Source organism: Haemaphysalis longicornis, unplaced genomic scaffold (assembly GCF_048455015.1).
Source record: "Haemaphysalis longicornis isolate Haplotype H1 unplaced genomic scaffold, Haemaphysalis longicornis Haplotype H1 scaffold_10, whole genome shotgun sequence".
Taxonomy (NCBI): domain Eukaryota; kingdom Metazoa; phylum Arthropoda; class Arachnida; order Ixodida; family Ixodidae; genus Haemaphysalis; species Haemaphysalis longicornis.
This window is the reverse complement of record NW_027526204.1, coordinates 64,475,310-64,619,488: the sequence shown is the minus strand read 5'-3', so window position 1 is coordinate 64,619,488 and position 144,179 is coordinate 64,475,310. Positions and strand designations below refer to the sequence as shown.

The following is a 144,179-nucleotide window of genomic DNA, read 5'->3' as shown; positions in this document are numbered from 1 at the left end:
CTTCTTGATTTTTCTGCGACTCCTATTCAGTTTAGCTGTGGTGTTTTAAGATAATTCTTTCCTCTAACTATTGCAAAGAACCGTATAAGTAACACTTCAGCAGAATCTAACCTTAGGTAGGACTCTTTAGTGCGAGTTCGCAGAATTACGAGTTAATAAAAACGTACGCTTTGCTGAGCGAAGTCCACTACTTTCCAAACTTTTTCACTCATCTGTGCCTCTACCGGGCCTCGTAAAATTAACGTGATTTGAGCGAACGTACCCTCTTGAATAATAAACCCCAACAAAACAATAACTACGAAGGACCTGTCAACAAAGTGATAGGAGAAGCGCCGGCAAATTGACATCACCGGCATTGGGTCTGTACGGGTTCATCTGGGAGCATTCGCTTTTGCGGAGCCGTATATTTCAATCTAAATCATTGCCTAGAGAATACGAACAATTTACATTAGTTACAACGTTGTGGCACCATTTTCTGTCAAACATAATTCGCGGACGACGCATTTGAATGGAGGAAACTAGAGCTCTGATTAGAAGTCAGAAAAATAGTGGACCACAGTACCGCGCTGGTAGAAAAACATAAACCTTACGAGTTTCTAGGCATAGCCATTCCCATAAATTTATTAAGCAGTGCATTGACCAGTTGCTAATATTATACAGTTGTGAAAACGACCAAAGTGTCTAATGTAACGTGATAGGCCGCACCCCAAGGTGGCAACTGGCCGCGCGCATTGTCCTAAGGGCCCGTAGTGGCCATCAGGAATGAACTGTCTTTTCCAGCCCGTCATGACATTCTCTATTGCTTGTCACTGAATTCAGCGTATTTAGGATTTATTAGTGAATCCTGCTTGTCCAAGGCAGTAACGGGATGTTGCATGTGCCAGTCCACGACTACACTAGGGCCGGTTATGTCAACATTTTTAGGCACTTTGGCGTAAAGTTGAAATAAACCGGTAGTGCTTGTTTTAGTATAGTTGTAATGTATACAATAACCATGCAAATCCAGCTTCCAGTTGTACAAGTTGCCAGTTGCCAGTTGTAGAAATCGCAAAGTACAAGTTTTTCTTGACAAAAATACAATAAAACCCAAAATACACTTTGTTATTCTAGACATTATCCACATTCAATGCAAACTGAAACAAACGCGCAAGAATAACAAATACGTTATTATAACAACTTCAACTTTCTGTCTACAGATGCTGGCTATTCAACATTTTCCGTGCTTTCCCAAGTTTTCATCAGCGTTGGAGGCTAAACGGGGTAAGATTCCTAATGTAAGGGACCGACTGGAATTCGCTAATGTGTAGTAATTACTCTTGGCTGATGATTGTGACATCAGTAATGACTACCGTATTTTCCGGTCTATAAGTCGCACCTTTGTATAAGTCGCACCCCCCTCAAAATGAGTTTTTCCAAAAAAAAAGTATATAAGTCGCACCGTTGTATAAGACGCACCGGTATAGAAGACGCACTTGTTAATTAGGTAAACTCATAGTGAATCAGATCGTTAGAAAGTGCAGCGAAAGTACGTGGTTGTGGCGGCTCGCGCCTATTTTTGCATCCCCCTGTAAGCAGGGCTAGACACGGGCATATAACATCCAAAGTCTGGACATAACTAACTTCTCAAAAATGGTTTATGGATACACACAGATGGCATGTACTTACGGACGGCATTTAGGCAAAACCATCGAAGTCTTTGTCCTCAGACACGTTAACAAATAATTCGGTATCTTCAGTGGGAGTTCCATCGGTGCATCACTGTCGTCCTCCGACTCTCTGATGTCATCTTCGCCAACATCGTTACCACTCGCGGACGAGATTACTCCGGCCTTTATCAACCCGGCTACAACTGTTTTTGTAGAAATGGAGTCCCAAGAGTCGGAGACCCATTTGGCCACCTCTCCAAACGTCGCGCGTCTCTTGTGTGCTGTCGTAAATCAGTGCAATAAAGGTGTCATGGGGGACGGAAGTGACGCGACGGGAAGCGGCACGAAAATCAAAACTTTTCTCCAAGCTGTCATTTTAAAAATTAGCAGCACGTTTACCTCCTTCAGAGTAACTGTCTGTAATAATTCATGAGCTGCATTTTGTTTTTACAACCCAGTTTGATGTTACTTTGAATTTATTCTGAACTGTAGTTACTGCGCATGGCCTAAAGTGGCGCATGGTTGTCCCAGGCCATTATCCTTCTTTTTGACTAGAAACAGCTACAAATTCTTTGTTGCAATGTCCCGAAGCGACATATGGGCTATGAGAAATGCTGTACCAGTGGACTTGGGATTGATTTACACCATAGAGCTGTGTCTCAACCTGCGCTGGCCACGCGCGGCCGCCTCGGACCAGATTTATTCAATACATAATTCGCACCGGTGGATAAGACGCACCAACAAAAATTTCTGAAAAAACTGCGACTTATACACCAGAAAATACGGTATGTCAAAGATGGAGGCACAATTATTTCTCTTATGCGAGTACCCAAGAAGAATTTCATATCCAACTGACCTACCCCCATGAACTGCACTCATAGCATCTGCTTGTATAGAAGGTAGACATCAGACCCTGGGCTTTCTTGGAATGACAAATAATGAAAATGTAAATATTTAATAATCCAAAAAGCAGCAGTGGGGCCAGAACAAAGAAATGTTTCTGCTAGCAGCATTTTTATGGATGGGAAATTTTATTTTACAGAACCACTCTCAACACTGGCTATCCATTTTAACTTTTATATGAATCTTCAATAATGGCAAAACACTTGATTCGCATGACGGATTATCAAATTGTAACTTTCAGTCTGTGTCTGAATTTAACTAATATAGGAGCACATAGAAATAAACTACTCGTAGAAGTCCCAAAAAAACAAGGGCTACAAACATTGCTCATCAAAAGCTACCATGAATATCCAAGCTTCTTACCTCGTCACCAGGCTTTTAAAGGTGTTTGTAGCTAATAGCCATTCATTCTGTCTGCAGGCATCTCCAAAAGTGGCGTTTATTCGCGGTGATATAGAGCCACCAATATTACGTAAACACTACAATATTGCGGTGGTCCGCTCAATCACATAGTGAAAAGACTACTGCAAATAATTTGTGTCCTGAGTAGCGAATATGGTTATAGGGCCACACCATCTGGACACTGCAATGGTTTCACTACGCTCAAAAATACAACCAAAACCAATGTGCGTGAAGCTTTGTTTCAAAAAGCACACGGTTTGAGAACTAAACATAGGCTGGGTGCATCCAACTCTCTCAGATCCACGTTTAAAAACAGGGGGCAGATTGCGCACGGCATACGCAAGGTACTTACGAGTCGTCGTACTCCCTAGGGCATAAAAATGGCTGCGTTAACATTTTTTTGTCAGATACGGATACTGTATGCACAGACTTCCAAAAAACAGACAGAAGTGGCAGCTTACAGGCTAGCACTTTATAATCCGTACACAAATTGTAAATATTTAGCTATTCTGAATATCTTACAGGCCCCGAAGAGCATTGCGTGAAGAGTGTGACCGAGTACAAGAAAACGGAGCGCACAAGAATGTAACAGCGTTGGGGACAGAACATATATAACAATAAAGAATATTTTGCGAACTGTCGGAATATACACAGAGTACAACCAGCAGCTTGATATTATTTGGGGTAGAAGAACGAACAGAAGCCGTGTGAAATATTTATTAAATAATCTTATACAATGGTCATGAAGTGGACGTAGTGTAAAGTACACTGTACAAACGCACAAATGAGTCAAAAATAAAGTTTAAAATAAGTTTGAAACTGGGCGGTAAGTTGATACCGTAATTACCCGATTCTAACGCGCACCTTTTTCCGGAAAAATAGGCAGAAAAATCGCATGCGCGTTAGAATCGGATACGAAACCGAACTGGCGAAACAGCTGAAATTTTGTTCCACCCATCGCCATCGCCATCTCAAGATGGTGCCAAAGCTTTTAGCAACAATTTTTCGGATCTAGGCGCCTAGGCTTTTCTATCGGCGTTCACACAAATCGTCAAATTATTCCACTTGCGCGCTTGATAACAGCAATGGCAGCAGCGGCAACGAAGGTGCACCGCTTCCACGGCTTGTGAGCGGCTCCCACGTGTTCACAACGAGCGGTTGGCTGAAGCGTACGCCTCTGGAGAAGCTCGCGGGGTGGGCGTGCGAGGCCTGGGCCACGATCCTATCGAACCATGGTTGAACGTTCGTTCAGAAGTGCGGCATCGCGAACGCGCTTTATGACACCGATAACAAGATGTTGCGGACAGCAGAAGGCGACAAGCAGCTCTTGGAGAACGACGAGGTGTGAGATGAGTGAGATTGCTTCGGGGAATAAATCGCCCGTTTCTCTCGCATTCGTTTTTAATGCTCACAAAGTTCCTTGCGCGTTACGACCAGAGGTGTAAGTTTTTTCTTTTTTTTGCCTGGAAAATCGGGTACGCGTTAGAGTCGGGGACGCGTTAGAATCGGGTAATTACGGTAATCTGTAGGATAAGCTTCTTAGAGCGAAATAAGTATTGACTGGCTCTTATTACATGAAACGGTTTATTAAACAGGCGATAGTGTCGCAAAGATTATACGACCGTGGCATTGATCTCTACAGTACGGGGTAGTTCAAGTAACGGTTATTTCGTTTAGGTAAAAATTAACTATAAAGCCCAGATGCACGTTCCTAGGTGATTCTGCTAGATATATGTACCGCCTAGCCACGTTATTACAATTTTCAAGAACGAACAAATTAGCAATCGTTCATTGAGTTTCTAATAATCCAGAATAACTTGCTTTATTTATGTATGGCAGTCACCATTCCGGAATATATATCGCGCAGCTCAATTTTATATCTGCTACATCATTACATAGGCTAGATGTGTGACCATACAGACAAATCAGACTAATTAAGAATGGACAAAAAAATAGGTACGCCAATGTAAGGAAATCCAAAGATGCCTTCTGCCAGTTTCGGCGCGGGCAACCTATGAATTTTTATGGTTTTCTAGATTGTGGTTACAAAAGGAGAACATAGCCAATATAATACAAAAGTATTATACATATTCCCAGAACAGCTGTTTGAAGCCAAAACCCATTATATGTTAGCTAAGCAAAAATGCACCACATTTTGTGCCAGTTACGCCTAGCATACCGCCGTGTAGAGGTAGGTGTTCACGAGGAGAACACCGCCAAGCTATAGAATACCCTAGAAGCGAAAATGACGAGCACTGTTCAGAAAGAATACCAAAAAAACTTGAAATATAGTCGTTGCCATTACTGGCAAAATAATGATATAAAGTTGCCCTTCAGTGCTAAATCTGTCCGCGGACTGCAGTATACCCCAGTTCTGGCCACACCGAGTACATTCTCCGTCTGTAGCGTACTCGGCACGTCAGTTGTATATTTCTGACTGCAGTAATATAGACACACCAGAGTAAGTTAAAATATAGTGTCGTTTTGTCGTTCTTTCAGGAGCACCTCTTGAAAGTGCACGTCTCAGCGACGCAGCATAAAGTTCAAGATTTTAACTGCGAAATGTCGTGCCAAGCTCAGACAAGTAGGTCGGCCTGTTTCTATAACTATAATCGATATCTATAATTTGGATTGCGCACTCAGGTCATTCACACAATTCAGTTAGCGGTATTTGTCAGCCGGGACAAAAAAAATGCTTGTCACACGAATTCTACAATTCCAGCACAATATTTCCTTTTATTACCATGCCACTGCTCTTCTTCGAAGTAAGTTGTTGATAATTATAGTTCAGTAGCACCTAGTTCATAAAGAGTAGCGAACAAGAAACATGTCAAAGCACCGTGTTGTCCTGTTTTCGTTAACGTTCGATTTCCAATAAACACACCTTTCTCATTTTTCGCGACCCAAAACATGGATACGGAACATGAGGATTCAAAAACAGTAAAAGATATTCGATTGTCACGGCTGAGCACGCAATAAAGTGTTGAACGTGCTTCAGGTTTTCATTAAACTTGTGTTCTTTATTTTTTAAACGGAATTAGGCTATGTGCCCTTTCGCAATTGGGATTACCAAAATTCCCTGTAAATACTCGTCAGAAAGGAATCTGGACGAATGTGGCAAAGAAGGTTTTCACAGTCTGTGGGACTACTTTTTCCACGGTTCTTCTACAGGTAAGACACGCACTAGTTCCGGGGCCCGGTGTTCGCGATCACCCTTCCTTATTACGGAAACGTGCCAAATAGATGCCGTAGAGAGCGAGCCAATCACCACAAACCATTCCAACCATCTCGCTCTAAAGACTTCTTTCAGCGGCACAGGGTGGCTCTCCAGCGATTTAAAAAGGCTCGCAATTTCGCCATCCCTGGGTCTCGTTGGAACGCCTATTCTGCATTACAGCAAACTGCCCCAAAAAGAATATACATTGCAGGAGCTACCCCAAAAAATTTCACCCATGTTGTCCGCTTCACTGCGCCACATAAAACACGGATTGCATTACGACGGCTCTTGGAAAGGAAGCATTTTGCACCATCTTCAAGAAATTTAGTTTCACGAAAGCGGCGCCGTAGGCCTCTCTGAGATACTGTAGCCAATCCAAGATGCAGAGGAGAGTGACACCTGCAACAAAAGTGTGGATTACTTCCCGCCCCCCCTCCCCCACAAGTCCTGGGTCTTTCCATCCACCGCGATAAGTTTCTTCTGGAATATCCTGATTCACGAGGATCATCCCAGCAGAGCATGCTTGTGTGCACAGCGATAGAGTGGAACTCTTCCTTTTCATCTCTGTATTGGTGTGCCCAAAGTTGCATCTCTGTTTCATCAGAGATAAAACTACTGATTTGTGACATGACGGTACATTACATGTTGCGTGGTTACGGGCTTGTGCGTTGGAGGCTATTGTGGGTTGGCGTAGGCACTGTTGGCGGCTATTCAGCGACTATAGAGTGTGCTAGGTCATCTGAAAGTGCATTTAAATGGGCTGTCACACCAAAACATTTTGTGAACCTTCCCAGCACTTCTGTTTTTATTGTAGCAGAGATGGCAGTTCCATTAGCTGAGAAATGCTACTGCACTTCACGTGCATGCAGGAAAGGTAACAGGCAAAAATCAATCACTTTCGGAAATATTGGAGCGAAAAAAAGCCGCATACACACTGAACACTCTTCAGCTACAAATTGAGCATATGTAACGATCATTTGTAACGCAGCGTGCGCAAAATACTTACCGAGAAGCAATATGTCACCAACTTAAAATAAACCGCATCAGCACAAAATTAGTTTCCGACTGCAAAGACTGTACAAAAACGGCTGATAAGACACACGATCATTCGCTGATGTTTCGCCTTCAAACAGCAGCCAGCCTGCTTTTATTAATTATACGCAGTCATCTATTTTTGTAGATTTATAGATTTTCTTGACATTTCGAAAGCTTTCGACCGTGTTCCTCATCACAGGCTCCTCGCTAAACATTCTCGGCTTAACATTCACTCTAACATTTTGTTATGGGTAAAAGATTATCTTTCGTCACGAATACAGTGCACGCCCGCTAATAATCGTACCTCTTCTTTCAAACATGTAACTTCCAAACAATCGTACCACTTCTTTCAAACATGTAACTTCCACAGTCCGCTAGGGCAGCGTACTGGGACCCCTTTTATTTTTAATCTATATTAATAATTTTTGATCCTGTGTCTCTTTCCAAATAAGAATGTTTGATGATGACTGTGTGATTTACCGAATAATTTCTCGTGATAACGACCGAAAGACTTTGCAAACCGATCTTGACGCTATCAATGCAAAGGGAACAGAATAAACGCAGACTCAGAACTTTAGTGGAAAAACTAACATGAATACGCACCATTTCTTACATATGCACACAAACCAGCCAGTTTTTTTATAGTGCACCCTTCTGTTTAAAAGTGCAACCTCATTGCGGTAGAAGGTAAGTAAAAGCTCCCTGACAGAATTTTGCGACAGAATTTCTTACACAAAATCTGCGACCGTCCTGTTCGTTTTGTTTTTTTGCTGTTTTTCATGCACAGTTTTTCTACTAATAACATCCAGCACCAAGTAACACAAAACATGCTGTACTTGAGACAACACCAGTGCAATAATGGACCCTGCTCGTGTGCTCGTAGTTACTGCTCGTAGTTACTGAGCATATGTTAGTCACAGGACTAACAGTAGTGTCAAAGCGTTTTTGAATGAACTAGGGAGTGTACATGGTTAAATCATTTGTTGAAGAGAAAAAGCTAAGACAGCAGTAAGTGCATACGGAGCAGCAAGCAAGAAACAAGTAAGAAAATATCGTTGGTTCTTTAAATTTGTTTCTGTTCGGATTTCGCATCAGATTTAGAACACCTCCTTTAATGACAATGATGTGGTCCAACTGATGTGCAGACAAGTGTTATCAGGATTGGAGGAAATAGGCTATCTTTGCGACTGAGCCCACAATAAAATTAAATATTGATCGTGCCTAAGATCTTAATTGGATCAATCATACATTTGATCTAATTTAAAACAAAAGAGATACTGTGGTTTCATGGAATGTAGACGACCAAAATAGCAGGGAATAACAGCTAACCCTGATTGTCGTTATTCTGCAGTAACACGCCTTTACGGCAGTTTTGTTTCTTCCGAAGTTTTTCTTTGGCTTTAAAAATGTTTGGTACAATGTTGTGATGCGAAGAAATCCAAAGAACGAAAATGCATGCCGATAAAAATTAGGCCACCAGAAGACGAATGCAGACGACAAAAGAACGTGGTGCCAAGGTCGTTGGCGCCAGCGCTCTGGCTGAAAATATGATCTCGGACAAAACAGCGGCTAATTGGAACCTGTCAGTGACAGCGGCCGGTGGCAGAGGCGATCCCGTGAAAAATAACAAGTCAGAGAGTAGGGTGCAACTGAAATGCACGGCGGTCAGGCGGTCGGTCCTGTGTTGTGCCCTAACAGGTCCTCCACAATCACAACCTCCAGGACTTCCCCTACGCGTGCGAGTAAGATCGCCGGGCCAAGGTAGAAGGCAGCAACACACAAAGAAGCTTCGTAAGCTACTCTACGCTACTCGTCATGTGAACATTCAACAGTGCAACACCATGACTATACCTCTGGGTCATGAGGCGGGACAACCCCGCTCCAGCAGCGAACCCGTACTGTGCTTTATTCCTTCACTCTTGGACTCTCGCTTAGTTTGACGTTTATCTTTCCCTCTACCGCATAGTATTGTTACCCTGCGCTAGCTTTTCGTTTGTGTCTTTCCTGTGGCTGTCTCATTTTGGGTTTCGGTTATTATATAAACGCAGTCTCATTTGCAGAGTATCTTGTGTTTAATATTGTCTCGGACATGACCATTTATACTACTCGTGGATTTTAAACGCCTGAGCCTACTCATGCAAAGCGAACCCCCAAAAACTAGGTCGCGTTCGCGTATGGACATTTCTTTGATTTGCTTTGCTCGCTCTCTGCGAGACATAAGAGCGAGATTGAGTAGGACGTTTGCAGCAACGAAGGTCGCATTCTATTCTTGGGCACAGTAATAGTTCATACGCGCTTTGAATAACCTACGTTCAAAATTATGTTTCTCTTGCATCATTTTTCAATGTTGAGATCTACGCCTCACAGCAAAGCGATGCTGGTAGCATGCGTTAATTTTACCCGATGTTCAGCACGAAGGACGCAATAGTATCAGCACATCCTGACTTACTTGATTCAGTCGTCCCACCTGCAACAAAGAGGTCACCATTTCTTGCATGTGTGCCACAGATAAATTTATTGAACAAATTCTTGGAGTGGGTATATTGTTCACTTTATGTGAACACAAACTTGGCAGTGATTACTTCAGTCAAAACCGCGGAATCAGATTGTTATCATTGAGTAGCCTCGAGAGACTTGACGTCAAGATGAATATGAGTGACTGCAAAATACACTGATATTGCTCCTTTATTTGTTACTACTACGCAAAGCTGTTCCCTGTGACTAGTTTTACGACAGAAACAAATTACGCATGTTCTATGCTTGTTACGCATGTTCTATGAAAACAAATTACGCATGTTCTATGAAAACAACTTGACTCTAACAATGGTTCAGGATGGATTGTATTCTGCATGCTGATTTTGACCGTATTAGAAGTGCTAAAACAAGTTTCTGAATGAAAGTTTCTTAGCGTGTATTTCCGCGAAGCTCTTCGTTGGACCTATCATGTAAATTATGTAAAACACACTGTATCCCCAAAAATTGTGACACTTAACAAGCTTCGCATGGTATTACCAGTGAAACTAAAACGCCAACTTTACCATTGCTTGGTTCACCCATGGCTACAATATTGTTTACTAATTTGGAGCGCTACATCAAAATCTAACAGTTATGTTCTCTATTTAATGCAACAAGGTTTACGATTCATTCCCAACTTATCGCATTGACAACGCCTCATCGTATTTTAAATGTAGCTACATATTATCTATTAGGGACATATATAATCAACGCCTACCCCAAATATCTATCCTGAACTTGAAATCATACCCAGAAATATTTTTATCAATATATACTTATACCAATCCACATTTAGACTCAGGCACACTATACTTTAAAACATTCGGACTAGGACAGAGTACGGCATGCAACTGCTTGACTGGCAGATACCAAATCTTTTATATATGTATTCTTTTAAGTGCGAATGCACTTCTTAAGCGAGCCCGAAGCGTCCGCCGCCGTCCGCATAGCAACAGCTGCGGGTGCGCGCGCTCCTCGTCTTCTTTGGCAACGGGGGGAGATGGGCGCGCGCTGCCTGGCCGCTGACATGGCACATACCCACGTGGGGGATTGGCCAGGAATCTCCTCGTCTTCCTTGGCAACGGGGGGAGATGGGCGCGCGCTGCCTGGCCGCTGACATGGCACATACCCACGTGGTGGATTGGCCAAGAATCGGGCGTGAGAAGGGCTAATGCACCCGCTTAAAGGAGTACTGACACGAAATTTCAAAGCTAAGATCCGCTCTAGCAATCAAGTACAACGACAACACAAATAGGTGTCTGTGAATAAATGCATCTTTCTTTCTTTGTAGTTGTGTGTGTGTGTGTGATCTCTCTTTCGCGAACATTACCGAACCGCGCAAATTCAACTCGTGCATTCGCACTTTCACATTCTTCCCCTCGGGGAAATGCGGGGAATTTTTTTTACTTGGTGTGATGCAAAGCTGCTCTTCTCTGTTAGGCTTGTGAAAGAAATTTAAACAGCTTCTGTCCGAGCAATAATGTCGTGTGCTTCCGTCTCCTCTTTTGTTATTTGTTTAATGGTATTGTATGCCTGTCTTTTTTGCAAAAATGCTTGTGTTGTGAGCACTGTAAAAACAGTATTTCTCGTTATGTAACATTTTATTACGCACATTTATACTTAAAAATTGGGATTAGGAATACTGTGCAGACTCCAGAAACGGATAGAAAGTGTTATGGTTTCCCTGATGTTGTTCTATAGTCGTATATACAACAGTGTAAGGTTTGAATTACGACTTGTAAGCATATTGTGTTTTTGTAACAAACTGCTGCTTGTGTATTTGCGCTGCCTAGGACTAGGGGCCTAGTCGGCCGAATTTAAATGTCGCCTTCTGCCATAGCCTCAGGGCCAGCTCTTTTCGTTGCAGAAATAAACAATGCAAATCAAATCGCTTGCTTCTCAGTTTTGTTATTTTTCCTTGAAGTCACACTCAACCTAGGAAGATTCTTCGAATGTATTTCAACTGGAAACGGCGCAGGCAGCTCGCCAATATCTGGGGCCCCTGAAAACGCAGTTTCAATCAAACCTCTTGTGCCATCAAACAGCTTTCTTGTGGTACACTTTACCTGCCATTTTTAATGGATGCGGCTAATTTTATCTACCGGTTGTTTTATTTGATGCTTCACTTCGGCATCTGCGTGCGCGATATCTCTGTTGGGTGCAATATTCAACGTTGTGAAACACACGGCTTTTGGACCAGTTTATGGTAATTCAATTTTATCATTTTTTTGCGCACGAACAAAAACTTGGCACTTCAGAACTACACACGCACTTACAACGGCGGCGTGTAATAACAGAGCGAAGCAAAAGTTAAGGTTTACAAACTATATGCATAAAATAACTTTATTTCTCGTGATACGACGTAATCGGGTTACCTTCAGCCTTAACTTCTCAGAACAGTGATGTCGCCTGGTCTATTCATTGGGACGTAACCTTACAGTATTTTACTACAGTCAGTTTGAAAGAGTATACCAGTAGGAATATAGGGCTTAACTAACTTTCTTACATTTGTGTGTTTCCTAGTGATTATATACAACACATTAGTTGCATGTTGGTTTGCGCAGTGCCCCTTTACCACTTGACGTGAGACTCGGGTGCAAAAGTGGCGGGTAGCGTGCCGTTATAGCGGGTATAAAACCGCAACAACCTGCCCACACATAGTACAGCCGGAGCCGTCCATTCGGTGCTGGACGTAAAAACGTATCGGTCAGCTTTTTTCTTCGAGGGACTCAGGTACGCTCAAGTTATCCCACAAACTTTTGCATGAGGCAAAGTATCACCAAGATCCTAACTTTCTCTTCCGGTGCCGACAGTATACTCGCCACCGACCACGCCTCTTTCGCAAGTTTTATACCCCTCGCGCCAACCCATGACTTTTCACAAGTAGGCCGATAACAGTGCTGGAGCCGATATCAGTAATCGCAGGATCAACGCGTGCTGTTTCCCTGGCAAACAGCGGGAATTGAATGAGCGCCGACAAATGACAGGCCACCACTGTTGCCACCTCAAGTACCACCTCATCGAGTAGCTGCGAATCCATTCCGGATAAAAACCAACTTGCCAGCTTGAAATGCCTAAGTCAGACCACAACGATGCCACTACAATTCACTATAGGAAACCTAGGGCTAACAAAATCCGCCATAGCCACAGCTTATTCTCTGTGAACTTGATCAAGGGCTTCTGTAGGGACGTTTTGGCCCATGTGTGCGTGCGGCTGCCTTCCAGCCGGAGCAATAGATTGACCTTCGTTTTTTACATCATGGCGCGCGTGCACGGCAAGGTGCTTTTTTTATGCAGGCATTTAATAGGGCGGGGCTGCGTTGGTGTGTTGTGTTACAAAGACAGAGCGATGTTCCGTTCGGAGAATTTTCCATTTTGGTGTAAATTTACGGCCGTTGTGGGGCGAAAAAGCAAACGGAATTTTTTTGTCGATGCAGAAATGTTTAGGAGTATTGAAATATAAAAAATAACGTTAGTAAAGCAGACCGTGCATTCTTCATCGCTTTGTTTTCTTTTAAAATTTTTCCTAAACACTTCGTTGTATTTATGTTCAAATAACCGCACTCGTGTTCCCGCAAGCCACAAGCATCTAAGACCTCTTCCAATCGAGTTTATAAAACAGGGGAAAACACAGAAGAAAGAATACTCTACAAGATATAGCTGCTAAAGCATGAAGCACCGGCGGCTGAAGGGCTGAGGCCTGTTCGCATGTATTCTTACGCAATATAAAAACATTTCTGGTGCGCCTTATTCCGAGTGCTGTCGACAAGAGGTGGCGTAAGCAGTCCTATAGCTCAGCTAAAATTACCTCAATTTTATATCTTCTTGTACTCTTTCATGCGGGCAGTTGTTAAAGAAGCATCCTGTTTCGTACGAAACGTGAAATATATAGTCACGTGCTTCTCAGCGGCACACGTGTTGGAATTTCGTTGACCCTGTACCTTTGATACCCTGTACGGCGTACGCGTCCGGAAGGCTACGTTTAATAGACATAGGTGGCGCTGGATAACGCCCAAAAACAAAATCAAACAAAAAAACGCACAAAAATCTTTGAGCTGCAAAAACCGAATACCGCAAAATCTGCCGACAATTCTTGAAAAAATCGCAGGGAAAGAGTGCTACAAATAGGGAATTCGTGAACCTAACAATGGGAAGTTTCTCCCCAGTACCGAATGTCACTGCAGAGATAGTGACGTTCCGTACTGCCTGTGAAGTGACTTCCTTGGAGCCCTTCTTTGTGCTCTAGAATAAAACTGTAGTCCCTTCAAGTTCATTTATCTGATTAGATGAGAAGTATGGTCAACTGATTATTATGAACAAACGTGTTTCGTTTCGTGCATCTTTTGCACGGCTCCTAGCTTCGCTCGTCATGATACTGGTGCTTAATTATGAAATTTTTCCCTAGTTGCCTTCAGAACATTTGCTCCATGGACATCCCTTAAGGTCTCGTTTTAGTTGACACCCACTCACATATTTTCATAATCTCCTTTCAAGCTCGTTGCTTAGGTTTATTCAATGTGATCCACTGGTCATCGCCACGCAGGTTTAGGAGTCGTTTCGCCTCGACGTGTCGCATGTACCACACGAAATAACGCTTCTAATACCTTGTCTCAGTTGGCTGGTAGTTTTGTTGATTTACCAGTCAATAAGCACCTCTTGAGAATGACATTTCACGTGAAACCGACATATACATAGAAAACTATTGAAACACGTCCATTTTGTTCAAAATGTTTATAAAGGCGGTTCAGACACCACTCTCCCAATCAAGGCAACGGGCTGTAGGAATGCCCGTACGAGGAGGCCAAGGCTGAGGTTAGGAAAGCAGCAAAGTGACAGAAAGGGCCGGTCAAGTTTGGCACAATAAGTTTACTTTTTTCATCGAAAGATGCTCATGTTTTCTTCCACACCACCGCATAACAGATAAGTATGATCAACATGAGCTTTCCGCTAGAGATTACAACAATAACGGCTGCTTCAATTTTCAAGGCTTCCTCACTACACACACCAGGGGGCAGTGCTTTCAACGTTTCGTCAACAAAGAAAGCCACGGTTTTCGCTACTGTACGGCAACTATAGACTAAATATAGAAAGTTTAAAAGCTTCATTGCAGTGTACTGTAACACAAATACTGATGGAAATATTCACTAGGCTCGCAAGCGGCTTCTGGTGCAATATTTTCATAGTGACCTTGAATATTACGCAACAGGGGAAATTTCGGCAACCTTGTTAAGAACAGGTAATTCTGTAATAACGGCTTCAGTTAAAGTCGTGTAAGCGCCATTGCGATGGTCACTATCTCATGAGTAGAGCAATGGCTCGATCCTTTGAAATGCTGTTTCGGTGCTCTTGGCACACTATTACCGCGTCGTGGAACGCTATTACTGCCATAAAGGTAGATGGCCGCGTTCCTGTATGCCACGCTATGATGGCTAACATTCTGCTTTGAGATAAACCAGACTTGTTTCCCACCTGTACGCGCAATAAACTGGGTGCCTGTTTCATGTGAAAGGGGGAATGTTAATGCGGCGCCTGTATTTATGCGGAATGTTTCAAGGTTGGGGTGCCGGTTGTGGTAGCGTATTGAATTATCCTAGTCTTCTGAGGATGAGTCTATTGGTTTCTGTGGTGCCAATCCTTGACCTCTGGCGGGACTGGTGCTCAACGCGGACTAAATCTGGCATGCTGTACTCCGAGACAAAACGGTTTGTCTGTCTATGTGCTGACAGGTAAGATGAGGGGCTGCTTGCGGGATTATCTATTGATTGTGTCTAGCTTTGGTGGGCAGGACCTAAACGCCCGCTCCTGTGAATTCTCGTCGTCCGTCGCCCTCGTTGTAACCAGACAATGAAATAGCACACCTAAAATAGACGAGAGAGTGCGCGCAGGAAAGCAGAGAAAGAAAGAATGGCGAAAGTGTGGGGGGCTGGAGTATGCCGAGGCCGCGCAAAACGTTTAGAAAAACTCTGCATAGGTGAGTGGCGGCGCATGAGAAAGAAGACGCGAAATCAGGCATTCATGAAAGCAATCGTCTATTTTTTTCAAGTTTGCATAAAGCACAAAAGCCCCAAATGCCCAGCAAGTACATCGGTCCTTCGTCGTTCCCTTTGTTACGTAGCTCAAGCTTTGGCGCGCCAGATGCTTATTTCGTCAGCGTAGAGGCCACAATTATTGTCCTCAACACAACTACAAAATGTACAGGGACCTAGGAGAGTCATCATAACTGAAATGTGACAGTCAAGTGCTCCGAGGGGTCAAACAGCGCCCTATTTATAATGCGTCACTGGCGTAGGTCCTTTTTTGAGATGGATTTGCAATCTCTGAAGAAGAAATTGATTTATTTGCAAGGCTTGCATATCTGCGCAGTTCAGAGTGTACAGTTTAGCCAGGAAAGCCATACGTTTGAAATTGTGAAACCGCCCTTTCAACGAGCACTAAAATGACCGTCGGGTTGTCATGAGTATCGGGTCCCACTGCTTTCAGCTCGAGTAGCAAAGTCTGAATAAACCATCAGGGATACGTTAACCAGCATTTTTTAGGAAGGGCTGATGTTTCGAAATAATGATCTCTGAAAGTTTCGTCCCGCCTTGCGTAAGAATTATTTGTCCGAAGTGCTCTATACTCGACTGTTTGGCTGGTTTTGAAATCCACCGATCCCTCACGGTCTTCGATTACTCAGATGAAGGTGGTCTTCCAGATGTTGAAGTAATTTCTGAGCACTGAGGGTGACGGGTCGATGTGGTTGACATGAATTCTACTTCATATATGATTCATTCCCCGGAGCTCTTTGTCCTCTCACCAGGATGGCAGTGAAGACTTCGTGTAGTTCAATGCCTTTGCCAATTGCTAGAACCCGGGCTAGAGACTACTCAGTGGCGGTTATGTGGGGCCTGTTTGTAGATACCCGTCCTGATGGGTAGTGAGCAGGTCGCCCGTGTCTCCAAGGAATTGATCTCTGATTCTTTTATGTTTTTGGGGACTCAGTTGGCTAGCCTAGGAATTGATCAAATACCGGTGAAGCTTCCAGGTTCTGTCGGCGCTGAGGGTGCCTAGCATACCATCACATAGAAAAATTTAGTTCTCCCTACAGAGGGAGGTTTGTACATTTCGTCGTTCTTAGCTTGGCGATAAGTTTATTCAGTCTTCGATTTTGTCTTTGAATTTTCATTCCTCACTCAAAGCAATCCCTCGCTTCCCATATGTTACAGTTGATGGCACTTCATTACGGCGTGGCTCTTGCTCCCTTCAATATTTCGGTGTGCTCTTGGCAATGCTTGTTAGGTTGTTTTATCCCTCCTTGCAAGGAAATTTCACTTCGTCTATTTCTGGAGGTGAATGGGTGCTTCATTTATCTCCAAGCTTTTTCAAGTTCGCAAACCGCCGCTGAACTAATAAAAATTTGTGTTTCGTACCCTTTAAGGTTGGAAATTGTATGGCGTGGCCACTTCCTTGGTATTCACCCAGTAGAATCGAATCGACCTTGGACGCCGTTCATCATAACAGTAACAAGAAAGCCGTGTTTCGAGCCACCCTAGTGCAAATGCTTCCGCATCTTTATGGTCTGGCGATCGCGAGGCATTGGGTCTCAATCATACTGTGTAATGCACTACCCCCCTGTGTTGGTATATGCGTAGCACCACATGGGGCGAGCAATGTAGAAATACAACGTGGTAACAAGTGGATTGTTAGCTACTTGGACAGCCGCTTGTCAAAGTACTTGCTGAAGAATAATTGGGGTGTTTTAGTCCTGCAATACACCACAATAAGAAACAGTGAGCGGGTCTTCTTTTTTGTTGCGAGTATAAATTCACGAACAATACCAACTGCTTGGGCCTGCTTGAGTGGGTGTGGAATCGATCGCTTTCCCGTTTATTAAAATGTACGAAAATGTTTGCGATTATGGTGATTAATTTGCTAGTCTGGGAATCTGCATGTCCAATGCTTGAATGGTTGCTGTGTTGGTGCCTTTCTCGTCGATCCACAGACCCAGAGTGCGAATGGAGCCAGTTTTGGGGACGGCGTTTTCTTGGAGGAATACTTCAATGCCTGGAGCAGATAATAGGCGCCTACTAAGCCTTGTGAAGTTGCTCAGAATGACCTCTGATTTCTGCGAGGAACAGGCCAAACGTCTATCGTGTACGCATGTATATACAGCATCAGCTGCTGCTTGCAGGAGTTCCTCTATCTACGCATAACTACCGCCTACCCCAAGAGAAAATTGTTTTCAATCACTTACGTATTCCCTCTCAAACTATTCCCAGCTGTCTCATGTTCAGATAAAAGTGTTTCATGAGTAAACGCGTTTACTAAGAACACGTTTTTTTGCTACCTTTTCATCTTTTCGGGCTGTAAAAGGGCATACCTACAGTGGCAAAAACGTAGCCCATCATCATTCGGCGTAAAATGGGATATTTTAGGCTATCTTCCTCACCCTCAAGAAGGAAATCCTCGGCGTTAATACAGTAAAGAACGTCTGCCTGGCGGACGTTCTAATTTTATTTAAAGTCGAGAATTCAAAATTGCCGTGATGTGTGTAGTCTGTAGCGCTCAAGGCCTTCTACTGGTGCTGTTTTCTGACTTCAGCGCTTCTGCTATATGCTAGCAAATACAGCCGCTGCCTCCTACGTTTAAAGTGATATAATATGACGGTATGCATATTTTATAAATGACACCCAAATACCCAACGTAGTAGTTAGAAATAAACCATTTGTTTTGCAGGTGTAAACACACGACGTAAACAGCCCACCAATTGGCCTGTACCATGACGATTTTGAAGAAAAACCCACGTTTTAACCTTGCGCAGACTAAATCCCTTTTTATTTGCATGTACACTCAGATTTTGGAAAAGATCAGCTGGTGAGAAGACAACACATCTGCTGCACACGCAGTTATTTCAGTGGGTGGGGCATGAATTTGGCTTGGCATGATTTTTCTTACTCGAGGCCAATGCATTAGATAAGTGTACATTCCCCTGGGGGTTAAGGCCGATTATTATTTAATGCTGCCATTCATTTAGTTCTGCATAGAGCAGCTATATTATCAATAACTAAGAATTATAAATAGCTAATTATTCTAATTCTTTCAGGAATAGGTAATTATTCCTAGTTACGATACACACATCTAATTGTGCATCTGTTTTCTCTACCCATATTTTCTGTGTCGCGTCAGTTAAATACATAGGCGCATACTTGAGTGGGCATCTTTCGTTGAACACACACATGACTCATATGTAAAAAGTTTAGACGTACTGCCTATATGTTACATAGCTTAAGAGTGTTTATGCCTTTCTCTGTTTGAAAAATACTTGCTGAAACTTTTGGTTTTAGTGCTGTTCATTATGGCTTGAGCTCTTCTTTTTTTTCAACTGCTCCTCTACCTGAAGATAAGGGGCTAACAGTACTTAAAGAAAAAATACACCCAAGACTGTTCTTTATGAGTCAAGCGTGCCGGATTCGTACAGTGTATTTAAGGTAGGTCGACACCTTCAAAAACGCATTTTTTTGAAAAAAATGACTATTTTTAAATTTTGCAATTTCAACATCTTTGTCTATTGAAGAATATTTATAAAAAAAATTGTGCTGTTATCTTAATCGCTTCAAAAGTTATGACCATTTTTCAACCCCGCCGAGACGCATCCGAAACCGAAATTGAAGGTTTCCGATTACGCAGTATCTGCCATGTCGTCCTAAATCTTTCTTCGTATATACGTTACATAATGCCAATTTATTTAGCTACATTCTAAGCTTTTGGACACATTTCGGGATATTGTACATTTGATTTATTTCAAAATTTTTACTAAGGGGCAATGGGTGGCACACTCGTGTTCACGTTGTGCGCATTTGCATTGCCTTGCGTTCGTGTCTGGTTGTCCGTGCTTTTCGTATGCCGTTTTAACCTCACGGATTTAGTTCTAGCCTCGCAAGGAGACCATTATAGTACTTTATAGTCTGCAGTTACAGTTATAGTACGAGGACGGCGTGCCTGACCAGTGACTGTCACCCTAAGACGAAGGCTGCATGTGAGTCAACTGCAAGACGCGAAACAGGCAAAAAAAATGTGTGCGCCTCAGCTCGGCCAAACGGAGATCGTGCCGGTTACAAGGAGGGTGCAAGCTATCAGCCTGGCGGATTTTAGGCGCATTGACTGTTTCTTATAATACGTACAATAGGTCTGAACCTTCAAAGCCATTTTTCTCAAAACTTGATTTTTTGCAACCATTAGTTACTCGAACAGTGATAACTTTGCTTCTAGAAATTATTTTCTTACGAAACTTTGTGTGCTGTTTATATATATAGAGTGCTATGCAATCGAGCAGAATGACTGAAAACTATTGGTAACTTTTTATATTATGGCCAGTTGTGTGAAACCCAAACAAGCCGGATATCAAATTTTTGAGTCTATTTATGATTACGCAACTTAGCTTAAAGATGTGATATTCGTGGAGGTTAGTTGCACAGGTTATTGTCTTCATTATGTTCCTGCCAAGTCGTGGTTGAATCGAACCAACCATTTTGTACTTATGACTGTTCGCGCAACATGCATATTTTGGCGCATTTTAATTTATATAAATTTTTTGTTAGACATTTTTAGCAATTTTATCTATTTAAAGTTTCTAACTGTATAAGCTTTACAAGCCAAAAATCTAATTGTAAGGTTTGGGCTACACCTGTCAATTTTGTTTTTCGAAGGTGTCGACCTACCTTAAGGCAAGCGGCTTACCGCCATTTGATATTTTGTATAACCAAATCATCGTGCTAAAATATTTTTGGTGTACCGATTCACGAAATTTCAATGTTAAATCTATACTCTGTGGCACGTACCTCGTTATATGACGCGAAGGGTCCATACCCATTACGGAGTGGCTGCGAGGCCGTATTATACATCTATTATTTCCAATGCATTGCCTGACTACGTGTCTTAAACTTCGCAAAATATAAGCGTGCTGCCCTTCCAGCTTTAGAATAATGCTTAAGTATGTGTGCACGGGCGCCTTTGTTTACTTCGTTGAGTTTTAATTGCTTTTTGGTGAGGATAAAAATTCTAACGCTGTAGTTATAACCAATGTTGATTTATTGTGTTTTTGTTTGTGTCTGCCCTTGATTTTTGTCGTTGTTTGCTTCTTCTTCTTCTCTTTTTCTTTCTTTTTGTTTTTTTTTTCTTTTTTTCGTCTCTGTATTCAGTTATAGCTATCAACGCGGTCTTTAGATAGCAGTGATGGCTGCTGCTTCCGGGAGACGCAGCACAAGCCTACCTGTTGGCCTTGGCGGGCTTATTCTACCTCTGCATGAGCTCCTGGATAATATATAAATTATTTTTAAAAATTCAGGCAGAAAAGAACCTTTGCACATTACTGAAAAATGCGCCGGCGCAAGAACCCAATCCATGAGTTGTATTAGCTTTCGAATACGACGTGGGTTGCCGCAGCTCTGTGGCGCCTTTTTTCGATGTTTGGTGCCTACAAATTCTTAGCTTTTTCAACAATTGTGTGCCCCAGGATCCAGCTCTATAGAAATTTTGACTCAGAAACCAAGCTTCACGCAAGATTTTACCTTAATCATTCCCGTCTTTTGCTAGTCACGAGTGTGAAAGGTTTAAAACAATACCCACATTTCAGCTCACTGTTTTGAACTTTACCTGGCGCATGGGCAGGCGGCTTGGTGCCACTCGCTGACAACGAGCCCGAGCCATCTCCTTTTTCTTTGCCACCCGATCCACCTTTAGAGTCAACCACACGTTCTTTTGTGGCCGTTCCTGCAGAAAAACAGAAGTTTGCCCGAATAAAGGATAAGACATGTGTGTAGTTTTGTGCATTATGGCTGAAACTTTTTGATATATAATCAGCTTCGTTTAAATTGGTAGCGCTATACATGAGCAGAAAGGTAATCATTTAAGCATTTGGAAGAAGTCCTAATGGTAAAGACCGCAAGGTCATTTGACCTCTCAAAGCCACACCAAAAACCTAAATTTTATGCGTACCACATACTTCCGAACAATACAATTTCAAAAAGCGGACGCATATAAAGGCGTGAATAAAAAAAAGGAAATGCCTAATCAAGCGAAAAACCATGTTTTTATAGCTCCCTACAGACCTTATACAGTCTGTATAACAAAATTTATACAGCAACAACAAAATTTATACAGTCCCGTGATATAGCAAATCCATTTTTACAAAAACATCTGTGTAACAGCAGCATATTTCTGCGCCAATAAAGGGGTAATGTGTAATACATACGCCGCCAATGAGGTGACATGAAAGGAAAATTACATTGGCTAAACGGAGTGCGGAAAAAAGAATGCTAGGCGTCACGATTATGTATAATAAAACAGCTGCTTGGCTTAGGGAGCAGACTGGTGCGAAAACAGCACGTTAAATTAGGCACCAAAAAGCGAATGGGATGGGCACCTCACGCCTGTGAAGCACAAAAGGTGTGCCTTCCGTTCAAGGGAGTGGTTGCCAAGGACCGTACATACAATAGGTGTCGGTCCACGATGGAAGAAGGGATGAAAGAAGGACGGAAGAAGGATGGAAGAAGGACGGCATGGAAGAAGGACGGAATGTTTAAGGCAGTGTGGATTCAGCTGGCACTCGGTTGACGTGGATAGAAATATGTGTGAGGGGCTTTGGTACTGCACTATAAACCATCAAACTGATGCCCATGGGGATGAGGAAAAGGGTTACATGGTAAAGGCGCAGGAGTACTAAGCAAAAAAGGCTTAGGGGTAAAAAACGACACAAAGCGGACTCTCTCTCAAATGATTGTGGGCAAGCGATGTCAAAGCAGGATAATCAACTAGAGTTGAAGATGCCTTATTTGCTTTGATTTTAAGAGAAAAAATATGGTTAAAGAGCGTAATCGGTGGCATGGAAACAGGAGATGGAGCTATGTGGCGGGGGTTGTGGAACACAATAGTTTATACACAATATCTGCGCTAACACCAGTAGAAACGAAGAAAAACGACAACTGCTGAGAGTTTTAATGTTGTTCAGCACGTCGCGTTACGTTTGCTTTGTTAGAACGTTTTTCAGTTGTATAATATACTACCAGCCTCTTCGTGGCTTGGTGCATAGCGAGGAAAACATTCCAGAAAGAGTTCATCTTTTTGCGGTGTTTTTGTTGCCGTATTGTGAGTTCTTTTGATTACCGCTGTCAAATCCTTTGCAGCACAGTATGAAAGTTATGAAGGAAAAGTAGATCTTGTGCAACGCTCGATTCCAACTGTCATTTCTAAAGTATTCATTGCAAAAAACCTAACGAGTTTATAATAACAACGAAAAGGCGAGCCGCCTGGTGCGAGCTATACATTACAATTAATCTGCTGTCACTTCATGTCTCTTTTTGAAACAGTTTTCAAATAAAGTGGGTTGTTTCAGAACACATCCACCGGCCTGTAGAAATACACTGACAAAAAGGTAACTTCAGGGAAGTGGTAGCAGGTTTTAATATTTTACAGAGCAATCAAACCATTACTACTGCGACAATTTAACCCGAATGTATAAATACTTTATGTCGGTTACAGCGTCATCTCAGCTGCTCAACGCAACCGTTAATTAGCTCCAGTACAGCGGCGGTGTCTTTCGCGGAGTACTTGTTTCCGTACCGGACTTTCACTATCCGGTGGTAACTCAACAATTGTATTTCCACGCATGCGGGTATTTCATAAACAGGTATCAACCACCAACATAATTTGTAAATTTCTTTTCGTCACCACTTTCAGCGGACCATATTATGCAATATGGTGCATTGCACATTATGGTGCAACGCACTATATTATACCTAGCTCATTTGTTTTCGTAGTGTGGCGAAAACGTGCTACTCAAAACATTTTTGATAAAAGGAAGGGCAACGTACTGCTGCCCGAACCGAACACCAACACCAGAGCCACCAAAAGTATGATCAGACCAGCGACCATACAGGTGGCAATGGCATATTTCCAGGCGTCAGCGTCTTCTTCACTGAAACAGAAACAAAATAGGTTACTTCGTTTGCTTTGCCTGACATGTTCTCGTGTTCAACAAATCGTAATTAACGTCAGTAGATCTTGCTAAGCTTAAAATAAATGATATTCGTGCACCAATCAAAAGGTGATCTAGAAAAAATACCAAAGTAGATTTTAGCTAAACGTCAAACGTGCGTGCCCAAACAATAAAATCACCGTTTCGACAAACACTACAGGCAACGTTGCTCCTTAGCAATAGTAACGATTGAATCAGCAGCAAGTTTGAAGTCCTAAACACGGAAAAAATTATTAGTTAAACCAACATTCAGAGCTCCGCCGAAGCGCGTTGTCTTCACTCAAACTTTATGTGTCAGGGCTTGGTGGCATAAAAAATTCCCCCGCATTTCCCCGAGGGGGAGAATGTGAAAGTGCGAATGCACGGTTGTCGGCCCGCTTGCGGCGCTTGCGCTCGGCCCCCGCAGCCCACCGCCTCGCCGCCTTCTCTTCCATCTCTTCCATCGGGTTTGTAGTATCACGTGTACACCACGCAGTTATCAAGCCGCTATAACGCCTCTGAGTCGCCAACGCACGCCGCTGACGACGTAGTTTGAATGCGTTAAAGATGTAAGGCGCGTCACTAACACTGATAGCAGCGTCGCGTCCGTGGCTTGGTCGGTAGAGCGTCGCGCTGCGGCCGCAAAGTCCTCGGATCGAAACCTGGCGCCGGATGCTGTTTCTTTTTTAAATATAGAGGAGCACTGCGGAAGCCGCCGCCGCCGCCGCCGCCGGCGGTGGATGGTTTGGGGTCGCTTATAAAGTGCATTCGCACTTAAAAAGACATTTGACAGCGTCTAATGTTCCGTGAGGCTATCCAGGGGGTTATTTTAGCTACACGTTTCAACCGTGCTTCCTATTGTGCAGTGCCGGGCAAATGCTCATGATGCACTTGCTCACAATTACACTCAATGTTTTTTGTTCATTGTCTTTTATTTTATTTTTTTTTTGGGGGGGGGGGGGTCCCAAGCACGCTCAAAACGTGTCATCATGACCAACTGAAGATAAATACCACACGTGTTTTTTTTTATTCAGTGAAAGCAAGTTAAAGAAAACACGTTAGGTTCTATCTAATCAATATATAGCACCTCAAGGAACAATGCCTATTACCCTATTCATGAAAGCCTTGCCACATCATGTTTTCAGCGCTTACGGCAAAAGCAAGTTGAAGATGTAGGGACATTTAGTTCTTTATAACGAAGCGCACGGTTAGAAACCCCCGCTTCCAAAAAGACAATCCTCTGAATAGTTTTTGAAAATAAGCGTCCGTCTTGCATACACGGAGAAGTATTACTCATTAGGGTGGTTACACTTTGTGAGGTTTTTCATTCTTGGAGGAGGTGGGTACTGCGATATGTATCGCTGCACTTTGGTCTCCAGTGAGTGCGCCGTAAGCTTTGAATTTTCTCTCTGTGTTAGGAGAAGTGTAGCGTAAGTTTTGTTTCAACGTGCTGTCAGAAGTGCACCATTTTCAACAGGTTACCTGGATAGCATTATATTTTTCCTCCTTTTCTTATAGGCAGGTACCGAAATTGTCTGTTACCCTCCACATGAGGATAGTCAGCTCACTTACAATAATGTTTATTGCAAACTTACTTTATTGTAAACTTTTTTCTTCGATAATATGGCTCAATTTATTTGAACAACATTTATTTTCTTTATAAACTGTTTTAGGGCTTTAATCCTTAAACGGCAAGACTAGCCCTTAAACACCAAGCGCGCTCTGTCGAGTAGGTCGAGGAAGAGAACGAGCCGTTGCTTCGTTACCAGCGATTGCAATCAGTCTGCAAGGAGTAGCTGCTTCATCACTTTGTGTACAGCGCTGCCTGTGGCTTGCATGACACCCACCCATTCATGACGCTGGCTGCATTTATTTATAGTTTAAATTTCTTTAAATTAATTTCTTTATATTCACGTTTTTATGCAACTGAACCACAGAGTAATAGGGCCATTCTAACGACTCGGGGAGAACAGACAATGACAGGGTCAAGGCGTTGGACAAAAACGATTTACGGCGATGGTGACGCTGGTCGGGTGAAGGTTGTGGGAAGCGCCTTGGCACCTAGAGGGTGTTGCTGGGAGCCCCTCGCCGCGAGAGCTCTCTCCTCGGACCCTCTCCGCCGCCGAACGCCCACCGGCCGCGCATGGCCTTCGAGATTCCCCCGCGCACGCTTTTGCTGGGCCGCGGGACCTGGAGACGTCGGCACCCGAGAGATGGCGCGAGTGGACGTAGAGGAGCGGGCGGTAGAGTGAGGGAAGCATGGGGCTGGCGGGACTGGGACTCGGGACGCGGAGAGCTTTGGTGGTGTGTGCCTGTGTGTGTAGCCGGACGGGGGATAGCGAGGTGATGTGAGTAAAGAGCTTTCTTCTACTCGACCGCTGTGTGCCTCATTTCTGGACAGCCGTAGAGAGCAGGCCCACAAGGTGTGGTAAACTCAATGGCATAATTTACGCGAGACATGATTAAGAATGTAATAAAGACGGTGCTACCGCGAAAACAGCGTAATACCGAAGCCAGCACAAGTTCCTGGCACCTACAACAACTCAAGCGGGCCGCTTGAGTGCATTAAAGCTGGATTGGTTTCATCGTGGTACGACTTCTGGCGCTAATGATCCTCCGTTGTTAACCAGCAGGACAATTCACTACATCTTACAGTGACTTGGCAACGTCAGAGTTAGGCGTGCAGTCCGAGTCATCCGGGAGATAGTGAAGTATGGTGTAGAGACTGCATCAGGACTCACGTTTATACAGAAGAAAAGTTGAACAATTAAAACACCTTCATTGAAACCTTGGCATGGCACAAGGCCTCGCTCAAAAGTCGGAAATGAGATAGGAAGTAAGAACTCGGGAGAAGATGGAAAAAAGCCACTTAAAACAGTCCCTAATACCGGCTTCTCTGATAAAATTTAATTTAGTACCAAGCAGGCGTTTTCAGACAGGCGGGGCTCCAAGTGGATTAACCCAAATTTCTTACTCTGCCGGTCGTAGTGGGCCCAGTGTCTTCTTGCAGCGTTCTCTACAAATAGTCAGGGCCGAACATTCCTTCAGGAGGTGTCGCGCACTGCACGGGGCCTTGGTGCCACGTACTAGTCGTAAGGGCAATGCCCGTTCTTTTATGTATCAGCCGCACTGTTGCCGCATGGCTGGATTCGTGGGGAAGCGAGTTGTGGTACTCCGGAACTTTTTAAAAGGAACGACCAGCCACCCAGCCTTCGCAAATTCGGCACCGACATTTGCCTCGATATCTGCCTCCACGTCTCAATCAGCGCATTCTATGCAGTCCGGCTCGGGGCGAATACAAAGTTGCTCCCAGGCGAATCTGTGGGCCTCCTTGTTGCTTTACGAAAATGTAAAAGATGACAAATGAGAGAAGCGAGTCGTAGCTTGCGCGGCAGTGTTGTATGTATAGGTCACGAATGGCAGCAATGCGTCCGGGTCGGAATGGTACGCTGCGAAGTCTACGGTAAGCATGTCCCTCAAGGTCCGACTAAAACGTTAGGGGATAGAATTGGTCTGTGGATGGTACGTTGTGGCGGTGTTTGAGGGCTGTGTAACTTCGGAAATAAAAACTGTTCATTGGGCACTCACGAGTTTACTGGGAACCCCAAGCAGGGAAATGAAGTGTCGAAGCCGGAAGGAGGCCACTTCCAAGGTGGTAGCAGCCAGAAGGGCAGCAGTCTCCCCATACCGGGTCACGTTTTTGGGGTGACAATGACTTAGCGGTTGCCAGTTGCAGAGAAAGTAGCCCGTAGTATTTGGTCACCCACACGGCTCAGTTATACTGCTGGGCATGGTAAGTGCTACATAGGTACAGTTTTTGGTAGCGTGTAGTTTTCTTCGTAGACATTGAACTAAAAACTAACGTATTGATGAACGTAACAGTGCATCCCTCGCGATTAGTACCACAACCGTTTGTACGTTTTGCGTACATTAGTGTCGGTGCAATGGAGGGGTGCCCGAAAATAAGCAGATATTCGTGATCTTGTGTGGCACGAATTACCAAAAGCCAATTGCGATTTTCCTGTTGGCGGCTGCGGCGTAGTGTACTAGGTCCAGTTCCTTCAAGCTCCGAAAGGCAAACGACAACCGGAAAATTGTTCGCAACAAGCTTGTGGAACTGAAACAAAGATGCATTCGAAGAATCAGTATCACGTCATCGACGCAAAGCGCCTGCTTTACGGCCCGCGTTAGACGCTGCATCGAACAAAGCAAAAACTTTTTTCAATAAGCCAGGCAATCTGTTTTATCCCCTGACAGGAAGCGCTATAAAGAAAAATCTAAACTGTACAAAGTGGAAATCGATGCGACTAGAGAAAAGTTTTAAAAATATTTCAAACCTACTGCACACCAGCACAAGAAAGAATGGAATAAATCAAAACTAGTCATAATTATTGTTATAACTATAATATTGCAAACTACACATCGGCCAAAACTGGTGCACTCCTTTTGTCGTCAGAAGTTGCAGAGGAATTAAATTCAGTGTTTTGTTCTGTGTTTGCGAATGAAAGCCCATTGCGAGTTAACCTTAGCACGCAGTACATAGATTCAGCAGTGCATCACTGGAATATCACTCATCAGGGTATAGCTGCAGTCATTGATAGATTTCCAACCAACTCCACCCCACGCCCCGATGAAACATCCGCCAAACTAATGCAATTACTGAAGTAGCCATATCCCAGATCATCGCTGATCTATTTTAGCAATCCATAGGCACGGCATGCCTAACATTTCTCTTGAAAATCGCCTGAGTAATCCCCATCTTCAAGTACATGACCCATCGAGGCCTCCTAGTAATTACAGAGATATTCTAAATAATTTCAATAAAGAGATAGCTTGCAAACTTTTCAAACAATACCATCTGCTATAAGGAGCTGCCTAACCAAAAACACTTTCTTTTCAGTCAACATGGTTTTTTTGAAAGGCTATTTTTGTGAAAATCAAATAACCAAATTCATTACTGATGGAACCAGGTACGCGGTGCCCGGGGCACAGGTTTGTGTCGTCGTCTTCATGCTTCCTGGCTGACCAAGGAACACGGCACGTACCCCTCACTCAGAGATTACATTGATAAAATCGATAAAACACTCGAAATAGGAGGAAGCTTAAGGGCAACTAAGAAGACTCTAGCTATATACAAAGACAGAGTGTACACACTTCAAGACGAGCAGCGTAACCTTACACAAAACAGGGACGAGATACACAATGCAGCAGAACGATTCTACACCAGGCTATATTCCTCCGACTTTACACCACGGGTAACAACTAAGAGTACAGGCTTAGCTCAGGAAGTTCCAGTAAGCATAAAACGCGAAGGTGAAAACTCTCAGGGGCATAACCATGGTTAAATCGGGTAAAGCTAAAGATAACGATGACATAACCGTGGATCTTCAAAGGAGGGAGGAGATGTTGTACTGGAAAAGCTAGCTGCGGTGTTTTAGGAATGCTTAAAAACGAACAGCGCCCATAGCCTGGAAGAACACCAACATAATTCTGATTCACAAGAAGGGAACATCAAGTGCCTTAAGAACTAGAGACCCATCAGACTACCCTCTGCCGTGTACAAGCTCTTTACCAAAGTAATGGTTAACCGAATAATTAACAGTCTACATTCTCGTAAGCCCACAGAATAGGCTGAGTTTCGAAAAAGATACTCAACACTGGACCTCACCCAGGTAGTAAATCAAGTGATTGAAAAATCCGAAGAGTATAATTAACCTTTTTACGAAAAAGCGTTTGATTGCAGCAATGCTGGAAGCAATGAAAGAAGAAGGGAAAGAGGAGACCTACATAGACTCCTAGATCACTTATATTTTCGCGAACCCAAAGATGACGCAGTTGACTTGAAAGCAAAACAAGTTTATTGGAGTGAACTTGAGCTGCCTTAGGCGGGTGTCGGCGAAAAGAATGCCGCGGCGTCTCCTATGCGGGTAATTATCTTTCGACGTTGGTGTTTCTCGAACACTCCAATTACGTCGAGAACACTGTAGATAAAAGAAGACTATCCTAGGCTAGTGGCGTTAGGGTGAACCATTCTCCCTATCAAATGAAATAATCCGTGCGGCATAATAAAGGAAGGAAACATGCGCTATACTCGGGACACAGAGGACCGAGCCCGGCGCAGACGGGCGGTAAAAGCAACAACATAAACAAATGCAATGCATGGTTTGCGGCAATATAAACGATGTCAAGCAGGACAATCCTTCACAAGCCCTGCGCCATATTCTAGATCCGTAAAGGAGTACGACAGGGGGATACCATCTGGCCAACACTGTTCACAGTTTGCCTTGAGGAGGTATTCAGGACGCTTCACTGTGAGAACACTGGATTGCGGAAAAAACGGAAAATACTTGGGCCATTTGAGGCTTCGAGACAATATAGTCTGCTGAGCAAGTCTGTGGAACACCTGCAAAAAATTCTTGGGGAACTAAATACAAGGAACGCACAAATTAACAAATAAAAGCAAGGCTGTGGACTAAAAATAAATAGAAATAATCCTAAACTAACGTTGAATACACATACTGAAAGCGCCTATTTAAGCATATGTAACAGTACGCTAGAACAAGTAGAAGGTTATAACTACCTCGGTCTGGTCATTTGTGCTAATCTCAACCACGAGAAAGAAATCCGGCGCTGAACTGGCATGGGCTAGACTGCATTTGACAAACACTCCCAGATTACGAAAAATAAGCTACGTCTACCACTGAAAAGGGCAATGTACCACCAACGCGTTCGGCCGGTGATAACATATGGAACGGAAACTTGGCGGCTTACTAAAAAAACTTGAAAGCAAACTGACATCAGCTCAACCGGCCATGGAACAAATAATGATGGGAGCAACACTTAGAGACAAGAATAGAAGAAATAGTTCAAATAACGAAAAATAACTGGTCTTGGGCTGGCCACGTAGTTGGGAAAATGACAACCCTTGGACTACCAAGGTCTAGAAAGAGAAGGAATGCTAATCACTCGGTGAATTCACGAAATAAGGAATTTCGCAGGCAAAGAATGAACTCGGGCGGCAAGGGACAGGTGCGGTTAGAAATTGATGGGAGAGGCCTCTGTCCTGCAGTGAACCCAATTGGCTGTTGATGGGGGTGATGACAAGCCGTAAACATGGTAGAATACTTGAGATGTTCACAGAACGTCTCATCTGACATGGAACCGTCATATCGATAAAATAACCAGCAAAGCACGTAAATCACTCCGATTTATTAGGCGCAATCTGCAATCAGCTAACACATTCGCAAAGCTTATCGTTTACTAAACACTTTTTCGATCAAAGATAGGACCATTAGCCCTAATCTGCAGCCCCCATCAGTCGTATCTTGGGAACAAACCTGAAGCACTCCAAAATAAAGCTGCCCGATTCATCCTCAGGAACCACGCACGAATATCAAGCATAACCCAACCACAAAATCCCTCAACTTACCACCTCTGTAACTGCCCCGTCTTCATAGATTTTTATCGGTTTTTCATGGGCTGTACTACAGCCAGTCTTATTTTGCTGTCTCGCACACAAAAGCCGCTCATCGCGTTTTTTCTTGTCAAGATCAGACATTCAAAGCCCAGCCATGATTCGGGCGTACTAGCCTATTTTTCTTTTCGTCACTCTTACTTCGATTCGTCGGTGAAATGAGCTCCGAGGCAACATCGTTATCCTTATTAACCACACACGTGCCACTCGCCGATGATACGCGCCTCGCCAATGCAATATCAAGTTGTGAACCCCTGCAAGGTTAGTGTTATTTTGTGGGTCACAGCCTATTTGCCGGAGAACGAACGTGGTAATAGTAGTCTCGTAACGACGGTACAGTACAGCACTGTACTATACTGTATTGTACTGTAAAGTATCAATTAACTACTACCATTTTAACTCAATTAAAACCGTCTACAAGGCAAACACGCAAGTCTAATTTGGCTATTCGGAGAGAGTGAGACTGACAAAATAACATTTGTGCGCCAGTCTTTTTCACGGAGCAAGTTAGGCTTTCCTTTAAATCCTCGATGCGTAGTTGCAAATTACGAGACAAATTCGGAGTGAATACGCATACATTCTACTTATATAAACAATAAATTTATCATGCGCAACATTTCACTGCACAAGGAAATGTGCGGTACTTACTCCTTCTCAGTCTCTGAAAAAAACAGTATCTTTTTAAGAAAAATGCTGACCCTTAGATCGTTCATCTGCTAAAAACACATTCGCTTCCTCTCATCATTGCTAAACTTTTTTACACCTAGAATAGTTTTTTCACAAACACTCACGGCAAACACAACGCCACATTTTGATGTGATTCTTTAAGATCCTTCCGAAAAACACAAGTGATACGGTACCAAAAAGAAGGTGCTCGTTTAAAACCTGTGCGTCACGAGCTTGCGTACTTTCGCTGGAACGACGACAATAGCTCTGAAACAACGTGCACGGTTAGTGTGCCCTATCACTCTTCGGTGTTATAGGACGTTACCAAGATGATGTCATGTATCACTAATAGTGATGATGTCGCCTGGCCGTATCAGTACCGAGACATGTAAGGTCCGGCAACAGTATTTGCACGCGCAACATTTGGGAAATGTAGTTTGTTGTCTTACGGTGCTAAATTTTTTAACTGGGAGGTTTAAAAACGTACAACTTAAAAAAGCAGCTTACCTAGTCACACGTGCGGGGAAACAACATACGCCGTGTTATTTATTATTTTTATATATGGATTCAATAATATTATGCACCAAAGGCTCTCGCGCCTTACAAAGAATAAAAATGATTCATACTGCAAATTCATTCGTTGAAAACATTCTTTAGGTTAAGGGCATCAGAGATGGAAGCGACGGAAAGAAGGAAGTAGCTCCAGTCATTCATCATTTGTGGTAATATGACTCAAAAGAACCATTGATGCGGCAAGCGGGAACTTCGGCCAAAAAGCGATGATATGCGGCACGATATGTACGACGACGGCAAGATAAATTTATTCCTAAAAATGTTGTTAGAGTAGTACATCCTTTGGAACTCGCATAAACGAAAACATTTATTGGGTTACTCTGTTAGGGAATGTAAAAGCTAGGTTCATCGACAGAACACTTAGACGGCGAGAATAATGACAAAGAATAAAACAGACAGATCGACGTTGCGCAGATTCACGAGTATTTTTTTTTTTAATTCTGCAGCATCAGTGTCGAAAAGGGCAAGCATATTCAAGTTTAGGCCTCATAAGTATTAATACTAAAGTGACTTGACCGCTTTAGTTGCCGATGTAAAATTACACCTTAAGGATCCAAGCATGTGGTTGGCATTACTCTAAATGCAATTTTTATATGTGCTCTAGCTATGCTAAAGAAATAAATCTAAATAGGAATACACTTGTCCCAGGCAACAATGCCTCTAGATATATACTTAATACAGCGCGCAGAAGCACCAGTATTTTCAACAGCCGCAGAAACACGCATTGTCTTACACTGCCTGATGTGGAGCTTCCATTACAAATTAGAACACAATGATATTACAATGCCAAATTAAGACAGAATGTTATTACAATGCAAAAATCTGATTGATTAGAATCGCAGTCACCAAACATAAAACTACCGTGATATAGAAAGGACTGATCCACAAATAGCTTAACCAAGGATTTGATTCGGTCCACAAGATTGTCAATACAAAATAAAAAATAACGCTCCTAAAAATGATCAGTGATGTACACCAGAAGTTACATGAGCAGTATTAACATTCGTTGCCGTAAACATGTGAATTATTTCACAATAAACCCTTAATCAAATCACACAACGCTATAATCCATGATCAGTTTACTTAGTTTAGCAAGACACCGTAATTACCCGATTCTATCACGCACCTTTTTCCCGGAAAAATAGGCCTAAAAATCGCATGCGCGTTAGAATCGGATACGAAACCGAAACTGCCGAAACAGCGGACATTTCGTCCGACCCATCGCCATCTCAAGATAGCGCCAAAGCCTTTAGCAACAATTTTTCGAACGCAGGAAGCATAGGCGCCTAGGCTTTTCTATCGGCGTTTACACAAATCGTCAAATTGTTCCACTTGCGCGCTTGGTAACAGCAATGGCAGCAGCGGCTCTCACGCGTTCACAACGAGCGGTCGGCTGAAGCGTGCGCCCCTGGAGAAGCTCGCGGGATGGGCGTGCGAGGCGTGGGTCACGATCCCATCGACCATGGTTGAACGTCCGTTCAGAAGTATGGCATGGCGAACGCTCTTGACGCCACTGAGGACGAGATAATGTGGTCAGCGGAAAGCGACGAGGAGTGAGATGAGTGAGATTACTTCGGGAAATAAACCGCCCATTTCTCTCGCATGCGTTTGACTGGGTCACAAAGTTTCGTGTGCGTTACAATCGGAAATGCAAGTTTTTTCGTTTTTTTGCCAGGAAAATCGGGTGCACGTTAGAATCGGGGCCGCGTTAGAATCGGGTAATTACGGTAATCCCAACCATTTTTATGGTTGTGATAACTTTATAAAAATATCTCTCAAAAAATTGATCAATGTAAGTAACCGCAAGAACTTTCTTGGTCTTGCAATCAGTTTTGCAGTTTTATGTGTTTCGGCTCTATGATCTCTCAGTTTAAATGGTTCATTTCGTACGCCAAAATTGGGCTTTTATAGTGATGTCATTCGTATATTACCGCTCCTACGACGTGCTCCTTTTTGCGACACACGTTATCATTGGTATCGATTATGTACGCGTGCCCTCACCGTTCGATTCTGCGACAAGAAACACAGGCTGTGTTTATTGTAACCACCGGTTGGTGGACTTCTCTCGAGAAGTACGGAGACCTTTCTGAAGACACCGATAAGTCACCACATAGTTCACTAGTTTACTTATCAGTAGATAGAAATCACGCTCTAGTTGAAATTTGGTCCCGGCTCAAAGTGTCATTCAGCTGTATATCTTGAGCTGACCTTCAACAGTTGTGGATCGCCACGTACTTTGCATGTTTTGAGACCTACTTTAACAACCGCTTTCCTCGACACATAAAGAAATCATTGTTGCCTTCTTTGTTTAATACGAAGCTATTTCCTCTAATGCCGATACAAATGCTCCTCCTTCTATATAGCAACACATAAATACAATGGTTTTATAAACAAGTGCAAGTTTACTCTTCGCGTCACAGAACTCCGCCAAAGGGTATAAAAAGACCTCACGTGAACTCATGCACCAAAGCAACACCTGAGTATTAAATGTTGCTGTTGTGAAGGGCTATAAATAGATTTACCCAACTGGGCGTGTGCAACTTTCAGCCGAGTTTTGACACGTCTATTTTTAATTTCTCCTCACATTTACACTGCACACACCGAAGCCTGTGAACGAATCCTAGCCAGGCACAATGAAGGGAACATCCTGAGCCCGAGCTAGGTACGGTTATCGTTTTCGAAACGAGTAGGGTCGCCGCAATCCACCGTTAAAATATTTGACGTCATTCTACGTTCACGACTACCCCACAGTGAAAGTTTCGAATTTCTTAAACTCTTTCTCAATCATCTGTTTCTCCTTGCACTAGCTTATATTGCAGAAAAATTTATTCATAACAAACATGTAACAATAACAGCACTAGGTATGGGATCCGTTAAACCCAACTACGGCGTAACATGACCGTATTCTTCGGTGAATGAGCACCACGTACACAAAATTTACCAGGCATCTATGGTTCTGCTATAGGTAGTGCGTGGAGAAACATTTTGTCAGTTGTAGAGGTGCTTACCCCTTGTCGGTGGAACATCATCATCATCGTTGTCGTCGTCCTTGCCTAACAGTGAAAAGGACACGAGGCAAGGACATGAGCGCGTTTGCAAGGTTACCGCGCGTCAACGCAGAAAAAATTGTGTATATCCGGATATAAACGCGCAATTTAAATTAACATAACAAGCTTTATGCATTCTTTGAAACTATGCGACACACCACGACTGGTGACGGCATCAAATTCCCTGGGAAATAAATGAGCGAGCAGGGTTCAGATAACGTTAATTATTCCATCCCCTTGTGTTCCGCACAATATATTGTCACGTAGACAAATAGGACGCAGCTGTCTAAAAGGGAAAACAAGTTTATTGGAGCGAACTTGTGCTCCCCTAACAACTCAAAGAATACAGAGGCGGCGAAGCGGCAGTCAACAAAGTGACGCGTCCAGGCGAGCTCCGGCGATTCGAATGCCGCGGCGTCTGCTCTGCAGGCTTTATCTTTCGGCGCGAGAGTTTTTGGAACCGTCGATTCACATCCAGAACATTGTAGATCAAAGAAGATTATTCTGGGCTTAGTGATGTTAGGGGGAAACAGTCTGCTTATCTGAATGAGATAGCCCGTGCGGCATAAACAAAGAATGGAAGACGCGCTTCGCTCTGGACACACATAACACAGCCGGGCGTGGCCTGGCAGTAAAACAAACAATAAATAAACAAACCCATACATGGTTCGCGGCATTACCCTCCCTCTAAGAGTGCATCGACACGATGCAAAAATACAAGACAGACCGAACAAACAAAAAATTACCCCATCTTCCCGAGGGGAACCCTGAGTAGGATGCGGAGCACCGGGGGGTTCCGTTGCGTTCCGTTGTGTTAGTAGTTGGGTTCCCCGTTCTCGAAGGTTCGGTTCCGCCGCTCGCTTCGTATGTTTGCGTTCCACTTCACGTGGTCGAAGTTCCGCTAGCGCCGCTCGACGTTCTCGAACACCGACGCTGCTTGACGTTGCCGAAGCTGAGGATCCGCTGCTCGACGTTGACGCTTTGAAGCTGCTTCGCGCTGGCGAAGTTCAAGGTCCGCCGCTCGCTTCAAGCGTTTGCGTTCACCGTCGCGTGCCCTTCGCTTCGCAGCTTTGTTTTGAGTGGACGTAACGTTGCTATTAGTGTTTGGGCTGATGCTGACGCGTGCTTGCGTCAGCCCACTCACTGACGGGACTGTTGCTTCCATCACACTTCATCGAAAGCATCAACGGAGTCAACCGAAGCAAGCGCTGCACTGCACGCGCGCAGCGCTCTACCCGCTTTATATTCACCCTTGAAGGAGAGGAGACTAGAGGAGGAGAGTAGCGCATGCGCCGCGAGAGCAGAAGCGAGAACGCAGGAGAAGCGCACGCAGGTGGTAGGAGAGAAGCTGAGAGAGTAACGCGCAGCTGTTGGAGCGCGGGAAGGAAAAGAGTTGCGCATGCGTAGTATGAGTGCGGATGCCGACGCCGCGGGACATACCCCCGAGCAAGAGATGATCCGCATCTAAAAAGTCCGTCATCTAGCATAGTAAGGTTTCAAGCGAACCACGTGGATGACTTCGGGCCACGTGCGTCGTCGTGATGTTCCGGAATCCCCATCGGGGATCACCTCGTAGGTAAGTTGGCCGACACGTCGTAGAATTTGGTAGGGTACGAAATACCGTCGCAGAAGCTTCTCACTTAGTCCGCGTCGACGGATGGGAGTCCAAACCCAACCACGATCCCCAGGGTGGTACTCGCTGTCTCGGCATCGGAGGTTGTAGCGCCCGGCATCCACCAGCTGCTGGTCCGTTGTACGAACTCGAGCGAGCTGGCGGGCCTCCTCCGCACGCTGAAGGTATCCTTGGACGTCGGGGTTAAGTTCGTCGTTTTCTACATGCGAAAGCATGGCGTCAAGCATCGTAGTCGGCCGTCTTCCGTAGACAAGCTCGAACGGCGTCATCTGCGTAGTTTCTTGGATAGCCGTATTGTACGCAAAGATGACATACGGCAGCACTTCGTCCCAAGTCTTATGCTCAACGTCGACGTACATTGATAGCATATCCGCGATTGTCTTGTTCAGACGTTCTGCTAGTCCGTTCGTTTGGGGGTGGTACGCCGTCGTTCTTCGGTGATCCGTGCTGCTGTAGCGTAATATTCCTTCATCAGATCCGCAGTAAAGGTCATTCCGCGGTCCGTGATTAGGACTTCCGGGGCTCCATGTCGGAGCACAACTTGGCTTATGAAGAACTTTGCGACTTCTTGTGCGGTCCCCCTCGGAAGAGCGGCGGTCTCTGCGTAGCGTGTCATGTGGTCTGTCGCTACGACACTCCACTTGTTCTCGGATCGGAATGTAGGGAACGGGCCCAGAAGGTTCATTCCAAACTGTTGGAAGGGCCTCGATGGGGCGGCGATGGGCTGCACAAGTACAGCAGGTCTCGTCGGTGGCGTCTTTCGTCGCCTGCAGTCACGGCAGCTCCGGATGTAGTGGGTGACGTCACAGGTAAGGCGGGGCCAGTAGTACCTCGCCTTGATTTTTCCAATATTGCGAGCTGTGCCGAGATGTCCTGAAGGTGGGTCGTCGTGCCACACTTCCAAAATTTTGTCACGAAGGTTCGCGGGAATGACAAGAAGGTCATTTGTTCTCGTTCCGGGGCTGAAATGCTTCTTCACGAGGACGGAGTTTCTCAGGCTGAATGTTGGTAAGTTGCGTTCGAAGGTCCTAGGAAGGGCGACGTTGCATCCCTCGAGGTACTCGATTATGACGCGTAAGTCGGGGTCGGCACGGTGCTGGGCGGCTAGGTCGCTCTCCGTCACGATTCCGAAGAACGCGCTGTCGTCATCAGAGTCTTGTGGTGGCGGGTCGACGGGGGCGCGGGACAGGTAGTCGGCGTCGGAGTGTTTCCTGCCCGATTTTTAGGCTACTGTAACGCCGAATTCTTGCATGCGCAAGCTCCACCTACCAAGAAGGCCAGAGGGGTCCTTCAAATTTGCGAGCCGAGACAGCGCATGGTGGTCTGTCCCAACCTTGAACGGTCTTCCATACACGTATGGGCGAAATTTCGAAATGGTCCATATAATCGCGAGGCACTCTTTCTCAGAGGCTGAGTAGTTTCTTTCTTCTTTGGACCGACCACGGCTGGCATAGGCAATTACTTTTTCGCACCCGCTTTGCTTTTGTACGAGAACGGCACCCAAGCCTATATCACGGGCGTCCATGTGCATTTCCGTTTCGGCGTTTTCGTCGAAATGCGCAAGCACGGGCGGGCTTTGCAGGCATTGTTGCCGCTCGCAGAATGCTTTTTTTGGGGCATTTTTCCAGCTGAAAGGGGTGCTATCTCTCGTCAAGCGCGTGAGTGGCTCTGCAATGCGGGCGAAGTTTGCGACGAAGCGCCGGAAATATGTGAATTGTCCGAGAAACCTCCGCACGCTATTCTTATCTTTCGGTTCCTGGAAGTTCGCTATGGCTGAAGTTTTCGCCGGGTCAGGCCGGACTCCAGCGGCATTGAAGACATGGCCCAAAACTTGAGTTCCTCGTACGCTAAGCGGCACTTTTCAGGCTTCAGCGTTAACCCCGACGTACGGATGGCCTTGAGTACAGACTCCAACATTCCAAGGTGTTCGCCGAAAGTCAATACCACAACATCGTGGAGGTACACGAGGCAGGTGTGCCACTTCAGGCCAGCTAGCACCGTGTCCATGACTCGTTGAAACGTTGCTGGCGCCGTGCACAACCAAAACGGCATCACCTTGAACTCGTATAGGCCGTCCGGGGTTATAAAAGCAGTCCTCTCTCGTTCTCTCTCGTCCATTTCAATTTGCCAATAGCCAGTCTTCATATCCATCGAAGAGAAGTATTTCGCGTGACAGAGGTGGTCGAGGGCGTCGTCGATTCGGGGGAGGGGGCACACGTACTTTTTGGTGATTTTGTTCAGTCGCCGGTAGTCAACGCAGAACCTTAAAGGGACACTGAAGTGATATGTAAACATTGCGGGATTACTAGCGCAAATTGTAGTCCGGAGTCCCCAGGCCATGTTTCGACCACTCTAGGCGCGTTTACGCGATTTTATTTAGTAGAAAAACTAATTCGAAAACGCTGTCCTCCTCTCTTTACGCTCACCCATTTTCTGTGGCGTTTTCGTGTGACGTCAGGAGGGGATGAGCTGGCAATTGGCTGCGCCACGGCTGCGCTACTGCACGGCTCCCCGGCCGACAGAGTCAGTCGGCCCAGCGTTTCGTCCGCCGGCCGCCGGCGGGTCGTCGCAATCAAGGAGGTTACAAAAAAATTGCTTGGTCGCAATTCGTTCGCTTAGTTGAAACGAAGCCAGGACACGTTTGTGAATGGAAGAATGTGCCTTTCTTTACTTGGTTTGTTTGTACACTGTATCTAGCTCCAAGTCAAGGTCGCTTCACACAAGCGCTGCACATGCGACGCTTCGCTGACTGGTACTCCAGTAGGAAAATATAAGGCCTCTTCAAGGCGGGAGAAGAGTCAGCGAAGTCAATATAGGTACTAAGCAAATAAAATCAACTGATATTTTTACCGTACAGCGTAAAACTAGGGCGCGGGAAGCACTTTTTTGCGCTGGGCGACAAACAAGCGTCCAAATGATGCTGTTTACCAACAACAGCGGTGCAATTTCAAAGCAAACTCTAAGCAATTGGGCAAGATTTTTGGAAAACACGTGAAGTAGTGACGATTTACCAGCTAGTTCCCCGCCCAGATAATATGTGGTCCTAGGGACTACATAAAGCCACGGCCAAGACATATGACGGTGGGATATATCTTCAATCCTTTCATTTTTTGTTGAAATGAAAATCGCCCATCACGCTCACCGTCACACCCTTTAGTCAGGCCTACGTACTGAGGTGTTTAAATACCAGCGTTTATTACCGGCGGTCTATATGCTTAATAAAAAATGCTACGGCGACCACGTAAATACTACCAATAAATTCGATTATATGGTAACCTAGAATAATTCGTTAGCTGTCACCTTCTCAAGGGTATGATTCACAATATTTTTGAAAGTATAATTTAGTTAACGCGCAGCCATTGCATTATTGCTTCGATCACTACCATACAACCTGCGGTAGCTAACACGGAAGTGTGTCACAATGCATATGTCATCGTTCCGCTTGACCCACGGCCATCGTTCTGCAGCTAGATTGCCGAATCGTATAACGGATGATGCCATTACGAACTGAAAGGGTAACTTGATAAGCGAAGCACGTGATGGAACTTTTTTTAAGGAGACGCACTTCACTTCGTCAACAGCAGTACACCCCTTCCGTAACGGATAGCAGTAGGCGTATAGTAGCGACTTAGGCAGTCAGTAAAAGTGCACCCCCGACAACAAGTCGGAGCTGAAAACAACAGCACAAGCAGAAAGAATGACCCATAGGCGAATGGGACACTGTGAGACCGGCCTGCCTTTCATGTATGCGTTATCGGCTTTAGTGCTGTTTTTCCTTCCAAGACAAAATGCGAAGTGGCATGGTCGAGGGATGCAGTTTCTTAAAAAATGAGTAAGTGTGCACCGATCGCTAACAGTTTTGCCTACTACATCAATTGTTATTTTCTTCTGTTAGAAAATGCCAACTTGTCTGCTATACCCCCCTCAAAAACTGCGGACTTAAAAAATGAGTAAGTGTGCACCGATCGCTAACAGTTTTGCCTACTACATCAATTGTTATTTTCTTCTGTTAGAAAATGCCAACTTGTCTGCTATACCCCCCTGAAAAACTGCGGAATATACCAGGAGCCACGGTACTCGCTTTCTTTGCATTGATGATGATGATGGTGGTGGCGGTGATGGTGGGGTTTAGTGCGCCGAAACAACCTAGGTTGGTTGCGCAGTGGAGCACTTTTGCAGCCTGATTGCTCCTATAAATCACGGCGTGGGAAAGGAAAAGTCGTTTCATATCTCCTACAAGCTTCCGAGAATAGAATTTAGTTTGATCAGCCTTGAACTGTGCTGGCTATCAGCAACAACATATCATTGCTCACACTAAAAACAGCGCAGGGACGAGGACGGAAGAAGTGACAAACTAGAGCGCTCCAGTTTGTCGCTTCTTCCGTCCTCGTCCCTGCGCTGTTTTTAGTGTGAATAATATGTACCCAACTAGCCCAACGGCAAGCCTTAGTAAGTTATATCATTGCTATTTGGCGCGGATTCTTCCCTGTTGCGACCACACCGAGGTTGTTGAAAGTGTTTCGATTGGTCTGGTGGGAAAAGTACATGAGAAGGTACGAAGTTGATGGTACGTGAAAGAAAAAGTCCTCAATGGCATTGAATTCGCAATATCAACAACGAATGGTGGAACCGTTTCGTCGTTAACCGGTAACCATTTGTAGTATCTGGGGGTTTCGGTTTTGATGTCAAGTGATTCTACCACCAGGGGGCTAAACTGTGACGTCAGCCAGTTTATATATGTGATGTGACTGAATAAATTATCCTTTCTTTGGCTTGACTCTTCAACTCGAGCGCACGTTTCCTGCTTCGCCCCGCTGGGGCCGTCCGACGCTACACCACACCATTATTCATTTTTTTTTGTTCAGTTCCAGTTCGGGTTTGCTGACCGTAAAAGTGTCGGTTCGGTCCCGGTTTTCGGTTCGGGTTCGGCTCCGGTTCGACACCCTGATATATACATCTATGTTCGCTATTACAACCAGGCGCTTAAATAGAGCTGCTGATTTCGAACTAGCTTAAACGTGCAGGTAAAATAGTTTATTGAGTCCCTAGAAATTTCCTAAGCAACTAGTTAAACTATTAAATATACAGTAGGGGTGGAGGACCGCCCATGCAGTGCAAAGAAGGCTCACCGAATAACCTTTGAAGCACAGGACATTTAGGAGCAACGTCATGTAGAGGATGAAATGATACGAGCCAACCGTTTACCACCTCACTAATCGTTGCATTAACCAGCTTTCCCAATTTAAAAGTACAAACTCGAAAACTCCGCTAACACCCGCTACTGAAAAGAATACCGCCAGTCTGTTGTCGTCTGACAAAACCTAGATTCCTGGAGCTGAGGTTGTCGGCACTTCGGCGTATACGTCTGATCAACAATTATGAAAATAAAATTGTTTTCACTGTGTGTCACCGGATCTTGAAACCTGCCCCGCTGCAGAACAAGTGGGAACACTATGATTGGCGGGCCTGCCCCTAAGAATGGATCGTTACTGCCCGATGCGTGGGAACTCCTCCATAAATACTGCTATTCTAAGAGATATCTAGTTTCCTCCGGCCCTTCCAACTGCCCGTGACTGAGGCTCTCAGGCAATAGTTGATAAGATTACAACGTCCGCTCTCCCTCTTTAAATTTAGGTCTCCCTTAAATTCCGGTCTTTGGTGCTGCCACACCAACTTAACTCGTCTCTACCGACCTTGTTTTAGTTTGGCCCCGGACAACATTTGGCTGAAAACCTTTCACAGAACTACTACTACGTGAATCTTAGCGAATATGAACGGTGCGCAGGACTAAAAAGCAGATATTGCTCACCCATGTCTCCCGCAGTGATCGAAACACAAAGAAGCAGCGACAGATGCAATCTTCTTCTTTCACGCGATCTCGTCACTTCGTCCGGCAAAAATAATGTTGCTACTCTTGAAACGACGCACCCCAGTACATGGACTGGCCCAGCAACCGTGATCAAAGAAGGGACAAAGGACCTATAATTACGGTGCTTTGCACATTATTAAATATGGTTGTTGTAAATGCTTTCTTATGACCAATGCCCTGCGTGAATCTCGTGTAATACACACCCCCTTGAAGGAAATCTCACCAATTGTCCCCGCATTCTACGATAAAAATAAGAGTTAAGTTACCAGTTCCCTTGTGGAGCCACCAAGTGCACAAAATTTCTTAATAAACTGCCTTACAGGGCGAACTGTAGCATGTGGATAAGCATTAACGTTGCCGTCACGAACACAAATCGCGGAGATCTTAGTGAGAGGAAACGGACTTCAGGTAGCTCTTTGCCTATTTTCTTTGTTTGCTTTGGGAGTGAAAGGAGTTTTCAAGTTTATTTTCGTTTATGTTTCTATGTTAAAAACCGGCGTTCAGGATTGTGTCGGCAACGTCGATTGTGACTATACACGCTGACATGTTTCTTTGGCGGCTGGCATGTTTCTTTAGCGAACTCTTCGTACTGCGCGCACTCACTAGTACTACCGTTTTGTCAGTTTCCGAAGCCGTCGTCGAGGTCTATTGCCGCCTCAAAACCTCGTCGGTGTGGTCTTACTGTATCCTTCTCCCGACGCTCAGCTCGCCTTAGTTCGCGCTAGCTGAAATGCTTGCGCCGGCTGCTTCGCGCTCGTATTTATGTTTTCGCTTTAACTAGCTAGCGATCCAGCGACGTCTGCACGATAACGGCCGCTCGATGGAAAAAACCTTGTTTCCATCGAGCGACCATGCCCGGATTCAGCCGATAAGCAACAGTGCAGCTAAGGCATACAAGAACGGGCATGGCCCTCACGCCTAGTACGGCTCACTATTTCTTCGGGTGTGGAAACCCGTACAGCTCTCCGAACTACCAAAAATGTGGTACCGGTGCCTTGTGCAGTGCGCAACACCCCCTGTGGGAATGTTCGGCACTCAGTGTTCCCAGAGAAAGCTGCCTAAAGACACTTGGCCAACTACGACCGGCAGAATACGAACTTTGGGTCAAGCCACTTGGAGCCCCACCTCACAGGAAGCACCTTCTGGACACTCTGCTGATTTTCATCAGAGAAGCCGGCATTGAGGCGTGCTTCTAGCTGCCTTTCTTACGCTGTACTCCCCACTCCATACTTCCCATCCCTTTTCCGACTCTTGACCGAGGCCTCCGGTCATGTCAAGGTGTCTTCTATCCCTCTTTTTTGCAATAAGCGTGTGTTATTTAACCTAAAACGCAAGCATACATCAAGTATATTGAATTTTCTATAATACTTGGACCGAGCTTCATAAAACATATATACCATTACAGAAAATGCATTGTCTAGGATACTGCATTTGTGCGTATGCTAACCCTGTATTTACTTCGTTGTTTGACTATATATATTACCATCGGCGCTGTAACATTTCTGGAAATCTTATTGTTTGGTATATCTGAGCCGCATTTCTTGTCTTGTGTAACCTAATTGTTCTCCCCTTGTACAATTGTTTTCTATTTGCAACATAACCACAACCTTCTAAAAAATCCTCTGGGGATTTAAGGTATTGAAATAAATGAATGAATGAATCAATAAATGTAGGCGAAATATATTTTTAACGGTGCTTTAGCGACCTTGCACTGCGCTTTTTTTGTTTTTTTTTAACCTAGAAGGCCAAATGGCCGAACTTTTTGTTAGCAACAATTGAAAATTTGCGGTGCGCGACTGTCGGGCCTCAGGCACTGCCCGGACAAGCACGGCCCGAAAAAAATTTGCTGAAGCCCGAGCCCACCCGGGCCTGCAAAAACGCGTGGTACCCAGCCCGGGTCATTCCAGTGCACTAATTCAGGTGACGCGAAAAATGTTTTTAAAAACTTAATTCAAGTCAGCAAAAAGCATTAGCATTCGCCACCATAATTCACAAAAAAGCACCAGACTTGACATTTTATAGCGCAATAATTTAAGAACTGCAGGTTATATATACTGGTCCTTCGTAAACATAAAACAATTACCACATTACAAATTCACGAGTTTGTGAAAGGTGGTGTCCAACAGTATCTTGCGGGCGTGAGATATGAAGAAACGCTGGGAAACTTGTTAGTTAGGAGCAGGCTAAAAGAAATCGCGAATATAAAATCTGGCTTGTAAAATGCATACTTATTCATTCTCCCTTCCCACCTAGTAACCAAAAAAAGTTATTAGGGGTGCACTTCCATCACACAATATTGCACAATCCCTTCAAACTGCACGAGTCATGGCCCTTGGGAAATTGGATCCACCGTCACAAGCATAACACCGTCTCCATTTACAAAACCAAAACAACGAGGAAACTTTATAGATCAGTGCGGTGCCTGCTAGGCTACTCTTGAAATTAAATACAAGAGGAGATGATGCGCAGAGGCTTGAAAAATATGAAGGAAGCTCACACTATTTGACGCGTAAGACTTGAAGGTAGCGAAGCTTCCCGCAACCTTAACGACCATCACGAAGGTTTAAGTCTACAATTTCAGTCGATTTGCTTCTTATTCCCTGTCGCAACGACCTTTAGTCTATCACTGCTATAAGTGTGAGCTTTTTAATTATTTTTGGAAGCGGTAATCTATGGATATCATTTTGAATGGACGTCCACTACGACGTGTCTTTCTCGTTCCGAGCTGGTGTGGCCACGATTACGGTGAACGCTGGAGTACTTCTTATTCCGACCTAGTGTTGCCACGATTACGGCGAGCGCTGGAGTTTTCTTGCCAATTTTGGCCAATCTGCCTAGGTTGGTATGCTTTGCTTGACAAACGTGCGCGGAGAATGCTTGGCGGTCGCCGCGAGGCACGCATACACGAGGGCTCGGCATTTGTTTTTTTTAGCTGCTGGGCGGTCACCTCAATCTTGGCAAAGCTCCAGTGGATATCTATGACTTGACAAACGTGCGCAGGGGACGTTGGGCGGTCGTTGTGAGTCACGACCACGTAGGCGCTGGGTATGCCCTTCGTTTTTTAACTGCCGGGCAGTCGCCGCAATCTCTGCCAATCTCCCTAGTGTGTATGCTGGTCTTGACAAACGTGCTTAGAGGACGCAGGGCGGTCGTCGTGAGGAACGCAGATATGAGCGCTCGGCATTTTCTTGTTTGTTTTAACTGCCGGGAGGTGGCGGAATCTTGGCCGATATCCCTAAGTGGGTATACTTGGCTTGGCAAGCGTGCGCAGGGGAGCTGGGCGGTGCTTGCCAGGCACACACTCACGAGCGATCAGCATTTTCTTGCTTCGTAACTGCCTGGTGGTCACTACAATCTTGGCCAATCCCCCTAAGTGAGTATGGTTGGCTTGACAAACGTGCGCAGGGGACGCTGGGCGGTCGTCGAGAGCCACGCACACAAGAGTGCTAGGCATTTCCTTGGTTTTTTTAACTGCAGGCGGTCGCCCAAGGCCCACGCTCATGTGCGTGCGCTCCCAATTTTAGATGCGGAGCGTCTTATGCTCGGGGGTATGTCCCGCGGTGTCGGCGGTGGTCCGGCGTCCGCACACCACCGTTTCTTGGTCAATCCCCCTCGTGGGTACGTGCCATTGAAGAGAAACAACAACAACAACAACTCCGGTTGTGCTTGCGCTTGACTCCGTGATTCTTCAGATGAAGTAGGATGGAAGCAACAGCCCCGTCAGTGAGTGTGCTGACGCAATTAAGTGAGAGCATCAGCGCAAACACTAACAGCAATTACACCCAACTACAATCCACGGAACGTGTATCGATCTCGTCTTTACCAACAGCAACGGCGACGACTGCATACAACCGCTGCTACGATATCCACTGACTGTGCACTTCAGCGACCATAAGGCCGTCATACTCAAAGTAAGAAGACGTGCAAACCTAAATAAATACCTTTAGATACCACTTCAATCTCGTCTCACTCGCGTATATACGCATACAATAAGGAAAATTACACCCATCTCCCCGAAGGGAACCATGAGTAGGATATATGATCATTACTGGGTTCACTACATTTCCACCAAATTTGGTTAACAAACATAACGGAAACGCAAACGGAACCCCCATGACGCTCCGCATCCTACTCATGGTTCCCTTCGGGGAGATGGGTGTAATTTTTGGTATTTTTAGCTGCGGAAGCGAAAATTTGCATTTTGCTACACAGATTCGCTGTTAAAACTTTAAGACAGAGAAGGAATCACCGAACAGCACATTATAGGGCTCTCGGTCAACGCGCACTTCTCCGGACTCCTCAGGTAGAGTGAACTTCTAGTACACTGTACCTCGGGCTCTGCGTTTAACATGTTTGTCTTCGAATGCGCCGTAAGGATCAGGCGCCGCTCTTATCACTTCCCAAGTATTCTAGTTCTCTGTACGACACAGGCTTACCCACGACGGCAGCGCCCTCGAACCTCCTACGAAGAAATCACGGCTGCCCGGGAAGACGCAGTTCCGAAACTGAAAATTATCTCTAAACGTTTCGACGGACGGCCGTCGAGCCGGTGGTATCATCTCTCAGTATTCGCCCCGAGCGCGAACACAGTCAACCCCTGGCGGCGGCGGGACGAACCGCTCCTAGTGTGGATGGCGCTCTCGCGTCGTCTGCTTTTTCACGTTGCGTGCGGCGCAAGACGCGTGCTGCACACGACAAAACAACCAATATGTGTGCTCGTTTGGCAGTAAGCAATGACATAGTAACCTCTGCGTGCTCGTTTCCTTTAGAAACGCAATAATCAGCGGCCGTTGCAGGTTAATGCGCTGGTTATAGTTCCACGAAACATATTCGCTGTGGTCACCGTTTGATTGTGAAACGTGTTATAAACATTGCTTCCACACATTGCACTTTTCGTATTGTTGAGTGCAGTCGTCTGCTGTTTCGGGAACGTCGAAGGGTGCTTTTTGAAGGTGGCGTGGCGATTATTTAAAGGATAAAAGTTTAGTACGCGAAACGGGTAAGAAGCGACAAGACCTGTGCATACGCGTGCAAATTCCACACCCTTGTAAAATTGCGCTGTGTCCTTATAGGAAGAAGAAACAAACAAAAACATTTACACTGCACACGACCCGTGCGCTATCGCCCATACATTACCGGACACGTATTTTACACCCGCAAGAGTCTGTGTGATCGTGTCCTTCCCGTACCTTTTCTAAAATAAATACCATTTTTGGACAGCCGTTGGTTATACTCAGGAGGAGGAATAAACATTTATTCAACTGTATCGAGTTGCTAATTTTACGTATTATTTAAAATACGTTGCTATGGATGCGCAAGAGTATTTAGGGGGAATGTTTCGGTAAAATTAAGCAGTTGTGAGTTTGCGTCAGTCATGTGGCATTTTGTGTGTCATTTTCATATATATCATTTTCAAATCCGACATGAATCACCTTGTCCAGAAACGTGTCTCACTCAGCATAACCAAATGCCTAATATGGTCACGTCTTAACCTCTTAAGGTGAACCTAAGTTTAAAGAAAGAGGAGAAAACGCGTAATATATGATGCACGTTGTTGCCCACATGTGTGTGGGGTGTGTGCCATGACTCGCTGGTTTTTTTTTTTTTTTCCCACAATGCTTGCTTTCAATACAATTTTGAAAAAGGCGCCCCACAATTCCTGGACAATCTCGGACCAAAGCGGGGTTAATCATTTTGGAAAATACGTGTACTGCTTTTTCACCGCTACAGAACACGACGCCTAGTGTAGTTTCGATTGTAAATAATATTGACAACCATAGTTTGGCTTTTCGCGCGCGTTACATGCGTTCTCTTCTCGCTGCTCTTGCAACGTTGGCAGGACCCCCCCCCCCCCCCCGCTCCCCCTTCCCGAAAAAAAAATGAAATGCGCAGAATTTCATTTTTTAACCAATCCTCAAGAATTAAATGCCAAGACAAAGGCGATATTCAGTTTACAAAACAAAGTAGTTACCGGGAACCCGTTACGCTGATTTGCAACGAGAAATAAAAAGAAAATGTTTTACTACATCTGCAACAGCGCAACTTCATTTATTGCCGTCTTTAGGGTTCGTAAGCGACCTTATACGCAAGAATGCAAACACATCTCGCTGTTGCAGGCACCTGTTAGATTTTAAAAGGAACGCAAATCGTCAACAGAGCAGGCGTCACAGAAAATTTGTGCTCACTGTAAGGTCCCAGAAGCTTGGTTTGCACACTGTAAGCCTGCTTGTCACTTTGCGAAAACCTAGCTAAACATGAGATGTTGATTGTACTGCGTGCGTTGACAATTCAATTCGCAAGTTCACTTGCGACGAAAGCCGTAAATAAGTGATCCGAAACCATTATTCATGAAACCTTCCTTCAGAGTCGCTAAAATTTCATTTAAAAGACCCGTTAGAGCGGTTACATTTATATCTCTGCGCTGATCAAAATTCAGTAATTTTATGTTGCCTTTTGAACACAGAAAAATATCGTAAAATGCAAGAATGCGTCATGCTACCAGTGAAAGCGACTGAGATTGCCGTTGTAAACTGAATTTCAGAGATCGAGGCTTCCTGATTTGTTTCTATTTATGCTTTTATTGAAGGCTTAAAGCCATAGTCTGGAAAGATCGAGCTTGCTACGAGCCATAGCGTACAAGTTCATTGTAACAATTACGGCCATTCTGAGATTCCCGATGAGTCGTCGCGTTTTGTTGCGTAATAATGAAAACTGACTGCCGCTTCCATGCTATACATTGAACGTTGAGTAACCGAACTACAGCATACCACTCTTGTTTGCACCTTTCGTGCGCACATACGGCGGGAAAAAGGCACGAAGCGCGCCCACAGTGTGCATTCTTACGGGCTGCTCAGCGGAGCATCCACACTAGCAGCGCGACGCTGTCGCCACCTACATGTCGAGCTCGCGGCGAATAGCGGGGTACCTTTGCCTAATGTAACGGGCATTTTCGGCGTACGTGGGACGTTACGCCGTATCGAACATGGGGACCTTGAATTATGAAGACAACGTCTATATGTTTGCGCCATCGTCGCATTGGCATTGCTCAGCACATCCTTTGGGTTCGTTTTGCGGGTGTTGGCTCTGGAATTTGGCTAAGGCAACTTTGGCTTTTGATCTGGCAGTTTCCTTTTGGTAGTTTCAGAGCATGCATTTTGGATTTTGATTTGATCCAGATTGCTAAGATAAAGCTTCGGGTTTTAACCATGTTTCTCCTAAATACGGCCCTTATTTTTTTAGGGGCGAAGCTCCTAAAGCCATGGGTCTGCCCATCCCTTGTGTCTCGTGGTACGTGACCGCCGCATGCTTTCGGAGATGTCGCAAAGTGGGCCGCGTTGCACGCGCAAGAACCGGCTGCAACCGGCAGCGCAAACTCGGCACCGGGAGCGCGAGCTTGTCTGTGTTCGCCAACGGAGGCGCGAGCGCACGTGCACTGCGAGGGGGAGATCACGCAAGAGATCACGCCACGAACGCAGGCAGTCGTTCTCGGAGATCGAACGAGACGCAAGGACCTTTGCTCGTTTCCTCTCGTCTTGTTCGGGCACAAGTTCGCCCTAAATAAAAGTTCTTTTTTTACCGTTTGTCCCATCCTACGTGACAAATTGTGGTCGAGGTGCGGGGTAGTCCTCGATGGCGCGGGGTCTTTCACCAGGTCTGGGCCTGGGAGCATTGACTCCGAAAATAAAAGTTGATTTGTACAATGTACGCACACAGTCTTACGTCTTTCTTAATGATGTAATGGGCGAACTTTCACGGGAGAGTTACGGTTACCGATGATCTCCCCCTCTCGAGCTTCGCCCCACTTATCATCATTATTCCGTGGATATGGCGTGATTTTTCGACAAACAGGGTAGGGCAGGTTCTTGCCCACTAAGCCATAAGCTGAGTCATTTGCGGTCCTTCTCTCGTGATTTCAAGCGGATGTTCGGCACACTTACAACTTCCGCGTACATGACCATTCAACTGACTGTTCTGTTTCGTCTTCAACAAATCGGGTGAAAATATTCCTACCAAAACTGCTTTTTGGCGGCTTCCCTAACTGCACTTTTTAAAACATTGGCACATCAAATACTGCTCGAGGGAAGAAGAACAAGAAGAAGAAACCAACGAAGCAGCGGCACCTCTTCATGTCCTCCTTTCTCCGCTTCTTTTCGATGCGACGCATCTCTTGCTCTGAGGCATGTCCCTCCTGCGTCGGCGTAGTCCGGCGTCCGCACGCCAGCTGCGCATGCGCGACTCTCCTCCCGTCTTCTCTCCGACAGCTCTGTGCAACACTCTCACTCCGTCTCATTATCATAAACAACAGCTGCGTGCGCGCGCTTCCCTCGCTTCGCTCCGCTCCCGTCGCGCAAGTGCGCGCATGCATGACTCTCCTACGCTGTCTCCTCTCCTTCAGGCGCTGTGAATATAAAGCGGGTAGCGCGCTGCGGCGGTTCAGTCAGCGCTCGCTCTCGTTCGACTTCGCCTCACTTTGCTCGACGACTGCGTGCTTGACTTGATTCTTCCGATGAAGACGTGATGAAAGCGACAGTTCCTTCAGCGAGTGGACTGACGCAATCCAATACCAGCGTCAGTCCAAACGCTCCCCCCTGATGCGTCGCATCACATGAGGGTTCCCTCGCGGGAAGATGGGCGTAATTTTTAATGTTCTTCTCAGATCAGTCCCAATTATGGATGGAATATCAACTTATGTTTATGCCGATGATAGTGCTTTTTACTCATCGGGCAGAGACATTCATGAAGTGTCAAAGATTACAAAACTATCTGGCCACCCTAGATAATTGGCTTAGCAGGCTACACTTGTCGCTTAATGTGGGAAAATGTGCTGTTTTAGTATTTCCAGTTACCATCCCCATATCTTTATGCCTATTGTACCGACAGCAATCCATCCGTCAAGTTACAGAATTAAAATATCTCGGCATAATCTATGATGACACGCTTACATGGTGTCCTCATATTAAACATATTGTTACTAAAGGAGAAAGAGCTGCGGGCGTGCTCCGCAGGCTATGTAGCCGCAAATTCGGGTTGCGTAGAGATACACTGTGTGGGGATTCTCCCCTGTGAGCGCCCACGTTAGGCCGTTCAAACTGCCGCGCGCCACCTCTCCTGCCATCTGGGAACACACGGCAGAAAGACTGTGCGATGGAGGGGGGGCGTGGCACATTTTTGGGCACGCTAGATAAGGGCAGCGGCGCTTGGTAGCGGGGGGAGTTGCCGGCCGGGAGCGCCGCCGGTGACAAGAGAGAAGCCACCGCCGTCAGCCACCTCGAAGAAGACGCACGTCAGCAAGGCCCGCCGTTCGTCCCGCCGTACCGTAAGCCCTGGGACCCTGAAGTGCTTTTGTTATGTGCTTGGCTGATTGTATCCCCTGTTCCATTTATATTTCATTTTCCACTGCTTGAGTAAAGCGCAATTGTTCCTCTTGCAATGTTCTGTGCGTGATGTTTTGACGAGGCCGTTGCCTGAACCCCCCTCGGTAGGCAGAACTACCTACAGTGGCGCCCAACGTGTATTTAGGCTAGCACAGTCCTTTGTCAGCAAGACGCTTACGCACAGGAGCAAATTGCGACTAAAACTTTCGTGCATTTGTTTGCAAGCGGCAGCTGTTTCTGGAACTTAGCACTTCAGCTTAGCGAAATGAATTTTGCTGCTGAAAGCCGGGTATAATGTTGTTGCTCTTACGCCCGACTTCATTTCTTTTCAACAAGCCTGCGCACTACCCAGCTTTCTTTTCCGCGACACCGAATGTCCAGTTTTCCGGCGAGCGCCGCAACTGATAAGCATTACCCGCAGTTGACTTTGTGCTGGTGCGTGCTCGATTTATACGGTGGCATCTTTGTAGCTCCTTCGCCCGAGTTCGTTGGTTCTCGGAGTTTCTTTGGCGTCCAGCAATGAAGTCCGCTGCCGACGGAAAGGAACTTCGTTCGGGAACAGTCGTCGGGGCCACGGCCCCCGAGACCGCCTTCAGCGAAGCTCTCACCACAGTGGCCGGCTAATGTCAAGCGCTTACGCAAAACCTGGGCACTCTACAAGACCCGGCGCCCCGTCTTCAGCCTGACATCCCAACCTACCGCGGCTATGACGACCGTCTGTCCGTCGCGGATTTCCTTGACAAGCTCGATGTCTACAAGGCCGCCGTCGGAGCGTCGGACACTCATATGCTAACCAGGGTATTGCCACTGGTTTTCCAAGGGCCTGCAGCCTGCTGGTGGCGCCTGCAGTTCCCGTTTGCGTCGTGGGCCACCTTTGTGGTAAGCTTTCGGACTGAGTTCCTTCCGCCTGGATACGACACTCGCATTCTCCGTGAGTTAGATCTCAGGACGCAACACCCTAACGAAAGCCTGTTAGAGTATGTACGCGCTATGCAGGAACTATACAGGAGAGCGGCCCCAGAGACTACTTCAGCTGAGCAAGTTGCCCGTGTGTTACGGCAGTGCCATCCTCGGTTCCAGCCGTATTTGTATGCTCAAACGTACGCGGATTTGAATGCAGTTGCTTCGAACGCGCTCGCTATTCAGGAGTGCCTGCTCGCCAAATTGCAGTATGCACCACCGCCAACGCCGAGCCAATCCTTGGAGCCCAGCTGTGCCTGGAACGGGCCTGGCGCTTTCCAGTCGTGGGCGCCGCAGTCCGCGACACACCGGGCTTTGGATCCGGGCGAATTTGCACCAAGAAGGCGGCCGCAGAACCGATACCGTGACCGCACTCCAGCCAACGCGGGCTACGGGGCCGTGGGCCACCCGGTCCCAGCCAACGTGGGCTACGGGGCCGTGGGCCACCCGGTCCCAACCAACGTGGGCTACGGGGCCGTGGGCCACCCGGTCCCAACCAGCGTGGGCTACGGGGCCGTGGGCCACCCGGTCCCAGCCAACGTGGGCTACGGGGCCGTGGGCCGCCCGGTCCCACACGAAGACGAGCCATCCGGCGGACGAATGTGGTACGGACGCAACCAGGCCCGTCAGCAGGGGCCCGCCACCGAGGACAGATTTCCGCGTTCGGGAAAACTTCACGTCCCGGCGTCGCTGAAGCCAGGCAGCGAGTCGCAGCGGGCCAACACACCTAGTAAATCTTTTCTTGTGCCTTCGGTGGATCGCATGCAGTATCCCCCCAAGCTAGTGTCGCCAACCATTCGTGTCAAAGTGCTCGGCAAGATCGTAACTGCACTCCTTGATACCGGTTCCACAGTTTCCCTTATCGGCGATATGCTTTTCGAACACTGCAAGGCAAAGCGGGTAAAATTTCGCCATACCGAAGTTATGCTTAGGATGGCGTCGAGCGCGGCCGCGGAGAGCACAAACGCTGTTCGGTTACGCATATCGGTTAGCTCCCGCGCTAAGAGACAAAGGTTTTTGTATCTCAAGGGCTTATCGGTTGCCATGATCCTAGGCACAGATTTTATCGCAGATGTTGCTATGCGGTTGGACATCAGAGCTGGCGGGTACTACCTTGGCGAAGACCCAGGTTTTTTCCCGTTTGAGACCTCGGCGGGTCCCCCGTTACCCTGCAGGTCTCGCGCTGCTTTGTTGACTGAAAGCCTGCAGGCAGACCTGTTACAGGAGCTGCAGAATTTCAAAGGAACGTCGTCTCAGCGCAAACAGCTCGAAGACCTCCTGCGCCAGTATGCGGACATGTTCACGGAAAAACCAGGAAAAACGGATGTCTTGCAGCATCGCATCGACACTGGGAACGCAAAACCATGGCGATGCAGCCCACGACCAATGAACGCCCCCAAGAGAGCGCTTTTCGACAAAGCCTTGGACGAGATGCTCGACACCGGCGTCATTCGTCCATCAAAGAGTCCTTGGGCGTTCCCCGTCGTCCCAGTTTGTAAGAAAGATGGATCTATGCGAATCTGTGTCGACTACCGAAAACTGAATGCCATGACGGAACGAGATGCCTATCCGTTCCCGTCGGTGACCGAAATAACGTATGCCGTGGCAGGCGCGAAGTATTTCACGACCTTGGATTGTTCACGTGGCTATTTACAAATAGAAATGCACCCAGACGATGTACCGAAGACCGCGTTTACATGTCACCGAGGGTTGTTTAAATTCGTGCGTATGCCTTTCGGTCTAAGCAATAGCCCCAGTTCATATCAAAGGATGATGGACATTGTTCTGGGTGACGCGAAACACGAATTCGCTTTGTGTTATCTCGACGACGTCACTGTCTTTTCACGCTCGTTCGAGGAACATGTGGAACATTTGCAGATAGTGCTACAGCGCATGCGCGCAGCCGGGCTGACTATACATCCCGGCAAAGTACAGCTGGCCGGGGAAAAAATCAACTTACTCGGATTTGTTGTTGACAAGGGCGTTCTGCGACCAAATCCAGAGAAACTGCAAGCCATACTTCAATACCCGCCGCCGAGCGACGTCAAAAGCTTGCAACGGTTTCTTGGCATGATTGCGTTTTATCGCCAGTTCATTCCCCAGTGCGCGAACATCTCTGTACCGCTCAATGAACTACTTCGCAAAGGCAAGAAGTGGTGTTGGGCGTCCGAACAACAGACCGCTTTTCAAACCTTGCTGACAGCATTAGCAGAAAATGCGTCTTTGCCACTCCCTGACCTAAACAAGCCGTTTGTGGTACAAACAGACGCCAGTGAATTCGGCTTGGGGGCGGTACTTCTGCAAGAGTGGGATCAAGTGTTGAGACCAGTGGCTTTCGCCAGTCACACTCTGACGCCAGCCAAACGCAATTATTCCGTCACCGAAAAAGAATGCCTAGCGATTGTGTTCGCGCTGAAAAAATTTGACATGTTTCTAGACGGAGCATGCTTCACCATTCAGACTGACCACCAAGCTCTCTCCTGGCTTCAGAGGCTTCAAAACCCAGCAGGACGACTCGCTCGTTGGGCACTCGCGCTGCAACGTTATGACTACTCCATCGAATACAAGAAAGGCACCACTAATACAGTTGCTGACGCGCTGTCACGCGCTCCCCTTTTTACTGATACACAGGTGGAAAACGAAGAAAGTATGGTGGTTGCAGCAGTGCAGGGCCCCACGAACGACCGTTGGGGATCGTTGGTGAGCCAGCAGGACTTGGTTGCGGCACAGCGGAGCGATGGTCTATGTCGCAAAGTCATCGACAAGCTCTCGACAACAGACTCTCCAGAAGCTTCCCGGAACGACGAGGTTGACAGCTACTTGCTTGGAAATCATGGTATTCTGCTGCGATACATTCCCCAGGCAGACGACGACTCAACACAAACTCCTTTCCGAGTTGTCGTTCCCCGCAAGTTGCGTAAGTTGTTCATCGGCTACTACCATGACTCCGCTCTGGCGGGTCACTCGTCTGGGCAAAAAACCTATGAAAAGTTATGTCGCACAGCAACTTGGCCGGGAATGCGACAAGATGTACTTCGGTACGCTCGCTCCTGCCCCATATGCCAGAAGACCAAACCACGTGGAGGCCTGCCGCTTGGAACAATGACATCCGTCCATAGCACCTCGCCGTGGCAAATCGTTGCATGCGACGTGATGGGGCCGTTTCCTCGAAGTCCTCGAGGCAACCAGTTCTTGTTGGTAATTACAGACCACTTCTCAAAGTGGGTCGAGTTGTTTCCTTTGCGGAAGCTAACCTCTCAAAAGGTGTGGGAATGCCTCCTGGAAGTGTTCACGAGGTTTGGTTTCCCCTCGCAGTTAATCACGGACAACGCGACGTATTTCACCAGTAAGGTTTTCCGAGATTCTTGCCACGCCTTGGGAATACGTCACACCCGCACCTCGGCTTACCACCCGCAAGCGAACATTACGGAACGGGTCAACCGAAACCTTAAATCGATGCTCATTGCTCACACTGGCCGTCACAAGGACTGGGACAACAAGCTTTCCGAGATGGGCTTCGCAACGCGGACAACGATTAACAGATCTACCGGTTTCACGGCAGCGCAACTGAATTTTGGCAGAGACCTCAAGTTTCCTCTCGACAGTTCGCTCCAACCCACGCAGAATCGCACTGATAAATCCCCCGCGACATTCGTGGCTGACCTTCGCAAGCGGCTAACAGAGTCCGTCCGGGAGGCCCGCGAACATCTCGACATCTCCCGACTCGACCAGACGTCCCAGTACGACAAGCGCCGACGGGACGTACAATTTTTCATGGGTGATCTTGTGTTGAAGCGAACACATCCACTTAGTGATGCGTCGAAGGGCTTCACCGCCTCACTTGCACACAGGTGGGATGGCCCGTACACCGTGGTGGGTAAGTCTAACCTGTCGTATGTGCTGAAAAACTCTTCCACAGGTGCATCGTACGGTCCGGTGCACGTGTCCGAACTAAAGCGGTATTTTTCGCGCGAGGATACAGCCAACGGGAATCAGCGAGAAGACTGCCGCGGAAAGCGCGCGACACATGAGTATTCCCCGTCACCACGATACAATCTGCGCATGCGTCACTAACTACTGGCTCATTTGTGTTTTCTTTGCTTTTGCCTGCAGAAGATGTCTCGGCACTCTCGTCTCGAGTGGTCCGACCAGCCTCAAGTGCTCGTCGGCACGCCGCGCACCTCCGTCCCGGCCCCCTTTCAGGGGCTCACAATCGCAGAACGTCACCCGGTAGAACCACGGCCGGTATACACCCAGGAAGAACTGGCTGCGCTGTGTGAAGTGTGCCAAGTGCCGGAAATCAGCTGGCGTCACCACCGTGCCGGGGCTCTCCACAGAGAGCGTTCAAGAGCCTTGCGCGCCAACCGCCCGGAGGGCAACAACAGCCAGGACGCCCTAGAAGAAGCCTTGGCAATGTTGCGGCGGTTGCGCCCAGACCAGCGGCGCCAAGCAATGGACGCAATCCTGGACTCCGAGGACTGTGTGTAAACGAGTCTCGGACATTTTTTTTTTCTCCCTTTTCTTTCGTTTATTTTTTTTCTCTCTTTCTCTTCGTGCAGCAAAAGAACCAAGAACTTTTTTTTTCCAAGGGGGGGGGGGAGTGTGGGTATTCTCCCCTGTGAGCGCCCACGTTAGGCCGTTCAAACTGCCGCGCGCCACCTCTCCTGCCATCTGGGAACACACGGCAGAAAGACTGTGCGATGGAGGGGGGGCGTGGCACATTTTTGGGCACGCTAGATAAGGGCAGCGGCGCTTGGTAGCGGGGGGAGCTGCCGGCCGGAAGCGCCGCCGGTGACAAGAGAGAAGCCACCGCCGTCAGCCACCTCGAAGAAGACGCACGTCAGCAAGGCCCGCCGTTCGTCCCGCCGTACCGTAAGCCCTGGGACCCTGAAGTGCTTTTGTTATGTGCTTGGCTGATTGTATCCCCTGTTCCATTTATATTTCATTTTCCACTGCTTGAGTAAAGCGCAATTGTTCCTCTTGCAATGTTCTGTGCGTGATGTTTTGACGAGGCCGTTGCCTGAACCCCCCTCGGTAGGCAGAACTACCTACAACTGTTAATGATATAACTACCTACAACTGTTAATGATATATCGGAGTTATGTCCGCCCGGTATTAGAGTTTGGCTGCGTCCTATTTTCTGGTTGTGAGGCGGACAAATTACACCCCCATTTATCGTTGAGAGAATGGCTTTGCGACTATGCTTGGGATTGCCAAAATATGTCCCTAACCCTATTTTACACCTTAAGGCACGATTTCCTACACTGAAGTGTAGATTCCAATTATTGACCGTATTAACCTTTATCAAATTGTTTGACCCCCCACTACATGACGCACAGTTCATTTTCCGTCTGAGGCGTGATCTTTTCCAAGGCATGCAGTGGCCGCGGTTCCAGAGACCCCAGATGGATCTAGTACAGTGATGGCTTCAGCCACTTCACGCAGACCTTTTTGGGCTCCCTCCTACTTGTATTGGTGCGTCATCTGTTGACATAAACTTTAATAATATTTTCCCCCCGAATGCAAATATGTTGCCGGCCCGAATTCTCAATGGATTGCTGGAGGATCATTTGTCAACCCTTCATTTCCATATCGTCATTGCTACTGATGCCTCACAAGTTGATGAGAAAGCTGGAGTCGGGATATTTTCCCAGTACCTCGATTGGTCCTTTTCAATTAGGTTACCTGATTACACACCTATTCTCCAGGCGGAATTATTGGCAATACTTTTGGCTCTTCAAAAACTTCAGCATATATTTTCCCATGTTGTTATACTATCTGATTCGCTCTCTGTGTGTTCCGCATTAACATCCCAAAAAGATTCTCCAATTATCCGCACATTCCGATCATTTGTTCCTCATCAGCTTTGTGAGGTTCGGCTAGTGTGGGTTCCAGGACATGCAGGAATCTCATACAATGAAGTGGCAGGTCAATTAGCCAGCATGTCTCTTGGTGGCCCTGTGGTCGTGCAATGTCCAAATGATAGCTTTCTATTGGGGTCGAGATTTAGACGTCTACAGCTACTCCAGGCTTAAAGCAAGACGCCCTTCTATCTTCTAGGGATTATAGCCACATTCGTCATCCATGGAAGCCGATGTACTCTCCGCGGGGCCCCTGGCGCACAACACAGGGTGTTCGCCAATAGGAAGAAGACTACTGATGACCTCGCCGAGTTCCTGTGGAGGTCTACGTTTCCGACGCTGCCTTCAAAACCGAAGTCTGCTACCAGCAATCCGTCTGTGGTTCTCCTTGGCGATACTCAGGCACCTGAACCTTTTGAACGTGTTCTTCATTTGGGTCCAAAACAATGTTTTGAACCGTGGTTGACTCCTGTTGAACAGGTCGCCCTTGTACGAGAAATTTCACGTCATGTACCGGACTCGGATAGTATGCATTGTATAAAAGAGTCAGTGATCGCTATTGGGAGAACCGTGGGTGAGACGAGGCCGGAGCCGAATGTGCGGGGCTTAGTTGACTGGTTCGTAGACAATGGCCTTCGTGCAGTTGTTTTGGATAAAAAATGGTGCTTTGTTGCCATGCCCCAGGGAATGTTCAACAAAAAGGCTATAGAGGCGGTGGAAAAGAACTTTAAGCCCGTAACAGAAAAGACATCCGGCATTAAAAAGAGCGCCCTTGCCCTCCTCACTGATCTTAATCTGAAAAGTTTGCATACCGGAGTGAAATCGGCCAAGGTTCATGAGCTGCAAATCTTTTTCACAGCGAAGACTCGCAAGGCAGGAATACCCTTCAGAGCCATAGCAACAGAGCGAAATTCCTGGCAGCATATTGTGTCGGGTTTTTTACAAAGGCATTTGGAGGCACTGACCATTATTGATCCTTTCCGTGTGCGTAACTCAGAGAAGCTGGTGACCGTGCTAACCGAACGCACCCCAGCAACACGTTACGCGTTCAGTGCGGACATACAAGATTTGTTCTATTCGTTGCCCCACTACCCCTTAATGGCTTGTGTTTAAAGATACTATTTGTGAGGACAATGACAAAGTGACTTTATTTCAGAAACAAGTCTGGCATTCCTGTGGAAAGCTTCCTAGAGCTGTTATGGTTTTATTTCTGCTATACAGTTGTGTCTTTCGGGAAAAATCTTTTTGTGCAGACGTCAGGGGTATGTATCAGCTCCAGAGTGGCGCCTGTGCTTAGTAACATTTTTCTGGTTAAGATTGACAGAGCCTTGGAACAAGACTTTAAGGGGAACGCAAAACATGTCTTCAGATAGTGGATGACTATTTAGTGTTCGTGGACCGTGCGCATCTTACCCGGAATATGATCGATGTATTGAAACTGTTTAAACAAAGGGGAAAAGGCTTGACTTTCACATGTGAAGTTCAAAAAAGGATGTGTTGCAATGCCTAGACCTGTCTTTGCAGTTGCAGAAGGACCATGTTTGCTGGTCTTATCTCCCCCGATCTGTAAAACCGTTGTTAAGTTTTCATTCTGCACACTCAAAAATTGTAAAAAACGGGTTGGCCACTTTGTGTCTCTGCGCAGAACTAAAAAAATCATGAGCGCTTGTCGTGCAAGCAGCTTTTCTGCGCCAAGTTGCCAGATTGGAAGCGGCAGGTTTCCCGCGCCTGGCTCTTGCTTCTGTGTCGCAAAGACTGTTTCATCGCTTGAAGCGAGAACAAAACACTGGCCAGGAGGCGGAAACACTGCTTTCAGATAGGAAAAAACGGTTCGCCGCAATTCCCTATCTACATGCTGTTTCGCACCGCCTCAAAAAGATTTCCGGGCAGTACGACGTGAACGTCGTCTTTCGTGCTGGCAACAGGCTAGGGAGTGTGTGTTCCAGCATTGATAGAAAGGTGAAGAACGTAGGAGCGGCCCGTGGTGAGAAGTGCTTCATAGAGCTTGAAAAGCGGTTCACTAAATGCATCTGCGGTGTTGTGTACTCCATCCCGCTGCTTCCATGTGGTGGCCAGTATATAGGCCAGACGGGGCGGTGCTTAAATGTCCGATTGAGAAAACATGCTGGGTCTCTCAAGGAAGTGCCTTCCTCAAACATGTCCCGCCACTGCCAGGAATGCGGTTGTGCTCCCGACTTTGAAAAAACGGTCGTGGTGATGAGAAGCAGAAGCCAGCGCACGAGGCAAATTGCAGAAGCGCACAGAATTATAAAAAATTACCCCACCTTCCCGCGAGGGGAACCTTGTGGAGATGCGACGCATCTTGGGGGTTCACTTGGTGTTTCCTTTGGGTTGATTCTCAAATCGCGTGAAACGTGTGAGGAACGCGTATGATGTATTCTTTATTTCTTTGGCCGGCGCTGGAACGACCGCGGCTATGACGCAACGTGGCGCGGCTATGACGCAACACAATCCAACACAATCCACTTTAACCCAATCCAATCCAAATCCAATCCAATCTAATTCAATCCAATTCAAGCCAAGCCAAGCCAAGCCAAGCCAAGCCAAGCCAACCCAATCGAATCAAATCCAATGCCCCTCGCGAGAGAGTGTTCGCTATCGGAGAGGAGAGGGGGTGAGTGGTGGAGAGCGCAGCTCGCGCGGCGAGGAGAATGGGGGAGGTGTGTGGACGGACAACAACGCCGTATGGAGGGACAAGGCGAGTGAATGAGATGCAGTCGCATCTAAAAAGCGGTGACACGTGCGTGAGCCACCCGTCTATCGCACGGATAGATAAGGAAGTAGATTTCCTAGACAACTCGTGTGTGGAAGTGCGTACGAGATATGTGTGCGTGACTCGTGTTTGATTTCATCATTTTTTTAATCTTTTGTTGATGGCTTAAATAACACGTGTTCTTCTAATAAAGTTTCAGTTGCTAGACAGCGCCTGTGTCGTCTATTCTCTTCTTCGTGTGTTGTTTCCGTTCGCGCTGACCACCATGAATCCCACTCAACTTTTGGCAAAGCGTCACTGTAACGTTCCTGTTAGACATTGTGAAATATTTTCGCAACTTTAAAAAATAATTTCAAGCGTGTTTTCTGCAACGTTGGGTAAATGTAAATCCAACATAATTAATATGTTGTCGAAATGCTTCCTCGCTGTTCGACGAAACGTTACTGTAACGTTTTTAGTTGTTCTGAAAATGTTTTTCGGGTGTTTTTAACAGAAAGCCCATTGATGTGTTGCAGAAATGCTTTCTCACTATTCGTGTAACGTTCGGCGAAATGTCATGTAACGTTTTCCATTGTTTTATAATGTTTTTTAAGCTTCTTCGCTGCAACGCTAGGGAAATTTAACACTAACATTAGTAATATGCTGTAAAAATGTTTTCTGAACGTTTAAATAATGTTTGCCAAAACATTAGTGTGATGTTTTTTTATATCATTGCTTATACAGTTAAAAAATGACATTAAGAACATTGCTCTAACATTAACACCAAACAAAAAAATAACGTTGTTGTAATGTTTTGGTGCTACTTGGGATGTATTTAATAGGCAAAGTGAAGGCTGTCATGGGGTGAGTTAACAAAAAGAAATGCCGAAAAACATTCCAATTTCAAACTACATTGCTATAATATGGGCATGAGTGACGTAATATGGGCGTGCACTACAAACGCTGTTCTCAGTGTGTTAACCGTACGTTGGCACTCAAGTGATACGATCAAACGGGATGGAGGCCCCCCGGCAATCGTCCAGTTATGTTTTTTGCGGTGGATTAGGTCGGTGGCTGTCAGTTGCACAAAAATGATTCTGTGATGTCATTAGAAATAGCTGGAAAGTGTCCATGGATCTCTCCCTGTTTACACATTTCTGTGATATCTTCTTTGTTTGAAGTTTGCAATAATATTGATGTCATTTGTTATTGGGGCAAAGAAGTCTTTTAATGAACGAACGTCGTATTTTTTTCTTCGTCGCCCCTTTAACAGCCTTCCTACTATGCCACTAAACAGTGGTCCCTGACAAAACTTGCCAGCTAGCTTCGGTGGCTTGTAAAGATTCACTAGGATTTCTCATGACCAACATAAATTCCAGGGGATCTGAAGTGGTGCACTCCAGGGCAGTGCAGGTCTCCAAAAAATTTGACAGCAGGAATGGACACTCCCAACGCAATTAACCAACAGGCTCCATAGGTGGAAACCAGTAGCCCACCCACACAATGCCATGCAATAGCCAATGCAGTGAGTTTCTAGTAAGTATTAAGAAGGTTTGATGTGTAGGTTTTTATTGATCAATTTTTATTCGGGGCATTCAACGTGTGTGGATCGACTAGATAGTTCTAGCTGGTCAGTTTGGGTACAAAATATTCATTTTTTGTAATTTGGGACAGTTCTCAAAGGATTATCTAGATGATTTTGTTTTTGCAAAAAAAGTGACACCTCGCAGTTGGGGATCTTGAAAACATTGTTTAGCCTCTCTAGCAATTGTGCGAGCCTGATGTAACTCGGCCTATAGTTGGTCTTCATGTTTGCTAGCTCCCTCAGCAAGCACATAAATGCAGTGGCTAAAAAAGGTGGTGGCCAAAGCAAGAGAGGGTAGTTTCTGAACAAACAGCCCTGGATCATCAAAACAGCAGAAAAGAGCGCTGACAACTCACAGTCCTCGGCTGAAGTGTTACAATTCCTTTTGACATACGTGTACGGTGCATTTACAAACTTTTTCTAAAAAATCTTATGATTACACAAACTCCCTTCGTGGAAGGTGTTTGTTGCCGACAAGGGGGTTGAAACTTCTTATTAATAACAACATGAACTTGCCGTTCGTCCCATTTATTTAGTGATTCCAAGCTTCGTTTTAAAAACCCTGCTTTTTCTAATCTACGTATAAATGAACTGCTTATGCAATATTCTCTCATTTACCTCTGCTTGAATAAAACCGTGTTATACCTTAAAAGTTGACGTGTCCATGCAGGCTTGACATTGTTCGACGGTGTTTTGTGGGGTACATTAAGCTCAGTACTAATAAGCTTAAAACCAGCTCAAGTGAACTTCCCCATATTGTTTCAGGGTATCAAAACTATTTCTAAATTTTTGTAAGTCTTCTGTCTGCCAATACCTTGGTGGTAACTCAACTAAGCTCACCTTTTTTCCTATGTCTTTATTATTGTTGTGTTCTACAAACATACATTCCCAGCTGGAGCATGCCTGCTGAATTTAGGGCCCAAACCATTCGTTTGCTATTTTACACGATTGCAGCTGTATTGCTTTTGTTTACTTGAGCCAAAAATTTGCAACAGGCCACTTCCCTAGTGTCAAAATTATGTTAAAACTTCAATTTCTATTTATAACAAACAGTATTCTATCATTTTTCATAAAACATTTTGTTGTAACCTCACTCAAGTTTTTTGTTACCCAGCTAGCCTGGTTCATATATCTTTATGTGAAGTACATCTACACAACAAATGCCTCACTGCGAAACATTCACATGCCGGTCTTACAGCTAATATACAGACAGAAGTCACACGTTTGGCTTTCCAGCAGAGCTTTGGTGTCAGCAAAAAAGGAATCTTTTTCTTGGCTTCTGTGCAGAGCTTTGCACTCAAGCAAAAAGATCACTGGGTGGTTTGGCTTTCCTGCAGGACTTTAGTGCAGTGCCAGATGGTATCACTTGCTTATTCGACATTTTTACTTTAAGCGTGGTTACCTCTGCCTGCGCCATTCACCCACGTTGTTGGCTGAAAGTGCGACGGTGATCAGTCGTACCAGAGATAAGATATCTCCCGTCCAGTTGCAGGGCGAGTTTCATCATGGCGCCAAGCTTGATCTAAACCTTCGCGAGCCCGCTGTATGTCGCCATGTTGTGCAGACGAGGGGGAACTGTGATTGACTTCTTACCAAGATATCACTTCACGAGTTGAGCAGGAAAGCCTCGGTGAAACCGTAACTGCATTTTTTTTCTATTTGCCGACATCGGGCAACGAAACACATACATTTGTTTATCAAGGTTCCACAGTTACAAGTACTCATGTGCCCACTACAATTTTTTTAATTTCTTCGCGATCTCTTTAAGTCCCCTCTGTCGTGCTTTCAGACTTTATACTAAGGGGGATGTGGTAGTCGATTCCTCATTAGGGAGCCTACATGACGTAGGCTCATGTGATGACGGGGCTTTACATTCGAAAGGTGACGCTTGGGGTGGGGTCGAGGGTGTGCTTGTTGGGAAGTAGTGGAGGGAGCCGGGATTGGGCATGTTCAGGTTTCAGGTTTTATCGAAAAATATTTTCATACAGGAAAAGAACAACAGAAATGTACATAGGAGGTCCCAGAGTTTACACTGGGACCTCTAGAGTTTAAAAAAAGGATGGTGAAACAAAATTAACGGGACAACAGGATGCCCTGTGTCGTACACAAGATGTTTGCGCTCAGTGTCCCTCCTCATGCATTGGCATTGGAGAGATCAAAAATCTACCGGAACGAGTCACGCAGCACAAGAATGACGCTTGGATGCAAAACCTTTACCCAGTACTGCGAAACATCAGACCGCAGAAAATACTTCGGAGAAACGTCCACCTCCGACAGCGTCAGCAACTGGAGAAAAAGACTGCTACTTAATTCGTACGAGTCTTTCAATGCTATTTCAGAGAGCAGCAAAAGTCGTAAATTGTTCCCTCCGAACCTTCACGCTTGTGTACACGCACGGACTGCACTCCCCCTCACCCCCCCCAGGCGCTCTGTGAGTGACCACCGCCACAACGCCCCCCCAGTCACCCTTAAGGAACCGGGATGGTCCCCGAAACGTCGGCTTCTTCATTAGTACTTAGGACTGGAAGTTGCGATTTTATTTCCTCAGCTACTTGGAAAAGGTAGATTCATCTAGGAGAATTTTCGAGCTCGTCGATTGCATAATGGCGTGAATGAAATCGTCGTCAACAATATTTTTAGATGTTCGGGACCGAGCGCCTGCTGCGTGAAACGCCTATACACTCCGCCCCGTACGAATATGATATTTTACTCAAGCGTTTCCTTATTTATCGCTTTGAAACCTCTTTCTATTCGTATAATTTTCTCGATTGGCCGGCGGCTGCGGGGGCTGACTGTGTAGGTGCCCTCGACCTCGACAAACCAAACCCAGCTTCTTTACTGGTACGCCCGAACCTCAAATTTACAGTCTGTTCATTTTCCAAAGACCCCAATGCCAACTTAGTTGCAAAATGTCTGATGGAATACTTGCTATAGCGTAAAAGAAAAAAGCAACGACGTGGTTGCAAACGAACATCCACACGACCAGCCGTGCATGGGCCGAAGACTACTTGTGTGCGACCAGTCATCTCTTCCACGTTAAATGTTCTCTTTCTGCTTCTTTTCTCCGTAACTATGATCACGACAATTGAAGAAATAAAGGGAGTTGATAATGTATCTATTTCAAACGTAAAACTTCCAGTAAAGCGGATGCTTTCGGCTTCAGAAATGCTCATCTGGAGAAATTTCCAGCATACTGTTGCGGTCACAGAGGTTGGCTTTAGGGACAAGCAGGCTGGCTAAACTATCTTTTCTAAACCTCTGTGGCGCTCACTTTCTTTAATATTTTAAACTGCTTTTCCTGCACAATATTTGTGAATAACTGCTTTAAGCCATTTAAACTTTTGTTTAGTTGCTGGGACAACTTTTATTTCACCCCCAGCCTTTCTTAACCAGGGTCCGTCTGGGGTCCGTCAAGCCTAATGGGACTAAGGTGTTACACGGAAATTGACCGGAATGAAGTGACTGAACGGGTTGCATTCTTGCACGTGTTGCATTTAAACAGGCCTGTCGTTGCTGGCCACCCTCCCACAAGCCGACGTAACGTCCGTACGGTTCAGCGGGCAGAGCGGCTGCGCAGCTTTCCAAGTGCCTCTGACTACCAACTTTAAGTCGTCGTGTCGTTACCTGACGAGGCCTCAAACTCTCTCTCCTTTGGTGCTCTTGCAAGCATCCATTCACTTGGGATCGAATATACGACGTAATACTCCCTCTCTGCGGCGCATCAGCCTTCAGTTGCCCCTTCCCAACTCTGGTTTCCCGCATTACACGCTGTGCTGGCGCAAGTAGCTCTTGGGCACTTCTTGATCGGCTGCTAATGGTTTTCTTTTTCATGATAACAAGCGTTACAACAACGTTTCTCTTGACTGTTCGGATTTTTGTCCATACGTAATTCACTTGAAAAGCCGGTGTTCGGGATTTCCACCACAGCCTGCATCAGGGGTGCTCTAAACCGACCTCGTATATCTACAGGATTTCCCACTCAATAAAATCCAAACGCCAGTGAATATAATCACTGGGCCAGTGAATATAATCCAGGCGCCAACCAATATAATCCAGGACCCATGCAGTGCACAACACATGACAGCGCTTTGTAATTTATTTGGCAACCAATACCATCCGGGCGCAGTGTATTTTCATCCAAGTTAGATTAACTAGGTTACCTGACCAGTTTAACCAGACGACCTAAGAACTGCGCAATAAATCAGTCAGGTGACTATCCAGCACTCTCGCCTAATTACTCTACTGAATACGAGGACGGTGTCATGGGTATGAATTATCGCATTTAAATTGCTCGCTTACTCGAAATTTTAGGGGAAATTGGCAGAATGCCTAACTCTCGAAACCCAATACGGGCCCGAACGTGGGACAGACAGGTGGCGCTGCTGGCGCCGTTCAAGAGCGCCACCCGCGGAAGAAAATCGCAAAAATGGTCGGGACATGCCCTGGCGTGTAGGTGTGGAGAACGCGTGTTTCCGTGTTGTTTAATTAAAAGGGCAACCTCTCGTTCCCGTGATGATTTTAGTCATACGAAATCACTTTTTGGTCAGAAATTAGTTCTGGGCGAGACGCGTTCAGTTTAATAAATCACCTAATATAGGTACCTAATTCATTATTCGTTAGCCATTGATTTGGATAAAAGTCAAATTGATGTAACCAGGGCTTGTGAGATACCAAATTAATGGTCTCGATAAGGGGAATCACGTAGGAGAAATAAAAAATTGCATCCTGCTTATACTCATGGGATACTCACGTGAGTCATAGATTGGAGTAAATGTCAGAGTAATGTCACAAGGGCTTGTGAGGTACAAAATTAATGGTCTCGATAAGGGGAATCACGTTGGGGAAATAAAAAATTGCTTCCTATTTGAAGTTCTGATAATAGTCACGTGAGTCATAGATTGTGTTAAAAGTCAAAGATATGTCACTTATGGCTTATGAGGTATCAAATTGAAGGGCTCGATGAGCGGAGGGACGTCGTACAAATTAAAAATTGCTTCCTGGTTATAGTCCTGAGATAGTCACGTGATTCATAAATTGGGTTAAAAGTCAATGTGACGTCACTATGGCTTGTGAGGTACCAAATTAAAAGTCTCGATGAGAGGAATCACGTGGGACAATTAAAAATTTCTTCCTAGTTATAGTCATGATAATAGTCACGTGATTCACAAAATGGTTTAAAACTCAAAGTGATGCCACTAGGACTTGTGAGGAATCAAATTAAATGTCTCGATGAGGGGAATCACGTAGTACAAATTAAAAATCGCGTACTGGGTATAGTCATCAGATAGTCACGTGAGTCATAAATTACATTAAAAGTCAATGTGATGCCACTAGGGCTTGTGTGGCATGAAATTAGAGGTCTCGATGAGGGGAGTCACGTGGGACAAATTAAAAATTGCTTCTGCTTATAGTCATGAGCTAGTCACGTGAGTCATAGATTGGGTTGAAGGCAACTTGATGCCGCTAGGGCTTGTGAGGTATCAAATTAAAGGCCCCGATGAGGAGAATCGCGTCAGACAATTTAAAAATTGCTTCCTGGTTATAGTCATTAGATGGCACGTGAGTCATAGATTACGTTAAAAGTCAATGTGAGGCCACTAGGGCTTGTGGGGTCTCAATATAAAGGTCTCGATGAGGGGAATCACGTGCCACAAATTAGAAATTGCTTCCTTGTTGTAGTCATGAGATAGTTACGTGAGTCATAAATTGGGTTAAACGTGAATGTGACGCCGCTAGGGCTTGTGAGGTATCAAATTGTAGGTCTCGATGACGGGAGTCACGTGAGACAAATTAAAAATTGCTTCCTGGTTATAGTCATGAGATAGTCCCGTCAGTCATAGATTGGATTAAAAGTCCTCTTGATGCCGCTAGGGCTTGTAAGGTGCAAAATTAAAGGTCTCGATGAGGTTAATCGCGTGGGACAATATAACAATTCGTTCCTGGTTACAGTCATGAGATGGTCACGTGAGTCATAGATTACGTTAAATGTCAATGTGAGGCTACTAGGGTTGTGGATATCAAAATAAAGGTCTCGATGAGGGGAATCACGTGGAACAAATTAGAAATTGCTTCTTGGTTATTGTCATGAGATAGTCACGTGAGTCATAGATTGGGTTAAAGTCAACTTTGCTCTAGGGCTTGCGAGGTATCAAATGAAATGTTTCGATGAGAGAATCACGTGGGACAAATTACATATTGCTTCCTGTTTATAGGCATGAGATAGTCTCGTGAGTCATAGATTGGGTTAAAAGTCAAAGTAATGACTTAGAGCTTGTTATCGCCCGCCCGAATGCAAAAAGAAAGTTACATATGTGAGAAAGAGGCTGATGGTGTGTTGAAACATTGTTAATTGGATTTCTGATGATGTCGCGTAACTCCTACCGATGATTAATCAGTCATTTGACTTACCATCACGTTTATTTTTCACAAGTAAAAGCATCATAGGTATCAAATGATCGCCATTCATTTGCCTGTTTGCGGTATGTGCAAAAAATTTGTATTTTCGAACATTATTCGCAAAGGTGTCGCATGATTTCCATGCGTCATGATTTAGTCACGTGATTCACCATGAGGTTAATTACATCACGAAAAGTGGCATCATGGGTATGAAAAGAAAACTGATGAATTGCTTGTTTACGTGATGCGGAAAAACTTCTTGTCATAGTGAACATGTCTCCTTTAGATGGCGCATGACTGCTGTGGACCATGAATTGGTCACGTGATTTACTATGAGGTTTATTACACGACGAGTACTGGCATCATGGGTGTCAAATAAACGCAGTTTAATTCCTTGTATTCGAGATGTGTACGAGAATCTTGTCATGGTGACTATCATGCCTTATTATGACGCATGACTCCAATGGATCATGAATTAGTCACGTGACTTAATATGAGGTGTATTACATCAAGAGTACTGGCATTATGGGTGTAACATAAACGCTGTTGAATTGCTTGTTTTCGTGATGTGCGGAAATAGCCTGTTATTGTGAACATGTTACCTTAGAACTCGCATCACACCTTTTGAGCATGAAATATTTATGCGAGTTGTAAGGTTTATTATACCACGAGTAATCACATCATAGGTATGAAATAAATGCTGCTGAATTGCTGCTTACGTGGTGTCAAAATTTTTTTCTGGTTGTGCACGTGATTACGGATGATATGGCATGGTTACTAATTATTATAAATACATAATGTGACATACCATGAGGCTTATGACGTCATGTGTAGTTTCCCATATATATCCAATATAATGCTATTAAATCGTTTCTTCACGTAATTTGTGAATACACGCTCATTTTGCTATAGTGCGTGATTCCAGGCACATCAATTTGAAAGCACAAACAAATAAGGGCCTGGTTTCGCGAATGCTGAAAACACATCGGTGTAGTCCTCTTCTTGACAGTTCCATCATGACTAGGCAATATATATATATATATAAACATCTTATGACTATAACCAGAAATAAATTTTTTAATTGTCCCCCATGATTCCCCTCATCAAGACCTTTAATTTGATACCTCACAAGCTGTGGCGTCACATTGCATCACATTGAGGCATCACATTGACTTTTAAAGTAATCTATGACTCACGTGACTATCTCATGACTATAACAAGGAAGCAATTTTTAATTTGTACGACGTCCCTCCACTCATCGAGCCCTTTAATTTGATACCTCATGAGCCATAAGTGACATATCCTTGACTTTTAACCCAATCTATGACTCACGTGACTACTATCATGACTTTAACTAGGAAGCGATTTTTAATTTTCTGACGGGATTCCTCTCATCGAGACCTTTGATTTGATACCTCACAAGCCCTAGTGCCATCACTTTGACATTTAACCTAATCTATGGCTCACGTGACTATCCCATGACTATAAGCAGGAAGCAATTTTTATTTTGCCAACGTGATTCCCCTTATCGACACCATTAATTTTGTACCTCACAAGCCCTGGTTACATCAATTTCACTTTTATCCAAATCAATGACTTACGAATAATGAAATACAGTCGAACCCGGCTATAACGAACCCGGCTAGAGCGAATTATGCTATATATCCAACAAAAATATTTCAGTTACGGAAATACATGGGAAACATATTCCTTATAACGAAGTTCACATCGGATATATCGAGCTCTGTGCGCCTAGAAGGGCCGCCGAAATGCATGGTATCGAAGCGGCGATTGAGATGTGGATTGGCCGCGACCACGGAGCAAGAGCCGCGACTGAGACATTGCGCGTCGCACGAAGCGACGTGACGCCCGACACTTTCCGTAGCTGTTTCCGGCGCGCGGAACTCACGATGGAACCCGCCCAGTCAGCGAGTCCGGGCCAAGACAGTAGCATTGGTGAACTGTGGGAAGAGCTCGCCAATGTTCCCGATGATGTCGCGAGTGAGAGCCGTCCGACGCTTATAATGAAGCGCTTTCGGCAGTCGATGTGCTCCACCAATGCTTCTTCGATTTTGGAGGACGCAGACTCGAACTGGTGCAAACAATGTTTTGTGTAGTGAATGGTATGCAGTTGAAGCCGCCAAAACGGGAGTGAAAACAAAAATCACCGCTTTTTTCAAGGAGGCAGTTAAGGCGGAAAGTAGCTTTATTATTTGCAATAAATTGAATATTTTGTGTATGGTAATGGCTAATTTACTGTTTTCGTTTCTTCATGTGGGGATGGCGGAGTTGGGAGGGGGTGGCTCCCGCGGATTGCGAACTCGTAAGAAAAAGTTCGTTATAGGCGGGTTCGGCTATATCGAACTATTGGATATATCGAAATAATCGAATTGCATATTGCAGTTCGCTATCAACGGGTTTAACTGTAAGTACCTATATTAGGTGATGTATTAAACCGAACGCGTGTCCCCCGGACCCAATTTATGAAAAAAAAGTTAGTTTTGTATGACTAACATCATCACGGTAACGAGAGGTTGCCCCTTTAAACAACACGGAAACACGCGTTCTCCACACCTACAAGCCAGGGCATGTCCCGACCATTTCTGCGATTTTCCGCGGGTGGCGCTGTTGAACGGCGCCAGCAGCATCACCTGTCTGTCCCACGTACGGGCCTGTATTGGGTTTCGAGAGATAGGCATTCTGGCATTCCGTATTTTCCCGCATCAGCCACCACGTGCGAAGCCACCACGTGCGCCACAGCCGTCAGGCGCCCGCGTGTCGGTGAATCATACTTTCGTGTCTCGACATGCCCGGCTCAGACGCTTCGCTATCGGCGCGATCAACATTCAGCGGCACGCCCAGGCATTCTTCACGGACGTGCGCCCCACAGCCGTCAGGTGCCAGCACGTCGGTGAGTCACGCCTCGACATGCCCAGCCCAGTCGCCTCGCTTTCAACGCGCTTCAAACTTCGACGGTTGCCGGCCCGGCGAAGCATGTATCAGCATGTTTTACGGACACTCTCTCCCCTCTCTCGGACTCCACGTGCGCCGAGGCCATCGATGACTCACGAACTGTGGAAAGATGGTTGTGTGTGTCTGTGACGTTCGTGGCGTGTTGCTACTTGTGGGCGTTTGACCGTTGCGGCTTTTGGGTATAAAATAGAAGCCGCCCAAGCGCTGAAATTCATTCCTGTCTGAGCAGCGAATCCATGCGGTCGCTCTGCTCGAGTCCTGTATTGTAACCTCGCCTGTCAGGGCATTGTTTTTTTTTGGCTTCGGCTCATCTCTCGCTATGAAGTAAACAGTTACGTTAGCCTACTGCTTCTGGACTTCTTCACGGCTGCAACAGCGGCTGGCCGCTCGCATCATACACGCTACCACTCGTATGTCGGAGGCACGGTGTAAGAATATTCTTGCACCGTGGTCGGAGGCCACGGAGCTCGGATCGGGTGCCCCCGCCCAGTCGCAGCAACTGGTGGCAGCGGTGGGATGACAACTTTGTAACACCTGGAGCCAGCGGTCAGGCTACCGTCAGCGGCCACCGCTAAACGTCAGGCTGCAGAGGCAGAGGCGGTGCGCCAGCGTGAGGAACGCGAGGAAAGAAAGCGAGAACAGGAGCGCGAGAGGCAGAAAGAGGAACGCGAGGATAAAAGGCGAGAACAGGAGCGACAGCTTGAGCCTGAAATGAAGCGTCTAGACGTCGAGTCGTCTCGACCTAGACGTCAGAGTGGCAGCAGCGTGCAGTCTGCGGCGACTGAGCGACCTACGTTGCGAATGTGTGACCTAATGCGACCCTACAAGGTAGGAGAAGACATCGGTCTTTTTTTGGTCAACTTCGAGCGTACGTGTGAGAGGGCACAGTTTAGCCGAGACTCATGGCCGCAAAAGCTGCTTACGCTTTTGCCAGGTGAGGCATCCGACGTGATGGCCCGCTTGCCAAAGAAGGAGGCGGAGGACTACAAGATAGTCAAGTCTAGCCTCCTGCGTAAGTACAGGCTGTCAGCAGAGGCGTTTCGCCAGAAGTTCCGTGAAGCCGAGAAAGCTAGGGGCGAGTCGTACTCGGAGTTCGCCTACAAGCTGAGGGCAAATAGGGAAGAGTGGCTCAAAGAGGGAAAGGCTTTCGGAGAGCACCACAAGGTAGTTGAGTGCTTCGGTCTTGAGCAGTTTTACCGCCGTCTACCAGACAACCTGAGACTCTGGGTGCAAGATAGGCCAGGGGTAAATACTGCGGATCAGGCAGCTCAGCTAGCCGACGAGTTCGTCGCACGACGAGGTGCGCAGGCGCCGAAAGACGGCCAAAAAGAGTTCAGGCCGAGGCCTGATAAGTAAGGGCCGAAAGGCAGAGCTCCCCAGGTAGACGGTGGAGCAAGGAAAGTCGTTTTCGGGGATAGAGAAACTGGCCACGATAACGAAAACAGAGCAGCAGACGCTTAGGAGCAGCGCAGAAAGAAAGCTTTCGAAGCGCTCAGACAGGCTGCGTGTTACAACTGCGGCGAGACGGGACATTTCGTCGCTAGTTGCAAGAAAGGGAAAACTCGTCTTTCACGTACTAGATCAGTGAGGACAGCAGGCAGTTTCTGGAGCCGTACGTACGTGAGCTTGTCGTCAATGGTAAACCGTGCCGAGTTCTTCGCGACTCCGCGGCGACGGTAGACATGGTCCACCATTCGTACGTTGAACCGGATCAGCTAAAAGGGCAGTGTTTGGGTGAAACCAGCCGTAGGAGCACGAAACGTGCGCCTGCCGATTGCTAAGGTCAGCATCGGAGCTAGGTCCGTTTGGTGAACTTGTGACGCAGGCAGGAATATCCCCCACAATTTCTTCCGGAGTACAGGTACCTATTCTCGAACAGGTCGGATCAGCTGTAATGGGAAAAGGGGTACAATTTTGAGAAACTGCTGCGGAAAGAACCAGCTGGGCTCGCTGCGAAGAGCTCGAGTAACGATAGGGTCGCCACCTGTGTGAGAAATGGCGAAACTCAGACAGAAAGCGATGAATGGGCATTTCCAGAGGCTCACGACGGAGGGCAGCGTAAGTACACTGTGTGTAAGGCCCCTACGGTGAGCGGAGATCTTTCGTCGCCATGTTCGAAGTGCGCTAGATCACGGGAGGCCTTCAAAACGGCTGTCGACCCGAACGCGCGAAGTTCGCGGGCTAACAGCGTTCCGCGGGAGTGCGGAAACCATGAGGCTACCGAAAGGCAACACGAGTCCGCTGAAACGGAGGTTGTTCCTTCGGACGGTACTGCAGAAACGAGCAACGTGGCGGGAAAGCCTGCAGTCGAGGCAGCAAACGGTTTGCAGGGTTCAGTTGGAAGTCATGACGATCTCGCCACTGGGCAAGCCGATTCCGTCCTGCCACCAGCTCAGGTAGCTGACCTCGAGCAACGGCCAGCCGAGCTCGTAGAGATTCAGGTGTCTGGGGCGGCTGAGCGGTCTTTTGTGACAGGGCAGCTTGAATGTAGTGTAGTTCTGGCCGTGAGGAAGGAGAACGGGAACATGCTTCGGGCTTCGCGTGCTGAGGCTGTCGCTGAAAGCGCGAGGGACGACGAGGTAGTGACTATTGGGAACTACAAAGTGTCTAAAGAGCTCATCGTGCCCGTTTCACTCCCAGCTGATGCCCCCGATGATAGGCCAACATCGGCTGAGCTAGTTGAGGTTCCGGTGTCGCCTGTGGCTGAGCCGAAGTCGGGAACCGACCAGCCTAGAGAAGTGAACGTAAACGCGTTCCGATGTTCGCTGGCCTAACGCGTTCGCGAAAAGGTTAGCAACGAGGAGAGAGGGAAAACTTCTGCGCGTACTTGCGGTACGTGTTTCAGAGCGAGCATACCAAGGGGTAAAGCCGTGAGCTCGCATCGCGCCAAGGGAACGCCGCCTAGAAGCAGTGCGCGCCTAGCGTATGAACGGTGGAAAATCCCGCTCGCTCCTCCCCGCGCTCGACCTGTGTCGAACAAAACGACCGGTGTCATTTCACGCGGTCACAGCAGCGTTGAGAGAACGGTTGCACCTAAAGTGCGGCACAGAAGGGCACAAGCTCAGGGCATTGACGAGAGCTCAAATCACAGCTATCGGCGCGAGAAGTGGCCTGTAGACGCCTGACTTTCTCAAATTCATTGTTTTTCCTGAAGCAGGTTTCGCCCTTTACGATTATGTTTTTTTTGTGTGTGGGACATTTCCAATCACCCGCAATGTCACCTTTCAAGTTTTTGCACTTGTCTAAAGTACTGCTGGGCTAAAATATAACTAAAGTAGATCGTTATGAGCGTATTTAATCGCAACTAAAAGCCTGTTAGATCTTCAGTGTGGATTTGTCTTCGCGCTTGCCGGCGATGCGGTTGTCTTCCTGTGTTGTTCTGTTGCTTGCCTGACCAAACTAGAGACGTTCTTGGGGAGCCACTACTCGTCCAGTGATCGGCCCTGTGAAGCTCCAGCACGGTGTCGTACAGCCCAGGCCTGGAGTCGAGCGTCTGCTGAGCACTTCACATCGAAAGCATCCCTCCGGACAACGGTTGAAGACCCTTATCCATCGGGATCTCGGACCCCCGGCGGAGAAGCTGTTACGAATCGGCCAACGCCGCCGTATTTTCCCGCATCAGCCACCACGTGCGAAGCCACCACGTGCGCCCCAGCCGTCAGGCGCCCGCGTGTCGGTGAATCATACTTTCGTGTCTCGACATGCCCGGCTCAGACGCTTCGCTATCGGCGCAATCAACATTCAGCGGCACGCCCAGTCATTCTTCACGGACATGCGCCCCACAGCCGTCAGGTGCCAGCACGTCGGTGAGTCACGCCTCGACATGCCCAGCCCAGTCACCTCGCTTTCAACGCGCTTCAAACTTCGACGGTTGCCGGCCCGGCGAAGCATGTATCAGCATGTTTTAAGGACACTCTCTCCCCTCTCTCGGACTCCACGTGCGCCGAGGCCATCGATGACTCACGAACTGTGGAAAGAGCGTTGTGTGTGTCTGTGACGTTCGTGGCGTGTTGCTACTTGTGGGCGTTTGACCGTTGCGGCTTTTGGGTATAAAATAGAAGCCGCCCAAGCGCTGAAATTCATTCCTGTCTGAGCAGCGAATCCATGCGGTCGCTCTGCTCGAGTCCTGTATTGTAACCTCGCCCGTCAGGGCATAGTTTTTTTTAGCTTCGGCTCACCTCTCGCTATGAAGTAAACAGTTACGTTAGCCTACTGCTTCTGGACTTCTTCACGGCTGCAACAGCGGCTGGCCGCTCGCATCATACACGCTACCACTCGTATGTCGGAGGCCACGGAGCTCAGATCGGGTGCCCCCGCCCGGTCGCAACACCGCTATGAGTGCCAGACTAATACCCCACCTTCTTAATTGCATTCCTAGTGAACACAGCCCATTTTGTCCTACCCTCACTAGCTTCCTACACCAGTGCATCTGTTTAACTGCACCACCCGCACGATCATTCATACTTAACAGCGTGTTCGTTTTATGTTGTGCCGGAAGCCTGTAGCAATGCAGGAGATTCGCAAGGTGCGATAGGAAGATAAAATAGGTTACCAGCGGCAGTGTAGCAGCTATCGTTAGGACTTGAAAGTATGGTAATTCTAGGCAAACGCAAATAAACCCTACCAAGTGACTCGCGCATTCATGAATATCTTAAATTATCGGTTCCGCAACAAAGACATTTCCCTTTAAACTTAAATTTCGCTTGGCTCACTAGGTTGCATGGGAGAGCCAGAATCAACAAGTTTCACATTTTTTTAGACATTCGCAAAATTTTATTGCCCTCAGTAAAGTTGCACAATTCACTTCGTCCATTGACGAAAGGTTTCAAAAAGTTAGCATCATATCATTACGTGCGATCATTTTCTCTACACTCTAACTCTAAAATACTTTCAACAAGGCATTTTTCATTTTACAGTATGAAAAACTCAAACTAGGGCCATTGAACTACACTATAAAAGGCAATGATATGAAGACTTCTCATATCTAAATCCAGTGATGTTCCAAATATGAAGTGGGAGGTTAGGAGGTTCCCACAAATTGTACAGCTTATACTAAATACCACTTATGAAAACAGAACAGTACATCTTAATATTGCTTGCAGGTAAATTGAGCTAAGGGACGGTTCTTATACACATTACTTTTTTAGAATTATGCATCTGAATATTGATAATAAGGGGATTTTTGAAACATTTTTCATTGTGTAGAAAACAAGTGTTTGATACACAATTGCTTTAACATTCACTCTGGCTGTGAAGACAGGGGCACAGTGTAACTATTTCAAAAGGAAAACAGTTGAATGGAGTTGACATACAGTGTCGCAACTGTATTGTCAGGTCAAATATGCTGTTTACAATGCTTTCTAATTTTTAGAATAAAACTTCAAAATATACGTTTACGGCATTTTCAAATGTATTGCGTTGTACAACCAGTTGCTTTTCCATTTTTAACAAGACAAAAAAATGGTCGGTGCCGTTTTTACAAACAAAACATAGACTGGGGTGCTTGACTTTGTGCTGCTAATGTAAAAATTCAGCCTAGCAAAACATTATATAACATATAAATTTCCCTGGTAAAAAACTTGCACGCGAAAGCATTTCAGTAGATGCACGAGCTACGTTGGGTGCTGGGGTGATTGCTGCGATTACATTAAACGCTCGCACACGTACACCATGGCCACAAACCTGCCACATTAGTTTGCTTTATTTTAATCTACGAATTCTGTGATGTATGCAGGAACTACGAATTTGGTGATGTATGCAGGAAAACTGAGTGATTATTCAATTGTTATGCCTTGGCATAGTGATGACTGCTGTCCTCTAGGGCAAAAGAAGCATCCAAATGCACCTGCTTTTTCTTTGTGCTTTATTTCTTGAGCACTGACAGTTTACAAGTGGAAAGTGCACATGTGCACACAAGACCTTCGACTCCATATGCCTAAGAAGCATCTTAGCACTATCGAAACATTAGTTTGCCAGTGTAAACCTGAAAACATTCAGAACATATTCCTGGCACTTCACATTTGCACAAACTCAATTTATGCAAAACAAGAAACTTTTCTGACCACACTTAGTGCATGTGAAGGAATTTCAGACATTGGAAACAGTAAGAGGCAGTGAATTCTGAGAAAATGCTTTTCTCAAGCTAGTGTGGTGTTGGTTCCCTTTATTTCAGGTTGGCTCAGGCAACTGATCTATGCCACTATTTAACCATCACTCCCACCATGGCCAATTAATCATGACCCTGATTCGAAGCATGTTCATTTACTTTAGGAGAAAATTGTGCTGGAAGGTGGTGCCTTAAAATGTGGTTCTGCAGGTGAGGCTTCTGCTTAAAGCCTCTGGAGCAAAAATTACACTTAAATGGAGTTTCACCAGTATGAATCCGCATGTGCAATTTCAGGATGTGCTTTCGACTAAACGTGCACGAGCACACACTGCACTTGAACGGCTTTTCTCCCGTATGAATCCTAATGTGCATGGTCAGATTGCCGGCATAAGAACTTGTGTAGGGGCACAGGTGACACCGGTAAACTTCCCTCCTTTTGCTCTTTGATTGCGACGACCTGCACCCGCTGGGTAGCTCAGAAGTGGCTTTGCTCTCCCCGACATTAGTCTCCGAGCTCGAGTGACAAGGCTTCATGCGCCAGTGAGGGTCCCATCCTGTTGTTTCACCTGCAGTAAGCATCAGGAGTGTAGAAATGGATTGCAAATTTTGCAGAATGAGCTTGAATTCACTTTCCCCCTCAGAAGATACCCTCCAGGACTTTCCTCAGCTTTTACACATAAAGGTACCCTTTGTCTTTATACTGTGTTAATGCTGATGATGTGAGAAAGCATGCATGTATCAGCAAACTTTTTTCTTGGGAATTTTACTTCGAAGAACCTCTCACACAAAGAACCTTAGCAAAAGATAGTAGCATACCTGATGTTATATAAGATACCTACACACCAGTTACAGCCACCTACAAACTAATTCTGTGAAAGCCAGACTTAGCCCACTAGACACTAGAAGGGTGGCACACTGGAAGCCTTAAAAATGTACCAGGTAGCAGGCTGGTAGAGGAAGTAGAACAGCATTTCATAAAATTTTTGGAGAAATTTCTTGCAGCTTCACAGAACAGCAAGTTAAATTTTAGTTGAATAGAACAACAAGTTGAATAGTGCCTTTCCAGTGCAAGTCATTTCTACTGCAAACAGGTTTTTGGCAATTTTACCCATTGGAATAGATGTGCCGTGATAAAATGTCACAATATAAAATGTGCCCACACAAAATTTGAGGCGTTCTGTCAAATAGTAGACATGTACTAATTCCTATATATACAACAAACCTAATCTTGTCAAAACATCATTAACAATCAAGTAATACATCTTTCTTTCACAAACTTGCAGAGTATATATTTATACCATGCATTAAATGCTCAAGCGTGCATCTTTTGAGTCTAAACAAGCATGCTTTTACCCTTTTGCACTGTGCTTTGCACAGAATGACACTATTATCACGAAGAACACTAAATAGCATCCCAGTGGGTCTCACACCACCATGCTAGTCACTAATGAACTTCTAATTTAGGTGTGTAAAACCAAAATTTTATATTGCATTCTCATAAATAAGAATGACATCAGGAAGCTGCAGTTTTGCCTAAAACACAAATGCTGATCTGATACACCATCTGCAAAGAACACAGACTGCACAACAGAAACCTCATTGCACACTCCCATGGCACAAAAAACAGGAAACAAAGTATTTGGTAATCACCACATCTTGTTATACCACTGGTGACTGCAAAAAGCACCATCGGAGAGTAACGCTTAAGAAAATGTTTTCACTAGCACATTGGGCTCACTCTAAGAGGGAGATGGAACAACAGAAGACAAAAAACGCAATTCATCTTTATTACAAAAGTACTGCTGGTTGGCACTAAATAACCGACAAAAGTTATTTCACAGAACTTCCAGTGTACTAGTTGATGAGACTATTGTAATATTCACTCATCTTGCGCGAATTCAAAGTTCCAACAACCATTTGAAACCTCAAATAAGTCAACACCAACCTTGTAAACAAATCAGGCATGCAGAAAATAGGAGCATTTTCCCAGCAGCAAAAGTACAAGCACATTCCAGAACATTACGTGGAACCAGTCTGGCCAGTCTACATGGTCATATAGACTATACTGAAAAATATTATTTCCCAAAAACACCAATATAATTTTCCAGACAATCTCGCACACTTTAGCATAGAGAATATACACTCTTTTGAGCTACTTTTACTTGAAGGGCAGGCAGAACAGAGTGCCTTCTCCAACCACTTGTTAACAGCAAGATTCAGCCCCTTATTGCCATTCAACATATAAAATCAGTTATACTACTAAACCGTTCACTTGGGATTGAGAACCAAATGATATTACACTTTCTGCTGTTACCTCAAAGTAGCCCTAGACGTGCATGTGTCTCATGTGAAAATTTTTGAAAACAAAAACCCAACTCAAAAATTAATTACATACCAGTGATTTCTTGCAGGCTCAGGCCTGCAGGAAATAAATGCACCGAGAAGGCATTGGCCAGCTAAATGAACTCTTGATGCCACCAATGAGCATGTCTACATCGGAAGTAGAAGCAGTTCTGGATAACAGCATTTTTCAGTGCATAGTTAAGGCCTGCAGTTTAATAGTGCAATTGCAAAGTTCACCGTGATCAGCCCTGGTCTTTCAATCCAATGTTAACATGCTGAATAAAATGAGTGCAATGATCATATTGATGACAATTTTTCTATAGAGGCTCAATAGTGCATTTCCTGCCTTAATATGAACATTTACCCTTAAACTCAAGATACCTGTGTATCCCACCTATAACCAAGACAGCAGGAGCCACCAATTACTAAAACCAGTTTTTATTATGGTTGTATGGTAAAAAATTGAAAAAATAAGTAGAGCCATAATGACATTTTATTTACACCTAATGAAAGTGCGGTTGAGGGTCCCCTCCACGTTTTGCAAATCCACATTTCACAACAACCGTAAGCACACATGAAGTCGGAAGTAATTGGAATACGGTCGCATAAGTTTACAGACATTTCTTCTCCTGGAAACTCCCTGGCTGCATTAGCGTATGTTCAAATGAGTCCTCCCCAATAGACAAAGCTTCCCGTACACTGCTAATGGCTGTCTTAAAGCCAGTAAGACAAATATTTTGCGATATTCACAAATCCTCGTTCCAGTTACTTATGACGGCACCTGTACATATGCACCACGTTGACATCTGCTCCAGAGGTTGCTGCCTTGAGTGTGCTAACAATGCCATCTTCAGAGCTCAAGGTGCTGTCATTGAGGACCATTTCCTTTTCAAAGCACTAATGCCACAACAGCTGCTCAGTAGGAACAACAGTCATCCAAGATGAGGCAGTCCATTTAGTACAGGCCACGCAACACAAAATGTGCACTGCCAACAGACTTCCAGAGCCCACTGAAGCTCATGACTGCTGCAGCACCACGTTCTGCAGCACTTACTCTATCAACTGCCACTGTTTTGTCTTCAGCAGTGCTAATGCATCACTAGAAGCCTGTCCCTGGAACAAGTCGACTTAGTCTCTAATTTGACATCTCTCCAGGCTTCCCTTCCAACAAAAATATATTTCACCAGCAAGTGCATTCAAACATTCATGAGCACAGAAAAGGAGCTCAACATTACTTATGAGCCTATTGATGCAGTGTTTGGCATCAATAAGCAGAAACTTCGCAGAAACTACGAAGTTTCTGAAAAAGCTGTACAGCTTCCCTTTGCAGCCATATGGCTGAAATTGAGGTGAATGTCAAATTTTTCTTCTCAGAATAGCTGGCAACTTTACTAGGTAGAATTCAAATTTTTCCAACTTTGGGCTACACCTGGGTTAAGAAGTGCACCACAGTGGAAGGTTTACGAATTAAATTATATCACGTGGGGATCTTTACCAGGCACCGAAGTCTCAACACAATTTTTTCGTTTTTCACCTCCACCCGAAAAACGGCTGCATGGCTAGGATGGACTGCATCCTTGGACTCGCCGGCAGGGGTTAGCCATTGAGGCACTGCGGTGGACCAATACCGTGGAGAAAAAGCAACACAGCAACTGTTAGGATCACCTTGAAGAGATGCCGAAAAAACTGGAGTCTCGAACATGCCAAGACATGCCGGCAGTGTGGTCCACCGCGGAAGAGAAGCACACTCACTGGTGGTATGAATGCAACTGGCAGCTCGCCAAAAATCGGCGAGGCATATATTGCTGCCAAAAGCTTGCCCTCTTCCTTGTTCGTTGGGGCTCGAAAAACTGATGCAACAGGCAGGTGCAGATGGCTACTCACTTCGTAGCTGCTTGTTCCGTACGAATGTAACACTCATCCCCCTTTGATAAGTTCAGCGTGTGTGCAGTGTGTGTCTTCACTGTTCACAATAGCTAATGGCTTTTCGTGGTAGGCCTGATGTTGACGATGGCAGTCTGACCTTCCTTGCACTGAAGGTTTCCTGAATGGCCTAGCTACTTGTGTAGCGAGTCATGACTACAAGCGATGGCAATAAATCTGCCGTTGGGCTGGTTCCAGCAGCAATGCACCCACATGCTTTGCTGTTTTCCGTGATTCAGCACAACAAGCAGAGGCAAGCTGGGTCAGACCATGTGTGGGGCAAACGACAACTGGAGGTTTTTTTTTCTACAATGCAATGAAAAACTAGACGGGAAAGGGTTTGTCCAAAAAATTACCACCTGTAAGTTTATGTAACGAGGGCACTGCAGCTGTTTGGCCTGAATACAAAAAAAACGAGATTTTTATATATTCATGACAAATAAAAGCCTTGGCTCACATTAGGGCAAAGTTAATAAAACCGGCAAAAGAAAGTAGAATGGGGCTAGTTGCTGGTTCTTCATGTTCAATTGCGCTAAGTATACAGACGAACGGACACTAACGGACAGGGATGAGGCGCTTTTGGTTAACTTACAGCTTGTCCTCACTCCCTGTCGGGTATTGTGTTTTTTCGGTGTAAGTTTTGTGCTAGTACCACACTACAATCTCTGCAGGACATGTAAACACTATATTTGGAGTTATCTCATCCAATAAAAGCAGTTGTATAATGGAATACAAATGAATTACCATTTGGTTACAAAAATAATTACCTGCCGATAGGTTGAGGTGTTTCGAAATCATTTTAGTATATCCTTCAAAACAACGCACTACACCAAGTCGCATCTGGTAGCTACATGCAGATTACGAGACTCCTTTCGCTGCTTCGGTTACACCTTAAATGCCACAGCGATCCACAAAGTGATGTGGATGAAGAAACTTGGTTCTATCTGTTGTCTAAAATGTACCCAACACAATCTATGCATTTATGTAACTTCATTAGCAGTGCAACATGTCCACAGTTATTTTTTACGAGTTTCTCTGAAGTGTCAGGACGTTAGGTGAAGAGGCAACACAAGTATACTTGGACGTGGTAGGAGGTGGGCATCATGGTTGTCTGAGTTATATCAGGAGTGGCAGTGAAAGGGTTAAAAAAGAAGTGCAGAGTAAGCAACATCAGAATACTGGTTCAGAAAAAACGCAATATGGGTGAAAGGGCCATAAAATGCCGAGTAAATGTCGTAAAAGGGCCATAAATAAGAAATAAAAGTTGCGCTCTGCCCCCCTTAGGCATTACATTTCTTTTTAAAAATTTTATCACCAAAGGGCCGATCTGTTCATTACTATTCGAGTCTTTTTGTGCTAAAATGAACTAAATGTAATAATCAATGTTAGAAAAAAATAGCGCCATTCGCACAGTTTGCACTAGTGGTGCAAGGTTGGAGAATCAACACTCCTGGCGGCCCCTTTACCTTCGGAGACCCGGCTGTTGCTTCTTACTCGCATTTCCGAAGTAGCCGCTAAAAGTTCCCCGTGACTGGCAGACCGAGATCACTTTGTAGGTTTTTACATCTCTCCCAAAGTGGACCGTGTTAGCACGCACTAGAGCTGACGGCAACCGGCCTCGCAAGGTTCTTCCCACTTCAGGCGCAAATGCACGTGAACTGGCGAGAAGAAGAGCATGCGAGAGATCAGGCCACGAATGCTGAGCAGAGTGTTCTCAGAGCTCGAGCGGTGCCAAAGCGCTTGATGACTTCATAGCTAGGCAAGGTTTGGCTCCATCGATAAAGGTCATGCTAGGCACCTTGCACCGGTGTTTTTAGATGCAAAGCACCTCTTAGTCGAGGCTCCGTCGTCCGGGGTCCGGCGTCCACACCTCTCCTCCTCTCCACAACAGCTGGGATAATGCCGCTCTCTCTCCCCTCCTCTTCTCCACACCACCTGTGCGATAGCACACGTGCAGCCCCTCCCCTCCCCCTCTCCACACCACCTGTGCGTGCTGCTCATCTCCCTCCTCCTCTCCACTTCAGATAACCAGGTCCGCGCCGCTGCTCCCTTCAGTTGCTGCTTTCTGTCGAGACAACGCTGTGCCGTCCGATGAGCTGATAATGGACACTGGCGTTCGGCAACGTGACAACGCTTCGAAACGCCAGCGTCGAACAGCGGATTCTTCGCTTCGAGAACGAGAAGCCGCAAAACGTTCCCCACTACTCGATAAATAAAGAAGACATTTAATACGCTACTACACGTCTTTACTCTAACAACCAATTAACATGCTACTACTCCACGGCTTTGCATTCCCTCAGGGTTCCAACGTGGGAAGATGACGTAAATTTTTCCCGGTATTTTTTTGCGAATGCCAATGGACCAAGCTTAAGCTTAAACAACTCTTTTAAAACATTCACACAACATAGCAAGCCAAATAAACAACACTGTACAGCCTATTTATGAACATTGCATAGGAAACCAGCTGCCTAGAGCTAATAAAATTAAGCCACAAACGAACAGTTGCAAATGCCTCATCAGTCTTCACTTGAGCAGGGTAATCAAACAGGCTACTTGACTCGAGAAGCATCCGGACGTGTTCAGAATTTCAATACAAAGACTGACTCATTGGCAGATGACTACCCATAATGTTCGCTTCAGAGATGTCCTCATCATCAACACAACTACACAAACAGCATCATCGTCTTCTTTGCTTCCAAACAAAAGATAAACATAATAAAATGAATAATCTTCACTGGAACAAGATGACGAAGATGAAAAGCTTTTTTATAGGGAGTTGATGGGCCAGCTATGCATGCGTTCCACCACCAGATGTCATGTTCTCATTTAAAAATTGCACTCCTGCTGCAGGGGACGCTCTTCCGTCTGATGGCCAACACAACACAAGCCAAAGACAGGCGCTTGCCATCCAGTTACCACGGCGTCCTGACCACGCAACGCCTACACTACATCAGCGCCGGCGACAGGGGTAGGCCCATCCACTAGGGTCCGTAGCTATAGGGCAGTAGTTAGAGGACCACACCTGATGACTACGGCTACCATGGCGTTGTGGCCAAGCAACATCCATGTCACGTCATCGCCGGTGACCCAGGTAGGCCAGTCCAATAAGGACACATAGTTGAACATAATTAGTTTCCTCGAGACTGAAGTATTTCTTTGATGCTTTTAGAAGGGTTTACTGTTGCTTGGTGATTGTTGGTGCTCAAGAATAAATGTATTTGGTTCAACCTACCAGTGACTCTCCCTGGTCCATCTCTCTGAGCAAGCCAAGTCACCCACGTGACAGATAGCATGGTGCTCAAAGTTTTAAAAGCTAGCAAGCTTGTTTGAATGATGCAAGTTAGTTCTGCAATGAAAGCACGGGGCTTGTGATTGTAAAATCTCATACAAATTTAGCCAGATCTTTTATTATTGACATGTTGATAAGTTTAACGTGCCGACGCAACGCAGACGCTGAGGCATGCCGTAGTGGAGGGCTCAGGATCAATTTCGACCACCTGGGGATCTTTAACATGCGTCAAAATCTCGAACGCACAGGCGCTTTTGCTTTTCGCCTCCATCAGAAAAGCAGCCACTGAAGCCCGGAATTGCACTCGCATCCTTGTGCTCAGCAGCACAAAGTGATGTGTTGTAGGTATCAAACACAAACTGTAGTTCTGTAGTTGCATAGTTCCAATCTATGCTTGACACGATTTATTCCAACTTGAAAGCATTCAGTGATGATAATACTCGGGGACTTCCATCACGTAGCCATAGCTCCCCTTAACAAAACTGATATCAATGAAATATTTTAAAAATGTCAAAGAGCAGTGACTATGACCCTGCACTGCTGAAATTGAGTAGACACAGTCAATTTATTTTGAGAAGCTGCTGTTTCAATGCAGATTTTAAACCTTAAGTACCTCAAACTCCTTATGTATGCGCCTTCCTCCTTGTTCAAATCCAGTTTTACAATTGGTACGCTATCTAGTTCCAGTGACTTCACGCAATAGAAAAGTCTGCACGCTTGCTTGAGCTGTTCCACTTTACATGTGCTGAGTTTCGATGTGCCTCTTGAGGTCATGCTTCCGCCGAAAGGAGCTCGGGCAGGATTGGCACGAGAACGGTCTCTCCCCAGTGTGAGTCCACATGTGAATTTTCAAATCGTGTCGCTGGTTGCACGCATAAGAGCACACGTCACACTTGAACGGCTTTTGCCCCGTGTGAATTCTAATGTGCTTTTTCAAATTTCCAGTGAGGGAAGTTGTATAAGGACAGAACTGACATTGCTGAAGACGTTTGCTCTTGTTCACACGTCGCCGCCCCCTCCTGGTTTGACCATGGAAAGATGCGGTGCCTTCAACATTCATCTGCGAACTCGTGAAACAAGGCACCATGTCCTTGGGATGATGGCCCCATCCTAGTGTCGTATCTGCAGGAAGCATCAGACAAAAATGTACACTGCACATGAAAGTGACCATGCTGTAAGATTAGCTTATAGCATTAGCTATAAGCAGTAAGATTAGCTTATAGCTTCGGTTTAATTGGTGCCCAAGGATAGCTGAAGCATACATGCATAGTTATTCGTAGTTGTGAAACAGCAGTTAACTTTGCAATTTTTCTGAACTTACAGTTCATCCTAAACAGCCTTAATGTCATTGCATGAAAAAAATGCTCCTATTTTACTTGAAACACAACTACTTTGCTTTTGCGGTTAAGCGTTATGACAAACTATGCATGTGCAAACGCATTACCATGGGCACAAAACTGAGGGTCAGGTGATACACCAAAAGCTTATGATCAATAAAACACCCCAGGAAAGACTTCTTGAGTACCTAACACGGCTTGGTTTATTTGCTGTGCCCCAAACTTCGTGAAAATAAGCTTTTGTATTTATCAACCAATGACAATTATGAGTTGAACCACACACCTGCATTGACAAGCAAAAAGCCCTGAAGCATGAGCTTCCGCAAAGGCTATTTTCTGGAATAAATAAACTCGATTAAACCTGCAACCATTTGCTGGTTTGTTAGAGTATTTGATCATATATTAAGTTGCTGTTCACTACAGTAAAAATCCATTCCACAGATTGAATGGGAACTGAACGTTTTCATTTCCTTGACACCTAGTTTTTCCGCATTGCATTTTAAAATTACAATTTTGCTTGAGTACTGGGGACATTTTTGCTAAGCTTAGTGTTTACGCTGCAGTAAACATTAGTCTAGGCAATTTAAAACAGCCCTAACGGTAGGAGAATTGACAATGCACAATGCTATGTGTAACTTTTTGTCCCATCAATGAGATTCCTTAAAATGTAAATATGAACTAGTCTAGTTAACATATATGAGAATTTTAAAGAACAGTATTGATGAGACAAGAGTACATATTTTTGAGAATAATAAACACTGCGGCTAGAACAATAGGTTACCCGCAGATGGGATAAAAAGTTGCACAACACTGAGTGCAACTTCTAGTGCAATTAACATTCTCTAGAATATTCGTAAATATAAAATAGTCCGAATCAAGCTAAGTTTTTTAATATTATTACCCGTGACCAAATGTTTACAACTTTGTTTATTCTTTTCTTCGCCCACTTTAATAAAAGAAATCTCGTAACTTACTGGACGTTCAGAATACTCAGAAAATCTATAATTGAGTGAATTTATACCACCAACAATAGTCCACTTCTAGATTTACGTAATATATGCCCAACTGTCTCTGCTCATAAGTGAGTTGACTATTGCTTAGTGTTTCTATACTACGCATCAAAAACACTGGCACAACAAACCCAATATTTAGCTATTGATTTTACTTGTTATTCTGTCTTACATGTAGCAATGCAAAATGGGCCATCTGCCTCGTTGCACTGAAAGGTTCTAAATAATTATGAACTACCTCAGAGCATCAACTAATGGCAAGCATAACGTAAAAAAGCATTCTTTGTTCTCACTGTTGCCCCTCAGAATTGAATTGTCCACAATATGCTCAGCCCTACAGCTCCTCAGACAGTGACCAAGCCAACAACACATGCCTGCAGTCATAAGGCGCAACACAAGCCTGACTCAGATAGTAATATTAACTTTTCTGCACCAAGTTTTTGGTTTCCACCATGACATAGCACAATAAGACTCAATATTTCCAGCATTCTGCTTATTCAGAAATTCAGAGTAGTAATGCAATACACCTAGAGAATAAAACCATACATGGCTTCCACATTGCTGTTTGAAACATCGACGCTACACTATTCACAACATTCAAGCAAAATGACTTAACACAAATAAGGGAAGCACAAAGCACAATAGACACATGGAAGAACCACATACTGAAGGACATTAGTCTCACACAATTACCAGGGACCAACCAGCACCACCTCAAACATGCTTTTATTCAAGTTGGAACTCCCACACCCACAAAAATATTCTAATTAATGCTTCTAAACTAATTACCAGGGGCAGGTGTTGGCAGAAATATTGACACGTGATTTACCCGTGCCAACCACAGAAAATCGTGTGAAAGCAGTACACATTCTTGTTTATAAAGCATTGTTAAATACACTGCAGTGGGCATGTATTAAAAAGGCTTACTAACCCTGTGGTTTTGTAACCATTTTGTAAGCTTCGGAGTGCATGCACAGGATTCAGGATATAGCCCAAATATCTTGTGGTTGGCTCAGCACTTGTGTTTAAAGTAAATGATTGGTTGATAGCTAGGTACATGCCCCCGCAAAGTTTATCAAGCGCTGGTCAATTCAATACTGCATGTGCTATTCGGTGGGTACGTATTAATTTACACAACAGCAACTATCAGGTATGTACTAGCTAGGCCTAATTTCTCACTTTCTTGAAGTCTTACTATGTGAATTGGTACACAGAGCCTTACATACAGCACAAACTGGTTCCAGTGGTACCAATTACAGAGGTTTAGACCTCAAAGCACAATATACGGCGTAGCATCTAATGTGCAGGCTTAATGTCGTTAACTTCAAGTCCAACCCTTGGGCATGTCAAGCAGCATCATACTCATTTTAGGTTGAGCTTAAGTTACAAAGAATTACACATTTTCTGCAACATGCAAGGTACAATGGCCTCTTGCAGCCAAGGAAGCTATCAATGGCAAATCATTTTCAGCAAGGACAAAGCCCCAGAGGTCATACCCAAAGAAACGAAGCCCACGTAAGGAGATGGGTGCTGAATGAAGAGGAGGAATTGAGGAATTATATTTTCTGGCAGAGAAGAAATATGCAGCCAGAGAGCCCTGAATGTGTAGCATGGTACACTAAAGAAGGAACAGAAGCACCATGCTACACTAAAGAAGCAGCAGGGAATCAGGCAACGACCCCACGGATGATGCAAAGGAGGAACCAGTGAGGAAACACAATGACAGAAAGATGTTAGCAAGCAGCCATAGTGCGTTCGGAAAAGAGCTAAAAAGGCATCGGTGGAAACGGGAGGCAAGCAATCAACAAGAGGTCGCAGAGGTGCGAGCTGGTGGTGATGCAGCAAGGGCACCGACTTTGCCGCCCTCACATCAGCTTGTGCCCTCCGGATTTGTTCTGCCCACTTGTGCATTCGTGGCGCCAGTGTGAGCCACCTATCATGGCACTTTTTTGTATTTCTTTCAAGAGGCACAGAAAAATAAACTCACAAGACAAAGGCAAGTTAAATGCGCAGGGCCACAAAGACAAGATACAACTTCGTTCAATTTGAAAGAACTAGTCTTTAGCAACTCACTCAGCTTCATTCCAGCTACAAAGAACTTTTAAACTGAAAAACTGGCACAGCTTACGCTAGTGGTGCAAAGCTGAGAAACAGCAGAGCTGGCGGCCTCTCTCCCTTCGTCCTTTGTGCAAGCCTGAATGTTGTCGTTCTACATGGACCTTTATGCCATGTTGCGCAGTGACATCACAGTTTGCCGGGTGCTGGTGAGGCTTGGAGGAGCCATGCCTATGCTAGCGAAGTGAGCGTTAAGCTAAGCACTACGCCAGGGGTTGCCACGCAATGAAAGGCGATGTCATTGCTCCACGAGGTTCTTCTGGTGCAACAGATAAATAACGGTCGCTTCAACCAGCTCTGATGTTAGAAATGCTTGCAATATGTGGAACCTTTAAGTTTCACACTACAGTGAGAGGAATGATGTGGTAATGGCCAGCACTAAAAAGATGGTCATCAGTGGGATAACTGTGCATCAGCATTACACCGATGTGATCAAATGGTACTAGAGGCCCCACAACAATTGCCCAGTCGTGTTTCTGACGGTGGCTAAGCTGACGTCAAAGAAATCACCGGCAAGTGTATGGGGAGTCCCCACTGCATCATACATTTTATTCAATACTATACTGATTATGTGTTTAATGTTTGCAACAAAATTTATATAACTGTTATCAGGACAAAGCAGGCTTTTTATGAACCAAACTTGTATTTTGTCTTCATGGCCCATTTGAAGCCAAAATTTTCGGGAAATGAAAACTAGCAACAAAACAACACGAAATCAAAGAAACAACCTCCTGACAAAGAAAGGCTACTAATTCTCATGCAAACAAAACCAAACTGCTACAATCTCTACAGACTCATCCAACCGCATCCCTACCCAATGGGCCCATTGCATCACTGGTGCTGGCATGGTTTTGTGGCTTCAGCGTAGCCACATCGCACCATGATGGTGCCAATGAGGTTATGTCTAGAAGCAGCGGAGCCAACACCTTGGTAGCGTTGTACCAAAAAGAGGCTACTTTTGGGGCAGCTAGTTTTGTAGGCGCTTCAAAGATTCAGGAACTCTGCTGTCGTGCCATCAAAATGCTTATTGAAAGGACCACGCTATGCTGCAAAGCCTCCTTAAATGTGCTAGCTTTGGAGGCAAACGCACAAGCAAAACATCAGTGTTACATCGGTCTCCTCGCACGAGGTTGGGTAGTGAAATTGCTGTTTTTGTTGCATCATTTCTGGCTCATTTTCTTGGAACCTTTCACTGACTGTATTAGCACATTTTCTTAATGCTTCCTTTTTTCTCCCTTCATCGGGTCATTGCCCAATTCGCTGCTGTTTTAAATCCATGCTACACTTGTGGGGTCCCCACAATTGGTCTGCTTCATTTTCTTTGCAAACAAACTGATATCCACGATTTTTACTCTTTTGTCTCTTCCTATAGCCCATTTTTTCGTGTACGTTTCTCTTTTGGTAATGACTGGGGGATTGCGCCTGGCTCATTACAACCAATAACTTTCCAAAGACATCGATGCACATAATGGATGTGCTTTCTCAGGCAGCAGTAATCTAGTCACCAAAACAATTTAATTTCTCCACACAGAATAAAAACGTGATGAAAATGGAAAGTGTTAGGGCATGGCAGGACACTTTGCTCAAGATCAGCCTTGAAGTGTGTACAGTACTCTGAAAACAAAAACAGTGGGGAATAAGTTTGGGAAAGCACATTTCATAAATGTAAGCACATACACAAAAACAAGACATTCGTAAGGTGGCTACAAAAGAAAATTCCTGGAACATAAAATAGACTTTAGAATATCACGAGCAAAACACCTTGCCTTAAAAATTACTTACATAGAACAGCACATAAAAGTACTAGCATAGTTTCACACAAGTTTACAGTATGGTGCACTGCTCTCACTGCCATTTACAGAAGCTGAATAAACGTACTTGTTCAAAACCCACTACTTGCTTTCTATCCAAAGTTTTGTACATTTTAAAGTGGTGCTGCATTTACAAGCATCGTGCAGGTATCTTTTGAAACATTAAAAAATTATTACATGGAATACAAGAATGTCAATTTGCTTGTTCAATCAAAAATTTCATAGACAAAGGAATATCTGGGAGTGATAAATACCAACAATACTCAGGATTGCGTTTACTGATTTCTGGGTGAACAATTCCTATTATCAACACAATTTCTCAAAACCCCAAAACAAAGGTTGTAAGTCCTTAACTTGCTGGGGATGACTGTCAAGATGGCAGAAGTGAAGCCAAATCTCACAGCGAAAGAATGGGGGATAGCTATACATGGAGATTACTTATAAGGACATTTGGCTTTGCGCAAAAGGTACGAAATAGTTTCAAATCCACCATTCTTGCACTTGGCTTTGGTGGTGTAAAAACAGCAAAGAACAGCCAACCCCACATGCTATGCACCTGCACGCACTTTAGACTTAATCGCAGTGGCTTTGCTTTTGACCCTTCACAATTTGATTTCGCATGAGAAAAGCTTCATGCTCAACCATCGTCATCGTAAAATGGTGGGTGCACGATTTTTTTACATGAATCACATAAACCTGCCGCTCTACAGTCCCTCCAAAAACAGCTGTAAAGAAACAAATTAAACCATCCACCAGATTTAGGAAAAATCCCCAAGATGGAGTAAGTTTCAGCCGTATGGCTGCATTTAGGTGGATGTCAAACTTTTCTTCGCAAATTAAACCATGTTTTGTTTTTCAAGTAGAATATCAAATTATAACCAGAATACTTCATTACTTTATGGTCACAATTCTTCCCTGTAACTCCATGGGCGCATATGCTGCCTTTGGCAGCCACGTGGTGGCACCAACATCTGTTTGAGGGCTCTTTGGCGGCACAGGGCTGGCCAAAGCTACGGGGAATGCTGCCAGTTAGGAGTGCAGGGTGCGGCAAAGACATGTAACTAGCTTCTCATGCTATTCATTACTTTGCGACTTAATTAGCACATGCAAAGAAAGATGCCAAACATGCATCTTGGGATGTTGTTCGAGGTGCAAGTGCACAACAGAGAAATTTCCCTGTTCTGCTTACCCAGCAACAAAGAACAGTGGTAGAAATGAAGCAGGCCATTCCGTGGTTAGAAATGGCAACTTCAGCTTCGACTCCAAGCATCGGCTTGTGTGCAAACGACATTTTAATGCCGCTGAAATCATCCGTGCCCATAAATTCATTGTCAAAGGCGATGCGGTGTCACTGCACCATGACAACCGAATTCTGAAGCTTAACATCAACCTAAAGAAGTTTAACAACTTGCCATGTTCTATAAACACATCGATGCCGCAATCACAGACTGATGAGACCAGCACTGAAACGACACCATAGAGCTTGCTCGAAATTTTTTAAGAGCTTGTTACACAATTCCTGGTGTTTAAACAGGTCTTGTCAAATAGGTTCTGTTAATCATACAGTTTCAGCTGCTGTCAGCTGCCTCACCCACTTTGTAGGTATTACAGCCAAAAAATAATTTTTTTTCGGTTTCACGAGTGAAAGAAATAAGCAATTATGTGTGACAAAGACCAACATACGCAGCAGGGGGAGGAGAAAATCAAGCTGACAGAGTAGTGATCAAACAAAATGTTCCTTTATGAGCCTCCTGGACCTATCAATGTATAAGCTTGCCGAACTTGAAGCCTAATTTTGTCTGATCAGCAACTCAGTTGCTGCGCTTTAACACCTGCTTGCAAATTCGTACCAGCTTGTGCACAGATTGACACATAAAAAAATGTTTGTAATGTTTGCTTGCGTTTACGTGCCATATTGTTCCTACCATGTGCTGTACAATGCAGCGCAAGAAATAAATTTTTTGTGTGCTCCCATGTGCGTTTGCTGCCTTTTGAAGGGATTTTTTTTTAAAACCTATAACAAAATTTACTTTGTTCTGCTTTGCTCTTTCGTATTTGGAAGGATTGAAAACCATTGCATTGGGAAGACAAAGAGCGTGTCATGTGTTCTTTTGTTTTTTTTAATTTCTTGCTTTTCTGCAGCGCTTTTAAATCCTTGTAATATACCGAGTCATTACAACATTATTAAAACAACATTATTGGTGTTTCACTCTGAGTAGCTTTCTTTTCCTCACGCATTCTTCGCAATGTAGCACAATCAAGATTCATTAATTGTGTACTCTGAAAGACTCATACTTCCTTCCATATATAGTCTTTTTATTCCATTATTGAAAAGTTTGTAGTAGCCCCTAACTGTGGAGCTCCCGTCTGTATAATGATCTTGACTTCTACAGAAAAAATCAAATTTAGAAAATCAGTAAACATGGCGGTGCGCTAAATCCTGACGAAACAGTGCAGTTATTAGCCGTGGCAGGAGTAAGTCAGGAGCCATCTGGAAAAAAAAAGAATAACCACCCATGAAAGGCAGGCGGTGTACGTTTATGAAGCTTGGAGGATTCATCTCTGACTATTGATCTAAAAATTGCACTTAATAGCAAGATGACCAAATGCAGCAAGCATTCACATGCTGCGACTGAGCAAAAATCGGAGTGGCTTGCAGGCGCAGGGTAGCTGGATGCCCTGTCAGCAGCGGTAGTGCCTGAAGCAGTGCACACCGTCCCTATAGGAAATGGGCACCTAAATTCCACGACACATAAAAGATTTGAATGACTCCACTACAACCAAATAACAGTTCTGAGGAACTAATTACCTTAAAACATTACTAAATGACAATTTCAAATCCATTGCTGGTTGTGAAACGTTGATCAGCTTTTTAAAGCTATCCTACATGTTCTCCGGTAGCATTTTAGTCATATTCAGCATGTTTGAATATATCTGGAAGTCTTATAAGGCATGTGGAGCATACTGCAGCATTTTCGAGCTGGAAAAAAGCTGTTTCAGTAATTACTTTCCGGGATGAATTCACGAGTAGGTTCATGGGGAGGTTCTGGATTTTCATAGCAAAGCACTTCCACACACAAGTATACTGGTTATAAAAAGTCAGCAAGAATCAAATTACTACCCTATAACAACTACTTCACTATATCTGAACTAAAAAATTAGTGCCCTAGTGCCCTTCCACTCTGTGAAGAAGAATGACCTGCGAAGCTGGGTGCGGTCCGAGGGCAGCATAAAACAAAACACGTTTGTTTGTAATTGCTGATTTAGCATACTTCCTAGCAAATTAGCTGAATTCTCGAGACTTGGAGGGACTCCAGCTTTAGTCTGACAGAAAAACATGGAGCTGCCTGTTTCACTCCAGCGTCGTAGGCATCTCACTCTTTGTGTAACACAACCCAACCCACTCAATCACTCAGGACACCGCACAGCCGGTATTGGGCTTTCTGACGTCCGTGTTTAAATCTCCCACCAGCACAACAAACTGTTCATCGCCGTCAAGTGGATATGTACGCGTTCTTATTAGTGAAATAAACCATCAAAAATGTCGCTCTGAAAGCCGTTTAGGCTGAACAAGTAATATTTGCGGACTTCAGCGCTCCAAGCGGGCAAGTTGCCGCCCTTCCAAGAGGGATTCCCAGCTACTCAAAGAGCTGGAACTTCAGCAGGCAACGGGGGTGGCAGTGGCTTTGTTATTTTCGCGCCTATTCGCGCTTTTGATCAAGCCGACGCTTCTTCAATTTCCGTTCTTTCTCCAAGCGAATGACATGCGTCTATCCGATAGCGAGTTAAATCTGAAGGGCCTCGAGCTTTATTCTAGTGGACAAATGTGACTGTCCTTTTTCCTCCACCCGTCGTGGGCATCTTACTAGCAGTGTAACACACCAAACCATACCCATACTGCTCCTTTACGGAGGACAGCTGACAGGTGGAAGGAAGGGGGCAATGATGCATAGGTGTGCTTTGTGTCACTAAGCACAGCTGTGCATCATTGCCCCCTTCCTCCCACCTCCAACCCGTGCACACATAATCCGGCAACTGGCGATACACCAGCGAAAATGTTGCTCGGAAAGCCTTTCAAGCATATGATGACAGGCTCACGCTGCCATTCCAACCAGGCAAGCGGATCTTCAACCGTGAGGTATTCGCACATACTATGCGAGGTGGAATTTTAGGCTGCAATGGCAGCGGCGGTAGCTTTCGGTTATTTTTACGCCCATTCGCACTTCTGTGTATTCTACACAATCACCTCATAACGGCACTACCATCACTGTCAGCTGATAGCGCAACTTGTGAGAAGGGCATGGGTGTTGCGAGGGGAATAACAGTTGTGATAAGAAGGTCAGCAGTGGCAAGAATATGCACCGGGGCGGCGCCAAGTAAAGCGGCTTCCCCGGAATGAAAATGGGGGTTAGACATACACTGCTTCACAGTAAAACATTTAGGCACAGAGTACCTGGAGCAAAAACTTTTACATACACCTTCTCAAAAAACTGGTGTACAGTCCCATCCACATGTTCCGTGAGCGCGCATTTCAGAACACCGGCCTCAATACTGTCAAAACACGAGTCGAAACTTCGTTCGGAACTGTCTCGACAGTTCCATCCATACATGTTCTATCAACAGTGTTACCCCTATCCATACCTCGGCAAAGTTGGCGCGGCTCACTCAAACTCACTCACAATTTTTTTTTTCGAATCACCACTCACTCAAACTCAGACTCAATGCTGAGCAGCACATCTGCGCTCACTCAAACTCACATTGAGCACAAAACTCAGAACTCACTCGGACTCAAAACTCAAAATTTACTCAGAACTCAAAATGTAATCAAAACTCAAAATGTAATCAAAACTCAAAATGTACTCAAACTCAAAATGTACTCAAACTCAAAATGGACTCATAACTCAAAATGTACTCAAAACTCAAAATGAACTCAAAACTAAAAATGAACTCAGAACTCAAAATGAATTCAGAACTCAAATGGCCTCACAGAGATTGAGACAGTGAGAGAGTGGGTGAGAGTGTGAGTGTGAGAGTGAGTGAGTGAGAGTGTGAGTGAAAGTGAGAGTATGGGTGAGTGAAAGTGTGAGAGAGAGAGAGAGAGAGTGTGAGTGGGAGTGAGAGTGTGAGTGAGAGTGAGTGACAGAGTGTGAGTGAGTGTGAGTGTGACAGAGTGTGTGAGTGAGAGTGTGAGGGGAGTGAGAGTGTGAGTGAGTGTGTGAGAGTGAGTGTGAGAGTGTGAGTGAGAGTGTTAGTGTGAGTGTAATGAGAGTGAGTGAGAGTGAGTGTGAGTGAGAGAGTGAGTGTGAGTGAGTGAGTGAGCGTGTGAGTGTACCTTTTGCTATATACCTTTTGATATATCCTCATATTATAACCAGAAAGAATTTTTATATTTGTCCCCCCTCGACGAGACCTTTAATTTGATACCCCACACACCCTAGCAGGGTCATATGGAATTCATACCAGTCAAACTAACCATGACTCATGACTGTAACCAGGACGCATTATTTAGTGTCCGACGTGATTCCCCTAACTGGAACCTTTAATTTGATGCCCCACATGCTTCAGCGGCCTTACCTTGAATTTAACCCAATCTATGACTCATAATGACTATCTCATGATTCGAACTACGAAGACTTTTTTTATTTGTATTATGTGATTCTCCTCGTCAAGACCGTAAATTTGATACCCTACACGCCCTAGCGGGGTCACTTCGAATTTTACCCCAATATAAGACTCGCCATGGCAATCTCATGGTTATAACCAGGAAGCATTTTTGCATTTCTCCCACGTTATTCCGCTTATCAAGACCATTAATTTCATACCCATCACATCCTAGCGGAATCAATTTGAATGTTAAACCAATCAATGACTAACCATGGCTATCTCATGATATAGCCCTACCACATTTTTGTCCCACGTGATTTCCCTTATCGGAACCTTCACTTTGATGCCCCGGACACGCAGTGGCAACATTGAGAATTTTAACCTAATTTATGACCCATTTTGGCTATGTCATGATAATAATCAGGAAGCACGTGATTACCCTCATCGAGACCTTTATTTGATACGCCACACGCCCTAGCATCATTAACTTGAATTTTAACCAAATCTATGACTTATCATGACTACGTCATGATATATCCATAACTCATTTTCGTCCCGAATGATTCCCCACATCGAGACCTTGAATTTGATTCCCCACATGCCCTCTTTGCGTCATTTTGAATTTTAACCCAATCTATGACTCATTATGACTGCCTGATGACTACAATCAGGAAGCATTTTTTTTATTTACCCCGCGTGATTCCGTTAATGCAGACCTTTCATTTGATACCTTACATGCCTTAGCGTCATCAGTTTCACTTTTCACCCAATCTAATGTGGTCATTATTCTGTCTTAACTTAAGGGGCGCTGCCCAGTCAATTCAGCTAATTCATTTGAAACAGCAGAAGGGACAGCCCCCGCCCCCATTTCCCCCCGGCTCTCACCTCTTCCTTTGTGACCCTTAGTATATCAAGCCGTTAACAGTAGCAGGCGAACAACCAGCACGCCAGCGCCGCCGTGTGCTTTCCTACCACCCTTTCCCACGCTCTTAGTGGATCCGTCAAGAGGAAAAGTTAAGACTACCCTTTTTTATGACCTCACCAGTCAATTATCACTCACGCGCCCAGCCGCAAAAATTAGGTATACAGCAAGTGCTTATGGCCATGAAAATTCAACAAGAAACTAAAAAAAATCAGACACCCCCTAACCTCCCAACCGATCATGCAGATCGTGATTGGTGCCGTACCCGCCGGTAACCTGAACTCCGAGCCCAAAGTGACGCATGAAACTTGACAGCCAACCATAGCTGCCTGCTAGGCTACTCATATGTACTCAAACTCAAAATGAACTCAAAACTCATATGTACTCAGAACTCAAAATGTACTCAAAACTGAATATGTACTCAAACTCAAAACGTACTCAAACTCAAAATGTACTCAGAACTCAAAATGGACTCAAACTCAAAATGTACTCAGAACTCAAAATGGACTCAAACTCAAATTGTACTCAGAACTCAAATTGTACTCAGAACTCAAAATGGACTCAGAACTCAAAATGTACTCAGAACTCAAAACGGACTCAAACTCAAAAGGTACTCAGAACTCAAAATGGACTCAAACTCAAAATGGACTCAGAATTCACTAGGTCTCAAGCGTACTCAAACTCAATCGGACTCAAACTCAGTCGGGATCACTCGGCTCAAACTCACTATGCCACACTAGCCTCGCGCTCACTGAAACTCAAACTCACGCGTGAGTTTGAGTCCAAATGAGTCTGAGTGAGTGGACTCATAAGTGAGTTCGCCGACCTCTGCCCCTATCATGACAGTGATTTCATTGTTTTGTTTAATATTAATCTGTACTTCAAATCCTTCCGTGCAAAAACACCAACACAATGTGGCTAAAAAAATTTGCTGACCTATATGTTGGGGCACGAACTTCGTGGGCTGGCATTGTCAAAGAAAAAACAAAAATTTGGAGGACGTTTAAGCTTCGCCTTTAAGTGTGAAATGCAACAGCATTATGAGACCCCAGTCACGTTACTTGAAAACTTTCAGAGCCCCAAAGACTTCCACCCCTGCTCGCATGCCGTCTGTTGGGGCAGCACCTTCCAGTGTGGGAGGGTCGAATTCACAACCTCGGCGGGAGGAACTGCGCTACAGGAAGAAACGGAACGTCCACGTATTCACTTTCTCTAAACCACGAGCTCACCGCTGAAATCGTCTGCCATAAGAACCATGACATAGACCTATCTATGTTATTGAAAGGTGAAAAGAATCGAGGAAAAATTCCTCAGGCCCTTCGGTCGACTTACGTGGTTTGAAGGTGAAAGCTTAGCGATTAGCAGACCTTCTTACCACTACGTCATCTTTGCATCTGTCTCTGTTTTCGTTTCTTCGTCTTTTGGAGCGACTAACTTCGAGAGGCAAACTGGCTGCCCTCCACGCAATGGCTCCCCCGCAACCAGAGTTCTTTGTGACTGGCATGCACCTATTCTATTAATCGCGTGAAACCTCATTCACCTGTCACACAACACACACCAGGCTAACTATTGCTCCCATCTGGAAGAATGCCAGGTTAGTGCGGCAGTAACGCACTCCGCTCCTGCTCTGGAGGCACACCTTCAAATTTCACATTGCTCTGGCCAAAGGACGAAGCAACCGGCCAGCCAGAACATCACATGCGCTTCATGGCTGTTTACACGATCCGCCGGCAGGTGCAGCTGTTTTATATGGGTTTGACTAGAGACCCTAGATCAAGTGTCAAATTATCGGCCCCCTTTTCTCTCTTGTTGTCTGCCGCCGACAGGGGCCACTGGTCAAACCACATCCCGTGACATTTGTTTACCCCGGAAGACCCATGGGTGCTGACATTTTGGTGACTCTGTGTTGCCGCGCCCACGCTCTTCGATAAGTCGTGATTTCCGGAGCGCAGTGCGGCTGTATTACACGTTGAGAGTGAATTTTTAAGCCCCCAGACAGAGTAGCGATGCCGTGCTGCTCTGTACTGGGCTGTTTCAACCGGTGGGAAGGTGGAAAACGCCTGCATCGCTTCCCACTGGGAAAGAATGACAGTGACGTAGCGTAACTTATAGCCACTTAAAACACGTAGCTTAATTAGGGGCTCCGGCGTAACTGACCCCATCGCACTGGCACGCCGTCTCTAAATATTCGACAAGTAAACACAGCTGTCATGGTTGCCAACTGGTGTCCAGACCAATTCTACCCATCAATGTCAGCTGCAATAGGGCACCACCTAAAGCTCGCCAACTTGGCGTCGGGCACCAAAATGGCTGCCGCGGTGCACCAGTGTTGTTACTCTTGAGCATAGCTTATTTAGTGGCTCTAGCTCTGACTTATTCACAAGGTATTTCACTGTCTACCACTCATGCCCCAGCTCATTTGGTGGTGCATACTGCACCTTCAAAATACATTTGGCCGAAGAAAAACTTTAGTTGGCTTAAAGGAGTACTGACACGAAATTTCAAAGCTGGGATAACTATGTAAAACGCTTCCTTTTTATCAGGAGATATCTCCGAGCAAGTTTCAACAGCAACCGTTCAGCGAAACATTTAAAATCCATTTTAATCTTCGCCCGCACGAGAAAGGCCAGAGCGGGTCGACGTGACATCATCTGCTACATGCCTTAAACTGTCGACGTCGGGGCTCCCGTGACGAAGCTGACGCGCTGGCTGTGGTTGGCGCGCGCTGCTCGGGCGTGTGTACACGTCATGGTTTCGGGACTGACGTCATGCTGCCCGGGCCTGTGGGGACGGCGAAGACCTCGGCCGGTCTGGGCGCGCGCGTGCGCTCGCTCGCGCGCGCTTCCAGCGAGGCAGCGATCCGGCAAGAATGGTGACGCCATGTGATACATGCTGTCGTGGCGGCCGCTCGGCGTTTTTTTGTCGAAACCGAAACTGGCCCGAATAAACGACGCCGTAAATGAATGTTTACGCTGCGCTCGACCGTCTAATCTGTCATTCTATGATTAGTGGGCTGGTAGGCACGCATAGCAGCGAAAAAAACGTAACAAAAATTTCGTGTCAGTACTCCTATAGCCCGCCAAAATCGCAACACACGGGTGTTTTCGTTTTTCACTTGAATCAGTACGAGGACTACCACGCCAGAATCAAACCCACATCCTTGTGCTCAGCAGTCTAACGCCTTAACCACTGAGTCACCATGCATCGCCAAGGGAACACGGTGCCGCATATTGCACAATCCCACTCGAAATAAAATGTTCAAACTTTTATAAACCCACCCTCATGACCCTACTGCTGCAAAAATACGGGAGATGCTTAGAACTTCCTACGAACGTGAAAACAAAAACAGGAATTGTTTGAACTTTCGTTGATCTGGTGTCAAACTTATGTGTTGGTCTCGCCAAGCCGCCGTAGCAGCTTCCTCTGAAGGGGTTACGACGAGCGGCATTTTGAGCTGTTCTGGTCTTTTGCTCTGCGGCATATTTTCTTGGTTTTCCCGCTCGCGACTACAGCCTCGTGCGTCGTCACCCACAGTGCTGTGAAATAAAAGTCTGAGCCCAGGCATCCGTGCCGATCCACGGTCCATCACTCTTTCTCAAAACCCTCCTTTGACGCTGGCATTTTCCTTTCCCAGTGAGTTCCTGCTCTTATTCAGGGGAGTACACGTTGGTTTGTGTACCATTCTTTTTAGTGGGGTGCTGGCCGAAAGCACGCAAGCTCATACAATTCTATGAGTGATTTATTTCCCTTGGTTTGGTTTAGTACTGAAAACTTGTTCAAGATAGTTGCATGCGCCCACCTCGTCCTTCAAGCACTTACGTACCAAAGCTGGGGGTAATATCGAGGCATTAGACGCCTCCTATAAGATGAAACTATTTTGGCCAGCCAGCATGACTGTTTAACATAACTTTCAGCATCTTCATATCTGCCTTGAATCCCATGACTGAGCTTAAAGATTACAGTTCCTCAGAGAGAGAGTAAACATATTGTTTTCTAGAAAATAATCTTTAGGGTATCCTCCTGATTCCACGAGTCCACTGGCACGGGCCGCGTCTTCTGCCCTCTTCACCAACTTGCGCTGGACGTCGAGGGTAGAGCTGGCCAAGGCGCTCTCCCAAAGCTGCTCGTAAGTGTGGAAGGGATTGGGCTGGTCAAGTGGGCTTTGTGTACAGCCGCCGACCATATGAAAAGGTGTCCCGGGTTCCCGGCAAAAGGAGCATTTACCGACGCAGGTCTTCTCGGGACACTCTGAACAATTCAGCGAGAAATGCTAAAGTTCTCCAAATATTCTCAATTCAGTCGCATTTCTCAATAAACTGCGGGTCCCGAACCAAACAGACAACAAAAAATCCCGAGCCATCTCCAATAACGTGAAACCTGGGGTGGGGCGAAGCATGCAGTGCGTACGCGTTCTTTTTGCCCATGGAGGCGAAATCGGTGGGGCAGAGATATACATACAGCTTTGATGTAAAAGTCTCGTGCCGTTGAAACACGAAGCGTTTTAGCGCGAGACGTCGGTAAACGAGTGTCCCGGTGTTTTAGTACCGTGAATACATGATACTACGGCAAGAGACGACGACGGCATGAGATGCCGACAGCCCGGGCCCCGAAGGGGGCTCCGCCCGCAAAAAGGTCTGGCGAGACTGGTCGAGTTCCTGGGTTAGGGGGCTGCGATATCAGCGAAAACATAGACGTTCTCAGTTAGTATTAGATTGAAGGCAAGAAAGCAGCGGTTTGGAGTTATTTTGACAACTTTGGAGGCAAGATGCAGCGCACAAACAACGCCAACACTTACCTGAAGCAGGGACATCGAATGCACGTCCTAAGCACCTCATCAAACTTGGTACACAGCGCATTCACTGCACAGAACGCGAAAATGAACCACAGAAGAGTCTTCTAACCGTGCACCAAACGTAGCCATGATGGCTTGGCTATTTTCTGTACGGCTACTGGCTTACAACAGCCGTAAAAAACCGCAATTTGCAATTATGCGCCTACAGCGCCACCACCAAATGCTATTTGGCGCGCTATCTAACGCACAAAACACAAAACTTTATAAATGTTCACTGCAAAGCATCATCTAACCAATGAAGCTTTTTTCATAAATTGTAACAGAATGTTTGAGTAATGTGCACTAATATTTTATGGCTTCTTTTTTGCGATATCAAGAAAACAACCGAAAGCCCCTTAAATACTACTTTCAATTTTCGTCGAGAGATAGCACGCATCTCAACTTACCCCTGTTTTTTTAGAGTGCGGGGGGTGACCGCGGGCTGCTTTTTGGGAAGTCGCGCCAATGGGGAGTTGCAGCACTATATGCAGTGACTTTCTTCTCTGCATGTCGCACAAAATCCTCCCTGTTCTGTGGTCGCACCACCTCTCAAGCTTGGACGTTCCCTGTCTTCCCTATAGGCGGCGTAAAAATCGACGCCCCACGTGACCAACCTAAAGCGCTGTTTTCGACCATCAAGCCCACCAGACGGCGCAGGCAAAAGGTTACTTTTGGTATAGAATACAAAACATTCATTCCGTGACTCAAAGAGCCCACACAGTTCGCTTACAATGTGTTATTTAAAAATACTATTAACAAGTTCCGCATCAAACATCCGTTGAGCAAAAATGTACGCAACTTTTTACGAACAGCCGACTGGTGCACCACCTCGTTTCTGAATTCACAACCACAAAGCCGCCAATTCAAATTGAAACCGCTGCAACGGCCGACCGTTTCAATGTGCGCGGAGCACCGGTTTCGTGACTGTTATTGCTGTTATGTGCTTTTGCGTCCATCAGTTGTTGAGAGGACTGTCAAAACACGGGAATTGAGTGCTTGTGGAATGACAAATGTGGGAAATTCCGCATCGGAAGGCAGCTGTCGAGGCCAGAATATTCGATTCTTCCAACAGAAGGTGAGTGTTATGCACTCCGCTAGAAAGACGGTGCAAAGGAAACCGTTGTCGCCGTCAATACTTCATTTGTGCCCTTCGTTCGAAATCTTAGCGCAAGTGAACGAGTTGTTATGGCAAAAAAAAAAAAAATGTTGTCACGAAAGCGACGTACAATTGCAGCGATCGAAATGAAATGATGTCCTGGCCTCTGTAAACTTGCGGATGTCAATAAACGATTTGTTCTCACTTGCTGCTCACTGTGGTCTGTGCCAGTCGAGGCCATCTGGTCACCTGGCGTAACATCACTTCACTAGCGCGGCGCAAGTAAACACGCGACCAGCGTGCCAGCCAGGAGCCAGCAGGAGCAGCCACGGCCGGACTCGACGCCCCTTTCGCGCGCGGGAGGAGGAGAGTCGAGTCCGACCGTGGAGCAGCGAGCCGGCGGCCGCCGTGCGAGGGCAGCCATGTTATTAAGGAGCTCAAGCGGCCTGTGCAAAAAGCATCCGCCATGTTTACAAAGCCGTGTTTACAGCGCCATCAAGCGGGCGTACTGGGTAGTTCACGACGCCGCCACTACGCTTTTTCTGGCACTACAGGCAAAGCTAGACCTTTGCTTCTCTAAAATCCTCCCTGTTCTGTGGTCGCACGCAGCTGTTCGTGCTGTTTCTCCGCACGTGCGATGTTATGAAAATTGTTTCCCAAGCTAAAATGCCCGCTTGTGGGGTCGGCAATGGTAGTTGGGATTTCAGCGAGCAGGGAAACTCGAGCAGGCGTCGAGTTGCTGTGAGCGTTGCCCTGAGCGTGCGTGGTGAGTGCCTTTTAGATTTTTACATAGGCTTCCCGCGCTTGTGTTGTTAAGCGCGTTCACAATGAGGAAAGAGCAGGGCAACTTGTATCGTCAACGCGAGCGAACGGTGGTTTCGCCGGCCCTGTCGCACCGGCCAGCATCAACTGCTCAGAAACGTTGTCGCCCGCCAACAAGCGTCGGCAGCTGCGCGGACACAGGGCAGCAACTCAGAACGACCTGTTTTGGAAGAAAAACAGGGATGTTTAGAGGCAGAAAATTTCGGCGTGTTAAAACGACCCTCCCTTCGCTTCTGTCGAACTACGGCTGGTCGAGCTAATTACGTTTGGTTAACGCGTGGAAATTACTTTTTTCGTACAAAAATGTGATAGCGCTAGGCTGGCGAGAATTTCTTACACTGGGAAGTTTGCTCTCCAGGACGTCGAAATCATACAAAGAGCGCCGCAATGCTGCCCAAAATTAACGCACGGCGAGTGGGGTGTGCGTTTCTTATGCATGTTTCGGCCTGAGTTGTTTCGTGTAGCTAGTGCAAGAACCAAGGAAGTCGTACAGGGTCGTTCAGGTTTTCACCACTTTATTTTTCTTGAGTAAGCTTCCACGGACAAAAATATCATCTTTTTTACTCTGCTGTTCCATTAACATGGAGCATGTAAATTACACTGTGTCTAATTGTACGTCGAACATACCCGCTAAATTCTTGAATGTACGTCGAATGTAAAATTGTCTTCCAACAAACGTTCCATAGTCCCATATGGCAAACCAAGTGCCACATCATGTGGTTTGACAACTCGCAGTTGTGCCCAAGTGTGTAGGCTTCTGCTTCGCTGTCTGCTTCATTGTAGGTCAAGTTCAATCGAGAGATCTCTTTATGCAACTGCGTAATTGCTGAAAGCTTCTGTTATTGTTTTCAGGTGACATCAGACGGAGATGCGGCATACACCCCTCTTAACCCTCCAAGGCCTTGCCAAGCTTGGACCCCCTGACAAAGATAGTGCAACATCAAAATGTGCCCTCAACGATCATCGGTAATGGTGCAGCTTTTTCACACTTGTGGAGTGGCTGCCAGTTCTTTGCGGATCAGGCTTTCTGGTATGCTAAAGGGATGTTGGAGTACGCCAAGCTGGTCAGCTTCGCTTTAACAGGTAGAGTAGAGATATGCAAAGGCAAGTGTTGTTTCTACTTCTGGAGTCCCCTCTCGAGGGCCTATATTCCCCTGATGCTTAAAGCCTCCTATTTCGTTCGCCTTTAGAGAACTGCTACAGGGGCTTATGTACTATCGGCGTCAAATGAAACGTGAACACGAAAATATAAACCAGAACGTGCAAAATTAAAAAATACTGTTCATAGAGTTCATATAATGGCTTGCTATTGGTATGTTTGGAAATCCACTTTTCCCAACTTTGTTTTTGTAACTAAGCCACGTGCCATTTCGGCTTGCATGGAAAGAAATCACGCTATTTGTGTGTTCAGGTTCATATTTTCGTGTTCGTGTTTCATTTGACGTCGATCGTACGGGGGGAGGGCCGAAAGGACACTGGTGGGGTATCGGAATGTAAGCTGCTACCTGCTTCTGTGTTTGAGGTGACCGGTGTGTGAATTTTATTGCAGAACATCAGGCAATGTGTAAGTCACCCAAAAATCTGTGGGCTAGCCAGCCAGAGCATTGTGTTCAGTTTTGTTAGTGGTTATCGTTGACTAGTCGCATTGACCATCTCGCCTGGACTGCATGGATCCGGGAATGGCTCGTGAAGCGAGCTCGAAGCAGGGCACAATGAGCCAAATCAACAGGTCTGAAATCAGATCTGGTCTGGTTCAGGTCTGAAATCGAAGTGCACCCTTTCGGGGAGCAGTGGCATATTCCACTTTGGGAGTTATTTTTTGGGGGCTTACGAATTATTTGTAATTTGTACCATTGTTCTGTCGCCACATTGTGTAGGCCTTCTTGTGAGGCAGCAGTCCATTCTTGAAACAAAACAGGAGCATACATTATTCTATGCACTGCAGAATTATTTGTCAGGCTTCAATCGTTCAACTGAAACGCAAGGGGGTTGCCGAGAGCAAAGAATTTACTCAGAGTCGTTTTTTAGGTAAGCTGAAGCAGCCACAAACGGGCCCCATTCCTTTTGTTTACAAAAAAGGCGGCCGTCTCTGGGCGGAGCCGCGTTGTCGGCGTAACCGTGTGAACGATGGCAAGACCTACGAGTGAAAGAAAAAGTGAACGATGAAAGAAAGCAAAGGAGGAGAGTGTCCGAAATTGGGAGGGGAGGGCAGTTCGTTGTGGCGGCATGAGCCAGCGCTCTCCTAAAGTGTGCGGTGGGGGAGGGGAGGTGGCAGTGTGCTGTGCCCGCACGAGGCGCTTGACAGCGCGACGCTTGGCAAAAGCATGAGGGGGGCGTGCGCGTGACCATGATGTTTGTTCGCTTAATTAAGACGCAGTTCGCGTTCCCTTCCTGAGATGCACTTCACGCCACCAACGCAGAGGATCATCGCTGCTGTCAAGAGAACCCACAAGTGAGTGCCGCCTCAGCACACTGCTGCTGCGCCCAAGTATCATATTATTGAGTATCGCAATTGCCAGCCAATTTTTTCAGCATTTCATCGTCTTTTTCACCTGAATTCACTGCTTCACATTTTCACCTGGTCGTGACAGAAGGTGCGAAACGTTTTGTCATCGCATGATGGGGTTTTCGCAAGATCTGGGCAGAGCACTGAAATTGAAGTTGGCAATCCAGAGTGCTCCGAGCCAAAAGTGCACTGTTTAAAAAACTAGCCGATGTAGCTGAGAGCGCTTAAGTTCAACGAGCTGAAGGGGCAGTTCTTTTCTAGGGTGCAGTAAAATATCACTCAAAGATACCATAAGCAGCCGGTAAAGAATGCTGTACGCTGCGTTGTTGTGGCTTCCTTTCCTGATTGAGGCATTGGTGTCTAGAGAATAGGTATGTGTGAAGGGGTCGTGCATGCTAATGGGCTAATGGGGAGAAATTAACTGTTGAAGCAAGTAAAAGACTTGTACAGGAAAGAACTAAAAAAATCTGCCGGCCTTATTTCATTCTTGAAAACCGATTGGCTTCGCACAAATTCCTGGCTTTTCATACACAGCGTGTGTAACTAATGCAGTTGTTGCCGTAGGAGAACCAGGTGTTTTGGACCAGCAAGGTACTAAAGCCGAGCGAGCCGGTAAAAGTAAACGAACTGCACAACTGGTAAAGTTAAATTTAAATAGCACTAGAAGGAGAGTGAAATGGTTAGGTAACATACGCCACATTTTTGGGTGTGTAATTTGCCCCTCCAAATAACTTGCATGCCCAGGTTTTGTCTGCTGACAAAAAAAAAACATATTCCTGACCCAACGAACCACGTAAAGCATTAAAACCCAATTCAGCATTCCTAAAATGGGGTTCTGCATCAGAGGTTCAGCGATGGTGTTACAAGGGTACGCGAAGCCCTCCCCCGAAATAATATCCCCACCCCCTCTTGTTTTCTCAGGTTTGCCATACCTTGCTGGCAATGCAAATGAGAGTTTTCGTCTGATTTCTCAGTGTGGTACTTATTGTAAAGTCGGCTTTGTGCACAGCACGCGAGCTATGCGGAAAAGCCAGACACACGAAAGGCATCGTGCATATAGGTGTTTGGGCAACTTTTGGCTGCAAGACCAAATTGTTTGATGGTTTGACAATACGTTTAAACCTGGATGTAACGAAGCTCTGTTTAACGAATTCCTGGATTTAACGATGTTTTTCTATTCCCCACTGCCAGCCCCATTGAAACCCACGTGTTTGTGACCTCTGTTTGTGTTGCGACGGTTAACCTTGAATAATGAATTCGCTACCCTGATTATCCCTTGTTTTCCGCACTTTTTCTAAAAATTCAGCTGAACAAATGCACTAATTTGACAAACTTCGCCCGCACCGCAAACTACCGTGCGCTTCCAGTGTCAGTTCAGTGTCGGTTAGGGGCTAGCTAGGCCTGCCTGTCGGTTTGTAGTCGCGAGTCTCCACTGCTGTCTGTGGTGTCGGTTCATCGGTGATTAGTTCTGCTGCCAGAAAACGAGAACGTTTGTATTTCCAAGATAAGCCCACAATTTTAAATGCCGTCCCCGCTGGCGACAACAATGAACGTCGCTGCTTGGTACAGTATCCCAGCTAGCTCCTTCTCAGCAATTCTGAGTGCGGCAAAGAGTATCAATAGTTCGCGAACAGGCACCCTTTCAGCACAAGTTTGGTCCTTGAAACAGGTTAGGACACCGAAAAGTGTCGAAAGGAAAGAGTTATATTTAAGTTACGATTGCATACCTGCCAACTCTTCTGAATTTTCCGTAAAATGTACGAATTTCGACCAGGCTTACGATTTTACGAATCTTGCCTGAAATTTTCCGTGTTCGCGTTGCTCTCCTATGACTGCCGTGACCAATGCACTACGACCTGTGGCATGACCGCGGTAGGTGCTTCGCAGTGCAATGACGCGAAGCCGCGACAATACTGTACCGAGTGTTTGTAAAATTGTACATGACAGAATTTGCTCCTCCTGCCTTGTTGCTCATTACTCTTCAAAACTTGCGAATTTCACTTATGGTTGCGAAAACGTAAGAACGCTTGGCACAGAACGTTAATCCTTTTAAACTTGTAAAAAATTAGTGCGCTGCCCCTCTTCCCCCCCCCCAGATCACTGGTTTTATGAATTTGCAAGTCACCAGGTTGGCAGGTATGCGATTGTGAATACAGGGGTAAGTGACCTTGCTTTATTGTAGTGCAGTGCAGTGCAGTGACTGAGCTCGTGAGAAAGCTGCAGGCGCAAATCACGCAGCTTTTTACTGTGTAATAAATCTTTGAAGGGCGAGTTCGTCATCACTGATGTCTAGCATTTTGGTTTCGTTTCTGCTTCATTCATGCGACTATTAACTCAAAACCTGCATGTAATGAAAACCTGTATGTAACGAAAAATTACAAATTTTTTCCAACTTCGTTATATCCAGGTTTGACTGTATCGCACGCATCAGTATACAAAATGTGGGACTGAATAACTGTGTGGGTTACTTTCGCTTCAAGTGAAATTACTTGACATTATGTGAGAGATTGGCATAGCTCATTGCGGGGCCACCCAACGTCCCTGGCACACTCATGGTTGAGGAGCACTGATCTAAGTGAAAAGATTAATGCACAAGTACGTCCCTTTACTCCAGTATGAACACACCAGCGGTTATTAGCCTGCAACATTTCTTGCCTGCATGTGATGAAGTGTAACCTACCTCTTTCTCAAAAGGAGATAATGCACCCAAAAAGATGACATCGCTGCACTTATTCATAGCTGATCACTTAGCTTCCGTATGACTTGTGCTGGGCCTGCATTTGATCCTGTCCGATGGTGTCACTTCCTCAGAGGTGCGTCGGATTTTCAGAGCTAAGGTGACTCTATGCCTGAGATGTAACAGTACAACTCTCCTTTCCACCTTTGACAATATAGGTAAAAACCTCGGATGGCCAAGATAGGATAACATGTCAGGAATGGAACAGTACAATGCTAATATAATTGCTGGAATACGGGACAGAGAATTAAATGACTGCTTTAAGGATGTGTGCAATGTGGCATTGCATTACTTTGGGTGTACTTGTAACCCAACTTTACCCTGCATATTTTTTTGTGAGCTACAAAATATTTTTATGCTGATTGCAGGGTTCGCACAGGTCCTTGAAAACCTTGAAAACCCTTGAATTTAGAAGTGTCAATTTCAAGGCCTGGAAAGTCCTGGAATTTTTACATGGTCCTTGAAAACCCTTGATTTTTCTGGAGAGAATCAATTGCCATGTATTGTGACAAGAATTTAAAGTGTTTGTCATGGATTTTAGGTGTTAACAAATGTAAGGAAACATTGTAACAATCAAGTTTCAGTGTATTGCGCGAAATTACAAGTTTGGTGGATTTTCATTATTACAAGGCAACATTGGGAGCAGGCACTTGTCGATCCAATCTATATCACGATACAATCCAGTAAAAGCTAGCTTTTGTTCTCTATCTTGCATCTAGTCTGTGGACACTTGCTCATTGCATGTTCACTGTGCCTCATACGCTCCATCTACATTTGCTTTTACGTGCAAATGGTAGACGTGTACATAGTTCATCCTGCCTTGAAGCAACACTTGCTCGATTTAATTTCAGCTGATACTCTTGCTGACAAAGCAGGAGATGCAGGCAACATTAACTAAGTTTTGAAATCAAACAGCCTCAGAAAAACACAAAGAAAAAAGAAAAACCTGTAAATACCAGCCATGAAATAAAAAAAAATTCCCCCGCATTTCCCCGAGGGGGAGAATGTGAAAGTGCGAATGCACGGTTGTCGGCCCGCTTGCGGCGCTTGCGCTCGGCCCCCGCAGCCCACCGCCTCGCCGCCTTCTCTTCCATCTCTTCCATCGGGTTTGTAGTATCACGTGTACACCACGCAGTTATCAAGCCGCTATAACGCCGCTGAGTCGCCAACGCACGCCGCTGACGACGTAGTTTGAATGCGTTAAAGATATAAGGCGCGTTACTCACACTGATATCAGCGTGGCGTCCGTGGCTTAGTCGGTAGAGCGTCGCGCTGCGGCCGCAAAGTCCTCGGATCGAAACCTGGCGCCGGATGCTGCTTCTTTTTTAAATATAGAGGAGCACTGCGGACGCCGCCGCCGCCGGCGGTGGATGGTTTGGGGTCGCTTATAAAGTGCATTCGCACTTAAAAACTGGGGGAGCATTTACGGACCCGTTAGCACCTATCTAGATGTGCACTAATGTGCTTAGGTATTGTGCTATAAAAAGCTTTTGCATTGTGTTGGAAAAGTTATAAATAATCCCAGATAAAACATAGATGGGGACCTTGAAAATGTGTTTTCTGGTCCTTGAAAGTCCTGGAAAACCCTTGAATTTTTGCTTTTGAAGCCTGTACGAACCCTGTGATTGGGGACGCAGGTGTTGTCTACATCACAGAGTCAGCGGAACTTTGTAGGGCGGGGGTCTTGCACAAGCGTCAAGTCCCCTTGCCAGTCGATGCCATATAGTTTCTTCTAACTGTAAGGAAACTGGCACTGCAACCATCCACTGGCATGCGAATCATGGGGAGATTGACATTTGCATTACCTGCATATTCTTGGCTTACAATGCTGGAGTGGCTGTAAAAATTAAGGGGGGACACTGCTCTTGAGGACCAAAAATTTGCCAAAAAATCAGTTGTCTGTATTAATTTTATTTGCAGTCTATAGGTACCAAGGAATGTACCCGCAAAATACTATAGCTGTACCGTAAGCATTTACAAAGCTGTCACTAATTGAAGTTGGCTAAATGTCCATTTTCACCTGCGTTTCCAAACTTCATGCCACGACCAATTCTCACGACCAATTTTTTTCCCACGAGGTCAACTGTCGGGTACAATATCTTGGGATATACTGGTCAAATTTGAATCATTTTTGCAGCATTCAAAAGCTTAAGAACAGAACGATGCAATAAAACCACAAAAATACAGAATTTATTATGCAGTTTGTTTTGTGAAAACATTTCTAATTGATGACCTGACATTTCATAGTGTCTACAGCAATTCCAGAAACAATGCTAGAATTGCTGCTGTGGTATAGTTGCACTTCCTGGTCCTTCTAGAGCACAAAGGGACAAAAAGTATTCGACTATTTCATAGGCAGATAATGAAAAAATTGCCTGCAATGGAATGACATAACATGTTACACAACTCTAAACGTAGACTATATAGACGAATACTGACTGCATATTTGTGCTCAGAATATTAAAATACCCGCCGCGGTGGCTCAGTGGCTAAGGCGTTGTGCTGCTGAGCACGAGGTCGCGGGTTCGATTCCCGGCCGCGGCGGCCACTTTTCTGATGGAGGCGAAAAGCAAAAACGCCCGTGTGTACGAGATTTCGGCACACGTTAAAGATCCCCAGGTGGTCAAAATTAATTCGGAGCCCTCCACTACGGCACGCCTCATCGCCTGCGTTGCGTCGGCACGTTAAACCCTACAATCAATCAATCAATGAATCAAGAATATTAAAATACACTTAATATGCAAATCTCAAGCACATTGGTTCAAAAATAACAAAAATGTCTTCAAGACCAGTGTCTTAAGTGTACTAGGGTAGAGGCAGTATGCCATTGTGTGCCATTGTGCATTTACTGCACCACCCTGCCATAAAACACATTGCTCCAGAACGGTTCCTAATTGGCTTTGGCGAATTGAGGGGAAGACAGCTAACAACTCTGGGAAGACCATTAACAGGGAAGACCATTAACAACTCTGAAAAAGTTCCAGCCTTGCTACGCTGGCACCCAAGGACACGTGGCTGGTTCAGAGAGGCTTTTAGACGCATGTCTGTTGCTGTTAGGTTAGTGGTCACTGGGCCCAGTGTCTGCTTGCTAGCAAATTGGCAGTGATACAAATGCGTGTTTGTTTAGTGTGCACCCAGCTTGTGCAGGGATGTGCATGACTGATTTTTTTATTTCGTGCTTAACTGTAACTTCTGTTCCTGCCTTATTTTGTGCCCAGTGGAAACCGGGAGAATCAGTGTGGTTGCTGCAGCTGCTAACCTACCAACTAGGTTATGCCATGCCGTCACCAGGGCCAGCCTCTGTGGTAGTCCGCCAATTCATCGACTCTTCAGTTTCCCTGCTGCAGAAAGTTTTAAACCAGAGCCTGCGGTCATCTCTGTCCGGCATCGTTTCTTTTAAAGGCTGGTGGATAGAATTTTCTGCATGGGTTTGATTAGGGCCACTTGCTGTCTTTGAAGGCTTGTGGTCAAACTGGATCTGATTAATTTCTGGATTGGCAGGAAGAATTTGCTGGGTAACGTTGTCAAGTTTGACGGAAGTTTGGTAAGAATATTGAGGAATGACTGCCGTATATTGCCAAGTATTAGTCGACTCCAAAAATAAGCTGACCCGCCTAGTTTTGACGTCTTCAGAGGAAAAAAAAATCGCAAGCAATTGGTGAAGGAACAAAAAAAGAAGTGACTTTATTTTCGCTGTGGAGGGTCTAGGTCTGGTCATGGGTGCCGTTGTTGAGTCAACGAAAAAAGAAAAATTAAAAAGCAGTTGGTTAAAAAACAACTGATGGTAGAAGCCTGTTCGTCGCTGCCATCGTCACAGGTATCTGGCCCAAGTAGCGTTGAAATTGAGGGCTTGACAAAGGTGTCACGCACCGTGTTGGCAGGTAGGCCTTACCAGGCGTCAGTAACCTACTGTGCTCATGGACAGGTGCTTCACATGGCCAGTGGATGTTTTGGGCTTGTCTTCCTCTTTCATCCACTCACTGTAGAGTGCTTCGATGCAGTCCTTTAAGAGATCGACATATCCTTTCACGATGCTCGTTAAGGGATATGTCAGTCAGCTGCAGCGTTGACGTCATCTTGCCTGAGATAATCACGAGGTCACAATTAGCGTTTGCCCCAGCCTTCTTTACCCATTCCATAACGTGGCCATGGAAGGAGCCCAATACGAGCATGCTCTGGGGCTCCAGCAGCACACTGGGACACCTGCATCACGAGATCAAACCACCTGAGCACAGTTTCATTAGTAAAGAAACCCTTTTCGTTCGCCGACACGATTACTTTGGGCAGGAACTTCTCCTTGGTCGGCATGATTTTGTGCTTGAAAACAGTGAAGGGTGGCAACTTGTGGCCATCTGCTGGACGGCATATTACTGTAAAAGGGTTGTGCTCGTTGCCGTTATTTAAGAAGCAAACCTGACGCTCTCCCTTTTCAGCGACGGTTCTCCTGCTTGGCATATTGAACCAGGCCGGTGTTTTGTCGGTGTTCTGCGGAGCACGAGGTCGCGGGTTCGATTCCCGGCCGCGGCGGCCGCTTTTCTGATGGAGGCGAAAAGCGAAAACGCCCGTGTGTACGAGATTTCGGTGCACGTTAAAGATCCTGAGGTGGTCAAAATTAATCCGGAGCCCTCCACTACGGCGCGCCTCATCGCCTGCGTTGCGTCGGTGCGTTAAACACTACAATCAATCATTAAATGTTGTGTCGGTGTTGCCTATCTTGCCAAGCAGGAACCCTCGCCTCTTCCTCAAGTCCTCGATGTACTGCTGAAAATTCAGCAGCTTTCCACAGGGGTGGAAGTGCTGCTCCATTTGCTTCACGCTGCTCAAATCCGCTTTTTTTATGCTTCGTCTTGCTCCAAAAGGCGGAATTAAACCAAAACTGCTCCGAAGCGGCGCCGCAAAAAGTGAGGCAGCTGTCAGGTGATGTTCAGTGCCAGTCGCATTGAGCACGGAGCAGTAGGCACTCATTCGTTCAGCTGTTCTTTATGACGTGGCGTGTTCTGGTGACCTCACTAAAGGATGCTCAGAGCTTGGAGTTTTCATCACAATTTTGTGGTCTGGCGGCGCAGTTACATGGGGCTTGGGAGTGACCTTAGGGTCGAATGATACATGAACTTTGGCCTGAAATGCAACTTCACCGCACAGCGTGCTGCGCTGTGGTGCATGCATCGGCGCCAGCTGTCATTGCAATTTTTCCGCTTAGTGTAAAAAGCAAAAATTAAAGTAGTTTTTATTGTTAAGTCAGACCCTCGCCATTTCACCGTAACAGGAGTGCACTTGCCATTCCAAGCGTTACATACCGCTGTGCCCTGTCCACCAGGATGAGATAACAGATGGTGCCCTGGCACAAGCGAGATGGGTGGTTCTTTTAAGCGAGCAACTATCTGCGAGTAATCAGCTCCGTAGGTGTCTTGCCCAACACCGCCTGTTTCTTGCTCGGGGGGAGGGGGGATGACTGGGAGGAGGCATGTCCTATGCCCCGTTTTTCCTCCGGGAAACTTTCTGCTTGCGCTTGAAAAAATAAGTTAGACAAACACTGGCACATTTGTTGTTTGGAAGAACACGACACATTTGCACAGTATTTTTGCTGACTTGGGAGCATGTATATTATTTTGTCAATAATGCAATTCATATCTAGGATGTTTTTTTTTTTTTGTTTTTTTTTTTGTTTTCTGAATCATTTAGTTAGTCTTACTTTCTCTGGAATCTAGTTCGGTTTAGTTCAGTTTATCTCCAGTTTCCTCTTAGTTTCTTTTCCTCTTTCTTTCTTCCTCTGTCAGCTTTTTTTATTTGTCTATAGTCTCGTTAGGTGCAGAATGAAGGTAAATTTTCTCTTAGGTGCAAGACAGACCATTTTGCTTAGGCCTTCTCTTGGTTGTTTCTCATGGCTGCAATGGTACTATTTTTCACTTGTCTCAAGTCTAGTCAGGCGCAGCTGTTCGGAGCATTGCTTATCTCTAGTTTTTTCTTGATGATACTCTGTCAGCTGTGATGCATTAATTCTGAGAGCGCATATTTTTCTAACGTGTCGAAAAAGTGTTCTGCTCGGTATTGATCGGATGTTAAGTAAAAGCTGTTTGAATTTTTTTTTTGTGCTTACCAGAAATGAAAAACTGCAAACAAATGACGTTTGGCTCTAGAAATCTGTTCCCAAATAGACATAAACTGTTCCAAAAATCGCATTTTGGTGCCTCAAACCTGTTCCAAAACTGCCGTATTTATCCGATTCTAACGCGCCCCTGATTTTAACGCGCACCTGATTTTCCTGGCAAAAAAAAAAAGAAAAAACTTGCATCTCTGATCGTAACGCGCACAGGACTTTGTGACCCAGACAAACGAATGCGAGAGAAACGGGCGATTTATTTCCCGAAGTAATCTCACTCATCTCACTCCTCGTCGCTCTCCGCTGACCACAACATCTCGTCCTCGGTGCCTTCAAGCGCATTTGCAATGCCACACTTCTGAACGAATGTTCAACCATGGTCGATGGGATCGTGGCCCACGCCTCGCACGCCCATCCCGCGAGCTTCTCCAGAGGTGCACGCTTCAGCCGACCGCTCGTTTTGAACATGTGGGAGCCGCTGCTGCCATTGCTGTTATCAAGCGCGCAAGTGAAACGATTTGGCGATTTGTGCAAACGCCGATAGAAAAGCCTAGACGCCTAGGCTTGCTGTGTCCGAATAATCATTGCTTAAAGCTTTGGCGCCATCTTGAGATGGCGATGACGATGGGTGGGATGAAATTTCCGCTGTTTCGGCAGTTTTGGTTTTGTATCCGATTCTAATGCGCGTGCGATTTTTCGGCCTATTTTTTCGCAAAAAAAGTGCACGTTAGAATTGGGTAAATACGGTACTGCTCCAAAGCTGCTCCAAAACAGCATTATTCCTGCTCCAAAAGATTCAAGCCCGCTTCCACTTCTGTTTCCATCACAGGTCCCGGAAACCTTTGCGAGACAGTTGTGAGACGTCTCAGGCTAAGCCCGTTCCGCTTCATAAAGTTCATGATCCCCTTCTTCGAGATCTTGAATTTGCTTAGCTGTATGTTCAGGCCATTGGCAATGGCCAGCGACTTCGTCTCGACGTCTTCGTATGACACACTCAGGCTTTTGCTTCGCTGCATGTGGACCCACTCCAGAACTTTCTCCTCGATGGCAAGGTACCGTCCCTCTTTTGGCCCGATGCAAACCAGTGCACACTAAGATCTCGTTTTTTGTTGCCACCACCCCCGAACACACGTCTCCGAGAGGCTGAGTTCTCATTCTCCAGCGACATTGCTGGGTCCTTCGGCACACAAAATCACTTTCTGCTTGAATGCTGCTCTGTACTGCCGCCGAGCTAATGGAGGCATCGTTAGGTATGTTGTTCGAGGTCCAGAACTGTCACTAATGCCTGAACCGCACCAGCCCCAACACGAAGACAGAATGCTTTGCAATCGCAACCAAAATTGCAAGCGATCTATGTGACTGGTTAAACAAGGCTCTGTGGTGGCTCTAGTCCCCTCCAAAAACGATTTTTGAGCCGTCGGCAAATCTGCATTTTTAGTGAATGGCAGAGACAACCCCACATGTGAGTCAACTCCGCGTAGAAATCGACAGTCATTTTCTAAAAAAAAGGTCTGCTTACATGCGGCAATATACAGTACCTACTTTGAAGGGAAGCAATGTTTAGAATCCCAGGAGCTTACATGTGCACTGTGTTTAGTGATTTGCAGATCGGGTGGTGTGGAGTCTATTTATTCCCTGTTTGTCCGTTGCTCCTGCAGTGATGGCAATGCTATCTTGTAGCAATACTACTGTGGTGGCTGGTCATTTTCATAAATTTACCATGTCTTGATTGATTGTAGGGTTTAACGCGCTGACGCAATGCAGGCGATGAGACGTGCTGTAGCAGAGTGCTCCGGATTAATTTTGACCACCTGGGGATCTTCAACGCACGCCGAAATCTCGTACACGTGGGCATTTTTCCTTTTCACCTCAATCAGAAAAGCGGCTGCCGCAGCCGGGAATCGAACCCGCTACCTCGTGCTTAGCAGTGCAATGCCTTATCCACTGAGCTACCGTGGCAGGGTAAATTTACCATGTCAGCCAATCCCCGTACGCTCCAAGTCTAAGTGAATGGGGCCATTCCTCATGACATACGTGCCATTCCGTTATTCGGAAATCTGGCCAGATCAATCCCTACCACAAAATTTCCCTTTCTGATGGCTGTTAGTGCTTGGCATACTGCTTCCCAAAAGCACAAATTTTACCTCCGCTTTTGACCTCATTTCGATTTATTGCATTGCATGCGTGTCCCACTGTTTTTATTATTTTTTTATGAAAATGGACTTGCAGCACTTCGTGCTTCAGGCTGCTGTTTAGTCAGTAGCGTGTCATTTCTGTCTTTGCTTGTGGCCAACATCCTTTTGCCAGCAATTGTTTTGGCTGGTGTAAAAGTGTTTGGCCATTTAAACTTGGTACCGCACCAGGATTTTCAGCTGTGTTTCCGGTTGTCGATGACAGGGGCAACTGTAGCTCCGGGCGTGCAGTGGGTGTGGAGTCAAGATGGCTGTGTCAGCCTGGTATCAGCTGTGGTCGGCTAAAGGCCAACTGCACTCAAATTTGGCCTCGACCAAATTTATTTTTAATGTGTAGTAAGTACCACCAAATCGGCTGGGACTCGAGTGGTAGCCCCGTGAAACGCCTCGTTAATCAGTCTGAAGCATTTTAAAAAGGCTCCGCCGCAGACCACGCTGCACTTGCCGGCAGATTGCATGAACAGCCCTGATGCGCCTGTGACGCTCCGGCCAATGGGGGCTTTTTCCTCTGGCCAGCCACGCAGCTGGAAAACCGGTCGAGCTCTGCTGCGAACACTTCACCCATTTGCTGCCCTGTGCGCGCGTAGAGCTTGCACGCAGGCTTGCTCTTGAGCTGCTGACTGTCCGGCTGCTCGCTGGACGGCTGCAACGTCACTTCAATGGCCACACTCTCCTCGACTTCGGTTTCGAAATCGCGGACTTTTGCTGACTGCTTGCGGTGTCCACACGCGTACTTCAGCTGTTGTATTTTGCATCTTGCTTTCTTTTTCAGCAGACTCTACGCAAATAGTGTTTTCAAGAGGTCGAAATTTTGAGGGCAGTTGGCCTTAAAGTGCCCCAGGTGGTGGGTCTGTTAGCACTTACCTTTCAACCACAGCGTCTCCTGGGGTTGGTGTTACCTGGGGAGTACGGAGGACATCCAACTCAGACCTTAACGAACGTTCCTGGCAAACACCCAGTCCTTTGTTTAGCTTCATTTATCAGCTTGGCTTCCTAAACATAATCTTTCTTTTGACCAAGTTGCTTCTGTAAGATTGTTTTAGGTACAGCCGAAGCGTATCTAATGCATTCAGGGCTTTCCGTTTTGTCAGAAGCCTGGAGAGGCAACACTCAGCGACTTCTTGGGAAGTAGATAATGATGGATTGAATGCGTTCAGTTTCTCTTCTGACTTTCTGTAGCTTTACTTTTGCTAGCTGAGCAGCCTTCTCTACAGCACTAAGGCAGGATACTGGGTGATACGAGCATTGCATTCACACCTTTTTTTTTAGATTATTTTCTATGGTTTACTTTAAGAAGATGGTGCCATAGATAGTGCCATTTTTCAATAATTCCACATCTGGTAGGCCCTAATTCACAAAGGGGACTTGCCTGCACGCAAATATAGTTCCTGCTGGTGGTGATAAAACATACTTTGTTTGAAGAAGGATTCAATTCTGATAAAAATTCTAAAAGTCGGGAATAATCCACAAGGGTTCTTCACCTGGCCCTGTCTGAAAACAATGATCTAAATGGCTGTTGTTTGCAAGTGGAGCACTCCTGTATTGTGGCTACAACATCACTGTTCAACAACAGGAACTGTTGAATCTCCAGGGTGGAGGGGCATGACCACAATCCGTCCACTGCAACGTGTGACATGACTAACGTTTCATGCATGTACCAGTACAAGAAAAGAGTATTGAGACCAATTCATCTTGTAGTGTCTCTGAATTTTGCATAAGAGTACACGCCATTGTTATAATTCAGGCCTCGCCCTTCCAAAATGCTCTGTATGATGCTGAACAAAAAGACTTACAGGTGGGAGCCTACTACGAGGTAGCATTGAGTGTGCCAACGAAATGCAAGCATTGAGAACATGAGGAACACGCCTTTCGCAGGACAAGGATGACTCAGCGACTCCCATTCAAGTAGACGACAGAACTTGTTAAGTGAAGGACGTGAACGAAAACAAAGTTGTTACTGTATGGGTTTGAGTACCGTATAATGCGGAATATAGGTCGAGATTTTTTGCAAAAAAAATTGCAGAAAAGTCACCCCTCGACCTATATTGCAGTCATTTGGCAGTTGTCATCTGGCGACCGGGCAGCCCATCGAGCCCATCCAAACCCCAAAGGCACCATCGCCACCATCATCAATCGGACGCGACGCCATTTTTGTTTTGTTGCTATTCTCGCTGTCGGCGAATGTGTGCGTGCTATTTTCTTCTTGCTCAAAATGAGTTTAGGCACTTGGTGCCAGTTCACAGCAGCATTTAAAAGAAAAGGTGGGGGTTTTCCAAGGCCAATGACGTGTCCGCCTTGCGCCAGTTCGGTATCACCAAAAGAAGTGTTGCTAGCGGCATTAGCTGAAGGGGCAGCTCTCGGTATGCAACACTCGGAAGACCTCGCTTCATGGGCGCTGCTCTGTGCACCTGTGGTGCTGTACAAAGGGGCAAATTTTGTCTGCTAGCGTCATGCGAGGTTTCTACGAATGAATACCCCAAGATGTTTGCTGACCGCCTGCACAGACTGGCTGTCGCTACGGTCTGCACACGAGTGTCCCAAGCTTTGCGCTCGCTTCACGATGACATGGTTTTGCGAGTGTTTAAGAAGTGCTGCATAAGCAATGCCCTGGACTGCACCGAGGACGACCTGCTGTGTGGGTGACAGCGAACCAGAAGCAGTCGTCCGACGATACTTCAGACAGTTTTAAATGAGTAATCTGAGACGAAACAAGTTATAGTCTCAAGAAAACAATGGTTGGTACCCACTTATTTTTTTTTTAATTTTTCGGCTAAAAGGTAAGGGGGTCGACCTATATTCCGCCTCGACCTATATTCCGCATTATACGGTACATCTTTGTTCCGAGCTTTATGAAGGGCGAGTCCTTACTGGAAGTTCTCGAAACCCAAACCATATCCTTTCAACTCTTCCAAGCTCTGGAGATGTGCCCAGTCCAGTGCATGCCTGTTCAACCAGCTTTGGCAGGTGGAGTGGGCTGTCACAGCTGGCAAGGCATATATGGTCCTGAAGTGCAGGCTTTACCTCCTGAAGACCCCGTGCGAATTTTGCCAATAATAAACATGTTTATCGCCCTCCTCCTCCTCCTCCTCCTGACCAGCTACATCCATCAAAGTAGCACTGGACGTTTCAGTCATGCGTGAATACGAGTGCTTTCGTCTTACTGAAGTTGGAAAAGCAGAGCAACCCTTGTTCTTCACTTTTGCCTTTTGCAAGGAAACAGTGAGACGTGGTCGGAAAAACAGCAGAGCCATATGTTGAGCTAACACCCATCACGTACTCTTCAGGAGCGGAAGCTACTGAAAAGTCAAAATGAGGCAGGAACAAAACCGATTTACAGGCATCGCTCAACTCAGCGGCTAAGGCGTTGTGCTGCTAAGCACGAGGACGTGGGTTCGATTCCTGGCTGTGGCGGCCGCTTTTCTGACGGAGGTGAAAAGCAAAAAAGCCCGTGTGTACGAGATTTCGGTGCATATTAAAGATCACCTGGTGGTCAAAAATTAATCCGGAGCCCTCCACGTAGTACGGCGCAACTCATCACCTGCATTTCTGTGGCGCGTTTAACCCTAGAATTAATCAATCAATCAACTCGCAGCACTGCGGCTACCCCAACACCGAGACCGGACTTACCCGATTTTAACGCGCACTTTTTTCCTGGAAAAATAGGTAAAAAAATCGCATGCGCGTTAGAATCGGATATGAAACCGAAACAGCGGAAATTTCGTCCCACCCATCGCCATTGCCATCTCAAGGTGGCGCCAAAGCTTTTAGCAACGATTTTTCGGACGCAGGGAGCATAGGCGCCTAGGCTTTTCTATCGGCGTTCACACAAATCGTCAAATCATTCCACTTGCGCGCTTGATAACAACAATGGCAGCAGCGGCTCTCACGTGTTCAAAACGATTGGTCGGCTCAAGCGTGCGCCTCTGGAGAAGCTCGCGGGATGGGCGTGCGAGGCGTGGGCCACGATCCCATCGACCATGGTTGAACGTTTGTTCAGAAGTGTGGCATCGTGAGCACGCTTGACTGCACCAAAAACGAGATGTTGTGGTCTGCAGAGAGCAACGAGGGGTGAGATGAGTGAGATTACTTCGAGAGATAAATCGCCCGTTTCTCTCGCATTCATTTTTCTTGCTCACAAAGTTCCGTGCGCGTTCGCATTACAATCGGAGGTGCAAGTTTTTTCAGTTTTTTTGCCAGAAAAATCGAGTGCGCTTTAGAATCGGGGGCGCATTCATATTGGGTAATTACGGTAAGAGTTGTGCGACGTCATCTTCAGGACTACCGCTGCAAGGCTGAAGGACATGAAACCTTTCAGGAGACCAGGCACAAAGTTTTGTCGTCGTCCACTTTGCTTTGGCGACATCAAACTGTCCAGAAAGCCACACGACAATGGAACCACCGTTAGAAACAAAAGAGGGGACACAGCATTTCGTGACAGCTTTAAAAGGATTCAAGTCACGGACAGAAAGCCAAATTATCGGGATTTAAACTAACGGTTCATCCCTGTGATGGTTATCTTGGGTGCGGGAGCAAGAGATGAGAGATCACTTCGGGCTGACGACAGATTAGGAGACCATTGGTACGGGGCAGCATCGTCACCAAAGCAGCTATGTGTGACTTTGAAACGCAAACGGAAGCCTTCGTTGCTTCTGGCTGCCGAGCCATTGCACATGGAAATGTCCCTCACTATTGTGTGGAGCGGTTTTCAAGACGCAGCGGCAGCTGAGCAACAATGGCAGCATTGCCGAGAGCTTCAGAAGGGAACGGCATGCACGTGTGCCAACGACATGTACAGGGTTCACCCATTCAAGGCAAACCTGTACCTCAGCGAAGATGATTCAAAAGTGGTGCAACAACAGACTGTATTTTTGCGCGTATAACCCGCACCAAAAATACGAAAATTTCAGTGGCAAAGTAGGGGTGTGGGCAATACGCAGGTTTTGCCTTTAGTGCAGCTTCACGGCAATGCACGTTGTGCTGTAAAGCTCCTAAGCAGTAACACTGACTGAGCCTTCCATGGCAGCGATTCCACAAAACATACACGGACAAGGAAGAAAAAAGAAGGACGAGGGCATTCTAACTGAGTTTTATTCGTGAATTGTGACTTTCACGGTGCAGTCAGTGTATTCTACTTGCTAAATATACGCTTTTTCTGTCTACGTAGTATGTGATGCCTTGCTTGAGCAGTAGCTTTGGTCAAGCAGTAGCTTTTGCCCTTTCCTCCTTTGATCAAGCAGTAGCCTTTCCTGTACCCAATGTGCAGGCAATACGCGGGTTTTTTTTTTTTCTTTTCCAGTGGGCTAAAAGTGTGGGTGCAAATTATATGCAAGGGTGGGTTATATGCGCGAAAATGTGATAGGCTGCTGCAGGTAGCCCTAGGTTCCACTCAAGCCTTTGGATGAAGATGAATTGTGGGACTCAATGTGTGCATCGTTTGAAAAAAAAAAGAAAGAAGAAGAAGACCGTGTAGGGAGCCGTGTTTGAACTTGATCGGGACGCGCCACCAGCTCGAAAAGCTCTCAGTTAGCCGGGAAGTTCTGCATGCAATGCAGCACTTGTACTTAAGGCCAGACATGAACAGTGTGGGTGCATGAGGATGTTGAAACTCCCGCAGGGTATGTGCCAGTCATCACCATTATCTTCATCGAGACTCCCGTGTGATTAAAGCTTTTATCCTCATTATGGGCAGCCATCCGTGGCACCAGACATGTGGTTCGAAACGCTTCACTTCACAGAGAGAGAAACAAAGAGTAAACATTTATTTCTGAAAAGAGCAGTCATGTTACATGTGTGATGTCACTGCGCGCTCTATTCTTTTGAGCGCTAAAGGAGCCCATTGTTCGGGCTTGGTGGCCTTGAGTACTGAGTACTTGTGCTGACGGCTTGGGTTCGAGCCCCAGCAGGTCTATCTCAGTTGTTTTTTTCATTGCTTACGTTTTAAGTGCGAATGCACTTTATAAGCGACCCCAAACCATCCACCGCCGGCGGCGGCGGCGTCCGCAGTGCTCCTCTATATTTGAAAAAGAAACAGCATCCGGCGCCAGGTTTCGATCTGAGGACTTTGCGGCCGCTGCGCGACGCTCTACCGACCAAGCCACGGACGCGACGGTGATATCAGTGTTAGACGCGCCTTATATCTTTAACGCATTCAAACTACGTCGTCAGCGGCGTGCGTTGGCGACTCAGCGGCGTTATAGCGGCTTGATAACTGCGTGGTGTACACGTGATACTACAAACCCGATGGAAGAGATGGAAGAGAAGGCGGCGAGGCGGTGGGCTGCGGGGGCCGAGCGCAAGCGCCGCAAGCGGGCCGACAACCGTGCATTCGCACTTTCACATTCTCCCCCTCGGGGAAATGTGGGGAATTTTTTTTTTCTTCTAAATACAGTCGAACACGGATATATCGAACACGAGTATATCGAATTATTGTCTATATCGAACTCATGAATTATCCCCTTGAAAATTCTGTGTAAAAGTATAGGAATTCGCACGTTTATATCGAACGGTATTTTTCCCGACATTTGGTATATCGAACACCGCCCGAGCTGGAAGGTGCTCTTCGGCGGTCGCTGCACCCCCGATTTCCGCGGTCGCTTAGTGCCTTCGCCGAAACCCGGCAGGGACAGAAGCTGGGGCGTCGGGGCGTCACGCTTGCCTTCTCATGGATAACTGCTCGGCCAACCAAACCACCTGCGAGCTCGACAACATCGAGCTCAAGTTTCTGCCTCCGAACACAACAACCACGCTGCAGCCGCTCGACCGCTCGACTAAGTCGTTCAAGGTTGGGTACAGGAGGCGACTCCTCGATAGGCTTTTGATGAACCTCCGCGTGGGCACCGAGCTTAAAGTTGACCAGCTGGGGGCCATACACATGATGACGGGTGCCTGGAACAGCGTAAAGCAGAGCGTGGCCGACTGCTTCCGGAAGGCAGGCTTCGTGACGGCCGAACATTCGGAAGCTTGCGAAGACGGCGACGACGACGAATAGGGCATGGACGACACGTTTCACGCGCTGTCGTCCCTTTTCCCGGCTGCTGTTCTAGCCGGACTGTCTTCGGGCGACTTCGTGAAAGCTGACGACTTCGTGAAAGCTGACAGCAATGTTTAGGCTGTTGCGAGCGTCGGTGACGAGGACATCGTAGCTGCGGTTGCAGGAACCCAGGCTGATAGCTCGAGTGGCGAAGATCGTCCGGACGAGGGTGCGGCTACACGATCGTACTCCGCCGGTGAACTGGCGGCTGCGTTCAGCTTGATTCTGCGTAGTTGCGGCGACATGGGAGGAACTGGGCTGTCACACCTGGATAGCCTCGAGAATATCGAGACCAGCGTCTTTAATTCCATGTACAGGACGAAGAAGCACGCCAAGATCAGCGATTTCTTTTCACGCAAATAAAGCATCCTGTTGCGTCGTTAGTGCGGAATTAGTTGTCATTCTTAGATGCGCCGATCGGTAAGTGGTCGTCCACCACAGGTGAGGTCTCAGAGCCCATATTTTTTATATAGAATTTTTTATATATCGAACTATTTCGCAATCCCTTTGGAGTTCGATATATCCGTGTTCGACTGTATTTTTAAATCAGAAATCTACATGTTGTTTTTGTTAATAATAGTGGTTTGGTATGTTTTTGGTTGTTTTAGCCTTGGGGTGCAGCCAATGGCGACATTTAATTACCGTTCTGCATCACGCAAAAGACATGTCACATGGGTGCTCTGTGCAGTGAAGTGTTTGGAAGTATGCACACCAGACTGCCTTGTGTCGTTCTTCTGCTACAGGCCTCACACAGCTCCGTGTGGGAGCCTCCTTCCTCAAGACCTCGGGGTGACTCTTGCGCAGTAACTTGAGGAGACAGAGAGAGAGAGACAACATTTTAATGAGCTCAAAAGTGAGAGTAGAACCCTAGTCCAGGTATCCATGCTTTGCCCTAGTCGTCTTGGCCAAGGTCGCGAGGAGAGTCTGGTCCTCCGGTTGACAGCCGGCCAACAGTGTCTCCCACTGCTCGGGAAAGGAATAGGTAGAGAGGGGGTGATAGGGCTGGCTTGTGAGCGCATTCCAGGATTAAATAAACAAAATTTGCATAGAGCTGTGTACTGTGTGGGAAACAATAAATTAATTCGAACTGGATGTACGTACGTCCCTGCTTGTAATTGCCACAGTGTTGTTTCCCGAGTTTTGCTGAGGGATGGGTGAGGGCACGGGAATTTTTGTCTGGTGGTCCGGTAAAATTGAGTAATGTCCTGATAGGTGAGAAGTGGTGTTGGGGCTCGGTGGGCCAGTTCGCGAGCCCGTTGGTTGACGAAGTTGTTGCCCGTTACAGAGGCAGGGGCAGGTCTCCAAACGATCGCCACTCGGTGAAGTAAACGGTAGTGTTGAAGTACCCGTAGGGTCACCGGTGCCACCGTCCCTGAAAGGAAACTGCGGCAGGCTGCTTGAGCGTCAGTGATGGTGACTCTGCTGGATCATTGGGTGAGGGCTAAGGCAGTGGCGAGTTCTTCGGCATCTCAAGGGGAGGTCGTTCGGATGGATGCGGATGCAATAAATGGTTTTTGGATGTTGTCACTGCAACCATGGTTTTGTTGCCAGCATAGCTCGCCGCAACGGTGTAGGACACGTCAGATTGATTGCCATATAAGCGTTTGTGGGAGCGGGCAATCCTGCACTGGGGATGGTGGTTGGGGTTTATATTCTTTGGTAGGGGTCGTACCGAAATATGTTTACCCCACTCGTCTGACGAAGGGGCCAGGGGGGGTCTATTCTGCACAGGGCCAGTTGATACATTGCAGAACAAAGCGGCCTGCTTGAGTGTGTGTCAGATGAGTGCGCTGGTTTTCGAGATGACCTTCAATGAGTTCCTCGATGGTACTATTGCGAAGACCCATTTGAAGAAGCTTGGTTAATGATATACTCATGGGGAACCTGAGGGCATCCCCTTGGAGGGAGGTAAATGCCACAACATGGTAGCCCCATAGCTGTGTAGCTCACTTACCTCAAATAAGGACATTTATTTGCCTTTCTTGTCTTGGATCTCGAATGTGACTAGCCTGTAACCCTTGACAACGCTGGGTCTCTTGCAGTGGTTTCAGCGAACACTTTTGATACAATGACATGGGCATACACACCTTTAAGTAAGCATGACCATCTTCACGATAACCCCTGCACAATGTTCTGTTCGCGGTGTGAGGAGAGCTGACTCAACCAACATATGGGATTCCCCTCGTGCAGCACATTTCAGGAATCTGCTTTTCAGCACCTAGTAGACCCAGCAAGAGTTTGTGGTCGGTAACTGCTTAAAATTTGGGCCTCTGCAAAGCTGCTTAAACTTTGTGATCCCGAACAAAGGCGCATGTGACTCTATTCTGCTGGCTGCAGTTTTTTTCTGCGGTGGTGAAACTGCTTTTTCCCAGAAATTTGTCTCTGTGCTAGGACCTCCCTAAATGATGAGGGGATGCTTCAGTAAATACCACAGTTTGTCTACAGAGGTCGTAATGAGTGGAGACACGGGCGGATGAGAGCTATTCTTCGCTTCGGACAACTTCACTGTGTTCAACTGCAGCCAAACGCCAATTGTTCACAGCAGTCAGCCAACAGTTGAATGGTGGTAGCAGATCTGAGAGATTCGGGAGAAATTTTCCGTAGAAATTTACCAAATCAAAATTGTAGGCTGTGCGAATATTCGAAACTTTCGAATATCAAAGAAGGTAACACAATATTCAATTTGACTTCAAATTGAAAGCAGTATTCAAAAATTTCGAATAAATTTTATCAGTACTTCGAAGTTCAAAAATATGCCGTGTTCACTGCTAGCTACGCTGGGCTTTCCCACACGTCTCCGGTGACATGCGGCAAAACGGCAAAAGAGAACTGCTTTTGGGGAGCTCCTCACGTCTTCTTGGCAGGCCAACTGCCCCTCCCCCCCCCCCCCCCCACATTTGTTTTCACATCCTGATTAGGCCGTTGCACCCACACTACCTTGGTCAACACCCTCTAGATAAGGAAGCCCTGCTACGTACTAAGATAGCCCCCCAGTCCCAGTCCCCAGTTTTCTGATCCAATGAAATGGAAAGTTCATCTGTCCTTTAAAACTTCTAATGTTCCTTTATTTTCTATATGGAGCATAAAGAAAAATGACGAACTCACCTAGCTTTGCACTCCTACACGCTGAGGTAAAGCTTTCGTGACAAGACGCCGTTGACACCGTGGCCCTAGATGCTGCCTTTAATTATGGGGGCAGATGGGTCTTTGGGGCCGAAAAACGGTCAAAAAAATTGTTTTCTGGAAATCGCACTTGCGGCATCCACGGCCATTTTTCTATCAGTCTGCAAATTTCCTGATCATAAGGCACCATATTTTAATGTAAATAGCATTTTAAAGTGCACTCTACGGCTCAGTTCGTGCAGAATTCCATGGTGAAATGGCACTTTCCTCGCAATGCTTGGCTAGCATTTTGCCCTCGGATATCTCGGCACCCAGAGCAGGTACTACTGTAATTTTTTTTTTTTTTGCTTTTGATACTTAAATGTGTGGAATTCAAGAACAGCTGGATTCCTTACAGGTGTTTAACATTTTTCCGAACTGCATGCCGCTTTGAGCTGAAATTTCCCACAAGATAGCATGGTGTGGTTTATTCATTTTAACGGCAATATCAGGAATGGCATTTACCTAGCCATGTACTAATCGTAATAAAGCTAGCTTTCATCTCCGTTAAATTGACCTTGCTTTGTGGGTGGAGTGGTAGAGTGCTATGTCGGCATTAAGTTCGAATTAATTGGGGCAGACAGGGTCAGGAGTGCAGTACAATGTCTCAAGTATGCCCCCGTTACTGTCTTGGCATTTCTTTAGATACTGTTTGTTGAGTTCGGGCACCTCACTTAATTAATACTGCCCAACAACTAGATATCGCTCATTGGGTATAGCGTGCTTACCTGCATTGTGTTTGTTTCCACGCCGGTCAAGCTGACTTGGACGCGAGGGACATGAGGAGAAACCGTGGAAGCTTCTATTGTGTTTGCTGCGCTATTGTGTTCACCCAACAAGCGGACCCGGAGAGGACTTATACAAATGCTTCGGTCACCCCAGGATAGTTAAAAGTGATGCTAGCATTTGAAGAAGGATTTCCTTTCGTTCGTTTGGAAAACCGGTAGAGGGGGACCATTGACATGTTGACTACCGCGATTACCGCCATGAGAATATCTGATGTGGACAGGAGCTGAAGGTTATTCAGGAGGTCTAAAGTAGGAAGGGGGCACTAGACATTCTGTCTACCACGGTTACGCAGCTCAAAGCTACTGGGCGGAGTTTCCATTCGCTCCATGTCTGACCTTGGCCACTCAGTGGCTGGGATATGTCAATGGGTAGTTGACCAGGCTTTGTTATGCCCTCAATGTGTTTACAAAGCAAAGGAATTTTGGCGGCGCGGAGGACAATTATAGGTGCGCACGGTATGGGCAATACTGCCGCGAACCATGCGTTGGGTTTGTGTATTTATGTTTTGGGTTTTGCAGCCCGGTGGCGCCGGTCTGTGTTATCTGTGTGCCAAGGGAAGCGTGTGTTCTATTCTTTCTTTCTATGCCGCTGTGTTATCTCTTCTGATTGGGAGAGCATTCCGAACTAACGTGAACAGCCTAGAATAATCTTCTTTGTTCTGGATGTAAATCGACGGTTCGAGAAACACCCGTGCCCAAAGATAAATTCTCGCAAATCCGACACCGTGGCATTTGATTCAACGACGCTCGCCTGCACACGTCCCTTTGTTGAGTGCTGGTTTGCTGACTGTGTATCACCGACTGTGTATTCTTTGAGTTGTTAGGGGAGCACAAGTTCGCTCCAATTAACTTGTTTTCCTTGAAGACAACTGCGTCGTCTTTGGCTTCGTGACATCCAGTGGAGGTGCGGGATACATGCACCCATGCCCTTGTCAAGCCGGCAAACAAACCCAACGCATGGTTCGCGGCAGTACTTCATGGCAAGACGAGCCGGCCGAGAGCCGATGGCCGTCGTTAGGTTAGCTTTTAGTTGGTTAGTTTTTATTTGTGTGATATTAGTGTTTTGTAGAACACCTCCGGGTATCTGTATGAGTGAGAGTGGTAAGTCACGTGACTATTTTGAACCCACCTAGATTTGTTTGTCACGGTGGCCAATCAGTGGCCTAGTGTGCAATGAGCCATCCTCACTCTTGATTTGTGACGTCCCTTTTGTGGGCAGAGTTTTGGTTGTAAAACTGAGGAGCTTGATGTTTTTTGGGAGGGGAGGAGTGCGCGGCGAGCCCGCTCGACGCGGGCCTTGCCCGACATCTGTTATGAGATCATGAGCCTTGAGAGTTGCAAATACATAGTGTAAATAAGGGGTACATATTGTACAATTTGAGTTTACTTGGAGTGGACCGTCGGCTACTGTGCCGTTGGCCAACGAGCTAGCGAGTCATCATTTCACCGATCATTTTTTCCTTTGTCGGCGACTGATCCACCTGATTAGGGTCACAACATGATCTTCTCTCCTCCCTAAATGTAACTCTGTTTCTCTTATGTTCATGTGCAAAAGAATGGTAGCTGCGTTGTCGTTCCCTGGGATGTTTTTTAGCATTCTTCTTGTCTTAGTAGCGTACATAAATTAAGCAAAATTATTAATCCATTAAAAAATGTTTCATGATGCTCCTTGCTAGACCTGTTCGCTGTGACATGTTTAAGGGGTGCTCATTCTCTTTGCTGGACAACCTATACTTCGAAAATATAATTCGCCAGTCACTTTGTATTGCTTGCTTCCTTGAGAGCTTTCAGTTGTATTGGTTACGTACAAGTTAGAGGGAGCCATGTGCAGTTCTGTTTACAGTACGTTGATGTATTTAACGACCTTAAAGGAGCTATGAAGACAAAATACAAGTTCGGTTTATTAGAAAGACTGCTTAGTCCCGATAACAATGATACCAATATCATCGCAATCTTCGAACAACTAACGGAGATATGAAGGAAAACGTCTGAAGCAGTCGCGACCCCCCAGCCAATTTCCCGCAACTTTTCTATGACGTCACGGAACCTTGTTTGTGCGATCGGCGGCCGCCTAACTGACCTGTCACGACGACACGACTGGACGTCTGTAATGGGGCCTCTAGTTCCGTTTGACCGCATCAACTTGAATGCTAACGTGCAGTTAATGCTCTGAAAATTATGTTTTATTGTTGGCCCGTATGACGTCATTCTTGCTCATAACACGTCACTGTGGTGCAAAATTTGGAAGTTTTTAAATACTTCTTGCTTTTTTTCGTTAAAAAAACCTCTTTTGTGGCTGCAATGGAGCTGAGTGAGATACTGAATCCTAGTTCTTTCAAATGAAATGAAGTTGTATTTTCTCTTCATGGCTCCTTTAATGGGGCTAACGAGTTGCAATGCGTAAAAGCAGGGCAGGGGATGACAGGCAGTGAAAAAAAATATTGGCTGTAGGCAGTTGTGTTTTGTTGCTGCCCAGTAGGAACAATGCATGCACAAGAAGCAATAGAAAATATTGCAATTGAAGAAAATGATTGAAAGGAAAGGTATGCTTAAGCATTGTATTGACAGGTCACCTAGTAATTTTGTCCAGCTTTTTTTAAAAAGCTTCACAGCCAGTGGTACATGTGCTGCAGAAAAACAAAGGCTTCCTGTGGTTTGTAACTTTTTTTTATCATTCAGGGTTTTGTTGGTCGTTGTTTGCTTGTTCGTGCGATGAAAAAACTGAAAATGACTGCAAGGTAGAAAATTTCCCTCAGTGCACAAAGGTGCCTGCTGCTTCAGCACAGTGGTGGACTTGGTGCAAGTAGAGACTGTGTGCAACAAACCAAAACTCGTTTGGAATGGGCCACAGCATATTGCAAAAAAAAATAATAAAAACCTTCATTGCTTCGAAATTCAATTTAAAACCTGCTTTATTTTATGTTTTGATCACTGCATTTTTTCTATTTTTCAGGGTAGGGTCAACCATGCAGGCTAGCGTCATGCACATCAATGTCAATGTATGCCTTCTTTTTTTTCTTTTTTTTTTTTGCGAGTTCAAACAGAGGCAACTTCTTTTTTTTTTTTTTTTTTTTTTTGTTCTACATACCTCATCGTAGCACCAGTGGTTTGCTTGGTGCCTGCGGAGTCTTTGTTCCAGAAAATGCCGCACCTTTTTATCCAGATTTTTTTTTTCTGCTACCGTCGGATTTTCTTTAGGTGTGCATGTCACGAAAAGTGATGTTAACTACTAGGCTGCAAAATGTGTGCAAAACTAGAATTATTTTTTCGTTTTCATCTTTTTTTGTTCACAGCTGAACCAAAGCAAATTCTCACTGCACGTGGCAGTGATGTTGGTTGTTTTGTACTCTAATTAGCTGAAGAAAACTGGGCCACTATTCCAGAATGCCTGAGCAAAATTTAAACCAAGGCCCGAGTTTTCCTGAGTTTGGTTGAAACTCTGCCCGACCGAGTTCACGAGTATTTAAAGTACTGCAGGAAAGGAATTTACCTTCTTTGCATTTTGGCAAAGTTGGGCCTTGAAAGAGCATAACTGGCCCTAGTTTCACTTCAACTTGTACTTTCTTGGGCCTTATGGAATGCCACCTTTGTATGTTCTATTTATCACTGTGAAGATTCTTTCTGCCTTGTTCTGCCCTCTAGGTTATGAACTTTATGTATTGGTCAAGGTCCTTTTTATAGGGGTGTGCGAATGCTGAATAGGAGCTTTTAAATCGAATAGCGAATCGGATTCGGAAAAAAAGATTAATGTCGAATCGAAAATCGAATATCAATTTTTTTTTTACAGGCCTCGATTTTTCATAGGTTTTTGTGCAAAAGCAGAAGCTACTTTGCGATTTCGGGAGACATGACGTTCTTTTTCAACCCGTAGAATGCACTTTTCAACTCGCATTGGCGGCACTCCAGGAATTTGGAGCGGGCACGATACGCATTTGCAAAAAAAAGAAAAGAGACTTTCACTGGAGTTGCTGTACTGAAATCATTGGCAAGCACTATACAGCGCATCGTAACTCAGAAGCAAGCACTTTGCAGGCATGAACAATAGGACACGAAAACACGGCATGACCACAATCATGGACCACGATGGGGCACTGCTTCGGAAGCACATGGGCAGCATGAAGCAGGAGTAATATGCAGCAGAAGGAAAGCTGTGGACAAGGCTACACTATCCACTGTGGTCTAAAAAACAAGTGAACACGCAGTAACCATACAGCATCTGCATTAAAAATAGCCAGAACCGCTTTTAATTTTAAATAACGGGAGTGCTGTCAAAACAGTGGTGGTCTTTACTGGAATGAACAATGAGCGGCTCAAGGAGCACCGCGCGCTATGTGGGCAGAAGACCATTTCGGGTAATCTCTCATTGCACTGCTTTGACTGTAAAAGCGCTCTGGCAGTCAAATGCGCTCCGGCATTCAATGATACCGAGGTACTGTTCAAATCAAATGATAAAATAACCAAAGAAATTTGGGAGGCATTTTGCATGACATCGGGAATAGAAGGAGAGTGCGTGAGCTCCCCTTCCATTACCTTGCTAGAGAAAGAAAAGGAGTATCTCCGGTATAAATAAACAAAGAAATTTGATGCATGCACACAGTGTTGGCATAAGTGGTGGATCATCTATATATTTCCTTCTTCTTTGTTGAATAAACTTCAGTTGTTAGTTAGCGCCTCATTCGTTCTGTCTGTTTTTTTTTTTTTTTTTTCGCTTTTCCAACCATGTAAAAAAGCGCTTTTCCAACCATGTACAATTATTGATTACTCCTTGCAGCGCAGATTACTCTTTGCAGCGGGATCAAATTTACGGCCTCTGCAAGGCGCGCTTGTCGAAAGCACGATTTGGATGAAACTTGCCGAGCAGATGGTGGGGCTCTTCGATTTGCAGTCTCGGACTCACCGCTGACTCCCCGAGAAGCAGTCCGGCATTTGATTTTCCCATGTATCCCTATAGCTTCGGGGAATCCTCGGACTACCCGCGGACTATCCGCGGTGAGTCCGAGAGTGTAAATCAAAGAGCCCTGGTGTAGCAGCAGTGCGTGAGCGTGCGCCGATGTCTCTCACTTTTGCAAAGCTGGGGAACTTTCGGAAACTCCACTCGACTATTCGAAAAATCAAATAGTGGATATGCAATTCATGAATCGAATCATTCACAAAGGTACTATTCGATTCATATTCGAGTATTCGCACACCCCTACTTTTTTATGCTCATACCTGCTATTGCAGTGTCATGTCTATGCTCTTTCCGGTGCCCTAAAGGGACCACGAAGTGAGATGAGAACATTGTTTAACCAGATTGCCATATTGAGGGCTCGAATGCATTGGCCAGGCTCTTACTTTGAAAAGTTTTTGTGCATCCCTTCAAGAGGAAAGAAAGTTTAGAACTGTAGTTTATGCCGTGCTGACACTATCATCGATTTTCTGATGTCATCAACAAGGAGACACTTTCAAAGTCCACAGGGCAAAAGAGAAGGACTTGAGTATGCTTGCTTTCTATCCCCTCTGTGTGTTAACTATGAAACAAATTGTAGATTTTATGAGATTCTCACGGTAATATGACGTCGCAGCAGTCATTTGTAAGTCAGCCGCTAAGCCCACATGGTGTTTGTTTTGTCCACATCGTAACCAATGTGACACTAAAATTTTGTGTAAGCCAAAAGATTGCATGAATTTAACTGCACGTTGCTGCTACAAAGAAGTATTTGACGAGGCCTTGTCAGTGTCTTTTTATTGCAGTTCTATTGTTTTTCATGAGTCATTTTTGTGTATTGTCTCATGCATTCGGTGCAGTCCTTGCTGCGTAAAATTTGCCTTTCCAGTATATTCTCATTGATACGAATTCGTTGGGGCCACGCAAAATCTTTGTATCATCCTGAATTTGTACAAACCAAAACAAGTTCAGATGAAAATTAAGAAAATTTATTATACACTACTGTGGGCTGGAAATGTCCATAATGCTTGTTTGCACTTTCCTGCTTTCTATTTCAGTGAGGAATGCGGCCTAAAACGCGTCAAACCGTGCTGCGGTTTCCACATGGTGCTTTGCAGGACAGTATGATGGTTTTCCGACGTCTGCGGCAGTTTGTCACACACGTCAGCATCTTCACTGTCACTGTCAGTCGCAATTTCTTTAGCTTTGCTTTTTCCACAAATTCTTCAATAGACCTTGGGTTGCCAGTCGCCACTTGTCATCCGTGGTGACAAAATCTTCAGCCGAAGCTTGACTTCCGAGATTCCCCCAGGCCTCCATATCCAGGTCACCATCAGACTCGGGGTTTTCTCGCGTGGAAGCCAAATCAAGCCTCGAGAAAAATCTACATTTGCGGAAACAGTTCGAAATTGTATTGCGCATTCATATCGCCTATGGCGGCTTCGGAAAATATTCGTGTAAACCTGAATGATGTCGTAGTCTGTATAACATAGTCCATCTGCAGCACCCCGAAAATTCGTATCATTTTAAAATAAATGTTAAAATTCCGATCAACCGGGACTGTACTGTAATTGTTGATTCTTGCCGAGTTGCATGACAACAGCGTTGGTGTTGTGAACTGAGCTGTGTTCTCTGGTTGATAATTAGTTTCCTTATGTGGTTTTTTTAAGCATTGCATTATAAATTTTCTTTGCTTAGCCAAAGCAGTAGTTAACAACATCACACAAATTGAAAAGCGCTGTGACTGTGTTTGATTAGCTTTTTCAGCATTCAAGCAGGTACGCTGTTGACTTGTCAGTGGGCTCTCTTGATTTACCATTTCTGGTATCGTCTGCAGGCAATCCGAAAACTGCTGCGTTCAGAGGCCTAAGATACCCCCAAATAAACTTTGACTTTTGGCTACATAAGAATGCAGGGAAACTGTAGCACCTGATGTCTACCGGGGCAGCCCATAAACTGTTCGGGACTAGTAATCGAGGTGGTTTATCTGTTTAACACACTGACTTCTCCATAAACCAACTTGCTGAAATCATTGTTTCATAAGCTGACTTTATGTTCAAATATTTCAAGTTCTGAATGCTGCAAGTTTTAAGCAAAATTTATATCTACACTACTTTTTGCATTGGAGAGTTTTTCTTTTCTTGCAAATCCTACGTTTGCATTACTCAGTGCCCAGAATAACTAGCCACTAATAGTACTTACCAGTTTCTAAAACCACCAAATTGTTTTCAAGTTAAAGATTATGGTGTGAAAATCCTAAATTCTTTGGCCCATGCACTCCACCTCGTTTTTTACTCCGAAGTTTCTATGAATCAGCTCAGTGGTTATGGACTCCCAGCATTGCATACAGAGTACAAGGTTCAGAAGCCTGAAATACCCCCAAATAAAATTTCTTGGCTTTTTTTCTTGGTGCTTCCTGCAGGTGCAACGTCAGTGAGGGGTGTTCGTGGCGACCCAAAGCATCTTCACTTGTATTGCGAGGCTAACAGTGAAGAGACAGTCTATCCTGGGGCAAGAGGATGCAAGCCAGGTTCCCGGAACAGTGGAAGGGAAAAAATTCACCAGTGTCACTTGTGCCACTACTCGAGTCGTTTCATCAGCGACGTGAGAAGGCACATCAGGATTCACACGGGGGAAAGGCCATTCAAGTGCAGCGTGTGCTCTTCCGCATTCAACGTCCGACAGAACTTGAAAACCCACATGCGCACGCACACGGGGGACAAGCCGTTCTTGTGTGCGTACTGCCCAAACGCCTTTTCGCGAAGAACTCTCCTGAAGGAACACGTCAAAAGGCACCACTCACAATCTACAGTGTGCAAAGCGAGCCCACTGCCCCCTGTGTTCACTGGGTAAGGTAACACTGAATTAAGCTGCCTTCCACGCAGTACCATTCATAAAGGGACCAGGAAGACAAAATAAAAAAGTGAAGGGAGCTCGCAGTAACGCGTCAGACTTGAAGTTATCGAAGCTGTGTGCAACCTTCACGACTATCATGACGGTTTAAGTCCATGATTGCAGTCGATTTGCTTCTTTTCCGTTGCCGCAATGAACTTTACTCCATCTTTGTTGCTACAACAGCAAAGGAGAAGCAAATCGGAGAGGCAGAACGAATGAATGGAACGCGCACACTTGAACAAGGTGCCCGCAGGTGCAACGTGTACCCTGTGGTGTGTTCTGTGTCGAGCAGGTGCCGGATTCCTCCCCCCCGTAGTCGCAGCTGAGTGAGTAAGCTGTTTGACTCTTGGGTACTAACTCACAGTCGTAGCCGAGTGGGTAAGACGACTGACTCTAACTTCGTTGAGGTACCAGACACAGGTTCGAATCCCGCCGGTGTTGGTGATTTCTTTTCTTTATACTGTTATACATACTGAGTTTTGTGAAATGCTGGAATCAACGAGAATCGCTAAACAGCTTCACTGTTAAAAATTTTATCGCAAACTTCAAAGAAACAATTGAGATGTGAAAACACATGATGCAGGGGAGACTCAACCCACTTTCTAGCAATTCTCTCTGCTGTGACAGAACCTTGTTTGTGTGACTGGTAGCCGCCACTATACTCGGTGACAACTTAAGAACGGCACCAGAAGTTGCCGCTGTGCCTTATCACCGTAGCCGGATGTTTCTCCGTGCGGCGCAAGTAGGGCGTTACTGGGAATATTTTAAACATGGCATGAGCCGTTCCCGTGATTTTTTGGACTTAATATGCTTATGAACGACTCCAGTGACGACAAACAAACTGCGGGAGACAAGGCAGACGATATCACGCATTCATGGCAAACCCCTTTCAAAACGCGCGCGCACTGACGTCACGGGTCCGGCGCTTTGGCGGAGTGATACACTACATGAGGTGGTGCCGTTCTTGAGTTGTAACAGAGTATAAGAAACATGAATGGGTGATCCTAATGGGGCCTCTGCTCCCGTTTGATCGTATCACTAGAATGCTAACTTGCAATTTACAAGCTGAAAAGGTTGCTTTAGTTCTGGCCGATGTTACATCACCTCTGCCCGTATTATATCACTGTAATGCAAAATTCAAATTCAGTATTGCATTTTTTCAGTTTAAAAAATGTCTTTTTGTGGCGGGACTGGAGTTGAGCGAGTTACCAAAGAATATTTCTTTTGAATTGAAAAGTTCTATTTTGTCTTCATGGCATCTTCATGAGTTATCAAAAAATCAGAGCTAAGAAAGCAATGCGTCAGCTCCTGTGGGGTTCAGACCTTCGCTAGTGAATGGAGTGCCGACTAGATGGCATAAAGCAGAATCAGTCTTTGTCATTGGATATTACTATCAGCTCAAGGGATTTGACGTGGAAGTATTTTTTGGCAAGAAACTTTTTTTTCCCTTTCAGCTGAGGTATTTATGCACACAGAAGGAGAGAAAAAAAATTTCTCATCACTTTTAGGGGTCGGCTGTTTACTGTCAGGGGCCCGCGAGTGCACTGTGTAGTGCTTCATTTTCGAGCGGCAATTTGTTTGCCCCTGGCTTCATCATGCAACATTAGCTTGTTTGGTGCCTGCTGTTTATTGCAGAAGTACCTATTTTTACAGGCTTCCTTTATTGTTGCATTTCATTTATCAGGGCTTAAAAATGCAAGACGTCGTCTGGAGTGGCAGGGGGGGGGGGGCAGAAGTGTTTGCCTGTTATTGTTTTGTCATCTTTTTTGTCTTGAGGTGACCCAAAAGTTTTGTACATCAAGACACGTATAAACTTTATTTATTTTTCTTTTGCATTGTGAGCGTATGGAGAACTGGAACTCATAGTTCTTACACTGCAGGATATTTTTCTTTCTCCAGGCCTGATAGTAAACCATAACTGTTGAGTGAATCACTTTTACAGAAATGCCCATCTTTGCGACGTCTTCTTGCCACCGATTGTGTTGCTTAAATAGTTATATGTTCTTTTTAAAAGTACTGTCTTTATGGTGGCTTCTGCATCAGATGAAATGCTTGCCGCATTCGGTTCCTCTTCCTTCAATCTTTAGACGGCTGTACATGGCAGGTACATTGGTGTAAAACTTTGGTGTCACAAACTGCATTGCTGCGTAACTCCTTATCTTGCTTTTTGTTCGTGTTGATATAGTAGTGATGTGTTTTTAAATCACATTCATTCACTAGAAAAAAAGGTTTTCAAAAAGGTAAGTAATAATTCTGACACGGGGCTATTTAACACCGAAACTTCCATTTAATGATTTTTGCAGACCTAAAGGTCATCTCTTGTAAACTAACTTTTGTATAGTTTAAATCCCAGTTCAAAAATGGTAACCTGTATCCAGAGCCCACCAGTTTGGTTTCTGTTTCATGAGTATATGGATTTGCCAGATATTTATAGCATTTTAAATTTCTACCATTTCTAACTGGCCTTTATTCAAAGTTGTCCTTTGTGGGAATACACTTTTTTAACTCCATGTGTTCGGAACAGGTTCCTGTGTGAAGTTTTTTTTTCCCATTTCCTGCTGTACCACTGCTTGTTGACAATAAAATTATTTGCTGCAACCTTAGCATTTGTTAAAATTGACTGAATTCTTTGCAAAACTAGCTTTGTATCAGCACTAAACGAAAATTTGCCTCGAAAGACTAAAGGAGGAAGGGGCAGAAGGAGTTCTTTCAGTATCAACAATCCATTCATTGATGGCATTCGCTAAAGAATTGAATGCCACATTACTGATGCTCAGTGTTTGCATGTCTAAAATCCACCATGAGAAAAGAACCCAGGATATGTATTTTGAGCACAGATTGGATTAGTACGATTAGGACTAAAATCCACCATGAGAAAAGAACCCAGGATATGTATTTTGAGCACAGATTGGATTAGTACGATTAGGACATTTAGTTACAATGTCGCAGCACAGGCTAGAGCAAACTCAATATGTAGGTGCTGTTAATGAGTGTATGAAGGAGCTATGCTTGAGCAAAATTCTTATTCCTGGCATATGATGGACGATCACATGTAACGAAGTAGCTCAGTGCCAAAGGCAATCTTCCAACAGGAGGAGCTCCTTGATGAAAGGCCCCTGGTGATTGCTGGTAGTCCTCGGAGTCCACAGGCCACATTTGTATTGAGCCAGAGCTAGTCTGAACCATTATTCAAAGGTTTGCCTGCATTGTAGGGGATGAAAGTTGCGCATTGTGGCAGGGATCTTGGGCCATGTGCAGTCAAAACTTAACAACAAAGAACGAGGTGCCAGCGTATGCTCAGAGGGGAAGCTTACGATACCGCTCGGGCTGCTAAGCTAGGCTGTGCGCATGCGCTGAAGCACCCGAGTGCAGCAGGGTGAGTGGCGATAATCATGCGCCAAACAGTCTTAGGCAGTAACTAGTTACTAGTAACCAGAGCTCGGCGAACTCACTCATGAGTCCACTCACTCAGACTCATTTGGACTCAAACTCACGCGTGAGTTTGAGTGAGCGCGAGGCCAGTGTGGCATGGTGAGTTTGAGCTTGAGTGAGTTTGAGCCGAGTGATCCCGACTGAGTTTGAGTCCGATTGAGTTCGAGTACGCCTGAGACCTAGTGAATTATGAGTCCATTTTGAGTTCTGAGTACATTTTGAGTTTGAGTCCATTTTGAGTTCTGAGCACATTTTGAGTTTGAGTCCATTTTGAGTTCTGAGTACATTTTGAGTTTGAGTCCATTTTGAGTTGTGAGTACACTTTGAGTTTGAGTCCATTTTGAGTTTGAGTCCATTTTGAGTTCTGAGTACAATTTGAGTTTGAGTCCATTTTGAGTTCTGAGTACATTTTGAGTTTGAGTCCATTTTGAGTTTGAGTCCATTTTGAGTTCTGAGTACATTTTCAGCTTGAGTACATTTTAAGTTTGATTACATATTGAGTTTTGAGTGCATTTTGAGTTCTGAGTACATAGGAGTTTTGAGTCCATTTTGAGTTTGAGTACATATGAGTAGCCTAGCAGGCAGCTATGGTTGGCTGTTAAGTTTCATGCGTCACTGTGGTTTCGGAATTCAGGTTACCTGCGGGTACGACACCAATCGCGATCTGCATGATCGGTTGGGAGGGAGGGGGTGTCTGATTTTTTTAGTTTCTTGTTGAATTTTCATGGCCATAAGCACTTGCTGTATACGTAATTTTCGCGGCTGGGGGCGTGAGTGATAATTGACTGGTGAGGTCATAAAAAAGGGTTGTCTTAACTTTTCCTCCTGACGGATCCACTAAGAGCGTGGGAAAGGGTGGTGGGAAAGCACACGGTGGCGCTGGCGTGCTGGTTGTTCGCCTGCTACTGTTAACGGCTTGATATACTTGGGGTAACAAAGGAAGAGGTGAGAGCCGGGGGGAAATGGGGGCGGGGGCTGTCCTTTCTGCTGTTTCAAATGAATTAGCTGAATTGACTGGGCAGCGCCCCTTAAGACAGAATAATGACCACATTAGATTGGGTGAAAAGTGAAACTGATGAGGCTAAGGCGTGTAAGGTACCAAATGAAAGGTCCGGATTAACAGAATCAAGCGGGGTAAATAAAAAAATGCTTCGTGATTGTAGTCATCAAGCAGTCATAATGAGTCATAGATTGGATTAAAATTCAAAATGACGCTGCGAGAGCATGTGGAGAATCAAATTCAAGGTCTCGATGTGGGGAATCATTCGGGACGAAAATGAGTTACGGATATATCATGACGTAGTCATGGTAAGTCATAGATTCGGTTAAAATTCAAGTTCATGACGCTAGGGCGTGTGCGTCTCAAATTAAAGGTCTCGATAAGGGTAATCACGTGCTTCCTGATTATTACCACGACATAGTCAAAATGGGTCATAAATTAGGTTAAAATTCACAATGATGCCACTGGGTGTCCGGGGCAGCAAATTAAAGGTTCCGATAAGGGAAATCATGTGGGACAAAAATGTGGTAGGGCTATATCATGAGATAGTTATGGTTAGTCATTGATTGGTTTAATTTCAAATTGATTCCGCTAGGATGTGATGGGTATCAAATTAATGGTCTTGATGAGCGGAATCACGTGGGAGAAATACAAAAATGCTTCCTGGTTATAACCATTAGATTGTCATGGCGAGTCTTATATCGGGGTAAAATTCGAAGTAACCCCGCTAGGGCGTGTAGGGTATCAAATTTAGTCTTGACGAGGGGAATCACGTGGTACAAATACAAAAAGGCTTCGTAGTTCGAATCATAAGATAGTCATTATGAGTCATAGATTGGGTTAAATTCAAGGTGAGGCCACTGAATCATGTGGGGCATCAAATTGAAGGTTCCAGTTAGGGGAATCACGTCGGACACCTAAATAATGCGTCCTTGTTACAGTCATGAGAGTCATGGTTATTTTGACTGGTATGAATTCCATAATACCCTGCTAGGGTGTGTGGGATATCAAATTAAAGGGCTCGTCGAGGGGGATCACGTGGGACAAATATAAAAATGCTTTCGGGTTATAATTATGAGGATATAGCAAAAGGTACACACTCACACTCCAAGGCTCGCTCACACTCTCACTCACTCACACTCAACTCACGCAAAACACACTCACTCACACTCTCGCTCATACTCTCACTCACACTCTCACTCACTCTAACTCACACTCTCACTTACACTCAACTCACACTCAGTCTCATCACACTCTCACACTTACACTCACTCTCACACTCTCCCTCTTACTCTTACTCTCACTCAGACTCACACTCTCACTCATACTCATACTCTCACTCACTCTCACACATTCACGCTCTCACTGTC

General features: G+C 45.6%; 2 long non-coding RNA genes across 4 annotated transcripts; one reads left to right on the top strand and one right to left on the bottom strand.

The window, feature by feature from the left end:
• Window positions 1-79,510: 79,510 nt before the first annotated feature.
• Window positions 79,511-104,232, bottom strand: LOC144158651 (uncharacterized). The gene is made up of 3 exons (XR_013320157.1): window positions 104,087-104,232; window positions 87,468-87,614; window positions 79,511-82,891 (listed from the first exon to the last, which is right to left on the bottom strand). It is a non-coding gene; the product is annotated as an uncharacterized LOC144158651 (long non-coding RNA).
• A 1,590-nt stretch (window positions 104,233-105,822) lies between these two features.
• On the top strand, window positions 105,823-140,975 carry LOC144158650 (uncharacterized). 3 transcript variants are annotated; one of them, XR_013320154.1, is made up of 4 exons: window positions 105,823-105,984; window positions 106,893-107,006; window positions 108,412-108,492; window positions 137,905-140,975. It is a non-coding gene; the product is annotated as an uncharacterized LOC144158650 (long non-coding RNA). The 3 variants fall into 3 exon arrangements; XR_013320155.1 differs by lacking the exon at window positions 137,905-140,975 and adding an exon at window positions 114,502-115,230; XR_013320156.1 differs by lacking the exon at window positions 108,412-108,492.
• The last annotated feature ends 3,204 nt before the right edge of the window (window positions 140,976-144,179 follow it).